The sequence below is a fragment of the Myxine glutinosa genome, chromosome 1, assembly GCF_964187855.1.
Source record: "Myxine glutinosa chromosome 1, kmMyxGlut1.1, whole genome shotgun sequence".
NCBI lineage: Eukaryota > Metazoa > Chordata > Myxini > Myxiniformes > Myxinidae > Myxine > Myxine glutinosa.
Genome location: NC_136261.1, coordinates 103,954,802 through 104,092,725, shown reverse-complemented (window position 1 = coordinate 104,092,725; position 137,924 = coordinate 103,954,802). Strand labels below are relative to the sequence as shown.

General features: G+C 47.1%; 1 protein-coding gene across 1 annotated transcript; it reads left to right on the top strand.

Annotated features, from left to right (window-relative positions):
• Window positions 1–16,699: 16,699 nt before the first annotated feature.
• On the top strand, window positions 16,700–130,021 carry LOC137412327 (cationic amino acid transporter 2-like; the record flags this gene model as incomplete). Its single annotated transcript, XM_078773307.1, has 10 exons — window positions 16,700–16,783; window positions 16,956–17,202; window positions 120,554–120,712; window positions 120,881–121,049; window positions 121,173–121,282; window positions 122,017–122,239; window positions 122,355–122,494; window positions 122,608–122,710; window positions 127,633–127,705; window positions 129,968–130,021. Coding segments are annotated over 10 exons (1,362 nt in total), but the record flags the coding sequence as incomplete, so codon positions are not given.
• Window positions 130,022–137,924: the final 7,903 nt, after the last annotated feature.

The following is a 137,924-nucleotide window of genomic DNA, read 5'->3' as shown; positions in this document are numbered from 1 at the left end:
CTTATTGGAGAGGATTGTTGAGAAAGTAGATGGGAGGGTTGTCCAGACGGTCTTTTCGGAGAGACAGAGTGAGGGTGTGAGATTCGTCAGGATTGAAAGACATGTTCTTCTTGTTTGACCAGTCTGTGATTTTGTCCAGGTCTGCAGAGAGTGAGGGAGGCTGCAGACTGCCGATCTGAGGGATGAGGTATGGAGCGGCAGAGAGCGATTTTGTCAAGGTCTGAGATAGAAGAGGCTTCTACCTGTCTATCAGCAGGGTGAGGGATGGCATAGCAGAGAGTGGAGCCATCAGCCAAAAGATAAAGAAGATTTTACGGAGAGTCAGAGAGATCATTGATGAAGATTATCAATAAGAATTGTGTGTTATGATCAGAGATCATAACACAATTTAAACAGTACTTCTCAATAAAATCACCCCACTAGATGCGAATAAGCACCATTAACTATCACACTCACAAGGTAGACAGCTGAGACCTCATGAGGCCAGAAGCAGGCCTAGTGGCGCAGGCCAACAAGTGGCGCAGGCCAGATGACAGGACCAGTGGCACTGCGCAGATACATTGGGTCGTGCCCCCCACTCGCTGCAGTTGGTACTATCTGCGCATCTAGTCCCCACATTTGCCTGTCTTATGGACACATTGCTGCTATGCCGACGCCATCCACACTACGTCAATGAAGCTCCAAGTCATCAGCAAACAAATATGTTGTTTTTTTTTCTTTATTCTAATAGCACACACGACCTTTGCCTCCAACGCAGACCACAGATCAGCCACGTTCTACTGACGAGACAGAGCACGTGACTTCTCAACCCTCAGACACAAAATGTCCTGTACCAGCCCATACTGTTCTTTGTGATCCAATGTCATCTGTACTTACCTAACCTCACCTGGTTCTTGATGCAAGGGAGCATAAAAACAAAATGCTTTACCTTTTAGTTGATTAAATCTGTGTTGGGAACATGCTCCTTATCTGTGCCTTCACTCTTCGGATGGAGTTACAATGGACATTGTTCATGCCAAAGCTGACTGCCTTAACTCTGTGCAGAAAAGGACATCTCTCTTCCTGAACCCATCTTACTCCTCATCACTAATAATAAAAGTATGATTGGGTGGTTCTTTGCAGGGAAAATGTTACAAACTCAAGACTATGGATTTGTTGGTAGCTGTAATTGTACTGCATCTGAAAGTCTTGCCTACCAATGACCTACACGTTTACTAATTCGTGAATTTCCAGTTTGATTCAAAATTGAGGGGTGAGGATCAGGATGCCAAAAACGAGGTCACAAACATTTCCAGAATGAGAATTCACCTTCAGTTCACCAAGTTGCAAGGTCATGCTGAAATGGCTAACTTGGTGAGAAATTTAGACCAGGGTACCAACACCAGGTAAATTTCACCAGAGTACCAACACACATTGGCCTACTTTTCAAAAGTTACCTTTGGATATTTGTTACCATGGCTTCAAAAACTTTGTGCCAGCCTTCTGGATGTATAACCAAATGAAGACCATTTTTAGACCTAGGTCTACTGTACTTCGTCAGTAGTTCAATTAAAGCTACCGAGAAAGTTTGTTCTTGAGATTGATAACATGGGCGCCATCGCTAGAGCTTGCTAGCTCACTTCACTGTACACGTTTACGTACCTACATGTCTCGAAAATCGAATTCGCTGAGCGCGTGGTGTGGCATGAGCAAGTGTACACATGAGCAAGTGTACACAAGAGTAAGTGCACACAAGAGTAAGTGCACACAAGAGTAAGTGCACACAAGAGTAAGTGTACACAAGAGTAAGTGCACACAAGAGTAAGTGCTAGGCCTATAGGGACCGCAAAATAATTATTGGCCCCACTGGTAGGCAGGTGTAATCCAAAGGCGTTTATTTAACAGATAAAGCACTAGACATACACAAACCGCGCATCGTCAAGGCACGTCACGGTACACAGCAAAGCACCTGATGCTGGCTCTTCTGCACTTTACTTTACCACCAATATATACTTGGACGAGGAGCATTCGTGAAGGCCCTTCACTCGACAAACTACTCGCAAACACGAGATGGTTCCAGATCTGGAAGTAAGTGGAAATTTCCCGAACTTTTGCGATCTTTCCACAAAATCTATCGAACCACAAATATTATATTGTCATTAGTTTACTCCACTTAACTTCAGAACAAACATCACAACAAATATTACAGACATATATAATAAATTCATTCCATTCGGCATCATATATAACGATACAAGCATCAACATCACACTGAACACAATAAACCCATCTGGCGGTGACACACGATAACCCGAAGACCATGTAATTCATCCTGCGTTTTCACACCAAAACTGTTACAGTTCTAGTTCTGGGCTCCTTCATGGCCAGACGTTGTCTTCTCTGTTCTGACAAACTGTCGGAAAGCTGAGCATACATGTTTCTGCATAGTCTTGTTTGATAGTTTTTGTGAAGCGTTGGTGTTGAGTTGTTTCATATATGTGTGCATCCAGTTGCGTGCCTGCCTGTTTTGTACTGGGTTTCTCCTTGTACAGGGTTGTGTTTTCTTCGGAGCCTCGTTCGGATCTGATGCAGTTTCCTCCATATTCCCCTGCTTCTTGACCACCTTCCCCTACCCCCCCAGTCAGTGTGTTGCCTTTTTCTCCTCAGTCTCCACTCTATTCCATAAGCCCCAATTTTGTAGAAAGAAAAAGGGGAGAACATGTCATGTTCAGAAATCACTTTTTTATGTAAACAAGTTTAATGTTCACCATATTGATAAGACTTGTAAAGTGAATCACCTTTTCCTCACCATTACAAGGTGTGTAGAAAAAGTTTGAGGAACCAGACACAATGGCCATCTTTCTATTTTTCAACTTCTCAACCTTCAACAACTCAATTTTTCAACAACCAAACTGCACTTCAGTACAGACTCTTGCATTCCCCAACTCTCTCTGAGACCACGACACTTCATATCACCTCCATTCCTCAAACGTTGTTGAAACACGGTTGAAGTTTCCTCCATGGATTTTAGCACTCCATAAATGTCCATTCACAAGGTACTGCACATGTGCCAGTATGTACAGTCGTGGCTAAAAATATTGGAACCCTTGTACTTTTTTCAAATAATGCACCATTTATTCCAGAAAATTGTTGAAAAAAAATAATAATAATTTAGCATCAACATATGTATTTCTTTGGTCTGCAGTGGAACAAAACAAAAAAAGCTGAAAAAATACTAAATCTTACCTTATTCCACACAGAAATCCTAAAATGGCCCGGACAATATTGTTGGCACCTTTTAGAAGTTGTACAGTTGTAACTAAAAATATTGGCACCCTTGTACTTTTTTCAAATAATGCACCATTTCTTCCAGAAAATTGTTGAAATAAAAAATCTTTTGCTTTCCACTTCTGTATTTCTTTGGTTTGCAGTGGAACAAAACAAAAATAGCTGAAAAAATTACTAAAACATAGCTTATTCCATACAGAAATCCTAAAATGGCCCAGATAATTTTGTTGGCACCTTTTTGAAGTTGTCAGAAATAATTAGATTTTAAGCAGGTGATTCTCCTTTACTTTGGAATTGAACTCACCTATGGTGAGTTGCAGGTGCTTGCAATATAAAAATCACTCATTCAACCAGTTTGAATAGAGATAAGGAAATTCTGCTATTTTGTGTCACTGTGTGTACCGCAATGAGCATGGGAAAAAAAAAAAAACCAGAGAATTGTCTGAGGTCAGACACAAGATTGTAGCCAAGCATGGACAATCTCAAGGCTACAAGTCCATATCCAGAAACCTTGTCGTTCATGTGTTCACCGTACGCAATGTTATCAGGAAGTTTAAGTCCCATGGCACTGTAGCCAACCTCGCTGGACGTTGCCGCAAAAGCATACTTGATTGAAGATTGCAGCAAAGGATTGTTCAAATGGTGTAGAAAGCACCTCAATCAACTGCCAATCAGATGCAAGCTGACCTTCAGAGACAAGGTACAACAGTTTCAACTCACACCATCCGTCGCCAACTCAATGAAAGCGGGTTGGAATGAGGACCCCACTGCTGAGAGAGAGAGAGAGACATAAGAAAGCCCAACTGGAGTTGACCAAAACACACCTGAACAAGCTACAATCCTTCTGGGAGAATGTCCTGTAGTGTAGACAGATGAGACCAAATTAGAGCTTTTTGTTCAAGCACATAATCTCTATGTTTACAGAAAACAAAATGAAGTCTTCAACGAAAAGAACACCTTCCCTACAGTCAACATGGAGGAGGTTGAGTGACTTTTTGGAGTTGCTGTGCTGCCTCTGGCACTGGGTGCCTTGAATGTGTGCATGGCATCATGAAATCAGGAGATTACCGAGGCATTTTGGAGCGCAATGTTCAACCCAATGTGTCAGAAAGCTGGGTCTCCGTCGAAGGTCATAGGTCTTGCAGCAGGACAATGACCCCAAACACACTTCAAAAAGCACCCAGGAATGGTTCAAGACAAAACGCTGTACTGTTCTGAAATAGCCAGCAAAGAGTCCAGATCTAAATGTCATTGAACACCTGTGGGGAGATCTGAAAACAGCAGTTGAGAGAAGGCATCCTTCAAACCTGGGAGAACTGGAGCAGTTTGCACAAGAATAGTGGGCCCAACTGCCAGTAGAGAGGTGACGGAAGTTCATTCATGGATATAGGACATGCTTGACTGAAGTTATTTTGTCCAAAGGCTGTGCTTCCAAATATTAAGTCTTGGGTGTCAATAATTTTGTCAATGCCATTTCTTTTCATTTTCTGATTTAAAAGGATATATTAAGTTCCGAATCAAAAACATAGGTTCTGTAATATTAACAGTGAAATAAGGAATTGTGGAGACCAAATACTTTTGTCAATTCCAACTTATTTTTGAGCAAATTGTGAGTTATTGGAAAAAGGTCCAGAGTTGGCCAGCCAAGGGACGTCAAAAAAACTTTTGATGGCATGGCGTGTTAAAAGCAGTCATCCATGCTTAATCAACTCTACATGTGATGGGGATAAAGATGTGACCGGATGACATTCTCAGTTTTGACCTTAAAGGTCATTTTTAGGTCATAAAGGTCACGTGAGGTCAAATAAGTAATATTTATGTGGTTTTTGCAATATATTTGGGACGAAAACAATTGAGGCCCCAAGCGAGGAGAGATTCGATAGGCCATTGTACTGGGCTTTTTTCAATCAATTTGCATAATCATAGATACAAAGCATCATGGGAAAATTCAACATGTCTGCCAATTGAGGTATTAAAAAGTCGCTCTACAGTAGAGTTAAAAGCGGAGGAAAATAGTTAATAAAAGTAGAGTTAAATAGGAGGGAAAAGGAGAGGCTCGGCCACTGTGGAGGACTTAGTCGTGAGTGCAATGGCGGGAATGACGTTTGTATTGCAAAAGACGACCATAGTGCTCCCTGTGCTGGAGGTGACCACCATCATGGAACAGACAAGCCTGGTGAAGAAATGTCTGCAGCATGTTTGCACCCTCGCGGACAACAACGTCGCTGATGAGACAAAGCTGGAGGCGATGCAAGAATTGAGTGAGAACTTTGAAAAAGTGACATCATGTGAGGGTTACCCAATTTTTCTGGAGCATGCAATTCCTCGCTTCCTCACATTCCTGCAGGATGGAGAGGTTCAACACCTCCAGGAGAGACCTCAACAGCAATTACGCAAGTTGGTCTTGGAAATGATACACCGAAGCCCACCAAATGAGCATTTATGTTCTCAAAGCAAGAAGATCCTCTCGTTGCTGTTCAGGTTTATTCAGGTGGAGAATGAGGAGAACGTTCTCATCTGTCTGCGTATCATCATTGAACTGCACAAACAGTTTCATCCACCGATCACTCGGGAGGCTTCCTCATGTCGGCTCGTGTGGAGATGGATGCTGCGCATGAACTCGCCCAGAGTCGCTCTGAGGTGGAAGCTCTTCGGGCTGAGCTGGAGCACACGACGGTGGACGCAGAACAGCGTGCTGTTTTGCTGGAGCAGCGTTTGTTAGAGAACAACAACAAACAACATGCATTTTAAAGGCCATTTTCCCTGCTTGAGCGGGGGTTAGCCTTGCGGTCCCCATGACAATCTTCTCCATTTTGCCCTATTTTCTGCATCTCTCCTTGTTAACCCCCTTGCCCGCATTTCTTCTTCCACTATCTTTAGCCAAGTCTTTCTCGGTCTTCCCCGTCCTCTGCTTCCTTCTACATTCATTTCCATCACTCTTCTCAACCAGTCACTTTCATCCTTCCTCAACACATGACCAAACCATCTCAACCTGTTCCTCTTCACAGCATCAATCACAGGCTCTATTCCCCTCATCTTTCGCAATTCATCATTTGTCTTCCTCTCTCTCAACGATACTCCGCACATCTGTCGAACCATTCGCATTTCCACCCTTTCCAACCTTCGTTGCTGCTCTACGTTCATTACCCATGTCTCGCTCCCATAAATCATAACACTTCTCACACATGCAGCATACACCTTTCCCTTCAGCTTCAACGACACTCCCCTCATCATCAGCACGCCAATCAGTTCCCGAAACTTCTTCCATGCACATCTCACTCGAGCAACCGTTGCCGAGTCTGATCCACCTTCTCCATTCAGCATGTCTCCGAGGTAGCAAAATGTTTTCACACCTTCCAGCTTCACGCCATCTCCAAGATCCAACTCAACATTTCCTCCATCTGCAGCTCCCTCTGTGCACACCTTACATTTGAATGTAGCTGCCACACTGGTTAATGACCCTCTCAGACCACTACATTTTTGATGAACCCACTCAGCGCACATTGCACATTGAATGGAGTTCACTCCGACAGCCTTCCTACACACAGCACAGGGCCACTTCCCAGTTCTTTCCACCTCACCACATGCTTTACCACTTGCCATCACCTTCGTCTTTCCGATATTCACCTTCAGACCTTTTGTCTCCATACATTCCTTCCACGTGTTCATCTTTTCCTTCAGTCCATCCATACTTTCAGCAATCAACACCAGATCATCTGCATACAACAACTCCCACGGTAAACCCTCCTTTACGTTCTGAGCCAGCACCTCCATCACAGCTACAAATAGTAGTGGACTTAGTACCGACCCCTGATGCACTCCCACCTTCACCTCAAACTCACCACTGTTCCCATCCTTCGTCCTTACAGCTGTGCACGCTCTTTTGTACATTGCCATCACTACTCTGATCAACCATTCCTCCACTCCTAACTTCCTCAATGCCCATGTCAATACTTTGCATGGTACCCTATAGAATGCTTTCTCCAGATCAACAAACCCAAGAAACAACTTCTTCCTCTTCTCCATGTACTTCTCCTGCAACTGCCTCACAATGAAAAGCGCGTCTGTCGTTCCTCTTCCTGGCATGAATCCAAACTGCATTTCGTCGATCTTCACTTTCTTCCTTATCCTCCTCTCCAACACCCTTTCCAATACCTTAATTCCATGCTCCAATAACTTTATCGCTCGGTACGAGCCACACTCCAGAGGGTCACCTTTCCCCTTGTATAGAGGGACGAGGGTACTCAGTTCCCAACCACTGGAATGCGGCCTTCTTTCACCACCAGATTACAGATCTCTGTCATTTTCTTCACACCCCAACTTCCTGCTGCCTTCAACATATCTCCCACAACTCCCGTCGGCCCTCCCGCTTTTCTACCCTTCATTGCTTTTATCGCTTCCTCAACTTCCTTCTCAGTTATCTTATCTGCCAGTCCTAAAACAGGGTTACTCTCTATGTTGCCATCCCATTCATTCTGTGTATTCAACAGCATTTCCATATATCTTTTCCATCTTCCTTTAATTCCATCTGGGTCGACAACGATTTGTCCCACTTCATCCTTCAAGCACCTCACCCCCATCACATCACACCTCTCTTTCGCTATCTGCTTTGCAATCCTGAATACTGCTTTCTGACCCTCTTCCGAATCCAAGCGTTCTCCGAACATTTTCCTGCATGCCTCCTGCGCCTTTGCTACCTCTTTCTTTGCAGCCTTCCTGGCTGCCTTATAACATTCATGCTCTGCTGTTTCTGCTCCCGTACCCTTCGCCTTCTGCCACTCCTTGAACTTCTTCCTCTTCTCGTCAATCCTCTTTCCAACTTCATCATCCCACCACCATGTTTCCGAGTGCCTCGGTGGTCCTTTTGTCCATCCACATACCTCACCAACGGCTCCCAACATACTAGCTTTCATCGACATCCAACCACTTTCAAGCTCAACCACATCATCCTCGACCCTACTCAGCCTCTCTTTTAATGCCTCCCTTACTGTCACCTCTTTCAACCTCCACACCTTCATTCTCGGTTGGTACTTCACCCGCCGAGCTCTCCTCGCACCTTTCACCCTTACGTCGCAGACAACCAAGTGGTGCTGCGAAACAGCCTCCTCCCCCGGGATCACCTTTGTGTCCCGGAGGTGCCCCCTATCTCGCCTACCCACCATCAGGTAGTCAACGGTTGTCGTCGACCCACCTGACGTGTATGTGACAAGCTTATTATCCTCTTTCTGGAACTGAGTATTACAAATCAACAAATCAGCTCCATCAGCAAACTCCAAAATCCTTTCACCTTCTCCATTTCTCACATCATATCCGTAACCCCAATGAACTCCCTCAAAACCGTCCATACTCCTTCCCACATGTCCATTTAGGTCTCCTCCTACCACAACAACTTCCTCATCTTTCACGTTTTCCATCAGCTTCTCTATCGCACACCAGAACTTGTCCTTTTCTTCATCGCTTCGACCAACCTGCGGAGCTTATCCCGAGATGACGTTCACCAAGAGCTTTCCAATCATCATTTTCACCATCATCAACCTATCACTCACCCTCGTCACACTCACCACACTGTCTACAAACTCCTCAGAAAACAGGACACCAACACCATTCACGCCCTCCAGGCACCCTTGCCACACAAACTTGTATTTCTGTCCCTGCCTACCCTTCACCATTCTCACACCACTTCCCTTCCATCTCGTCTCTTGCACACAACATATGTCCACTCTTCTTCTGACCAATACTTCCACCACTTCTCCTGATCTCCCTGTCATTGTCCCTACATTCTATGTCCCAAACCTCAGAAACCGATCTCCACTTCGGGCTGTACCCTGCCCATATGTAGTTGTAATTGTCATGGTTCCCTTTTTGAGGCAATGTTTTTATGGCCGGATGCCCTTCCTGACGCCAACCCTCTTAGTCGTCTCTTACGACACGCAGGAATACGGTGTACCTATTCTTATCCAGGGTACACACCGGGAAACGTTTAAAACATGGAAATTCTGGGGGGTGTTGGGGGGCGGGGGGGGGCGGCGTCAAGGGAAAGATAAAATGAAAATAAACCCCTTCAGCCGGCACTTAGCTTAGCGTCCCAAAGAGTACTTTCATGAGCTTGGCGGCTGTTGAAACTGGGTTAGCCACTCATGCGGGAAGTGGTCCAAAATGGCGGTGTCGAACACCTCGTGTCGAAGACACAACAAGCGTGAGGCGAGCAGATTAGACGGCCTCCTTTCGATTCTCTACCGTCAAGTCCAATGCGGCCTTCAGCTTCCAAGAGCCCAGCAGTTGTCCAAAACCTCGTGTGGGGAAATGTGGTATCTGTCCGTCGTCTTGTCCACCGTCCACACGTGGCTCCAAGCTCCGGCGCGAGGAAGCCCTCCGTCCGCCCGCACGCTTCGCCAGGCCCCGATGCTTTATACGACTTGCTTTATACGCATTGTTAAAAGTAAATAATGACATATGTTTTCTTTCACAATCTTGCGAGATTTCCAGAACTCCTCGGCTCAACCTTTTCCCTGTCAAGGGAAAGATAAAATGAAAATAAACCCCTTCAGCCGGCACTTAGCTTGGCGTCCCAAAGAGTACTTTCAGGAGCTTGGCGGCTGTTGAAACTGGGTTAGCCACTCATGCGGGAAGTGGTCCAAAATGGCGGTGTCGAACACCGCGTGTCGAAGACACAACAAGCGTGAGGCGAGCAGATTAGACGGCCTCCTTTCGATTCTCTACCGTCAGGCCCAATGCGGCCTTCAGCTTCCAAGAGCCCAGCAGTTGTCCAAAACCTCGTGTGGGTTAATCGAGATCAACGTTCGTATCTTTCCGGAGCCGTACAATTCCTGGAATTAACGTTTTTGAGCATCCAATGACCGTGCTCTCAGTCCGTGGTGAGAAGGAAGCAAGGCCGCGTCGCGAGCTCCGTGATCTCACACATGCACAGCCGCCATCTTGATCGTTTGAAGAATAACGGTTCCGCATATAATGCTATAGTTATATGTGTAAACTATTGAAACAGACGCTGAAGTTACTGACGAGTCTCATGTAAGTACACGAGATACATGTTCAATAGTTTACACAAGTTCAATAGTTTTCTCGTGTCATCCCGACAAATGGAGTACTACCATACTCCATGATGCCACCGTGACTTGAGGTCAAACTTGCCTTCAAACACTTGAGACTGGGCTAAAGTGACTTGTTGACACCCTGGTCGATGGGTCTTTCACTTCGCAATCGCAGTCGATGTCTTCTTCCGCCTCCTTTGTGGTGTTGCACCCTCTGCTCTTTCCGTGCTTTGTGTCTCCCACGAGGTTTCTGTCAAGAGCGAAGGGGGTGGGTAGAGGCCAGGCGGGGAGTGTTGGGCAGTGGGTTTCAGGTCGAAGGGGTTCGGGGTAAGGAGAGAAAAAGAGTTGATTAGAGAGAGTTTGTCAGAGAGCCAGAAGAAATTGGATGCGGGACGAAATGAGTGCACTGAACTGGAAAAGAAGTTGCAGGATTCAGAATAGGTGCACCGTCACAGACAACAATGTCGCTGATGAGACAAAGCTGGAGGCGATGCAAGAATTGAGTGAGTACTTTGAAAATGTGACATCATGTGAGGAGTACCCAATTTTTCTGGAGCATGCAATTCCTCGCTTCCTCACATTCCTGCAGGATGGAGAGGTTCAACACCTCCAGGAGAGACCTCAACAGCAATTACGCAAGTTGGTCTTGGAAATGATATACCGAAGCCCACCAAATGAGCATTTATGTTCTCAAAGCAAGAAGATCCTCTCGTTGCTGTTCAGGTTTATTCAGGTGGAGAACGAGGAGAACGTTCTCATCTGTCTGCGTATTATCATTGAACTGCACAAACAGTTTCATCCACAGATCACTCGGGAGGCTTCCTCATGGCGGCTCGTGTGGAGATGGATGTTGTGCATGAACTCGCCCGGAGTCGCTCTGAGGTGGAAGCTCTTCGGGCTGAGCTGGAGCACACGACGGTGAACGCAGAACAACGGTGAATGCAGAACAACGTGCTGTTTTGCTGGAGCAGCGTTTGTTAGAGAGCCAGAAGAAATTGGATGCGGGACGAAATGAGTGCACTGAACTGGAAAAGAAGTTGCAGGATTCAGAATAGGTGCACCGTCACGGACAACAACGTCGCTGATGAGACAAAGCTGGAGGCGATGCAAGAATTGAGTGAGAACTTTGAAAATGTGACATCATGTGAGGAGTACCCAATTTTTCTGAAGCATGCAATTCCTCGCTTCCTCACATTCCTGTAGGATGGAGAGGTTCAACATCTCCAGGAGAAACCTCAACAGCAATTACGCAAGTTGGTCTTGGAAATGATACACTGAAGCCCACCAAATGAGCATTTATGTTCTCAAAGCAAGAAGATCCTCTCGTTGCTGTTCAGGTTTATTCAGGTGGAGAACAAGGAGAACGTTCTCATCTGTCTGCATATCATCATTGAACTGCACAAACAGTTTCATCCACAGATCACTCGGGAGGCTTCCTCATGACGACTCATGTGGAGATGGATGCTGCGCATGAACCCGCCCAGAGTCGCTCTGAGGTGGAAGCTCTTCGGGCTGAGCTGGAGCACACGACGGTGAATGCAGAACTACGTGTTGTTTTGCTGGAGCAGCGTTTATTAGAGAGCCAGAAGAAATTGGATGCGGGACAAAATGAGTGCACTAAACTGGAAAAGAAGTTGCAGGATTCAGAATAGGTACACCGTATCCCTGCGTGTCGTAGGAGGCGACTAAGAGGGTTGGCATCAGGAAGGGCATCCGGCCATAAAAACACTGCCTCAAAAAGAGAACCATGATAATTACAGCTACATATTGGCAGGGTACAGCCCGAAGTGGAGATCGGTTTCTGAGGTTTGGGACATGGAATGTAGGGACAATAACAGGGAGATCAGGAAAAGTGGTGGAAGTATTGGTCAGAAGAAGAGTGGACATATGTTGTGTGCATGAGACGAGATGGAAGGGAAGTGGTGTGAGAATGGTGAAGGGTAGGCAGGGACAGAAATACAAGTTTGTGTGGCAAGGGTACCCGGAGGGCGTGAATGGTGTTGGTGTCCTGTTTTCTGAGGAGTTTGTAGACAGTGTGGTGAGTGTGACTAGAGTGATTGATAGGTTGATGATGGTGAAAATGATGATTGGAAAGCTCTTGGTGAACGTCCTCTCGGGATATGCTCCGCAGGTTGGTCGGAGCAATGAAGAGAAGGACAAGTTCTGGTGTGTGATAGAGAAGCTGATGGAAAACGTGAAAGATGAGGAAGTTGTTGTGGTAGGAGGAGACCTAAATAGACATGTGGGAAGGAATATGGATGGTTTTGAGGGAGTTCATGGGGGTTACGGATATGGTGTGAGAAATGGAGAAGGTGAAGGTTGTCGTTGTCCGGTTGTCGTTGTCCCACCTGACGTGTATGGAACAAGCTTATTATCCTCTTTCTGGAACTGAGTATTACAAATCAACAAATCAGCTCCATCAGCAAACTCCAAAATCCCACCTCAATGCCCATGTCAATATGGTGTGAGACAGATATGGTGTGAGAAATGGAGAAGGTGAAGGGATGAGGGGGAAGGGGGAGGAGAGGGGGAAGGGGGAGGGGAGGGGGAGGGGGAGGGGAGGGGGAGGGGGAGGGGAGGGGGAGGGGGGAGGGGAGGGAGAGGAGGGAGGGGAGGGGGGGCTTCACCCGGGTTGAATAAGAATAATACAAATATATGATGAAAAGAACATGTATATTTTAGAGCAATATCACAGTACATTTCCGACATGACGTTTTGTCAATTTTCAATTTCTCAAAACCTCTTGGTATACAACATTTCTGGTTTTCTTACTTGGTGCCAAGACATGAAGATTGCTTGGTTTTCCAACCCTCGAGCAGCCCACGTACAGCTGGCCATGGGAAGTACCCGGCATTGCCGGGCGGGGGAAGGGAGGGTAGGAGGAAGGGGGGGGGAGGGGAGGAGAGGGTGGGGAGGGGAGGAGAGGTTGGGGAGGGGAGAAGAGGGGGGAGGAGAGAAGAGGGGGGAGGGGAGAAGAGGAGGGAGGGGGAGGAGGAGAGGGGAGAAGAGGAGGGAGGGGGAGGAGAGGGGAGGGGGGAGGTGAGGGGGGAGGGGAGGGGGAGTGGAGGGGGAGGTGGAGGGGGAGGGGGGAGGGGGGAGGGGGAGGTGAGGGGGAGGGAGGAGGGGAGGGGGAGGGGGGAGGGGATATGCGGGGGGGGGAGGGGAGGGGGAGGGGATATGTGGGGGGGGAGGGGAGGGGGAGGGTGAGGGGGAGGGGGGAGGGGAGGGGGAGGGGGGGAAGGGGGAGGGGGAGGTGAGGGGGAGGGGTGAGGGGAGGGGGAGGGGAGGGGGGAGTGGAGGGGAAGGGGGGAGGAGGAGGGAGGGGGAGGAGGAGGGGGAGGGGAGTGGGAGGGGGAGGGGGGAGGGGAGGGAGAGGGGGAGGGGTGAGGGGTGAGGGGGGAGGTGGAGGGGAGGGGGGAAGAGGAGTGGGAGGGGAGGGGGGAACGGCTAGCTTGGCATGCGACAGCAGGATTTTTACTTTTATTTTTACCTCAATGAGGGCTATATATATAGTCCGTGCTTGGAGCCTTCAAGTTCAACATAAAGTTTATTTATGAAAAATAATGCAGATGTATAACAATCCACCAATGCAAGTTCAGAAATGAATGCAGATCCTTTACTTTGCGATACAAACGCAATTCCCGCCATTTCCACTCACGATCGAGGCCTCCACAGTGACCGCGCCTCTTCTTCCTCCTACAACTTCGTCTCACTTCTTTCACTCAAAATGCACGAAATTCTGCCGCATGAAATTATGTAGAGGCCTCGTCGGGGGGATATAAGGTAGATAAGGAAGGCGTTGTAACAGAAGAATCAAAATAAAAGTGGAAGAACATAAGGAAATGGGAGCTATTCTGGACCCACAGCCAAACCTGACAAACCATTGCAATACACCCCGAATGTCTAGCGTCGCCACAAACTACACCATGGAATTGCAGCTGGCGCGGTTTTTTTAAACCATTGATATTAAAATAAAACGTAGCCGAAAACCACCGGGATTTTATGCTGATTCCGAATCTGTGTCTAAAACTTTTCTCAGATGTGTAGTTCTTGAGTTATAAGCGGACATCCAGACAGACACACACATACACACACACACAGACACTCCTCCTTTATATATAGAGATATTATATATACAGACTTGGCATTTAATATGGAATATTTTTTTGTGGGGGTGAAATTACTTTTCAAGATGACTTAGAACCAAAAGTTCATTGGAATTATGTTGAAATTATTCTAGATTTTGTGAATGTGACCTTTAAAAGAAACAAAAACCACATTTGACATTTCGAAACAAACAAATTGATCCTTGAAAGTGATGTAAACTGATATCGAACTCAATTCACGGATATTACTGTGTTAAACTTCTGTACGTTTTCCAGAAGTATCTCTTTATTTTGCACATTAGCCAAATTTTTTTTCAACAAAAACAAAACCGAAATTATGACTGGGATTACGGACAGTAAAATTACAGTACAGTACTTCGTGTAACCCACACGAGCATTCAGGACAGCACGTACACGTCGAGGCATGCTGTTCACGAGATTTGCCAAGGTTTGGACATGAATCGCTTGCCATGCAGTGACAATAGTCTGCTGCAATTCACGCACAGAGGTAGGCTGCTGGTCCAAGTTGTCGATTTGATGCGTTAATTCTGCCCACAAGTTCTCTATCGGAATATCCGGGGACATGGCAGGCCACTCCATATGCTCTACACCACGGTCAGCAAAAAAGTGTTGGATCATGCGAGCACGATGAGGCCGTGCATTGTCATCTTGGAAGACAAAGTTTCCTTTTGTTTCCAAAGTTTCCTTTGTTTCCTCTTTGTCTTTGTCTTTGTTTCCAAATTCTTTGTTTCCAAAGACAAAGTTTCCAAAGAAGCAATGTTTCTTCCAGAATGACCCTGTACTTCAACTGGTTCAGGCTTCCATTCAGAACAACCAGGCCAGTTTTGCCCCCTGCATGAAAAGCAGCCCAAACTGTCACCCCATCACCTCCAGCTTGGACGCTTGGCACTATACAATCTTCGTTGTGGGCTTCATGCACTTGTCTGCGCACTTGGACGCGGCCATCTTGACGATAGACCAGAAATCTAGACTCGTCACTGAAGGTCATGTGATTCCAGTGTCCTGGCTGCCATTGACGGTGCTCTCTGGCCCACTGCAATCGGCGCTGGCTGTGTTGTCTGGTCAGGCGTGGCTTTCTCAGGGGACGCTTGGCATGATAGCCTGCTTGAACCAGTCATTGGTTGACTAGCCTTCTGGATACAGGCACATTTGTCAGTTGCTGCCACTCAGCCCTAAGCCGATTAGCTGACTTGGTATGGCCATTGCAGACTAACCGGTGAAGCTGGCGATCATCTCTCCTTGTGGTTCTGCGTGGACGTCCTGGCCTCAGTATTGGAGTAGGGACTCCCCTCTGAGCATTTCGTTTCAGGATCTTTGACACCTGACCTTGAGTGATGCCATACTGCCGAGCAATAGCACGCTGTTTCATGCCAGAATTTCGTAAAGCCACCACTCCATGACAAACAGCATTGTCAAGTTGACAGACCATCTCCAGAGGAAGCGGCAATAACTTTTGTAGACGTGCAGCAGTTGTTTTCCACTAATACAGAACGCAACAACCCTTATATACTCGATTGTGAAGCCAATCGTCAAATGTACCTGTCCTTACATTTTGTCCCGCCACCTGTGATATAATCCTGTTATTGACTTCTTGCTGCGAAAGACAATCAGTGACATGGTTCTTTCAACAAAGACATCACCGAAGCGTAAAAGAAACTCACCAGATTGATATACTGAGTTCAGAAAGTAAACCCAAGTCAAGAAAAAAAAACAAATTCCATATTAAATACCAAGTCTGTATGTATATATATATATATATATATATTTATATGTATGTATGTATATGTATGTATGTATATGTATGTATATGTATATATATATATGTATATATAATTTTATATATAATTTTATGTATAATTTTATATGTATATATAATTTTATATATAATTTTATATATATATATATATATATATATATATATATGTATATATATATATATATATATATATATATATATATATATATATATATATATATATATATATATATATATATGTATATATATATATATATATATATATATATATATATATATATATACATATATATATATATATATATATATATATATATATATACGTGTGCGTGTGTGTGTTTGCACATTTTGTTCCCAAACAATGATTTATTCCCTTTTCCTGTACCTATTTTTTCTACTTTGTTTTTTTTTTTTAGGTTTCATCTCCTTATATATACGCTGCACCGGACATACTGCTGTTGCCACCATGTTCTCGCAGATGATATTTTTCAAAATCCATTACCCGTCGTAAATTAATCACCTTTGATAATGAGGATACGAAGCTGAATCGCTGCCTTTCTACCATCGACCTCATTGCTTTAGGGGTGAGTTTTACAACTTTGATATTTGAAACACTGTCTACTTTTATTTTTCTCATTTCTCGTTCTTTGCCTCTTTAAATTATTTTGTGCAACCGTTTCACGAAGGTAACTTCGTCAAAATGCATTACTTTTCATCACTCCTCACTCACAAGGTTGAATATTGTCTTATCCGCAGATTGGCAGCACTCTGGGTTCCGGTTTGTATGTTCTCTCGGGTGAAGTGGCGAAGAAAGCGTCTGGCCCATCCATCATGCTGTCCTTTTTTGTGGCAGCCGCAACTTCGGTGCTTGCAGGGCTGTGTTTTGCAGAGTTTGGTGCACGAGTGCCTCGGGCAGGCTCTGCTTACATGTACAGCTATGTGAGCATCGGGGAGTTGTGCGCTTTTATCACTGGCTGGAACCTCATCCTTTCATCTGTCATTGGTGTGTAAATTCAATGCTGCTATTAATTGGAGTCCCTGGTGTTGGGCTAGCGGCTAGGGTGCCGGCTTAGGATTACATAAGATCCTGGGTTCGAATCTCGGTCTAATCGCTGAATTAACGCCAGGGGAGTTGACTCAGCCTGTACATATCCTTCCGAGGTCGGCTAATTGAGTACCAGTTCACTGGTAATTCCCTGCTTGTCGTTAAAGGCGGCAAAAAGGGTTGGCGTCAGGAAGGTGCATCCGGCTGTAAAAGTAAAACATTGCTTCAAAAAGGGGACCGAAAAACAACAACAACCACAGTTCCCGAAAAAGGCCAACCCCCGCTTGCGGGGAAAATGGCCTCTAAAGGTGTTTTTTTTATTTTAATCAATTGGAGCATTACTTACGGCATGATGCAGTAACAAAAACTTTAATTATTGTTTTAACTTGCTTCCTTTCTTTAAATATTATTCTTTAGCTCACCTAGACCTTAGTCCGGTGAGCTTATGTGATTGAGCAGTCAGTGTCTGTATGTCCATGAGTCAGTCAGTCAGTGAGTCCGGAAACACTTCAATCATAATCAAAAATGCACGATTTTGATGAAACTTGGCGACAAGCTTCATATCTGATGTACTCTTCTCCGAAACTACACAAATGACCTTGCATACATACATACATACATAGATACATACATACATACATACATACATACATCCATACAGTGCATTCAGAAAGTATTCAGACCACTTCACTTTTTTCACATTTTGTTATGTTGCAGCCTTATGCTGAAATCGTTTAAATTCATTTTTTCCCTCATCAATCTACACTCAATACCCCATAATGACAAAGAGAAAACAGGATTTTAGAAAGTTTTGCAAATTTATTAAAAAGAAAAAACTGAAATATCACATTGACATAAGTATTCATACCATTTGCTATGGCACTGCAAATTGAGCTCAGGTACCTCCCATTTCTCATCTTTGAGATGTTTCTACACCTTGATTGAAGTCCACCTGTGGTAAATTCAATTGATTGGTCATGATTTGGAAAGGCACACACTTGTCTATATAAGGTCTCACATCTGACAATGCATATCAGAGCAAAAACCAAGCCATGAGGTCGAAGGAACTGCCTGCAGAGATCAGAGACAGGATTGTGTCGAGGCACAGATCTGGGGAAGCCTACAAAAAAATTTCTGCTGCATTGAAGGTTCCCAAGAGCACAGTGGCCTCCATCTTACTATAATTCACCAAATGTCCGTCTGTCTGTTTGAAGGTACTGTAAAAACTGCTGAACCGAGCGCAAAGATATTTTGCATGGGTAATCCTGGGACCCCTGGGAGTAAAATAGGCTATTTAGTTTTCCCAATTTCAGCTTTGGTCTCCAGAATTCTCAGGTTTGGACTCCCGCATAACATTCGCGTTCGCATAACGTTCATTGTGACGATGTTCTCATTGTGACGATGTTGTGACTATGTGTGTGTTCACGGTAGTGTTTGACGTGACGGTGTGAACATAATTTCGTAATGTTTTTCGTTTCGTAATCCTTTAATGAACGTTTAATGTTTAATGAACGTTTAATGTTTAATGAACGTTTAATGCCCTTCGATGTCCGGGGCCGCACGTGCGCGACACTGGACGGGCCAGCGTGTACCTTGCCCTTCACCGTCAGGCTCGGGTAAACTGCTGAGCCCCATCCGTGATGGGGACTGGGGCTTGAGACAGTGTCCCACGAACGAGGAATTCCCAGTAAGCGCAAGTCATCAGCTCGTGTTGATTAAGTCCTTGCCCTTTGTACACACCGCCCTTCGCTACTACCGATCGGACGGTTTGATGAGATCCTCGGATCAGCCCATGCAAGGGCCGTTCTCGGCTCGTGCCGGTGCACCGAAAAGATGAGCGAACTTGACTGTCTAGAGGAAGTAAAAGTCGTAACAAGGTTTCCGTCGGTGAACCTGTGGAAGGATCATTATCGGGACAACATGAGAACGAGCGAGACGTGAGACGTACGTGGTACGTGATCATCCATGTACTGTTTAGCCATGTACTGTTTAGATTTTGATGATTTGCGTGTGATATGATTCAACGGATGTTTATATGAATCGTTTAAAATAAAAAAGCCTTCAATTTCTGATATTTTACCTTTTCATTTTGGCTTCCCAATTGAAGCCCCGCCCGTAGGGCGGGTACTGTTGCTAGTAATTCTAAAATGGAAGAAGTGTGGAACAACCAGGACTCTTCCTAGAGCTGGCCGCCCGGCCAAACTGAGCAATCGGGGGAGAAGGGCCTTGGTAAGAGGTGACCAAGAACCCGATGGTCACTCTGGCTGAGCTCCAGAGATCCTGTGTGGAGATGGGAGAAACTTCCAGAAGGACAACCATCACTGCAACACCCCACCGATCTGGGCTTTATGGCAGAGTGGCCAGACGGAAGCCGAAGTTCAATCTTGGTTTCATCAGACCACAGAATATTGTTTCTCACAGTCTGAGAGTTCTTTCAATGCTTTTTTGCAAACTCCAAGCGGGCTTTCATGTGTCTTTCACTGAGGAGAGGCTTCCGTCTGTAGCCACCACCGGTGTGAGGCAAGCAGACAGGATAACCCCCTTCGCCCTGCTCACGACCTCCTCTGTCTGCGAAGAGCACCACCGTCAACAACACCTCCTCCTCCAATTATTCCAAAGTCCCACAACAGCTCCGAAAGCTTCCTTCACGAGCGCATCCGAGACAAAAGCAACCATCTCAGACCAAAGCCAGCATGAGAGAGAGAGCTCACTTCCTCCTTTGTGAACCCTCTCGCTCTCCTGTCACACTCCGCCCAATGCCCGAGCTCCATTACATCACTCCATGTCCTCCCGAACAATGATGAAGCTCGGGGCGTGGTCTGCCGGTTACGATAGTTTCCATGCCCCTCGTCCCACATTGGGGGTGTGGCCTTGTTCCTTAGTCCTGCTCACTGGGGCGGGGTGGGGCAGGGTTTACTCGTCGATCGTAATGTCTGGGTACTGTCGGCGATTGTTGTTGTTGTTGTTGGTTAAATACGTGTGTTTTATGGCTGGCTTTGTTGCAATTATAAAAAAAACATTGGGAAAATCACAGGTGCCAATCACATACTGGGAGAAACTAATCTTCACCCCACCTATTTAACACAAGCTCCACCCCCCGTGTGAAGACACAGAAACTATCTTAAGCTCACAGTTTTTCTACTTAAATACATCGAGATTGGCTTCCTACTAGCACGCGGTCCATGCTACCCTACACAGATCTATCTCCACTATGGTATGTCATCACCTACCCCCACAAACGTAACAATAAATACATACATACATATGTATGTATATATACAGGGTGGCCCAGAAGTAATAGGGCAGTTGCCAGAAGTTGCCCAGAAGTAATAGGGCAGTCAGCGAATCCATATTTAAGCAGAAATTTTTTATTAGCAGATCATAATGTATTGTTACGGACCGCGGATAAGATGTTAATTTGCCGAGCGGATGGCGCCGCGGCCTGAACCGTTTTTACAATGACTAGACCCGATTCTGAACGTTGGCCAAATCGTGCCACAGATATTCAATTTGGAAAAGACAAAGACGACGCAGATGTGAAGAAGAAGAAGAAGAAGACAAAAAAGGTTTTAAATACGATTATAATTTATTACTATTTACAGGACCAAAGAAACCAAGAAAGAAGGAAGGATAATAAAATAATGACAGAAGGAATCAAGGAGACACAGTGAAATGCTAGCTTATCTACACAAGCTTAATTAATAAACCCCAGGACAACGTGGAAGACGGACGAACATTCACACTTACACGGGAAATGCAGGCAGGAATGAATGGCTTGGAGATGGGTGGCTGGAGGGGGAGGAAGGCACGGAGCTGGCTGGAGCTTGATCCCGCACGGGACGTCGGACTGGACCTCGACGGCCGCCGATGCCACCGATCCTGTGGTGTGCGCGGGGTAACGGGTCGGAGCTGCCTGGTGGAGCCAACGCTGCTGGTGGGGGGTCTGGCGTGACGGGTTCTCTCTCCCTCTCTCACAAACTCGCAGGACTCTCTTCAGGCTTGTCTGTGATCTGATCTCCTCCCTCCTCGACTCTCTCTGGGGGCGTCTCTCGCGGGTTATATAAGCCCCACCCTTGACCCTTTTGCGAACCTCCCCCAAACGTTCTCTCTCCGCCCTCTAAAGCCAACCCCTCGTTCTGGGTTGGTCGGCAAAGGCTGGTTCACACCGCCCAAATGCAGTTGGCAATTGCAGCAAACCTGGCAAACCTGGCACTTTGAAGATGCCATGTCGGAGGGATCTACCTTATTTAATGCGGTGCAATGGAGTGTCAAATTAATGGAAGACAAGGCCTTACCCTACTACACAGAATAAGGAAATAACTGTCAACAAGGAGGAAATCTATTATTGGCTACGTGGGTGCTTGGGAAATAACTACGGGCATGACCTTTGACCTTTATACAACAACAAATGGAGGAAGGAGGGTCCACAATAAAACAATAAAAAAACACAATCCTCATATCCACAATACTGCACCCTCCTCCTCTTAGGCACGTCCCGGGCCTCTTACCTTTACTTTTAGTGTGGCACGTAGGTGTAGTTCCCCCTACATTTAACCTGACCCTGAGTGTAGTTTTAAAACATAAATAAATATGTCCCGCTGCTCCATTGCACCCTACCTAACAGACTCACGCCCACAGCTAACCAAATTGCGGAATTGTCTTCAAACTATACATTTACGGTGGGGGCGCATTATTTACAATGACTCTATTTTATTTACAAAACACAACCCAGGACATGTGATTGTTCTTTTGGGGGGGGGGAGACAGTCTGCTCTGCATCGACGCAACATGAAGCACCCAAAACGCACCAAAACACCCTCAAGCACCAATCGGTGCACGGTCATTGGAGTTCAATAATAAAAAATAACTAAACAAACCCTTGGTGGTGTCTTGCTCTTCGGCTCCCTCTGCTGGCTAATGCTCTCTTCCTGATGTTGTCATCTTCTTTGCTGGCAGCCTATTTGCAATAAAAGGAAACTTGCACAGAACGTGTCCATTTTTTTTTTTTATGGCCCACAGGGCCGACTATGTGTGGTTCACCTGTGGGGCATAGGTGCCCTGTGACCAAGGTCCGCCAGCAAGATCTCGGGCCTTCATGGCCGGTTCCAGCAGAGGGGCCATGCCCCAACCTATGGGGTCCATCAGTGGTGCTCAGCCACAGACATGTGGTCCATAAGGTGGTGCATCGATGCAGACAGCTGGTTCCGGGAGTTTCGGGCACCCAATGGCGGACTCACGCACGCTCCCCTCGGCGCCCAGTGGCGCACAGTCCTCGTGTGGGAGACAAGGGGGGGAAAAAGACAGATGAGCGAGGGGTAAGGTCTCAAGGGTACACATCAATAAAGGCAATGCAAGGCGAGGTGCGTATGGAGACGGAGCCGAGAAAAGCTCGTCCCTACCGTACGTCACCCCCCCCTGTCACCTACTCTACCCTTGCCCTTACCCCATGTTTACAACAATCTACACATTTACAAATTCGTCACTACTGTCACGTCTCCCCACTCTCTCCTATACCAAATTTGTCACCCTCTAACCAAAATTTGCCATCACCCAATTCATCCTCAATCCTCATAAGGAGGAAGAGATGGAACATCAGCACAATGTCACACCCACGTCATGATGCGTCTCACATTCCAAACATTTGCTCAATAAAAATAACAAAAACATGGCATGGTGTGGAGTCCTGTCACCTCAGGTGAATGGATGCAGATGGTGCGAGATCTCCATCCTAACTACCTTCTAAATGACTTTAATACTCTTTACACTACCCGGGGTCTTTCTCTGCCAAACCATTGGCCATCTTACTCTATGCGGTTTTAAGAACCAAATTCCCATTGCCCAAACTGTGGTGCTTCCTCAATTTGGGGTCTCACTCCCCCGATGCAACTCCCTGTGCCCTTGCACAATTTCAGGGCTGAGTCGTGTAGCTCTCCCAGCAGGTCTACCCACCTGCACACCTCCACCACTGTAGTTGCCACCCGAGCTTACCTAGCTCCTTGACCTAACCTATCTAATTGGGGAAGGCCCCTCCTGGCTCTGTCACCCCTTGGTGCCCTCTGGCACTGGGCTACCCGGGTCCGTCCTCCGGATCCTCCGGCCCCATCCACAACAACTACCGGCTCCCAGAGCCCACCTGCGGCCTCACCTGGCCGACATCCTCACAGTGGTGCAGTGCCCAACCAACTATACACACTAACAGGCTACACACCCAGCCATTTCCACAACACTAATGCACCCATTCAATCACCATTCTTCCACCACACACCACAGATGCCAATATCCAACCACAATTTACCTATACCCTCTACCTAACACTTACACTACCCTCCCCGGGTATTCGTGATGGGGGTCCATTCTTCCCCCATTCACACCTTCGCACCATCCACTCCACTCCACAGTTTCCACCATACTCACTCCACGACCATCCATTCCAATACTCCATATACTCCAGACCATTTATTCCATACACCTGTTATCCATTCACCTGTTGTTGCACACCTGTGCAATCACACCTGGTGCCACCTGCACCCTCCTTCCTCCCTGGACCATTTGGGTCAACACAACACACATCACCATCACTCCCTCATACACTGCTCCATACACCTGTTCAGTTGCACACCTGTGCAATCACACCTTTTAACCACACACACGGCATCATCTGAACTCCCTGTTGCCCTGCTAACTTAGTGCTCCCCGTCTTCCCTTTAAACTAAGCACATACCACGTCATTATCATCCAAACTAATCTACCTGCGTCCCCACTACCGGTATCATTGTCACTACCTAATCTTAACGTTACCTATTGTCATCTTCTCTAGATCCCTATCATTATCCTAACCCTCCCGGGCTAGTTTTCACTGCCAACCCCATAAAACTAGTGCTCCTTTGCTCCCGCTGTGAGAGATGGCAGAGTTGCCATCCCACCACATCGGGTATCTCTCACTACCAATTTTGCACACCAAATTCCAGCCAATCAAAAATTTTCTATCCCAAAATTTCGAATCCAAAAACACTATCAGTATCATCATCATCACAGTCCGCTATATCCTAGCCTCGGTGCGTCATGACATCATTAAACTCGGCTTCGCAAAGCCGAGCAATGAATTCGGGTGGTTTGGTCGCCTGCAGGTTGAATCCGTCCGGCTTTTGGTTCAAGGGAGGTGGTTTGGTCGGGCCGAGATTCCACGCACCATCTCGGCGCGGCATCTCGCGGTCCCGGGCCCGATGGCTCAATCTCGCCCGGTCGGAATCCCGCACCCGCCAGGGGGCTCCGTGCCGCTTCCTCCTACTCGCCCTTGAACCGGACCGGTCGCCTCGCCCGACAAGGCCCGGACTCGACCGTGCGGGGCGGGGCCAGGCCCGAATCGTGCGCAACGCCCCGAAGCGGGGCGACGCAGCATTGATCCACGCGAGGCTTCGCATCCAACAAAGCCAAAGGGCTCCGCGCACCGAGCGCCCGCTACCCGTCGCCCTAGCTGCTAACCTGGTCAACGTCGATGCTTCACTTGCATACGCGACCCGTTTCACACTCACAAAACCTGGCGTCTCGGCGCCTCCAGTGCATCCCACACACTCCGTCCATTCCACCAACGCACTCCCCATTACACACCACACCTCTCGCGCACACTCGCCATTCGCACACTCCCTTAACACACCTCGCGCACCGTCTTGCGCACTCTCCCTCGTCGGTACGTACTCCGTACCACTCACCATGGGTGTGCACTCCTGCATCCACCCACTACCGCGCTCCGATGTGCTCTCTCGCACTCGCGCCACCACCAACTCAGGTGTGCTTTCTCGCACACCCTCGCCGTTCATCCCATACGTGCATCCTCGCACCCGCTCCACCACCAACTCACTCCTCGTGTCATACTCCGTACAACCCACCGTGCATTCTCGCTCGCACTCGGTTTCACTCCCACACTTTATAACACACCCACTCGCCGACGCACACTTTTTCCTCACATGCACGCCATTTCCACTCACACGGGACCCTTCACCAACGCCCGGGTGCCATATTGATCCCAATCGCGCGACAATTCTCTTGTCGCCAAACATCCTTCCACAAAATCTCCCCGCACAATACACAGCACGACTCACCTGGGGGATCCTTTTCTCCACGCGCACCTGCAAACTTCCATTTGGGTTAAGCACAGCATCGTGATGTGAGCAGGGACTTTGTACATAATCCATTTCTCCCTGCAATTCCCAGGCTACCTCCGTCATCTCTTCAATTATAATTCCCAGCACTTTTTCTTTATTCACCTCGACGACCGTTGGCTTTATTAAAATTCCCTCTTCTACCTCAACGGTCGCCGGCTGCCCCATACCCCGGGTCGCGATCTCTATACCCGTCATTTTACCCGCGCTTTTCTCCACTTCACTCAACCAGTGCTCCTCGACCCGCGTTACCTCGTCGTGCACCCGTGTGCTCCCCCCGCCCAACCTGCGGCCAACCTCCCTCTTGGCTTCCCTCACCTCATTAATTTCTTTGGCTTGGCCAACCATGCCCCCCAGTTTGTCCCCTACCCCACTTCCAAATCCCTTAAATTTGCTTCCGAGCCCCTCCAATTTGCTTCCGAGTCCCTCCAATTTGCTTCCGAGCCCCTCAAATTTATTTCCCATATTGTTTAACCCGTCTCTCAATTGGCCACCCATTTCTCTTTGCTCTCGGGTGGATTTATCACTTTGGGCATCCATTTTTGCCATCATTTGAATCATAAAGACTCGCATGTACTCTGGCATCTCGGGCTCGGCTGCTGCGACCACGGGCGTGGCTAAATTTGGTGCCGCTACAACCACGTGCGCGAGGGCGCCATTTTGCGCACCTGAAACCTCCTCAACCACTTCACCATTGTTCTCCTCCATTTCTTCCCTCTGGTCCTGGGTTACCCCAAACCCCTCTTCTAATGCCCCCACCGGCATCCCGCCGCCTTGACTATCCATGGCACGATGTTCAATTTAAGATTTTATAAAACAAATTTCGGCCCACTCGTAATTTGAGCGCACGAAGCGCTTCAGGTCCGCATCTCGCTCCCGGCACCAATTGTTACGGCCCGCGGATAAGATGTTAATTTGCCGAGCGGATGGCGCCACGGCCCGAACCGTTTTTACAATGACTAGACCCGATTCTGAACGTTGGCCAAATCGTGCCACAGATATTCAATTTGGAAAAGACAAAGACGACGCGGATGTGAAGAAGAAGAAGAAGAAGAAGAAGAAGACAAAAAAAGGTTTTAAATACGATTATAATTTATTACTATTTACAGGACCAAATAAACCAAGGAAGAAGGAAGGATAATAAAATAATGACAGAAGAAATCAAGGAAACACAGTGAAATGCTAGCTTATCTACACAAGCTTAATTAATAAACCCCAGGACAATGTGGAAGACGGACGAACATTCACACTTACACGGGAAATGCAGGCAGGAATGAATGGCTTGGAGATGGGTGGCTGGAGGGGGAGGAAGGCACGGAGCTGGCTGGAGCTTGATCCCGCACGGGACATCGGGCTGGACCTCGATGGCCGCCGATGCCACCGATCCTGTGGTGTGCGCAGGGTAACGGGTCGGAGCTGCCCGGTGGAGCCAACACTGCTGGTGGGGGGTCTGGCATGACGGGTTCTCTCTCCCTCTCTCACAAACTCGCAGGACTCTCTTCAGGCTTGTCTGTGATCTGATCTCCTCCCTCCTCGACTCTCTCTGGGGGCGTCTCTCGCGGGTTATATAAGCCCCACCCTTGACCCTTTTGCGAACCTCCCCCAAACGTTCTCTCTCCACCCTCTAAAGCCAACCCCTCGTTCTGGGTTGGTCGGCAAGGGCTGGTTCACTCCTCCCCTCTATGACGAGGTGGAGACACGCCTTTCTCCCCCGACCTTACCTCGTGGCTAATGGTGGTTTTGGGGCGATTCGAGCTAGCCCCAGCCAAAGGGCAGCAATGGCGAATGAAGAAAACCGCCCAAATGCAGTTGGCAATTGCAGCAAACCTGGCAAACCTGGCACTTTGAAGATGCCATGTCGGAGGGATATACCTAATTTAATGCGGTGCAATGGAGTGTCAAATTAATGGAAGACAAGGCCTTACCCTACTAAACAGAATAAGGAAATAACTGTCAACAAGGAGGAAATCTATTATTGGCTATGTGGTGGCTTGTGAAATAACTACGGGCACGACCTTTGACCTTTATACAACAACAAATGGAGGAAGGAGGGTCCACAATAAAACAATTAAAAAAACACAATCCTCATATCCACAACAGTATGTATGCAATGTATGCGCAGAACATAATATTTAGACACACAACGAAACAGAGGCTGTTTCAAAAATTGTTCACAGTGCTGCCCATTCTCATTAATACATTTATCAACTCTTTTCACTACAGAGTAGCAAAACCTTCCAACATAAATCCACAGTCATTTGTGCACAAGCATCAATAATTTTCTGTTTAAGTTGCTCAATTGTCCGGCATTTCTGAGTGTAAACCACATTCTTTAGAGTGCTACAGAGGAAAAAATCCGGTGGAGTAAGATCTGGTAATCGGGAAGGTACTCGACTTGTCCACGGCGACCAATCCACCATTGAGGGAAATGTTCATCCAACCAATTGCATGCAACGATACTATAATGGGCTGGTGCCCCCATCATGCTAGAACCACATTTCGTCAATATTCGGCCAGATAGCTTCAGCTGTAAGAAATTTGTTGTTCAGCATGGCCACATAACTCTCACTTGTCACTGTTTGGTCGAAAAAGAACGGCCCCACAAGACCAGCAGCACAAATCCCAACCCAAACGGTGACACCTGTGGTGTTGACATCCTTTTCAATTTCAACGTGTGGATTTTCACTTACCCAATAAACAGTGTTGTGCCGATTGACATGGCCATTCAACTTAAAAGTTGCTTCATTACTCCAAAATAATTTTTCAGGAAAGGTGTCATCCCCTTCACATTTTTGTCTAAAAATTTTGCAAAACACTACTCGCTGATCTGGATCGTCTTCAGTCATAGCATGGAGCAAATGAGGATGATATGGTTTCAAGTTGAGCTCGTGAAGCATCCTCTGAATGGATGTTCTTGAAATGCCAATTTCTTGTTTAGCTCGCCTGGTAGACTTTTTTGACTTTGTTTAAAAGCAGCTTCAACAACCTGTTTGTTTTCTTCGGTGCAGATGGACCTTGGTCTTCCAGGTCTTACCAGGTCTTTAACTGAACCAGTGGTTTCAAAGCGCTTTATAACGTTGGCCACTGTGTCTCGTTTTATTAAACGGTGAAAGTGCTCTTCAAAAATGCAGCACGTCTCTTATTCTCCGTTTTGTAAAATGTCTTCACAATAAAGACACGCTGTTTGTCTGTGTAACATACATACATATGAATGTATTGTCGCGTTCCTCGTGATTTAAAAAACCGACCAAGGAAACAGATTAACCAAGCAAACTTTAACTCTGGAGGCGTTCAGTTCAAATATGGCAGAGTTCATACACGCGGGGAGGGAGGAGGGTGGGGAGGATGCTGAAGTTCCTTACCTCACGGTTCCGACGGCAGCCCTCAAACCTGTGGAGATTAAATCAAGCGAACACCAAATTAAATGTACAAAAAGAAACACGTTTATTTTATGGAACCGGAGAACAATGAATGCGACGATAAATAAATAATGCTCCTAAATCGGGATCCCGCACACCTCATTTCAAATACAAGACAAAGGAATGGAGAATAAAATAAAACGTTGTGTTCTTTCGTGGGGACTTATCTCTGTCTGGCAGTCAGCGTCCGTAAGGAATTTTCCGGGATGGTCCGGCTCCGAACACAGTCGTCCAACCGCGGCTCCGATGTTGGTGGGGAGTAGGCCTCATTCCGTCCCCGTTCGCGCTCCACCAGGCTCACTTACGCCACTGCACAGCAAGCCTCGCATCCCCACACGATCGTTCGCGAGGTCCTTGCGTGAATGCCGGGAAAGAGAATCGTCGGCGCGCCAACGTCTTTCCAACGTCTAACAAGTGAGGGTCCAAACGGGACGAGGTCCAACACAAGAGAAGGTCCAGAGCAAAGGGACAGTCCAACGCAAGAGGGCAAAGGGAAGAGAGAGAAATGCCGGCGAGCGAGCGTCACGTGACATCAACCCTCCTCTCCTCCAACCAGCGCGGCACCCCTTGACCTCTTGACTCTTCCGATCGCGTTGGAGTCCTCTCATTGGCCGAGTGCTTTTTTCCCCTCGTGTCATGCCATCGGTCGGTGGCCAATCAGTGAGTCGCTCCTTCCACCAATTACAGGGAAGCTTTCTGCCCCTCCCCCGACCAATCACACGTCCTTCCCTACTCTCCAATTAGCGACCTGGTCTTACTTGCCCCTCCCCCCTGTCAATCAAGAGTCCTTCTGGGCGTGGCTATTATCTGCCTGGTCGATGTCTGGTCGCCATGGTGTACCACTGCGCGGCCGCTTGCTGTCTGCTCTTCCGGTCAGTTTTATCATTTTGTGGCGGAGGGGGATTTAATTAATGTGTGCGCTAATGGGGCGAACTAATGTATGTGATGTGTTGCCATAAGGGACAATGGATAAATCACAGAGGGAAACGACATACAATGGAATTAGCATAATCGCCACGCTAGTTAACAAGTCCCGCCCCCTCGTGGCGGGGACACATACCCAACTGATCCGACATCTGGGCTGACAGAACTTATTACATCGAGATTCTCCAGCACGACAATCAAAGCACTTACCTATGCAGATATACCTAAATCTACAGTGCGTATCAAAAAAAAAGGTAATCCGAATTCAAGGGGTTAATATGCAAAGGTTATTTAGTTTGACAATTAACATGTGGTTTACCAATTATGAGGAGATCCTCAACTTTACATTGATGCCTTTCATGCATCATTGCTGTCACACATGACCGAGTACATGTTCATTGAAAATGACAAGTTCAAATCGCATTTTTACAAGTTTGGCTAATCAGTGCAAGACAGTTTTAAATGGACGCATTACTTGTCGACTGCCAAGTTGATTATGTAAAATTGTTAAGCTGGTCTGGTAATCGTCGGTTGCATCATCCTTTGTTTAAGATTGGTATTTAAGATGGGCCGACAGTGTATGGGTTCGGAGACAGTCTGAGTCATTGAAAAGATGGTTTCAACTTACGACTGAAAAGCGGACCTTCATGGTTACAACCTTTCACCAAACTGGAAGTTTGCAGCGAACTTGTGATGCGTTCAGGGAACGTTTCCCAGAACGGGAGCCTCCAGCAGCCAAAATCATCTGGGCGAATGTTAGAAAATACCAAGAGCATGGCACTAGCCTCAACCCGCAACAAGGAGAATTCTGGTAGGAGGCGCACTGGGCGATCGGAAATGAACATTGCAGCAGTAAGGCAGCAAGTTTTGGAGCATCCTAGGGATACCAGCACAAGACGAAATGGGACGGGATTGCCTTCGGCAACATTCAACAGAATCACAAGACTGGACCTCCACCAACATCCATATCGGATTCACATCCGGCATCAACTTACGCCAGGGGATTTTGCCAGGAGGCTGGTGCTTGCCAGATGGTTGATAGCACGTTGCGAAGCAGATGTCAATTTCCTGCGGTATCTTGTTATCGGCAACGAAACTGCTTTCCCCATGGACAGCAAGGTCAATACCCATAATGTTCTTGAATATGCATCGACAGGACAACCCCCGGAATTTATTTTGACACCAACATTAATCGACAAAAGTGGACTGTTTGGTTGGGACTTTGTGGAAGTGGTCAGGTGATCGGACCATTTTTCTTTCAAAGGAATGTCAATGGTAACAGGTATCTGCAGATGATCTGGTGGGAGGAGAACTTTGAGCGACAGGTTTGTGGTGTCTTCAGATATCTCTGGTGGGCCCAAGACAGTGCCCTAGCACATCGTCTTATCGTCTTATCGCTGTCCGAGATCGACTGAAGGAACTCTTTGGAGACCGAGTCATGGCCCTCAACCATGCAGTGGAATGGCCACCAAGATCACCTGCCCTCACACCATGTGATTATTTCCTTTGGGGACATTTGAAGAACATGGTGTTCGCAACTCCTCCCCGTGATCTTGACGAATTGCAGGGCCGTATTCGACATGAAGTGGATGCTTTGCGCAATGACCCGGCTTTGGTGAGACGAGCAGTTCAGGGCATGCTACGCCGCTGTGAGCTTTGTGTTGAAAGGGGAGGTGGACACGTTGAAGGTGTGGATGCATAAAGGCCAACCATTCCTGAGAAAAGTTCACATCTGACGTTCATTTTGCAACCAATTATCATGACATGCATCGATTAGCCAAACTTGTAAAAATGCGATTTGAACTTGTCATTTTCAATGAACATGTACTCAGTCATGTGTGACAGCAATGATGCATGGAAGGTATCAATGGAAAGCTGAGGATCTCCTCTTAATTAGTAAACCACATGTAAATTATCAAAATAAATAACCTTTGCATATTAACCCCTTGAATTCGGATTACCTCTTTTTTGATACGCACTGTATAATATGCCCCTACCTAACCGACATAACAATATATATATATATATATATATACAGGGGGCTGCAAAAGTAGGTATATAGTAAGGATTATACCAGTATTACCAGTATTATAATAGTGGTGCTAGGATTCATTTAATACTAGAATTCATTTAATTAATTAAAATCATTATTACCAGTTCTGTTGATGCCACGTTCTGTTGATGCCATGATTCAGTTCATACGGGAGACTTGCCAGGAAATTGATGCTGATAAAGACCTTTGTGCCAGAGTGTGCACGGGTGTCCACACTCGACTAGTGGAGTGTGTGAATGCCGGGGGCAAACAGTTTGAACATTTGAGGGATTAATATGTTTATTATTGATATGTTTATTATTGATATGTTATTATTGATATGCCTGTATAATCAATAAAATACGTTTTGTGCGCACGTTTTGTTTTTCATTACTGTATACCTACTTTTGCAGCCCCCTGTATGTATGTATGTATATATATATATATATATATATATATATATATATATATATATATATATATATATATATATATATATATATATATGTATATATATATATGTATATATATATATGTATATATATATATATATATATATATATATATATATATATATATATATATATATATATATATATTGTTATGTCGGTTGGGTAGGGGCATATGATATTGTGCCATGCTCTTGATATTGTTGTGGATATGAGAATTGTGTTTTTTTATTGTGTAATGAATTGTAAAGACAACCCTCCTGCCTCCATTCTGTGTATAAAGGTCAAAGGGCGTCCCTTAGTTAGGTCATATACCATCACATAGCCAAATCATAGATTTCCTCCTTGTTGGTAGTTATTTCCTTATTGTGTGTATTAGGTTAAGGCTATGTCGTCCATTAACTAATACTGCATTGCACCAAAGTGAAACAAGGTAGTATCCCCTTTCAATTTCCCCAGAACCTCCATGGGATTTTCCTTTTGGCAGCCGCATTACAAATCCCTCTGCACGGTTTACTGCATTCCGCTGTTTCGTTGGGCTTGTGGTTTTCGCCGCAGCTGCTTGGCGGTTTTCACCGCGACTCCATTAGCCACGAGGTGGGCTCGAAGAAGGGGGAGGAGCCGCCGAATCCAGGGCGTTGGCCGCCCCTCGTCATCAAGGGCAGAGCCAAAAGAGGCCGAGCGAGCGAACCGGCACTGCAGTAAGCGACCCGGTAGGCGTGCCCAGAGAGCTCGCGGGGAGAGGTCGAGGCGTGCTATAAAAACGCGTGCGCATGCGTCAGGACAGTGGTTGGTGGTTGGTGGATGAAAGTACAGTTGTTGCTGAAGGAGGAAGGGTTGATGAAGAAAGAGAGTGGCGTTGGAGGAGGACGAGTTGAGTGTGGCGTTAAGTGGCATTAAAGTGGAGCTGAAGAGCCCGGAGTCCAGCACGAAGCGCCCATCCGCTCGCGGTGAACAATACGCGCCGCTGCACACCAAGGCTTTCCCGCCAAGAACGCGAGTCGACTCCTGGAGCGGGACCTCGACGCCTGCAGTGGCCTGGGCCTTCCCATTCCTCCTTCCAGCCAATCCACTCTGCAATTCCCCGTGTGAGTCTGTCTTTGTTTGTTCTGTCCCTGGGTTAATTAAGACTGTAATAGATAAGCTAGAATTTTCACTGTGTCCTTCTGGTCCGTCCCTCTTTCTGCATTAGTTTATTATTCTTCCTCCTCCTTGGTTGCTTTCAATTGTGTAAATAGTAAATAAATCATATTCGCATTTCCTACCTCTTGTCTTCTTCTTCTTCAAATCCGTCGTCTTTGTCTTTTCCAAATTGAATACCTGTAGCACGATTTGGCCAACGTTCAGAATCGGGTTAGTCTTTGTTAACGGTTCGTGCTGCGGTTGCTAAACACCGCTTGGCAATCCATTAACATCTGTCCGCGGCACGAACGGGGCTGTGCACCGGCCTTTCCGGGGGTCGCGGTACGGCGCCAGGGACCACGTCGGTCCGTTATAGAAGAGGGGATTAATGCCCCCTCAAAGGGGAACCATAGGCCGACGTTGGGTTCCGTAACAATATATATATATATATATATATATATATATATATATATATATATATATATATATATATATATATATATATATATATATATATATATATATATATATCTACATATACAGGGGGCTGCAAAAGTAGGTATACAGAAAGGAAACAGGTGGATTGGACGTCGGGGAGCCGTTGACTGGCCACCACGTTCGCCAGATCTCACCCCTATGGACTTCTTTTTCTGGGGAAGTGTAAAAGACAGGGTTTTCGCATGCAAGCCACGTTCTGTTGATGCCATAATTCAGTTCATACGGGAGGCTTGCCAGGAAATTGATGCTGATAAAGACCTTTGTGCCAGAGTGTGCATGGGTGTCCACACTCGACTAGTGGAGTGTGTGAATGCTGGGGGCAAACAGTTTGAACATTTGAGGGATTAATATGTTTATTATTGATATGTTTATTATTGATATGTTATTATTGATATGCTTGTATAATCAATAAAATACGTTTTGTGCGCACGTTTTGTTTTTCATTACTGTATACCTACTTTTGCAGCCCCCTGTATATATATATATCTATATATATATATTGTTACAGACCCGGGTTTTAGATGTTATATTGACCGAGCGGTGGTGTATTTAACCGCGTCCGAACAGTTACTCCCCGATTAAAACCCGATTCCACCCGACGTTGACCAGATCGCCCCACAGATATTCAATCGGGAAATCTCTAAAGCGACCGAAAGAGAATGAAAAAGAAGAAGAAGAAGAATACGGAGGAAGAACAGATTTATTATACACACACAAGCAATGGATGGAAGAAGCAGTAACACAGCGAATCGTTAACTTACACTATTCATTTTTACTTAGCCCCAAGACAACGAGCAGGACAGGACGTTCACACTTACACAGGGGATAATGCAGGCAGGTAGGGCTTGAGGTGGATTGCTTGAGAGGGAGGCAAAGTCGGGAGGCCGCAGCTCGCAATTCCTCGCGGTTTTGGCGGGAAACCCTCCGTCGTGTATCCGCTGCGGTAGACGTCACGTGCTGGTTCGGCACACCTGCTCCTCTTCTTGGGGTGGAGCCGTCTCCCTCCTTTCAGCACGTCTCTCCAAAGCTGGTTTCCTTGCCGAGTACCTCTCCTCTTTGGCTTGGAGCGTTTCGCATCTCACCGCTCCTTTTGGTGCAGCCTCTTTGCTCATCTCCCAGGGTCATCTCCAAGGCCTCTTTTTTAAAGCAGTCCCTTACAGTCGCTTTTATCACCTCGGGCGGAATTAAGCCGCCGGCTCCGAGGGCACGCCTACAGGGTCGCTCACCGCGGTGCTGATTGGCTGTTAGGGCCGGTTCACTCCTTCCCTCTTATGACGAGGTGGAGACACGCCTTTCTTCTCCGACTCAAAGCACATGGGCAATGGCGGTTGAAGAAAACCGCCCAAAATGCGGAAGGCAATTGGAAGGGAGGTTTTGGGGAAATTGGAAGGGCCTACGCTTATTTTGTTTGATACAATGCAAAGTCAATCTAGTGGGAAACACATATTTAGCCTACATGGAATAAGGAAATACACTATTTAAAAGATATATCGTGACCTGCGTGTAAGTTTCATGGAATTAACTAGGAGGCCGACTGCGACCATTATTTACATTAACAGGGTGTTACCGTACTTTTGTAACGTTCACATTGTAACGTTTCCACATTCGTTACACTGCACCCTCCTTTCTTCAGGCCCGTCCTCAGGCCTATTAAACTTTAACTTAGTGTGACACGTAGGTGTAATTCCCTCTACAATTAACCTGACCCTGAGTGTGACAATTTTAAAACACAAATAAGTATGTCCCCCTATTGCATTGCACCCTGTCTAACAGACTCAAGCCCACAGCTAACCGAATTACGGAATTATTCTCAAACTATACATTTACGGTGGGGAGCATTATTTACAATGACGTGATTTCTTATTTACAACGCAACCCAGGACCTGTGTTTTTTTTTTGTTTTTTTTCTTTTTAGGGAACAAGAGAAAGAAATTCCTGTTGGGAGGGAGGAGACAGCACGCATTGCATCGATGCACCAGTACCAATACCACCAAAGCACCCAAAAGCACCAAAAAGCACCAAAAGCACCAAAAGCACCACAAAGCACCAAAAGCACCATCCGGTGCGCAGTCACCATGGTTCATAATAAACACAACAAAACAACTGGTGGTGGTCTTCTCTTTCTCTGCTGGGCCGATGTTCTTCCCGACGTCTTCTGGCTTCATGCGGCCTAGTTGGAAATAATAAAAAGCACAACTTGTGTCCATTTTTATTTAGGGCCTCAGGGGCCAACTAAGGGTGGTCCACCTGTTTGGCATAGGTGCCACCTTACCGAGGTCCGCAAGCAAGATTCCCTGGCCACTATGGCCGGTCTCCAACAGAGGTGCCCTGCCCCAGAACCTGGGGTCCATCAAGTGGTACTTGGCCGCAGAACAGCGGTCCATACAGTGGTACATCAATGCAATGCATGCTGGTTCTGGGAATCTCGGGCGCACAATGGCCACCTCACGCACGCTCCCATCGGCACCCAATGGCGCACAGGTCATGTGGGAGACAAAAGAAAGACAATTGAGCGAGGGGTAAGGTCACAAGGGTACACGTCAATAAGGCAATGCAAGGTGAAATGCGTACGGAGGGCGAAGTGAGAAAGCTCGTCCCTACCGTACGTCACCCCCCTGTCACCTACCCTACTCTTGCCCTTACCCCATATGTACAAAATCTACACATTACCAATTCGTCACTACTGTCACGTCTTCCCCATATTTCCCCTATACCAAATTCGTCACCACAATCCCTCTACCTCAAAATTTGCCATCACCAATTCATCATCAATCCTCATAAGGAGGGAGAGATGGAATTACGCACAATGTCACACCCACGTCATGATGCGTCTCACAATCCAAACATTTGCATCATAAAAAATAATCAAAACATGGCATGGTGTGGAGTACCTGTCACCTCAGGTGAGTGGATGCAGATGGTGCGAGGAGATCCTTCATCCTAACTATTTTCTAAATGACTTTAACACACTTTACACTACCCGGGGTCTTTCCCTGCCAATCCATTGGCCAACTTACACTATGGGTTCTAATAACCAATTCCCATTGCCCAAACTGTGGTGCTTCTCAATTTGGGGTCTCACTCCCCCGATTCATCTCCCGGTGCTCTAGCACAATTTCTGGGCTGCGACGTGTACCTCTCCCAACAGGTCTACCCACCTGCACACCTCCACCACTGTAGTTGCCACCCGAGCTTACCTAGCTCCTCACCCTAACCTAACTAACTGGGGACAGCCCCTCTCCTGGCTCTGTCACCCCATGGTGCCCTCTGGCACTGGGCTACCCGGGTCCGTCCTCCGGATCCTCGGGCCCCATCCACAACAACTACTACCGGCTCCCAGAGCCCACCTGCGGCCTCACCTGGCCGACATCCTCACAGTGGTGGAGTGCCCAAACCAACTACACACACTAACAGGCTACACGCCCAGCCATTTCCACAACACTAATGCACCCATCCACATACCATTCTGCCACCCGCACCACAGATGCCAATATCCAACCACAATTTACCTGTACCCTGTACCTAACACATACACTACCCGCCCCGGGTATCCGTGATGGGGGTCCACTCTTCCCCCATTCACACCTTCGCACCATCCACTCCACTCCACAATTTCCACCATTCTCATTCCACGACCATCCATTCCAATACTCCAGATATTCCACACTACCATTTATTCCACACAGCCACATACACCTGTTGTTGCACACCTGTGCCCTCACACCTGGTGCCACCTGCACCCTCCTTTCTTCCTGGACCATTTGGTCAACACAACACGCAATCACCACTACTCCCTCATACACTGCTCCACACACCTGTTCAGTTGCACACCTGTGCAATCACACCTGTTCCATTCTCACCTGTTCAATCCTCACACACACGGCATCATCTCAGCTAACTACTCCCCTCTGAAACTTGCGCTTCCCAGTCGTCCCTTTAAACTATTGCGCTCCCACGTCATTATAATCCACACTAATCTACCTGCGTCCCCACTACATGTATCAGTCACTAACTAAACTTAACGTTACCTAATGTCATCTTCGCTAGGGCCCTATCAATATCCTAACCCACCCGGGCTAGTTTTCACTGCCATACACCCCATAGACTATAGCTCCTTTGCCCCACGTCTGTGAGGGATGGTGGATTTGCCATCCCACCACATCGGGGGTCTCTCACTATCAATTTTGTTCGTCCAGATTCCAACCAATTCAAAAATTTTCCATTTACTGCCAATTCTACTCACTATTATAAATTTCGTATCAGATCACTACCATCATCATCCGTCTACTTATTACATCCTCTCGGTGCGCCAATTCACATCTACAGCCCGGCTTCGTACAGCCGAGCAATGAACGCGGATTCTTTTGTGCCGGCGGCTGGATGCGTCCCGCATTCGGGGCAGGGGCGGGGGCTTACCCGGGCCGAGATCCCACGCACCACCTCGGCGTGGAGCCATCCAATGTCCCGATCTCGACCTGCCGGCACGTCTCAACAAAACGTGGTCGCCATAACGACCCTTCCTATCCAGCTGCCCGCTCCGCCTAGTGGAGCCCGGTCGCGGCCGTTCCAAGCGAGGCACAGCGTGGATCGCGTACGGCGGTTCTTTCGAAACCGCCGTGGTTCGGATCCCCGCTGGTCCTCGCGGCACGCGAAGCTGCCCGACGCGCACCGAGGGCCCGATTCGGCTATAAGTCGTTCTAACCTCTAACCTGGTTACCGTCGACGCTTCACCTGGATTCTTACAAGCATACGCTACCCCTTTCTTGCTCATACATGCAGCCGTCTCCCTGCTCTTGGTCGTACCTTCTCTAACACACCTCGGTACACTCATTCCGCTCACCGACTTGGTCACACACCTGACCACCGAACACCTTGGCACACATTCGTCGCTCGCACACCTCACCAATACACCTCTTCGCGCCCCTTTCTCGGTCACCTCCTTTGTGACAATCACAGGTGTGCTCTCACCCGCACACCCAACCACGTGCCTCACTACCAATTCCAGCGTGCATTCCCACTCACGCTCTACCATTCCAGGTGTGCATCCTTCCATTCCAGGTGTACATCCTCGCTCACCTGCCACAACCAACTCACGCTCCGTGTCACTCTCACTACTCTCACCTCCATTCTTGACCGCGCACTCACCCTTACTCTCGACAGCACACTCTTTCCTCATGCACCCGTCCGTTACACACCTTTCTCGCGCATCCTCTCGCGCACACTTTTTCGTTACTTCCTCCGTAACACTCACCACACCGCGCTTCCCTGTGCTCCCTCGCACACGCGCTACGACCGGTTCACTCCTGACGGCACACTCACTCCTCGGCGTGCACTTTTTCCTCACATACCCCATGGTCGGACATTCTCGCACACCTCTTTCTTCGCACACCAGACCTGTCGCACACTTCACCAACGGCCTTTCACGAACACCCGGATCCAAACCAATCCCCAAGCCGACTGAAGCTTTCCTCACATCATATACATTGCCACTCACCTCCGTACCTCGTCTCCGCACCTCCTTTGCCACCTGCAAACTCTTTATTTGGTTAGTGAGCATCACATTATGAGTTGAGCACCGACCTTGCACATATTCCATCACCTCCTCCTGGATTTCTCTTTTAGTTTCTGTTCGTCCCTTCTTAATTTCACTCACCTCTTCTTCCACTTCCTCTAATTTTTGTTTAACCTCTTTTATTTCTCGGTGCGTCTCCTCAAGTTCGTCCTCTAAGGCTACCGTGACCGTCTCTATGTGCTTCCTCACCTGCCGGTCCTTTGTCTCCATTATCTCTGTCACCTCGTCCACCCTCATTGTCAGTTCCTCACATACCATCTGACATTGCCTCTGCGTCGCTATTAATTCATTTTTAATTTCTTTTTGTGTCGCCTTTAACCCTCCGAGTACCGCAGTGTTCTTTTGAACCTGCTCCACTAACTTCGTTTGTCCCTCTGTCAGCTGTTCCATCTCCTCCGTCAGATCTTCTATTCCCCCTTGTAACTTAGCCATATTATTCCTCACTTCTTTCTCCATACGCTTCTCACCTCGCTTTACCTCCTCGCGCAGCCCCGAAACCTCCTCACTTACCCCTCGTCGTATTTCCTCCATCTCTTTTGTAGATGCCACCCTCATCTGTCCCAATTCATCCCTCTGAGCATCCAGTTTGGTTTCTACCCCGATTTTCACCTCCTCTATCTGCTCTCCCATTTGTTTGATTTCTCGGGCGGATTGCTCCCCTATCTCCCGCAATTTGCCTTCCATCCTATTTTCTAACCCCATTAACCCCTTTTGCACCTCTTTTATCCCATTGTCTAACCCCTCAAATTTCTTGTCTAATCCCTCACCGGTACCCCTCGCTTCGTCCCTCATTACCCCCATTTGGCCCTCCAATCGCTCACCCTGAGCATCCATCCGGTTCCCCATTACCCCCATTTGGTTTCCCAATCGCTCACTATCAGCCCTCATTTGCTCACTATTAGCCCTCATTTGCTCACTCTGCAGGTTGAGGGACGCCTGCATTTGTACTATACTGTCGTTTTTTTCCTGCATTTCCACCATGAATTGGGCCATGAAGGCTTGCATTTGGGCCGCGCTCATTGGTTCCGCGACCGTGGCCCCCTCAACCACGTGCGCGAGAGCGCCATTTTGTGCGTCTGAAACCTCCGCAACCACCTCCTCATTGCTCTCCTCCTCCCTTTCTTTCCCTAAGTCCTGGGTTACCCCTAACCCGTCTATTTCCCCCACCGACATCCGATCGCCTTGATTGTCCATGGCGCGATCTCAAAATTCGGGTTTTATAAAACAAAATAAATTTCGGCAGCTTGTAATTTTGAGCGCGTTAAGCGCGCTTCGGGTCCGATTTCGGGTCCGATCTCCCTCCTCGACACCAATTGTTACTCTAATAGTACAATTGGTGTTCCAAAATTTGGGCCTAACAAATTTAGTCCCAGGTCCGAATCCAACTCCTCGACACCAATTGTTACAGACGCGGGTTTTAGATGTTATATTGACCGAGCGGTGGTGTATTTAACCGCGTCCGAACAGTTACTCCCCGATTAAAACCCGATTCCACCCGACGTTGACCAGATCGCCCCACAGATATTCAATCGGGAAATCTCTAAAGCGACCGAAAGAGAATGAAAAAGAAGAAGAAGAAGAATACGGAGGAAGAACAGATTTATTATACACACACAAGCAATGGATGGAAGAAGCAGTAACACAGCGAATCGTTAACTTACACTATTCATTTTTACTTAGCCCCAAGACAACGAGCAGGACAGGACGTTCACACTTACACAGGGGATAATGCAGGCAGGTAGGGCTTGAGGTGGATTGCTTGAGAGGGAGGCAAAGTCGGGAGGCCGCAGCTCGCAATTCCTCGCGGTTTTGGCGGGAAACCCTCCGTCGTGTATCCGCTGCGGTAGACGTCACGCGCTGGTTCGGCACACCTGCTCCTCTTCTTGGGGTGGAGCCGTCTCCCTCCTTTCAGCACGTCTCTCCAAAGCTGGTTTCCTTGCCGAGTACCTCTCCTCTTTGGCTTGGAGCGTTTCGCATCTCACCGCTCCTTTTGGTGCAGCCTCTTTGCTCATCTCCCAGGGTCATCTCCAAGGCCTCTTTTTTAAAGCAGTCCCTTACAGTCGCTTTTATCACCTCGGGCGGAATTAAGCCGCCGGCTCCGAGGGCACGCCTACAGGGTCGCTCACCGCGGTGCTGATTGGCTGTTAGGGCCGGTTCACTCCTTCCCTCTTATGACGAGGTGGAGACACGCCTTTCTTCTCCGACTCAAAGCACATGGGCAATGGCGGTTGAAGAAAACCGCCCAAAATGCGGAAGGCAATTGGAAGGGAGGTTTTGGGGAAATTGGAAGGGCCTACGCTTATTTTGTTTGATACAATGCAAAGTCAATCTAGTGGGAAACACATATTTAGCCTACATGGAATAAGGAAATACACTATTTAAAAGATATATCGTGACCTGCGTGTAAGTTTCATGGAATTAACTAGGAGGCCGACTGCGACCATTATTTACATTAACAGGGTGTTACCGTACTTTTGTAACGTTCACATTGTAACGTTTCCACATTCGTTACAATATATATATATATGTGTATATATATATATATATATATATATATATATATATATAATATATATATATAATATATATATATATGTATATGCATATAATATATATATATATGTATATGTATATAATATATATATATATGTATATGTATATAATATATATGTATATGTATATAATATATATATATTGTTGCGGAGATGAGGACTGTATATTTTTTGATTGTGTGCTGTACTATTATTATTATTGTTTATTCTGCGCCCCCTACCTCCGGAGCTGTGTAAAGGTGAAAGGGCATCCCATAATTAGTCCACAAGCATACACATCAGCCAAATAATAGAATACCCCTGTTGATAGTTATCTCTTATTCTGTGTTTTAGAGTAAGGCTGTGTCTCCCATTAATTGAAGTACTCCATTGCACCAGTGAAAGAAAATAGATCCCCTTTCCTTCCCATCCCCAAAATCTCCATTTCATATTACATCCCCTCTCGTCATTGCCGAGCCTCGATTGCCCATATTACCTCCCCTCCAATAACCGCCATTGACCACGAGGCAGGGTCGGAGAAGAAAGGCGTGTCTCCACCTCGTCATAGAGGGGAAGAAAGGCGTGCCCGCCCGTCGTCATCAAGGGCGGAGCCAGAGGGTCGCATGACCAACCAGGGCCGAGGTGAGCACCCCGATGGGCGTGTCCTGAAGGCCGGCGGCTTAATCGCCGGAGGCGTTATAAAGGCGCGCACGCAGGAAGCAAGTGAGTCGGTTGCCAGTAGAGGGTCCGTGAAGAGTTGGTCACAAAGAGTTGTTCGTCAAGAAAGAGTCCTGAAGCTTGTGAGGGAAGGAGAGAGAACCCGTCACACCAACCCCCCAAGCTCCGCGTTGGCTCCACCAAGCGTTCACCTCCACCAAGGCTCCACCAAGCTCCGCGTTGGCTCCACCAAGCGTTCACCTCCACCAAAGCTCCACCAAGCTCCACGTTGGCTCCACCAAGCGTTCACCTCCAACCATCCACCTCCTGCCATTCCTGTCATTCCCCGCGTGAGTCTGTCTTCTGTTTGTTCTGTCCTGGGTTAATTAAGTCTGTATAAGCTAGTATTTTCCCTGTGTCACCTGCGTCTTATGTGCTTGTAAATAAACGTGACTGCTTTCTTTTTGCTTGTGTGTAAATAGTCAATAAATTCAGTAGTATTTCCAAACCTTTCTTTGCCTTCGTTTTCCTCTTTGCATTGCGTCGTTTTCGTCTTTTCCCTCATTGACTAGCTGCGGTGCGATCCGGCCAACGTTTGGGTGGAATCGGGTGAGTCGGGGATCCTGTTAGGTCGCGGTAATACACCACCGCTCGGTCATCATAACATCTAAACCGCGATCTGTAACAATTGGTGTCAGGAGTGGGATTCGGACCTGGGACTAAATTTGTTAGGCCCAAATTTTGGAACACCAATTGTGTTATTAAGTAATAATTGGTGTCTGGGCGTGAGATTCGGGGCCCGAACCAAATTTTTAAAAAACATCTAAAAAAAAAATTTGGTCAAAATTTGGAGCGGCCGAAATTTGTTTTGTTTTACAAAACCCGAATTTTGAAATCGCGCCATGGCTGGTCAAGGCGACGGGATGCCGGTGGGAGAGATAGAGGGGTTAGGAGTAACCCAGGATCAAATGGAGGGGAGCAATGAGGAGGCGGTTGAGGGAGTATCAGGCGCGCAAAATGGCGTCCTCGCGCACGAGGTTGCGGGCGCGCAAAATTGCGCCTCGCACATTGCTACGGCGGCCGCACCCGCTGCACAAGTGGGAGGGATGGCGCAAATGCAGGCCCTCATGGAGCAATTTATGGTACAAATGCAGGCGTCCCTCAACCTGCAGAAGGACGATATGAGGGCTAATAGTGAGCAAATGAGGGCTGATAGTGAGCGATTGGGTGAGCAATTGGAGGGCCAAATGGGGGTAATGGGAAACCAAATGGGGGTAATGGGGAACCGGATGGATGCTCAGGGTGAGCAATTGTGGGTAATGAGGGACGAAGTGAGGGGTACCGGTGAGGCGTTAGACAACGGGATAAAAGAGGTGAAACATGGGTTAACGGGGGTGGAAAATAGAATGGCTGCCCAGGAGAATCAGATAGAGGGGATGAAATATGGGTTAATGGGGCTAGAAAATAGGATGGAGGACAAATTGCGGGAGATAGGGGAACAATCTGCCCGGGAAATCAAACGGATGGGGAACCAGATAGAGGAGGTGCAAATCGGGTTAGAAGGTAAACTGGATGCTCAGAGGGATGAATTGGGACAGATGAGGGTAGCATCCACAAAAGAGGGGGAGGAGATGAAAGAGGAGATACGACGAGGTGTGGGTGAGGAGGTTTCGGGGCTACGCGAGGAGGTAAAGCGAGGTGAGAAGCGTATGGAGAAAGAGGTGAGAAATAATACGGCTAGGTTACAGGGGGGAATAGAGGATCTGACGGAGGAGGTGGAACAGCTGACGGAGGGACAAAAAGAACTAGTGGAGCAGGTTCAAAGGAACACTGCAGTACTCGGAGGGTTAAAGGCGACACAAAAAGAAATTAAAAACGAATTAATAGCGACGCAGAGGCAATGTCAGATGGTACGTGAGGAACTGACAATGAGGGTGGACGAGGTGACAGAGATAATGGAGACGAAGGACCGAGAGGTAAGGATGCACATAGAAACGGTCACGGTAGCCTTAGAGGACGAACTTGAGGAGACGCATCGAGAAATAAAAGAGGTTAAACAAAAATTAGAGGAAGTGGAAGAAGAGGTGAGTGAAATTAAGAAGGGACGGACAGAAACTAAAAGAGAAATCCAGGAGGAGGTGATGGAATATGTGCAAGGTCGGTGCTCAACTCATGATGTGATGCTCACTAACCGAATAAAGAGTTTGCAGGTGGCAAAGGAGGTGCGACGACGAGGTATGGAGGTGAGTGGCAATGTATATGATGTGAGGAAAGCTTCAGTCGGCTTGGGGATTGGTTTGGATCCGGGTGTTCGTGAAAGGCCGTTGGTGAAGTGTGCGACAGGTCTGGTGTGCGAAAAACGAGGTGTGCGAGAATGTCCGACCATGGGGTGTGTGAGGAAAAAGTGCACGCCGAGGAGTGAGTGTGCCGTCAAGAGTGAGTTGGTCGAAGCGCGTGTGCGAGGGGGTACATGGAAGCGCGGTGTGGTGAGTGTTACGGAGGAAGTAACGAGAGAGTGTACACCTGTGGTGAGTGTTACAGAGGAAGTAACGAGAGAGTGTACACCTGTGGTGAGTGTTACAGAGGATGTAATGAGAAAATGCACGCCTGTGGTGAGTGTTACAGAGGGTGTAACGGGAGAGTGTGCGCGAGAAAGGTGTGTAATGGACGGGTGCATGAGGAAAGAGTGTGCTGTCGAGAGTAAGGGTGAGTGCGCGACCGAGAGTGGAGGTGAGAGTAGTGAGAGTGAAACGGAGCGTGAGTTGGTTATGACAGGTGAGCGAGGATGTACACCTGGAATGGAAGGATGCACACCTGGAATGGTAGAGCGTGAGTGGGAATGCATGCTGGAATTGGTAGTGAGGCACGTGGTTGGGTGTGCGAATGAGAGCACACCTGTGATTGTCACCGAGGAGGTGACCGAGGAAGGGGCGCGAAGAGGTGTGTTGGTGAGGTGTGCGAGCGACGAATGTGTGCCAAGGTGTTCGGTGGTCAGGTGTGTGACCAAGTCTGTGAGCGGAATGAGTGTACCGAGGTGTGTAAGAAAAGGTACGACGAGGAGCATGGAAACGGCTGGATGTATGAGCAAGAAAGGGGTAGCGTATGCATGTAAGCATCCAGGTGAGGCATCGATGGTAACCAGGTTAGAGGTTAGAACGACTTATAGCCGAATCGGGCCCTCGGTGCGCGTCGGGCAGCTTCGCGTGCCGCAAGGACCAGCGGGGATCCGAACCACGGCGGTTTCGAAAGAACCGCCGTACGCGATCCACGCTGTGCCTCGCTTGGAACGGCCGCGTCCGGGCTCCACTAGGCGGAGCGGGCAGCCCGATAGGAAGGGTCGTCATGGCGACCACTTTCTATTTAGACGTGCCGGCAGGTCGAGATCGGGACATTGGATGGCTCCACGCCGAGGTGGTGCGTGGGATCTCGGCCCGGGTAAGCCCCCGTCCCTGCCACGAATGCGGGACGTATCCAGCCGCTGGCACAAAAGAACCCGCGTTCATGGCTCGGCTGTACGAAGCCGAGCTTTAGAAGGGAATTGGCGCACCGAGAGGATGTAATAAGTATACGGGTGATGAGGATAGTGTTTTTGATCCGAAATTTAGAAAAGTGAGTAGAATTGGCAGTAAATAGAAAATTTTTGATTGGCTGAAATTTGGTGTGCCAAAATTGATAGTGAGAGACCCCCGATGTGGTGGGATGGCAAATCCACCATCCCTCACAGAAGTGGGGGCAAATGCGCAATAGTTTATGGGGTGGCTATGACAACCGAGCCAGGGAGGGTTTGGTTATATTGATAGGGATCTAGCGAAGATGACATTAGGTAACGTTAAGGTTTAGATAGTGACTGATACCTGTAGTGGGGACGCAGGTAGTTTAGTGTGGTTGATAATGACGTGGGAGCGCAATAGTTTAAAGGGACGACTGGGAAGCGCAAGTTTCAGAAGGGAGTAGTTAGCTGAGATGATGCCGTGTGTGTGAAGATTGAACAGGTGAGAATTGAACAGGTGTGATTGCACAGGTGTGCAACTGAACAGGTGGATGGAGCAGTGTATGAGTGAGTGATAGTGATTGTGTATTGTGATGACCAAATGGTCCAGGAAGAGAGGAGGGTGCAGGTGGCACCAGGGGATTGCACAGGTGTGCAACAACAGGTGAATGGAGAATGGTTGTGTGAAATGAATGGTAGTGTGGAATAAATGGAGTATTGGAATGGATGGTCGTGGAGTGAGTATGGTGGAAATTGTGGAGTGGAGTGGATGGTGCGAAGGTGTGAATGGGGGAAGAGTGGACCCCCATCACGGATACCCGGGGCGGGTAGTGTAAGTGTTAGGTAGAGGGTACAGGTAAATTGTGGTTGGATATTGGCATCTGTGGTGCGGGTGAAAGAATGGTCTTTGGATGGGTGCATTAGTGTTGTGGAAATGGCTGGGCGTGTAGCCTGTTAGTGTGAGTAGTTGGTTGGGCACTCCACCACTGTGAGGATGTCGGCCAGGTGAGGCCGCAGGTGGGCTCTGGGAGCCGGTAGTAGTTGTTGTGGATGGGGCCCGAGGATCCGGAGGACGGACCCGGGTAGCCCAGTGCCAGAGGGCACCAGTGGGGTGACAGAGCCAGGAGAGGGCCTTCCCCAGTTCGTTAGGTTAGGGTGAGGAGCTAGGTAAGCTCGGGTGGCAACTACAGTGGTGGAGGTGTGCAGGTGGGTAGACCTGCTGGGAGAGCTACACGTCGCAGCCCAGAAATTGTGCGAAGGCACTGGGAGATGAATCGGGGGAGTGAGACCCCAAATTGAGAAGCACCACAGTTTGGTCAATGGGAATTGGTTTTTAGAACCCACAGTGTAAGTTGGCCAATGGATTGGCAGGGAAAGACCCCGGGTAGTGTAAAGTGTGTTAATGTCATTTAGAAAGTAGTTAGGATGAAGTCTCCTCGCACCATCTGCATCCACTCACCTGAGGTGACAGGTACTCCACACCATGCCATGTTTTGATTATTTTTTATGATGCAGATGTTTGGATTGTGAGACGCATCATGACGTGGGTGTGACATTGTGCTTTGATGTTCCATCTCTGCCTCCTTATGAGGATTGATGATGAATTTGGTGATGGCAAATTTTGAAGTAGAGGGATTGTGGAGACGAATTTGGTATAGGGGAAATATGGGGAAGACGTGACAGTAGTGACGAATTTGTAAATGTGTAGATTTTTGTACATATGGGGTAAGGGCAAGGGTAGGGTAGGTGACAGGGGGGTGACGTACGGTAGGGACGAGCTTTCTCACTTCGCCCTCCGTACGCATTTCGCCTTGCATTGCCTTATTGATGTGTACCCTTGTGACCTTACCCCTCGCTCAATTGTCTTTCCCGTTTTGTCTCCCACATGACCTGTGCGCCATTGGGTGCCGAGGGGAGCGTGCGTGGGTCGGCCATTGTGCGCCCGAAATTCCCAGAACCAGCTGTCTGCATCGATGCACCACATTATGGACCACATGCATGTGGCCGAGCACCACTTATGGACCCCATGGGTTGGGGCATGACCCCTCTGCTGGAACCGGCCATGAGGGCCCGAAATCTTGCTGGCGGACCTTGGCCACAGGGCACCGATGCCCCACAGGTGAAACACACGTAGTCGGCCCCTGTGGGCCATAAATAAAATAAAAACGGACACGTTAGGTGCATTCTTTTATTGCAAATAGGCCGCCAGCAAGGGAAGATGACAACACCAGGAAAATAATAATAACCAGCAGAGGGAGCCGAAGAGCAAGAGATCACCTGCAGGGTTAGGGGTTGTTGGTTTATTTTTATTGATGAACAATGGTGACTGCACCGATTGGTGCATTTTTGGGTGCTTTCATGGTGCGTCGATGCAGAGCAGACTGTCTCCCCCCCAGAAAGAACAATCACAGGTCCTGGGTTAGTCTTGTAAATAAAAGTAGCGTCAAGTGTAAATAATGCTTCCCACCGTCAGTGTGTAGTTTGAAGACCATTCCGCAATTCGGTTAACTGTGGGCGTAAGTCTGTTAGGCAGGGTGCAATGGAGCAGCGGGACACATTTATTTGTGTTTTAAAACTGTCGCACTCAGGGTCAGGTTAAAAATAGAGGGAACTACACCTACGTGTCACACTAAAAATAAAAGTTGTAGGCCCGGGACGTGCCTAAGAGGAGGAGGGTGCAGTGTTGCGGAGATGAGGACTGTATATTTTTTGATTGTGTGCTGTACTATTATTATTATTGTTTATTCTGCGCCCCCTACCTCCGGAGCTGTGTAAAGGTGAAAGGGCATCCCATAATTAGTCCACAAGCATACACATCAGCCAAATAATAGAATACCCCTGTTGATAGTTATCTCTTATTCTGTGTTTTAGAGTAAGGCTGTGTCTCCCATTAATTGAAGTACTCCATTGCACCAGTGAAAGAAAATAGATCCCCTTTCCTTCCCATCCCCAAAATCTCCATTTCATATTACATCCCCTCTCGTCATTGCCGAGCCTCGATTGCCCATATTACCTCCCCTCCAATAACCGCCATTGACCACGAGGCAGGGTCGGAGAAGAAAGGCGTGTCTCCACCTCGTCATAGAGGGGAAGAAAGGCGTGCCCGCCCGTCATCATCAAGGGCGGAGCCAGAGGGTCGCATGACCAACCAGGGCCGAGGTGAGCACCCCGATGGGCGTGTCCTGAAGGCCGGCGGCTTAATCGCCGGAGGCGTTATAAAGGCGCGCACGCAGGAAGCAAGTGAGTCGGTTGCCAGTAGAGGGTCCGTGAAGAGTTGGTCACAAAGAGTTGGTCGTCAAGAAAGAGTCCTGAAGCTTGTGAGGGAAGGAGAGAGAACCCGTCACACCAACCCCCCAAGCTCCGCGTTGGCTCCACCAAGCGTTCACCTCCACCAAGGCTCCACCAAGCTCCGCGTTGGCTCCACCAAGCGTTCACCTCCACCAAAGCTCCACCAAGCTCCGCGTTGGCTCCACCAAGCGTTCACCTCCAGCCATCCACCTCCTGCCATTCCTGTCATTCCCCGCGTGAGTCTGTCTTCTGTTTGTTCTGTCCTGGGTTAATTAAGTCTGTATAAGCTAGTATTTTCCTTGTGTCACCTGCGTCTTATGTGCTTGTAAATAAACGTGACTGCTTTCTTTTTGCTTGTGTGTAAATAGTCAATAAATTCAGTAGTATTTCCAAACCTTTCTTTGCCTTCGTTTTCCTCTTTGCATTGCGTCGTTTTTGTCTTTTCCCTCATTGACTAGCTGCGGTGCGATCCGGCCAATGTTTGGGTGGAATCGGGTGAGTCGGGGATCCTGTTAGGTCGCGGTAATACACCACCGCTCGGTCATCATAACATCTAAACCGCGATCTGTAACAATATATGTATATATATATATATATATATATATATATATATATATATATATATATATAGATATATAGATATATATATATATATACATACATACAGACTTGGCATTTAATATGGAATATTTTTTTGTGGGGGTGAACTTACTTTTCAAGATGACTTAGAACCAAAAGTTCATTGGAATTATGTTGAAATTATTCCAGATTTTGTTAATGTGACCTTTAAAAGAAACAAAAACCACATTTGACATTTGCTAGCAAATAAATTGATCCTTGAAAGTGATGTAAACTGATATCGAACTCAATTCACGGACAGTACTGTATTAAACTTCTGTACGTTTTCCAGAAGTATCTCTTTATTTTGCACATTAGCCAAAAAAAAATTTCAACAAAAACAAAAGCTAAATTATGACTGGGATTACGGACAGTAAAATTACAGTTCAGTACTTCGTGTGACCCCCACGAGCATTCAGGAGAGCACGTACACGTCGAGGCATGCTGTTCACGAGATTTGCCAAGGTTTGGACAGGAGTGGCTTGCCATGCAGTGACAATAGTCTGCTGCAATTCACGCACAGAGGTAGGCTGCTGGTCCAAGTTGTCGATTTGACGCGTTAATTCTGCCCACAAGTTCTCTCTCGGATTCATATCCGGGGACATGGCAGGCCACTCCATATGCTCGATACCACGGTCAGCAAGAAAGTGTTGGATCATGCGAGCACGATGAGGCCATGCATTGTCATCTTGGAAGACAAAGTTTCCTCGAAAGGCTGCACGAGCAAATGGAAGCAATGTTTCTTCCAGAATGACCCTGTACTTGAACTGGTTCAGGTTTCCATTCAGAACAACCAGGTCAGTTTTGCCCCCTGCATGAAAAGCAGCCCAAACGGTCACCCCACCACCTCCAGCTTGGACTCTTGGCACTATACAATCTTCGTTGTGGGCTTCATGCACTTGTCTGCGCACTCGGACGTGGCCATCTTGATGATAGACCAGAAATCTAGACTCGTCACTGAAGGTCACGTGATTCCAGTGTGCTGGCTGCCATTGACGGTGCTCTCTGGCCCACTGCAATCGGCGCTGGCTGTGTTGTCTGGTCAGGCGTGGCTTTCTCAGGGGATGCCTGGCACGATAGCCTGCTTGAACCAGTCGTTGGTTGACTAGCCTTCTGGATACAGGCACATTTGTCAGTTTCTGCCACTCAGCCCTAAGCCGATTAGCTGACTTGGTACGGCCATTGCAGACTAACCGGTGCAGCTGGCGATCATCTCTCCTTGTGGTTCTGCGTGGACGTCCTGGCCTTGGTATTGGAGTAGGGACACCCCTCTGAGCATTTCGTTTCAGGATCTTTGACACCTGACCTTGAGTGATGCCATACTGCCGAGCAATAGCACGCTGTTTCATGCCAGAATTTCGTAAAGCCACCACTCCTAGACAAACAGCATTGTCAAGTTGACGGACCATCTCCAGAGGAAGCGGCAATAACTTTTGTGGACGTGCAGCAGTTGTTTTCCACTAATACAGAATGCAACAACCCTTATATACCCGATTGTGAAGCCAATCGTCAAATGTACCTGTCCTTACATTTTATCACGCCACCTGGGATATAATCCTGTTATTGACTTCTTGCTGCGAAAGACAATCAGTGACATGGTTCTTTCAACAAAGACATCACCGAAGGGTAAAATAAACTCACCAGATTGATATACTGAGTTCAGAAAGTAAACCCAAGTCAAGAAAAAATATATATTCCATATTAAATGCCAAGTCTGTATATATATATATATATATATATATATATATATATATATATATATATATATATATATATATATATATATATATATATATATATATATATATATATATATATAGTGGGTGGGGGTAATATGGACCCCGGGGGAATATGGACCCCACTGAAGTTCCCATGATGCACTGCATCAAGCCTCATCTCCATATCACGGGATAAACAAGTATGGGCGACCAACAAGTGAACAACTGCAGTTGATTCAAACTCTTTAATGACGGTAAGTGCAAACTTCCAAAAGTTTTCATCTCAAATTTTACAATTCATAAGCATGCAGTACTGTGTATGTACATGTAGTCACTAGCTTGTTTGATGAGTGGTGTTCCTGGCTGAGTACACGTGAGAGCTGTCCACAGCACCACTGTGTGTAGAAAACTCCATCCCAGCCCATTTGTACTGGGCATGCTGACATGATCGAGTGGCATGGTGTGGGGAATATGGACCCTTTGGTAGTGTCTAATATGGACCCATGTCCATATTCCCCGCGGTCGATGTCCATATTCCCCACACAGGAAGCTAATAGAATAAGTCCACAAAACAGCATGTTCACTGTCAAAATTTGAATCAAATACATTTTTCTGCACCGAAATATGTGACTTAAGCATAAGTCACATTTGCTCTATGGCTAGGATACGGCGGCCATACCCCCCCTAAATTGACAGAAACGTGCGGCGGCCGCAGAGTTTATGAGGTGGCCTCAGGGTGGCCCTAGGGCATAGGGCTATCTTGTACAGGCCATAGGGGTCGCCGTGGAATTATAGCGCGGAGTTATAACTTATTTCATTTCTAGGTTGGCCGTAGCAATTCGACAAGCCATAGCCATGACAACTGTAAGTGCTGTTATACATATGAAAAAGAACTGGTATATATACCCACTCGTTACCGTCCGTCTGGCCGCACGTTCGCCTTAGGGCCCCCCTGCGGTCACCTTGCGGGCACCTTGAGGCTACCTTGCGTCTGCCTTGAAAATTCTATGGCCGCCGCAGGGACGCCCTAAGGTCACCGTGCGACATCAAATCAAAGACCGTATGGCACCCCCACGTTTTCGGTCTCCACAATTTCTAAATACCCCGTGCGGCTACCCGAAAAATAAAAACATATGTGACTGCTACATTGTGTGACCGTGGAAATACTGCGGCCGCCATATAATTGCTAGTGGCCGTAGATTTTTTAGACCCTACGGCCGCCGAGCCAAATGTGACTGAAGCATTAGCAAAACTAGGCATGGTCCAAGTAGCCGTCAAGTATCGGCTGTTTGTTAACAGCCGATAACATGTACACTTGATTCTATATAAAAATCCGACAGTGACAATGCACTGTCGGAGATTTAACTCGCCCCGAAAAAGCGTTATCAACACAATTTCAACGTAATTCCACCATAAACAAATCTGACCTTTATTGTTATGCCTAATACTTTTGAATAAAATTTGTAATTGGTCACTGTAGGAGCAGGTAGAGGCAAGTAAAGGCTGTGTTTTTCTGTGTATGTGAAGGTGTATGATATCGGCTGTTGACAAACAGCCGATACTTGACAGCGAGGTCCAAGGTGTTTTTGTGGTCTGACAAGACTAAGAAGATGTGTTGTGATTTGGCTTTCAGATGGATCCAATGCAGTGAATGCAAGCAATGGGCCCACGAAAACGAAACTGACTATGAGGGTATCGGTGCTTTCGTCTGTGACGAGTGTTGCTGAGGTTGTTGTTCACTGAAAAATCGGAAAGTAACATTTGTCCCAGGGAACACAACAACAACAACAACATGCATTTTAAAGGCCATTTTCCCTGCTAGAGTGGGGGTTAGCCTTGCGGTCCCCATGACAATCTTCTCCATTTTGCCCTATTTTCTGCATCTCTCCTTGTTAACCCCCTTGCCCACATTTCTTCTTCCACCATCTTTAGCCAGGTCTTTCTCGGTCTTCCCCGTCTTCTACTTCCTTTTACATTCATTTCCATCACTCTTCTCAACCAGTCACTTTCATCCTTCCTCAACACATGACCAAACCATCTCAACCTGTTCCTCTTCACAGCATCAATCACAGGCTCTATTCCCATCATCTTTCGCTATTCATCATTTGTCTTCCTCTCTCTCAACGATACTCCGCACATCCGTCGATCCATTCGCATTTCCACCAGGGAACATTTGTCAAAAATAAACTAGACTTACCACATTGAGGTAATATGGACCCGAGGTCCATATTACCCCATGGGGGGGAGGGGGGGGTCCATATTCCCCACGTTGTTTGAAATATGGACACTGATGGCATATTTTCATTTGTCCCCTCAATCATATGTCTGATTTTATTCAACCCAAACTGCACGGGGATGTAGTCTGTCTGGTTGTCTAAATAAACCATTATTTGGAAATTTTCCTTGTCTATTTGTATAGCCCCCATCGGGACTTTGGCTTAGGGGGTCCGTATTACCCCCACCTACCATATATATATATATATATTTATATATATATATATATATATATATATATATATATATATATATATATATATATATATATATATATATATATATTGTCGCGATCCCGCCTGTGAAATGTTTCCCAGCACGGAATACGGACGTTAATGTCCGGGCTTCAAGTAGTCCACGGGGTGGACAAAGAGAACTCAAGAAACACAACTGTGTTTTAATCGGCCTCTAGGGGTAGGCGCGATGATTTATTGGCTCGATCACAAAATCCAGGGATGGTAACAAAATGGAATAAACTGCACAAAGCCTGCAGGAACTGTCGGCAACAGACGCTCCAAACAGGACGCAGGTAAGATCACTCGCGGCTCCAATCGACGATCTCCGGGACTCGGAGGGTAACAGGATGGAATTCACCGCACAAGGCCGGCAGGAACGGTCGGCCAGCAGCTCCAACACGAAGCAGGCAATCACTCGCGGTTCCAATCTACGAGATCCGGGAATCACTCGTTCTCGTCCGGAGTTACTCGCTCGTAAAATACCGAACTGTAATCGACCAGCCCAACTCGGCTGTCGTGAGGATTCAAGGAAAGCCCTTTTGAGATTTCCCACTCGGAGCCTTCGAGCCGCGTCCGTTGCACAAGATCGCGACCGCGCTCTCTGGACTCTCCACCAATCACGTGCCGAATCGCCTCCCGATCGCGTGAGGCTCCAAGGAGGCCACGTCACGCGGTGGGCGGGGCACCAAATCTGGGTGAGAACAGGTGGTTTCACCGGTGGTTTCTCACAGTCCTCCCCCCCTAAGTAAAAACCCCGTCGAATAGACGGCGTTTTTAAAACCAGTATTTGTAGTAGGTGCAAATCACATGGCAAGATGATGGCGGTAATCGCTAACAGGCAATTAACGCAATTAACAATTATTAACACTTATTAACAACAATAACGCAACAACACAACAATACAACGCAACGCAATAGCGCAACAATAACGCAATTATTAACGCACAGGCAATTAACAGGCATTAACAGGTTAACAATGAACCAGTTGGGTTTTTTTTTTTTTTTTTTTTTCACACACAAATTTTAACACCATACACCACATTAATATCTACCCTACAAGAGTTACACTTCACACAAAGCACAATAGAGAGGCAAGGGGGCCAAACTCAAGTTGGGGGAAGCGTTGACAGGAAGGAAACGGGCCGAGACCTAGAGCGGCGGGTACTCCTCCGGTGTCGAGAACAACAGTCATATGCGTAATGACCCCTTTCACCGCACTGGTAACATCGATCGTTCGGGTCGAAAGGCCTGCGGACCAAAGGGCGTCTGAAACGAGGCCGCCGCGACATGCCATTCGACATCTCGACGCACACACGCGATCCGCAAATTAACCTTCCATCAAGGGCTCTGACCGAATCTTCAGCATCTCGTGGCTCTTCAAACTCAACAACTGCAAATCCAGGTGGGTTTCGAGCAACCCATACGTTGCGGAGTGGTCCGTAATGTTCGAAGACCCTCCCTAGCTCGGCTTTCGCTGCTCCATTGCCCAGGTTTCCCACATATACCTTAGCATTAGCGTTCCTGCTGAATCGCGACATGGCGGGAGCGGTCCCTGAGGAGCACGGCACCTGAGGGTGGCTTGACGGGAGGCTCGGGTGGACTTCAGCTGACGCAACGTCACCGTCGGGAACTGGAGTCGAGGCGCTAGGCTCCTCGGGCCAGAGTGAAGATATGTCTGACTCCGCCACTCTCTCCGCCTGTTTACTCTGGGATCTAGTGACCCCCCCACAGGTCAGAGTCAATGACTCCTCCCTGGCCATGGCATCATTGCCAATCAGCAAGGAGACCCCGGGTATCGGGTAGTAGGGTACCACCACACAGGTCACTGGACCCTTAAAAATGTCACTCCGGACCTCGAGGAGGGCAAGGGGATACCGGCCAAGAACCCGGTCAATGCCCCGAAGGAGGGTATACTCGCCGGTATAACGCATCTGAGAGGCCGGAACTACCCCCGCCCGGAGAACACACCGTGTCGCCCCAGTATCCCGAAGGTATTGGGCCTCAAACTTCAGCATCGAATCAGGGCCACCCACTAAGGCTGTCCCTGAATAATCCTGGTACAGTGGATGAATGGAATTAGCCTAGGTGGCAGTGACCTCGGTCACCGATGCCACCGTCGTGTGCGAGGGCCCGGCGGATGAGCTCCACTGATCTCCCTCCGACTTAACAGGAGGGTTGCCTCGGTAGGCCGGACTAGCGGGATTAGAGAAGCAGCGGTTTTCACCGTGCCCCACGCGTTTGCAGAAATCGCACCAGGGCCCTGCCCTGGTCTGCGGCTCGCGACCGCCACCAGTGGAGGGCATCGGAGAACCCCTCCCCTCGATCCAGCCGCCGGGCAGACGGGGGGCGGTCTTGATCGCAGACTCCTCCGTCTTACGACGCGACTGCGTGACTTGCAGCATTTTGCACGCCAAAACATGTTTATCAATAAGGTTGACGCAGTCTGCCAAGGAAACAGTGTCTTTGTCGACAAGAAACAATGCTAAGTCAGGCGGAAGCTGTTGATCGATACGGTAACGCACCAGGAGTTCCGCAACCGCTTGAGGTAACTCAACCTTGCTCCCCTTGAACCATCTCTGCAGCTGTTCCAACAAGGCCCGCGAATGTTCCTCATAGGTTTGACTGGACTCACGAGTCCAGCTGAAAAAATTTCTCCTATAAATACATGCGGACACCGCATAGGCGTTCAAAATCTCGGCCTTCAATGCCCTGTATTTGTTTGCGTCCTCGGTTGCCATCCTCGCATATACCTCCCTCGCCTTCTCAGATAGATGGCTCACAAGATGGCCGACCCACAAGCTCTCATCAATGCCACCGGCAGCCAACAACTTCTCCGCCATCTCCAGATACGCTTCTGGCTTCGTGTCTCCCGTCCAGTCCGGCAAACGAACATGAACAGTTCCCGGGACTCTTGCAGCAGACCCCTCTGCCCGCGGTCGTTCAGTCAACATTCGCAACTCATGCTCTCTGACGCGTTCAGCTTCTGCTGCTGCCGCACGCTCTCTCTCTCTCTCACGCTCTCTCTCTGCTGCTGTCTCTGCTGCCGCATGCGCTCTCTCTGCTGCTGCACGCTCTCCCTCTGCTGCTGCCGCACGCTCTCTCTCTCTCTCACGCTCTCTCTCTGCTGCTGTCTCTGCTGCCGCATGCGCTCTCTCTGCTGCTGCACGCTCTCCCTCTGCTGCTGCCCGCTCTCCCTCTGCTGCCGCAGCACGCTCTGCCTCTGCCCTGTCATTCTCCCTGTTATACATGTCAAGTTGTTGAACCGGAGTCAGCCCGGTCCAGAAGGGCGAACGCATGCATTTAGTCATGATGGAATCGCTTCCTAACATCTCGGGTTGAGTGACCGGGTCAAGGCTGCTTGCGTCGCTCACATCGCCACCCACGTGACTGTCAACATGATCAGGTTGAACTCTCACTTCTCTGGTCGACATAGCTTGGCTACGAGTTATCATAAGACAAGGCACAAAACACAACGCTCAAACACAACGCTCTGTTGGGGAAATACGACACGAACTACACAATATCACCCGCACATCAAATTGCCAATGAGAAAAATACCACGTACAAATACTCACGTTTTTTTTTTTTTTTGTCGGTTGTTTGGAGGGATCCGAGGCTCACTTATTCTGCAGTGAAGCACCACCCAAGACAGCGTCCTACGGCGAGAAAGTTCCTCCAAGACGGCGTCCGCTGGTGAGAAGATGCAGAGAAGATGCAGATGCCGAATTCCCGTCTCAATTCGAATGTCTCTCACTTGAAAGATCCTAGGACGAGCAACCCATTTGTCGCGATCCCGCCTGTGAAATGTTTCCCAGCACGGAATACGGACGTTAATGTCCGGGCTTCAAGTAGTCCACGGGGTGGACAAAGAGAACTCAAGAAACACAACTGTGTTTTAATCGGCCTCTAGGGGTAGGCGCGATGATTTATTGGCTCGATCACAAAATCCAGGGATGGTAACAAAATGGAATAAACTGCACAAAGCCTGCAGGAACTGTCGGCAACAGACGCTCCAAACAGGACGCAGGTAAGATCACTCGCGGCTCCAATCGACGATCTCCGGGACTCGGAGGGTAACAGGATGGAATTCACCGCACAAGGCCGGCAGGAACGGTCGGCCAGCAGCTCCAACACGAAGCAGGCAATCACTCGCGGTTCCAATCTACGAGATCCGGGAATCACTCGTTCTCGTCCGGAGTTACTCGCTCGTAAAATACCGAACTGTAATCGACCAGCCCAACTCGGCTGTCGTGAGGATTCAAGGAAAGCCCTTTTGAGATTTCCCACTCGGAGCCTTCGAGCCGCGTCCGTTGCACAAGATCGCGACCGCGCTCTCTGGACTCTCCACCAATCACGTGCCGAATCGCCTCCCGATCGCGTGAGGCTCCAAGGAGGCCACGTCACGCGGTGGGCGGGGCACCAAATCTGGGTGAGAACAGGTGGTTTCTCACAATATATATATATATATATATATATATATATATATATATATATTGTTATAGATCGCGGTTAGGACGTTATAGACCGAGCGGTGGTTTAAAACCGCGACCTAACAAAACTCACCCGATTCCACCCGAACGTTGGTTGTATCGCACCCTAGCTGCTCAATGAGGGAAAACACAAAAGTGACGCAATGCAAGAGGAAAACGGAGACAAAAAAAAAGGTTTGAAATACTACTACATTTATTCCTACTATTTACACACAAGCAAAAAGACAGATGTCACGTTTATTTACAAGCACAAGACGCAGGTGACACAGTGCAAATTTAGCTTACCTACAGACTTAACTTATATCCCAGGACAGAACAAACAGAACGCTGACTCACGCGGGGAATGCCAGGGATGGCAGAAGGTGGATGGCTGGCGGGAGAGGAAAGGTCCAAGGGGGGGTCTTGCAGCTCAATCGTGCGTTTGGCAGCCGCCGTTCCTTTTTGTTGGCCCTGCTCCAAACCGCCGTTCAGGCCCCCTTTGGCGGTTGCCGGGTGTCGCTGCTGCGGCGGCCTCCGTCCGCTGCGTTCCCAGGACTTGTCTCACTGGTCTGGTCCCTCAACCCTCAACCCTCAACTCTTTCTTGCTTCTCTCACTTCTCACCACCGACTCCTCTCTCTGGCAACCGACTGTGACCAACTCCTTGCAACCAACTCCTCCTCTCTTCACAACCCTTCTTTTTCCAACCCAGAGTGCATCTCTCTTTCTTCTTTTTCTTTGCTCCACTTCCGGTTGCGCCCTTTTATAGCGCCCCCAGCGATCACGCCCCCGGCGCTTTGGACACGCCCATCGGGGCGCTCACCTCGGCCCTGGCTGGTCGCACGACCCTCGGGCTCCGCCCCGGACGACGACGGGCGGGCGCGCCCCTCCCCTCCTCTGACGAGGTGGAGACACGCCTTTCTTCCCTGACTCGAGCCTCGTGGTCAATGGCGGTTATTGGAGGGGAGGTGATTGGGAATCGAGGGCTCAGCAATCACGAAAGGGGATGTAATATGGCAATCGAGGGTCGGCAATCACGAAAGGGGGATGTGAAGGAAATGGGGATTTTTGGGGATGGGAATGAAAGGGGGATCTATTCTCTTTCACTGGTGCAATGGAGTACTTCAATTAATGGGAGACACAGCCTTATCCTAAAACACAGAATAAGATATAACTGTCAAAAGAAAAGATATATCGTGTCCTGCATGTATGTTTTTATGGACTAACTACGGGAATGCCCTTTGACCTTTATACAACCACAACGGAGGGAGTAGGGGTGATATTTTACAACATTTTACCACCACAACAAAATAAAAAAAAACATTCTCATATTCACAACACTGCACCCTCCTCCCCTTAGGCACGTCCCGGGCCTATTACTTTTACCTTAGTGTGGCATGTAGGTGTAGTTCCCTCTACTTTTAACCTGACCCTGAGTGCGACTGGTTTTAAAACATAAATAAATGTGTCCCGCTGCTCCATTGCACCCTGCCTAACAGACTTACGCCCACAGTTAACCGAATTGCGGAATGGTCTTCAAACTATACACTGACGGTGGGGAGCATTATTTACACTGACGCTAATTTTATTTACAAAACTAACCCAGGACCTGTAATTGTTCTTTCTGGGGGGAGGACAGTCTGCTCTGCATCAATGCACCATTAAAGCACCCAAAAGCGCACCAATACACACCCAAGCACCAATCGGTGCAGTCACCATTGTTCAATGAATAAAATAAAACCAACAAACCCAACCCTGCAGGTGTCTCTTGCTCTTCGGCTCCCTCTGCTGGTTATTATTATTTCTTCCAGTTGTCATTTTCATTTGCTTTGCTTACTGGCGGCCTCTTTGCAATAAAGCTTGCCCAAACGTGTTCATTTTATTTATCTTTATTTATGGCCCACAGGGCCGACTACGTGTGGTTCACCTGTGGGGCATCGGTGCCCTGTGGCCAAGGTCCGCCAGCAAGATTTCGGGCCCTCATGGCCGGTTCCAGCAGAGGGGCCATGCCCCAACCCATGGGGTCCATAAGTGGTGCTCGGCCACTGACATGTGGTCCATAATGTGGTGCATCGATGCAGACAGCTGATTCTGGGAATTTCGGGCGCACAATGGCCGACCCACGCACGCTCCCCTCGGCGCCCAACGGCGCTCAGGTCCTCATGTGGGAGACAAAAAGGGGGGACAAGACAGATGAGCGAGGGGTAAGGTCTCAAGGGTACACATCAAAAAGGCAATGCAAGGCGAAATGCGTACGGAGGGCGAAGTGAGAAAGCTCGTCCCTACCGTACGTCACCCCCCTGTTACCTAGCCCACCCTTGCCCTTACCCCATATGTACAAAACCTACACATTACCAATTCGTCACTACTGTCACGTCTTCCCCATATTTCCCCTATATCAAATTCGTCACCACAATCCCTCTACTTCAAAAATTTGCCATCATCAATTCATCATCAATCCTCATATGGAGGCAGAGATGGAACATCAAAGCACAATGTCACACCCACGTCATGATGCGTCTCACATTCCAAACATTTGCATCATAAAAAATAATCAAAACATGGCATGGTGTGGAGTACCTGTCACCTCAGGTGAGTGGATGCAGATGGTGCGAGGAGATCCTTCATCCTAACTATCCTCTAAATGACTTTAACACACTTTACACTACCCGGGGTCTTTCTCCGGCCAAACCATTGGCCCTCTTACACTATGGGTTCTAAAAACCAATTCCCATTGGCCAAACTGTGGTGCTTTTCAATTTGGGGTCTCACTCCCCCGATTCATCTCCCGGTGCCCTCGCACAATTTCTGGGCTGCGACGTGTAACTCTCCCAGCAGGTCTACCCACCTGCACACCCCCACCACTGCAGTTGCCTCCGAGCTTACCTGCTCCTTACCCTAACCTAACTACCTGGGGAAGGCCCTCTGGCGCTCTCCCCACTCGGTGCCCTCTCTGGCACTGGGCTGCCCGATCCACACCCGGGATCCTCAGGCACCCACTCACAACTACCGGCTCCCAGAGCCCACCTGCGGCCTCACCTGGCCGACATCCTCACAGTGGTGGAGTGCCCAACCAACTACACACACTAACAGGCTACACGCCCAGCCATTTCCACAACACTAATGCACCCATCCAAATACCATTCTGTCACCCGCACCACAGATGCCAATATCCAACCACAATTTACCTGTACCCTCTACCTAACACTTACACTACCCGCCCCGGGTATCCGTGATGGGGGTCCACTCTTCCCCCATTCACACCTTCGCACCATCCACTCCACTCCACAATTTCCACCATTCTCACTCCACTACCATCCATTCCAATACTCCATTTCATTTATTCCATACACCTGTCTTCCATTCACCTGTCGTTGCACACCTGTGCAATCTCACCTGGTGCGACCTGCACCCTCCTCCTCTTTCTGGACCAGTTGGTCAACACAACACACATCACCATCACTCGTCTACTTATTAGGTCCTCTCGGTGCGCCAATTCACATCTACAGCCCGGCTTCGTACAGCCGAGCAATGAACGCGGGTCGTTTTGTGCCAGCGGCTGGATACGTCCCGCATTCGGGGCAGGGACGGAGGCTTACCCGGGCCGAGATCCCATGCACCACCTCGGCGTGGAGCCATCCAATGTCCCGATCTCGACCTGCCGGCATGTCTCAATAGAAAGTGGTCGCCATGACGACCCTTCCTATCGGGCTGCCCGCTCCACCCAGTGGAGCCCGGACGCGGCCGTTCCACGCGAGGCCCAGCGTGGATCGCGCACGGCGGTTCTTTCGAAACCGCCGTGGTTCGGATCCCCACCGGTTCTCGCGGCACGCGAAGCCCGGCACGCACCGAGGGCCCGAGTCGGCTATAAGTCGTTCTAACCTTTAACCCGGTTATCGTCGACGCTTCACCTGCAGGCTTACATGCATATGCTACCCCTTTCGTGCTCATACATGCAGCCGTTCCCATTCTCCTCGTACCTTTCCTTACGCACCTCGGTACACTCACTCCGCTCACCGACTTGGTCACACACCTGACCACCGAACACCTTGGCACACATTCGTCGCTCGCACACCTCACCAACACACCTCTTCGCGCCCCTTTCTCGGTCACCTCCTCTGTGACAATCACAGGTGTGCTCTCACTCACACACCCAACCACGTGCCTCACTACCAACTCAAATGTGCCTTCCCACACACGCTCTACCATTCCAGGTGTGCATCCTTGCTCACCTGTCACAACCAACTCACGCTCCGTTTCACTCTCACTACTCTCACCTCCACTCTTGACAGCGCACTCACCCTTACTCTCGACGGCACACTCTTTCCTCATGCACCCGTCCGTTACACACCTTTCTCGCGCATCCTCTCGCGCACACTTTTTCGTTACCTCCTCCGTAACACTCACCACACCGCGCTTCCCTGTGCTCCCTCGCACACGCGCTACGACCGACTCACTCCTGACGGCACACTCACTCCTCGGCGTGCACTTTTTCCTCACACACCCCATGGTCGGACATTCTCGCACACCTCTTTTTTCGCACACCAGACCTGTCGCACACTTCACCAACGGCCTCTCACGAACACCCGGATCCAATCCAATCCCCAAGCCGACTGAAGCTTTCCTCACATCATATACATTGCCACTCACCTTGGCACCTCGTCCCCGCACCTCCTTTGCCACCTGCAAACTTTTTATTTGGTTAGTGAGCACCGCATCATGATTTGAACACAGACCTTGTACATATTCCATGACTTCCTCCTTTATCTCCCTCTTAGTTTCTGTCCGTCCCTTCTTGATTTCACTCACCTCTTCTCCCACTTCCTCTAATTTTTGTTTAACCTCTTTTATTTCTCCGTGCGTCTCCTCAAGCTCGTCCTCTAAGGCTACCGTGACCGTCTCTATGTGCATCCTTACCTCCCGGTCCTTTGTCTCCATTATCTCTGTCACCTCCTCCACCCTCATTGTCAGTTCCTTCCGTACCATCTGACATTGCCTCTGCGTCGCTATTAATTCGTTTTTAATTTCTTTTTGTGTCGCCTTTAACCCTCCTAGTACCGCAGTGTTCTTTTGAACCTGCTCCACTAACTTAGTTTGTCCCTCTGTCAGCTGCTCCACCTCCTCCGTCAGATCTTCTATTCCCCCTTGTAACTTTGCCGTATTATTTCTCACCTCTTTCTCTATACGCTTTTCGCCTCGCTTTACCTCCTCGCGTAGCCCCAAAACCTCCTCACTCACCCCTCGTCGTATTTCCTCCATCTGGTTCCCCATCTGTTCGATTTCCCGGGCGGATTGTTCCCCTATTTCCCGCACTTTGTCCTCCATCCTATTTTCTAACCCCATTAACCCATTTTTCACCCCCTCTAACTGATTCTCCTGGGCAGCCATTCTGTTTTCCACCCCCGTTAACCCATTCTTTACCTCTTTTATCCCGTTGTCTAACCCCTCAAAATTATTGTCTAACTTCCCAAATTTCTTGTCTAACTCCTCAAAATTATTGTCTAACTTCCCAAATTTCTTGTCTAATCCCTCACCGGTGCCCCTCGCTTCGTCCCTCATTACCCACAATTGCTCGCCCTGAGCATCCATCCGGTTCCCCATTACCCCCATTTGGTTTCCCATTACCCCCATTTGGTTTCCCAAGTCATTCCTCAGGTCTTCACTTGTCTGGACCATGAGCGCCTTTATTTGTTCCATAAATAGGCCCCAATCCATCGGCGGCGCTGCTACGGTCACGGGCGCGGCCAAATTTGGCGCCACAATAATCATGTGCGCGAGCGCGCCATTTTGCGCGCCTGAAATTCCCGCAACCACATTGCCATTTTCCTCCTCCCTTTCTTCCCCGAAGTCCTGGGTTATTTCTAACCCCTCTATCTCTCCCACCGGCATCCCGTCGCCTTGGACAGCCATGGCGCGATTTCAAAATTCGGGCTTTTCCTTTAAAACAAAACAAATTTCGGTATTTTATAATTTTGAGCGCGTGTAGCGCGCTCCGGGTCGATCTCACTCCCCGACACCAATTGTTATAGATCGCGGTTAGGATGTTATAGACCGAGCGGTGGTTTAAAACCGCGACCTAACAAAACTCACCCGATTCCACCCGAACGTTGGTTGTATCGCACCCTAGCTGCTCAATGAGGGAAAAGACAAAAGCGACGCAATTCAAGAGGAAAACGGAGACAAAAAAAAAGGTTTGAAATACTACTACATTTATTCCTACTATTTACACACAAGCAAAAAGACAGATGTCACGTTTATTTACAAGCACAAGACGCAGGTGACACAGTGCAAATTTAGCTTACCTACAGACTTAACTTATATCCCAGGACAGAACAAACAGAACGCTGACTCACGCGGGGAATGCCAGGGATGGCAGAAGGTGGATGGCTGGCGGGAGAGGAAAGGTCCAAGGGGGGGTCTTGCAGCTCAATCGTGCGTTTGGCAGCCGCCGTTCCTTTTTGTTGGCCCTGCTCCAAACCGCCGTTCAGGCCCCCTTTGGCGGTTGCCGGGTGTCGCTGCTGCGGCGGCCTCCGTCCGCTGCGTTCCCAGGACTTGTCTCACTGGTCTGGTCCCTCAACCCTCAACCCTCAACTCTTTCTTGCTTCTCTCACTTCTCACCACCGACTCCTCTCTCTGGCAACCGACTGTGACCAACTCCTTGCAACCAACTCCTCCTCTCTTCACAACCCTTCTTTTTCCAACCCAGAGTGCATCTCTCTTTCTTCTTTTTCTTTGCTCCACTTCCGGTTGCGCCCTTTTATAGCGCCCCCAGCGATCACGCCCCCGGCGCTTTGGACACGCCCATCGGGGCGCTCACCTCGGCCCTGGCTGGTCGCACGACCCTCGGGCTCCGCCCCGGACGACGACGGGCGGGCGCGCCCCTCCCCTCCTCTGACGAGGTGGAGACACGCCTTTCTTCCCTGACTCGAGCCTCGTGGTCAATGGCGGTTATTGGAGGGGAGGTGATTGGGAATCGAGGGCTCAGCAATCACGAAAGGGGATGTAATATGGCAATCGAGGGTCGGCAATCACGAAAGGGGGATGTGAAGGAAATGGGGATTTTTGGGGATGGGAATGAAAGGGGGATCTATTCTCTTTCACTGGTGCAATGGAGTACTTCAATTAATGGGAGACACAGCCTTATCCTAAAACACAGAATAAGATATAACTGTCAAAAGAAAAGCTATATCGTGTCCTGCATGTATGTTTTTATGGACTAACTATGGGAACGCCCTTTGACCTTTATACAACCACAACGGAGGGAGGAGGGGTGATATTTTACAACATTTTACCACCACAACAAAATTAAAAAAAACATTCTCATATTCACAACAATATATATATATATATATATATATATATATATACACATACATACACATTGTTATGAATTTTGGGATAGTTATATATAGATTCAGGTAGATCTGCATAGGTAGGTGCTCCGATGATCGTGGGTAGAAAGAACAATTTCGATGTACATAAGTCAGGGACCTGTTTAGCCCGAATGTCAGATTAAGTGTATATTCGTCCCCGTTATGAGGAATGGGGCGTATTAACTAGTGTAGGGATTATGTTAATTCCCCTGTGCGTGAGACCTTGTGATCTAACCTTTGGCTCTTTTGGCACTGCACCATAGACACTAGTCAGGCCCATTAGTACACTAATTAAATTCCCCCCCCCCCCCCCCCCCCCACAATAAAACTAACCGGAAGCCAGTTTGGAGCAATGCCGAAGGAACCGCGGCCAGCGACATCAACAACTTGTATGGCAGCATCGAAACAGGCAGGCCGAGAGCCATGCCCAGAAGGACCCCATTGGGTGGGAGTTGACCAATAGGAAGACACGAGGCAGGACGAAGCCCGCCGATTGATAGAGAGAGAAGCGACGCGCTGATTGGCCACGGACTGATGGCATGAGGGAGAAGCGACGCGGCCACTGGTGGAAAGCTAAGTCTGTAGTGTTGGCCGGCAGGGATTGGAGGAGAGGCACCGAGGACGTGAGGACCCGACGTAAAAACCACGGCTGGCCGGCATTTTGTCCTCGTTTTTGGATCCCTTTGTGCCCGGACCTCGGTCTCTACTGCCCTCCCGATTCCTCTACCTCGACCTCTTGCCCTCGCGCCTTCCTTCACCCTCGTATCTCTCTCCTTTCTGATATGGGCGTTGGGTGCATCACAGTTTCCGTGCCGAATTCGTGAGGACATTGCACAACTGAGGAAGCGGGTTACACGCCCGCTCGTTTGCTTTGCGTGGGAGGTCTTATTGAGGCCTAGCGCATCGAGGCCTTCTTCCCGCCAACACTGGAGCCATGTCTGGAGTGCGCGCTCGGGGCTGGACGATCGCTGCCAAGGCGCCAATTGAGTTGAGTGCCACAATTAAACCACACACCATTATTTTCCAGTTTATTTTCTTCCTGTGTCTGTGTTTAAGTCTGGTGTGGGAGCACTCCATTTAGGTTTTAGTGTTATAGTCGGGTTTTTCTTGTTATTGGCATCCGTGGCAATAAAGCCTTTCAGTATTTTATGTACATTTTAAACCCGGGTTTTCGTTTGAGTTATTTTTGCAGGGTGAAGACACTAGCGAGACCGTCCAGGTAATGTCTTCAGCTTCTTCTTCTTATTATTTCTTCCTCCTGCGTTTTTTTTTAGTGAAATCCGCTATTGCATTGAACGCCTCCATTAACGCTCGCTTTGGCTATTCGTGATTTCCCGGTCTTCACCGAGGGGAATCACAGGATAATATGTATATATACAGTAAAACTTCCTCCAACGCGGGGGATACATTCTAGGATAACCTCGTGTTGGAGGAATTCGCGTTGTAGGAATCATTAAGCATATGGGGAAATTGAGGATATGTTCCAGACTCCCAAAAAAACCTACCCTAAATCAGCCTTTCTTGCTTTTTTTTTACATGTTTCTTTGTATGGGATGGTGCAGCATTATTAAATATACATTAAAATAAGTGTTAGTATCATAATAGTACTGTATTATTGCAAAATAACTCACCTTATTGTGAGGTGGTTGTTGGAGGTTTGGGTGATGATTTGCTGATGATGACCTCTTCTTGCCTGGTTGGTTCAAATTGGGTCTTTTTGGAGCCATAATGATCGACGTTAGCTCACTTGATGGTGGCATGTTCGGAGATGGTGACAGGTGGCAGCTCGTGCCATGCGTGTATATAAATTAAATAGTAATTAAGCAAGGTAATAAGCAATAAGGAAAAAGAATAATATCTTTGGGGAAACGCCGGCCGTTTTTGTCGCAATTAATACAGAATGTAAAATCGAACTGCGATCGCCGATGACGGCAGGTGGTGACTCATATCATCGTATGTATAAATTAAATATTAATTAACCCTTGTCCACAAAAGGGGGGTCTTTTTAGCTTTGTAGCCTAAGAACACCTGCCTTGTGTGTACAAGGGTTAAGTAGAGTACAGTACAGTAACTAGGAATAAGAATAATATAAATCTTTGGGAAAACACCAGCCACGATCGGGTAAATGCTAAACACACCCTCGCGTTGGGGAGGTTTTGACGCATTTAATTCAGCGCGTAAATTGGAAACCGCTTTTGAAGAAGCCGCATTCGAGGAAGTTTTACTATATATATATATTGTCGTGCGATTACCCCTCAGTTAACACCGGGGAATCGCGGATGTCCAAAACGAGCTTAATGAGGTGACGATCAATGGCGGATTTCCTATACCCGCATGGGAGGAAGAGGAAAGAGGAAGAAGAAGCGGGGATATTTACCTCACGGTCCATGTGCGCATCAGCGTCTTCAACCTGCAAAGTGATTAAACTCATACGAACACGGAATTCATGTACAAAAGAACAAGGCTTTATTGCCACGGATGCCAATAACAAGAACGCACCAGTAATTAAATGTCCTAAATCGGGACGTCCCCACACAGACTTCAGATACGAAACAATGGGAGAATAAATCAAAGGAACCGTTGTTTGCGGGTCTGTGCTTATGATTCTGGATGTGTAGCGTCATTTGTCCAACACGGCTCTGGTTGGCGCGAACTGCCAGGTCGTTGGCGTGGAGCGGCCCTTGGTGCGCCCGTGCGATTGCTCATCAGCGCTCCAACTGCAAGCCTCACTCATACGTGGATGCCAGGGAGGAGAATCGATGGCGCTCCAACGTTGCTCCAACATCCGTCGTCAAGCAGGCAAATTCGCGGACGGCAAAGGAAGAAAGGTCCAACGGAGCGAAAGGCAAGGGCAGAAGGGAGGTCTGGAAAGGGAAGAAGCCAAAGCGAGGAGAAGAAAATGCCGGCAAGCGAGTCGTTTTGTCACCCGCGGTGTGACGTCAGCGCTCTCCCTCTACCAACCAGTGCCTCATTTACTCGTCACCTTTCACGCCTTTTTACATCACCTGCGCTTCTCCTCCAACCAGTGTGTAGCTTTTTGGTAGTTCGTTTGCGCCTTCCGCACTGATTACCCGTTGTGTCATCGGTTGGTGGCCAATCAGTGTGTCACTCCTTACCTTCCTTACCCCCAATCACAGAGAAGCTTTTTGTCCCTTCCCCGACCAATCACACATCCTTCCCTGCTCTGCCAATCGGTGGCCTGCTCTTTGGTTGCCCTCCCCTGGCCAATCACTAGTTGTCCCTGGACGTGGCTCTCAGCCGGCCTGGTCGATGTGTGATCGCCATGGTGTACCGCTGTGTGGCCGCTTGCTGTCGGTCTTTTCGGTCTGCCATTGTGGCGGCGGGGGACTTAATTAATGTGGTAGTAGTATGAGAATGGGCTTTCTGGTGCAGAGCAGAATCCCCGTATACCCCCCCTTGCCCCAAAAACAGGAAGTGACACCACAAACCGGAAGGGGTCGAATTATTTAATTAATTAATTATTTTAAATTTTTATTTATTTAATTTTCAGATTTCAGATTTCAGATTTTCAAAAAAATAGATTTTCACATTTTCATGATTTTCCCACAATTTCCCAAAATTTCACATTTTCCCGATTTCCGAATTTTTACATGTGCCGCAAGTGGGGTAAAGTGTACATGCGACTAACATGCAACAGAAAGGGGCAGACTCCCACATCCCTCTTGTTTCACAAAATATTTATGGAAAAATTGATTTTTAGTGCAAAGAAACATAGCATTATTAAAACTAGGGAGATACCCGTGCTACGCATGGGTGGGAGGCCAGAAGCAAACATGCAATGCAGATACGGCGAATGCTAAAGCATGAAACCAATAAATTCCACATTCCTGTAGCACCCTCAGATGCACGTCAGACATGGACAGCAAGTTTGTGAAGGACTTCCATGAAAAACGTACCCATTCGCAAACAAACGGGTACGTTTACGTATAGAAACATCGATCATGGGACCGTGGCGAATCTGCATATGGCGATCCGCGAAGTTCACGTTCAGAAAGTAGAAACCATCACGGCATGTCGTCATTCACTTGAACTCGATATCTCTTTTTTAATTCCAAACAACATAACTCCAATTAATCACAAAATAAACTTTTAACAGCATTGTTAATGTTTCCTTCATTGTAAAAACTACCAAATGAACAGTTAAAAGGATTTTGAGCCGATAGCTGTTATGGCCTTGGCAAGATCGATGGAGGCAGCGATCTGTTAGCATATTCACCGCCCAAATAGCTATGTGGAATTCTCTCATGTAGAGATTAAATGTCGTTTGAACTCTGGCTAAGGTCATTTTTTACTTTTAATGATGTTTATATATGAATGATGTTTAATGATGTTTATATTGGTTTTGGGTCGTCCTTTCCGCATATCTTGTGGGATTGTAAGTTGAAGAGACGTCCGTGTTGGCGGGGAGGGGTTTGGAATTCTCTCAAGCAGGGATTCAACCTGTGTCCTTATAAAAGGTGTTTGTCTGAAGTCTCGAGCAACGGTACCCGCCCTATGGGCGGGGCTTCAATTGGGAGGCCCAAATGAAAAGGCAAAATATCAGAAATTGAAGGGATCTTCATCGACAGAATGAAAACATCGTCACAATGAACATTATGCGAACGCGAATGTTATGCGGGAGTCCAAACCTGAGAATGCTGGAGACTAAAGCTGAAATTGTGAAAACTAAATAGCTTATTTTACTCCTGGACATCCCAGGATTATCCACCCAAAATATCGTTGCGTTCGGTTCAGCAGTTTTTACGGTACCTTCGAACGGACAGACGGACAGACAGACAGACAGACAGACGGACGGACATTTGGTGAATTATAGTAAGATGAATGCCCTCAATGAAAATATAAATATTAAAACCATTGACATGAAAATTAATGTACTTTATAAAAAATTTAATAAGATAAAAGATTTAATTTTACCTTATGCTGAAACATTATACTATATTGATGTAAATAGTATAAGTGTTGAAGAAACATTCCAAGCTTTGGTGACTAGCGGCAGAATTTTGCCTAATTCGCGATTAGGATTTTTCATCTATGAATATAAACAAACTGACCTTTTACTGAAATTGCTACACCTAGACTTTTCTATGGTGTTCTGGAGCAGAGAATTTCCCGATGACCAAACTTTTTACATATGACGCAAGATGGATAATAAAGTCTACATGTGACCAACACGTGATACAAAGGGTAGACCCCCTCCTAAAAATATAATTTCAGAATTATAACGATTAATTAAATAAGAAAATAAAAACTAATATTCTCAAAACGGTAATTTTTAAACCATATGGTTTAATAAAAATTTACGCCTCATAACCCGAAGATTGTAATCAGTATTATGATTGGGATCTTCATATTCTCATTAATTAGATGTTGGTAGTGTTAAGCATTCGTTTACGTGTTTTTCCAAATATTTGTTTAACAACAACATCATTAACTTTCAGTCGACTGAATAACCCATGCTCTCCAACCAGGATCTGAGAAACCTCGTTGCACAAATAACCTTACAGTTTACCCCCATCAAATCTTGAGGGTCGATACAACAATCATCATTATTCTTATAAAATGTTGTTGTAATCTCTATCGGCGAACCTTCTTCACCTGTTGTCATAAGCATTGGGTACATAGTGATAGAACGGTCCCCCTTAGATGCTCTCTCATCACACTTATGCCAAAATATATTTATTATATTAGGGGATATTTAAATTTTTAATAGTTTTCCTTTCCTCGGTTGATGTGCATGGTCGTGAATTGCACATAGTAATTGGGAAAGAAAATGATTTAATAATTTTATTATTACCCACACCAACAGGTCGGCTTAGTTTTATACCCCAAGACAATACATCTGGTGTTTCAATATAATTATACTCAAGCACAAAATATTTGGAAAACGTTTAACATAAATAACCTTGGAGAGTATCATGATTTGTATCTTAAAACCGACGTCTTTCTACTAGCTGACGTCTTTGAAACCTTTAGAACAGTTTGCCATAATAAACAATCAAATGGGTTAGATCCCGTCCACTACTACACAGCTCCTGGATTGGCTTGGAGTGCCATGTGTTACGTGGTCCCCTTGGTGACTACCTGGTCTCGGTGACCCCCGGACCGTGAGAGGAACTTCGCCAGAAAGTAGTATTATATATGCGCTTTCGCAACGCAATCCCTATGAATTCCACCCAAGAGAAAACTGATGTTCAATGATATATTTCAAGGGTAAGGATATCATACAATTTCAATGATACAATCAAGGATATATTCCCCGAGCAATCAACAACAAGCAACCATCAACAATTCCCAATCCACAATCAATTCCCTATATGATTAAGATGGCCATCTTATATATGTGTGTCCCCGTTGGTACTCACGACTCCCTTTTGCCTTTTGGTCTCTGCCCCGCACAATGTCTCTGGGCCCCTCCTGACCAAGATGATGGTCGGCGTCGCCGCACTCGGGCGGTTGAACGAACCCCGGGTGGACGTGTTTCCACCGGGCAGGTATCGTACCAGGCACCACGGCTGCAGCCCCTCGTGGCCACGCGAAGCGGGTACGGTAAAGCAAGCCAAAAGCCCCACGCCGCTTGCAACGCGTGTTAGGCCCCAACGTGCGACCCGTACGCGTCTTTTTAGACGGTGTCGCGAACGGTGCCAGACGCTGGGTCGGTGTACGGCCACACGACAGTTTGACGTCCACCGGGCAGGTATCCGTCCCGGTAACTCCTCTCGCCAGACGGGCTCGGGAACGCCGCTTTTCCACACGGCTCAATATCAATCCCACCTTTCGTCGGAGCAGGGCGAGGAAGAAGAATCCTCGTCGCTTTTCTTCCTCGTGTCTTTTCCTCTTCCGTTTCCGGTCTCTTTTTCAGAAGGGCTCCTGACCCTCCAACCACAACAACCCTTAATCTACTACACATGGATAAGCAAAGACCTGAATGGTAATTCACATACATTCACATAAATATGTAACACTCCCCCCCTTCAAGAAAGAAAGTTTGAACCCAGCGAAAACTTTCTTTGCCGGCCAATTTGGAGAAACAAACCAGATAACTCAACCCCCCCACATTATCAGTTCCCCCCGGGCACAGTTATCACTTAAAAATAAAGCAACCAAAATTTCACCACAACCCCCCCAGATTACTCACTCTGGACTAAGCACCAGCAACGACATTGTCCCTGCCCTTTACAGGTTCAATTTCCCGTTGGACTCCTGCCAAGCCAAACTCCATCTCATGACCCTCTGACTTTGACCGTCAGTTTCTTGTGAATGAAGGTTAAGGGGTTCATCAAAGATCCAAAGTTAAGCAACTCGATAGCACTTTTTCCGGGAGGCCAAGCCGAGTATTCACTACATGGATGCCTTTAGGAACGTGGAGTTCACGGTTAGTCCGTGCAGGAAAGTTCTCTACATGGGCGCCTTGAGGAACGTGGAGTTCACGGTTAGTCCGTGCATGAAAGTTCACTACATGGACGCCTTTAGGAACGGCGTTCACGGTTAATCCGTGAAGGAATCTTGGCTCGGCGGCTCCGCCGCATTCAGTGCTTCAACTTCTCAGAACTTCCCAAATAATTATGGTGGGACCACTTGTCCCTGTAGTCCCATGAATAGCGGTCTCCTTCTCGGCCACTACTTTGACAATCCTTCCTTCGGGAGCTGCCGTAACTCAGGGAGCCTCCATAATAATATTGATTGCGGCCACCACCAAAACTACCGCCCAGTTGTCCTCTCCTGTAGACCTCTCGACGCCTACGAAATGCCTTCCCTACTGTTATGGTCCGACCCTCCAAATCCTTGCCATTCCAATTCTTCTCTGCCTCTCTGGCGTCTTTTGTGCTGGCAAACGTGACAAAGCCGAACCCTCTTGACTGTTGCGTTTCCCTGTCTCTTACCAACCGCACTTCCACCAGTGGCCCATATCTGTTGAAGACAGAGGTCAGAACTTCTTCCTCTGTTTTGAAGTTCAGTCCCCCTACAAATAACTTGGCACTTTTGTCGCCATCCCGAGCTGGTGTGGTGTTATTTTCCCTGCTGGGCTCTTTACCAACCCTCAGGTTACCATAAACTTGACCCCCGGCCAAATCATTCCCGATAACCACAGATACACCCTCTACAGGAAGCGTGGCTTGTAAACCGACGGTGACCGGTCCTGACACCAAATCGGACTCCAAATGGATGACATGAAGTGGAGCACTAACACCGCCCCCGATCCCCTGTAAACGAACACTATCCCCCGTTGCCGTCTCCTCGGACCATGGCAAAATGCCTTCAAGCATTAAAGATTGATGTGCCCCTGTGTCCCTCAATATCCTAACCGGTCTCCGGTTAGTCGAGGCTCCATCCCGTGACACAAACCCCTCTGAAATAAATGGTTGGTAACACTTTTGATGGCGATTTCTCACAATGGCCATTGCATTTGGAGTCGTAATAGTCGGACACCGCTCTGGGTCTTCCCTTTTCATGCGGTAACAACTGGACATCAAGTGTCCAGGTTTCTTGCAAAAAGCGCAAGTAGGCCCGGAGGAAAAACTCGTGGTCTGCCTTGGGCCCCCCGAACTATAAGTTTGTCTTGGGCCCGCATCCCTCTGATTTCGAACAGGTGGGGTATCCGCGTTGTCCCCATAATCCTCTCGAGGCTGCCGCCATGTATGGTCGTTCTCCGCACCTGCTGTTCCCCACCTCCCCTGCGGAGATCTAGGCGAGGAGTTAGGTTCGTGGACCCCTATTCGGTGGGTTAAGGCATAATCATCTGCCATGGTGGCTGCGTCCCACAACTTTGGTACTTTCTTTTCCTGCAGGTACACTTTGATGTCCTCGTGGACACACTGCTGGAATTCCTCCACCAGGATCAAGTCACGCAATGTTTCGAAGTCTTTCCCGACTCCTTTTGACTCACACCACCGATCAAACATGTTTTCTTTCACTCTGGCAAACTCCACATGGGTCTCACTCTCCCTCTTCCTGGCATTCCTGAATTTTTGCCTGTAAGCTTCCGGAACCAACTCATAGGCTTTGAGGATGTGCTTCTTCAGTACCTCATAATCTGCACATTGGTCCATTGGTAGCGCCGAATAAATCTCTTGAGCTTTTCCCACCAGCACACTTTGCACTAGTATGGTCCAGGCCTCCTCCGGCCAGTTTAATTGTCGAGCCACTTTCTCAAAGTGTGGAAAAAATTTCGCGACTTCCTTTTCACTGAACGGTGGAACCAGCCTCACATGTCTGCCCACATCCCAGGTTTTCTGGTTAGGTGTCGACCCCGTCAGCAAGGGTGGTGCCTCTCCCCGTTCTCTCATTAACTCCAGCTCCTTGAATTTAATTTCCTGCCGAAGCTCCATGTCACGTTCCTTTAATTCCCTTTCTGCTTTTCTCTCCTCTGCTTCGAGTTCCCTTGCAGCTCTCCTCTCCTCTGCTTGTTGCTCTTCTCTCCTCTCTTCTGCTTTCCTTTCTTCTTCTGCTCTTTCCTTTTCTGCTTTCCTTTCCTCTTCTTTTAACCTTTCCTGGAGTTCTCGTTCCACTCTCCTTTCCTCTGCTTGTTTCTCTTCTCTCCTCGCTTCTGCTTTCCTTTCTTCTTCTTTTAACCTTTCCTGGAGTTCTCGTTCCACTCTCCTTTCCTCTGCTTGTTTCTCTTCTCTCCTCTCTTCTGCTTTCCTTTCCTCTTCTGATCTTTCCTTTTCTGCTTTCCTTTCTTCTTCCGCTCTTTCCTTTTCTGCTTTCCTCTCTTCTTCTTTGATCCGTTCCTGGCTCCGTAATTGCAACTCCAGTTTCCGGAGCTCAACGTCTTCTGGTTCTTCGGGTAGCCACTCCCAGGCTAACTCGTCCCATGTTCCTAATCCCACCATAGATTGTATCACCGTGGCCTGCAACTCTGCCTTCCTCAAATTAGTTCGGACCTCCAAGTTAAAATGTTTGGCCAATTTCAAGAGGTCCGACTTTAGTAACGCTCGAAACTGTGCCTCACTCGGTGTTACCGCAAAGTTCTGTGCCACAAACGCCATGGTGACTATCGTTAACACCTGTTAACCTTCACCCAAGACTTTACCCCAATTTCCCCAAAAATTTTCCAATTAATACTTAATTAATAAATTTTAATTAATAAAAATATTATTTTATTATTTTATACAATTTTAGATCCCGGACGTAGACCCAATTGCGAATCCGCAAATCGTAATTTGGACGAGCCCCCAATTCTGTTACGTGGTCCCCTCGGTGACTACCTGGTCTCGGTGACCCCCGGACCGTGAGAGGAACTTCGCCAGAAAGTAGTATTATATATGCGCTTTCGCAACGCAATCCCTATGAATTCCACCCAAGAGAAAACTGATGTTCAATGATATATTTCAAGGGTAAGGATATCATACAATTTCAATGATACAATCAAGGATATATTCCCCGAGCAATCAACAACAAGCAACCATCAACAATTCCCAATCCACAATCAATTCCCTATATGATTAAGATGGCCATCTTATATATGTGTGTCCCCGTTGGTACTCACGACCCCCTTTTGGTCTCTGCCCCGCACAATGTCTCTGGGCCCCTCCTGACCAAGATGATGGTCGGCGTCGCCGCACTCGGGCGGTTGAACGAACCCCGGGTGGACGTGTTTCCACCGGGCAGGTATCGTACCAGGCACCACGGCTGCAGCCCCTCGTGGCCACGCGAAGCGGGTACGGTAAAGCAAGCCAAAAGCCCCACGCCGCTTGCAACGCGTGTTAGGCCCCAACGTGCGACCCGTACGCGTCTTTTTAGACGGTGTCGCGAACGGTGCCAGACGCTGGGTCGGTGTACGGCCACACGACAGTTTGACGTCCACCGGGCAGGTATCCGTCCCGGTAACTCCTCTCGCCAGACGGGCTCGGGAACGCCGCTTTTCCACACGGCTCAATATCAATCCCACCTTTCGTCGGAGCGGGGCGAGGGAGAAGAATCCTCGTCGCTTTTCTTCCTCGTGTCTTTTCCTCTTCCGTTTCCGGTCTCTTTTTCAGAAGGGCTCCTGACCCTCCAACCACAACAACCCTTAATCTACTACACATGGATAAGCAAAGACCTGAATGGTAATTCACATACATTCACATAAATATGTAACACATGCTAAAAATGACAAAACAGAAGTTGGATTTAATCAGCGATATAGATATGCTTTTGATGATATAAGAGGCTAAAAGAGGAGGAATATCACAAGCATGTTCTAAGAGATATGCTAAGGCTAACAATAAGTATCTTCCGAATTATGATGACTAGGGCATGCCCGTACTATATATATATCTAAAATTATATCCCCCCCCTCTATTTACATGAAATGGTTTGGTCCATTCGCAAAGCCAAAGCGAACGGCTTGCGAGTACGGTGACAATCCCCCCCCTCTATTTACATGAAATGGTTTGGTCCAAAGCGAACGGCTTGCGAGTACGGTGACAATCCCCCCCCCCCCCCCCCCCCCCTCTATTTACATGAAATGGTTTGGTCCAAAGCGAACGGCTTGCGGAGTTTGGTAAAGAAATCGCCATAGCTCGGTAACTACTTCTCCGATTAATATGAAACCTTGAAAAGGCACATCCTCGGGTCCCCAGCAATATACCTGGCAAGTTTAAAGTATATCGGACCCGTGGTTGTCGAGAAACAGCGGTCACAGACACACAGACAAACACACACACACACAGAGATTACTGGAATTATAGATAGATACGAAAGATAGTTTTTACCTGATGTATTATGATGCTAATAATTTGTATGGATGGGCTATGTCTCAAGCTCTACCTTATGGTAAACTTAAGTGGGTTGAAGGGAAAGATTATGAAAAGGTTTTACAAAACATCGTTACATCCTCACAAAAACAATTGGACGATTCGGAAGTTGGATATTATTTTGAGGTTGATTTGAAATATCCTGAAGACTCCATAATAAACACGACGGCCTACCATATGCCCCTACCAAAGAATGCCCGAAAGAAGAATGGCTAAGTGATTACCAACGAACATTTAATATAAAAGGTAAACCAACAGAAAATTTACTCACTACATTATATGATAAAGAAAATTATGTTTTACACCAAAGGAACTTAAACCAATATGTATCGGCAGGATTGATAGTAAAGAAGGTCCACAGAGTTATACAGTTTAACCAAAGTCATTGGATGAAGGAATATATTGATTTTAACACTCAAAGGAGAACCGAAGCAAAAACCGATTTTGAGAAAGACTTTTATAAATTGATGAATAATTCTGTATTTGGAAAGACGATGGAACATCTTAGAAATAGACAAAACATAAGACTTACTACATCTTTAGGACAAGCAACAAAATTAATTTATAAACCTAGTTTTCAAAGAGAAGTGGTGTTTTCAGAGAACTTTGTTGCTATCCATTTGCAAAAAGAGAGTATTAAAATGGATAAACCTATTTATATAGGAACGACGGTTCTTGATTTATCAAAATTACTAATGTATGATTACCTTTACAATAACTTGAAGAAGAAATATCAAGGTAATATTTCTATACTTTATATGGATATGTATAGATTCATTTTAGAAATTAAGACGGAAGATGTTTATTCAGATATGATTGAGGATATTGACTCGTATGATATGAGCAATTATAAGTCAGATGATAAGTTGTTTTCTTCAAAGAATAAAAAGGTTATTGGAAAGTTTAAGGATGGATTAAGGGGAAAGGTAATTACTGAATATGTTGGATTGAGAGCTAAGGCTTATGCTTATAAATACAGACTTGGCATTTAATATGGAATATTTTTTTTGTGGGGGTGAACTTACTTTTCAAGATGTCTTAGAACCAAAAGTTCATTGGAATTATGTTGAAATTATTCTAGAATTTGTTAATGTGACCTTTAAAAGAAACAAAAACCACATTTGACATTTCTAAACAAATAAATTGATCCGTGAAAGTGATGTAAACTGATATCGAACTCAATTCATTGACAGTACTGTGTTAAACTTCTGTACGTTTTCCAGAAGTATCTCTTTATTTTGCACATTAGCCAAAATTTTTTTTAACAAAAACAAAAGTTAAATAACGACTGGGATTACGGACAGTAAAATTACAGTTCAGTACTTCGTGTAACCCCCACGAGCATTCAGGAGAGCACGTACACGTTGAGGCATGCTGTTCACGAGATTTGCCAAGGTTTGGACAGGAATCGCTTGCCATGCAGTGACAATAGCCTGCTGCAATTCACGCACAGAGGTCGGCTGCTGGTTCAAGTGGTCGATTTGACGCGTTAATTCTGCCCACAAGTTCTCTATCGGATTCATATCCGGGGACATGGCAGGCCACTCCATATGCTCTACACCATGGTCAGCAAGAAAGTGTTGGATCATGCGAGCATGATGAGGCCGTGCATTGTCATCTTGGAAGACAAAGTTTCCTCGAAAGGTTGCACGAGCAAATGGAAGCAATGTTTCTTCCAGAATGGCCCTGTACTTGAACTGGTTCAGGTTTCCATTCAGAACAACCAGGTCAGTTTTGCCCCCTGCATGAAAAGCAGCCCAAACGGTCCCCCCACCACCTCCAGCTTGGACTCTTGGCACTATACAATCTTTGTTGTTGGCTTCATGCACTTGTCTGCACACTCGGACGCGGCCATCTTGACGATAGACCAGAAATCTAGACTCGTCACTGAAGATCACGTGATTCCAGTGTCCTGGCTGCCATTGACAGTGCTCTCTGGCCCACTGCAATCGGCGCTGGCAGTGTTGTCTGGTCAGGCGTGGCTTTCTCAGGGGACGCCTGGCACGATAGCCTGCTTGAACCAGTCGTTGGTTGACTAGCCTTCTCGATACAGGCACATTTGTCAGTTGCTGCCACTCAGCCCTAAGCCGATTAGCTGACTTGGTACGGCCATTGCGGACTAACCGATGCAGCTGGCGATCATCCCTCCTTGTGGTTCTGCAGGGACGTCCTGGCCTCAGTATTGGAGTAGGGACACCCCTCTGAACATTTGCTTTCAGGATCTTTGACACCTGACCTTGAGTGATGCCATACTGCCGAGCAATAGCACACTGTTTCATGCTGTAATTTCGTAAAGCCACCACTCCATGACAAACAGCATTGTCGAGTTGACGGACCATCTCCAGAGGAAGCGGCAATAACTTTTGGAGACGTGCAGCAGTTGTTTTCCACTAATGCAGAACGCAACAACCCTTGTATACCTGACTGTGAAGCCAATCATCAAATGCACCTGTCCGTACATTTTGCCATGCCACCTGTGATATAATCCTGTTGTTGACTTCTTGCTGTGACAGACAATCAGTGACATGGTTCTTTTAACAAATAAATCACCAAAGTGTAAAAGAAACTCACCAGATTGATATACTGAGTTAAGAAAGTAAACCCAAGTCAAGAAAAAAAATATAATCCATATTAAATGCCAAGTCTGTATATTGATGATAATAATATTGAAAGATGTGATAAGTGGTTAAAAGGAATAAAGAAAGGTGTTATCAAAGAAGAAATAGAGTTTGGACATTATTATAATTGTTTAACTTTAAAGAAAGAGGAGTTCAGAAAATGAATACGATAAGAAGTTATAAACATCAATTATATACGGAGGAGGCGAACAAGAAGGCTCTTGGGGCCTAAGATGATAAAAGTTTTATTTTAGACAATGGAATTGATTGTCTCCCTGATGGACACATAGATGTAATTAAAAAAAAATAATTAATGTAATAATAAAATGAGTTATTGTATCAAGTGGAAAAAGAAAACTAAATCTAAAAATATATCGTACGATATAAATAAAAAGAATAGAGTTTATGAAAAGGGAGCATGTGTAATATGTGGGGCTAAAAAGTGCTGATACATCCCATCTAAAAGCGGGGGTGATATACAAAAGTATTTGTCAGGGAGTAAATTTACAACAACGGGGATTCCAGGAGAACTACATCTATCGGGGTATTCCTTCTGTGGTCCAGGAACAAATTTGGAAAAAAGATTAGATGAAAATGACAATCCTAAACCCTGGTCTAAACCTAAAAACAAGGTTGATGAAGTGTGTCTAGAGCATGATATTGTTTATTGTAATGCAACTACATTAGATGAAAAACATGAAGCCGATCGAGAAATGCTGTATAATTTGTCTCTGATTCGAAATCCAATGTTGAGGGAGAAAGTTGCTAAGTTTATCGTGAAGAAGGCAATAGGCGCTAAATTGAGATTTGGGCTTGGGTATCCGGGTGTTTCACCAGGTTATTAAAAAAATTACTAAACTCTAAGGATGATATTAAACCCGAGGAACGAATCATTTTGGCTAATGAATTACATCAACCTATAATCACAAAGTTTAAACGAAGGAAGGTTTACTCGAAGGGAGTTGATTACATCTGGTCCGCTGAATTAATTAAACTAAATAATGATAGGGGTTACAAGTATGCCCTAACCGTTATTGATTTGCGGAGTAGATTTGCATGGGTTGTTCCTTTGAAAAACAAGAAGGGTAATACCCTGATGTTAGCCTTCCAACAGATATTTAATAAAAGTAAGAGAACACCAAAGAAGTTATGGACCGATGAGGGAACAGAGTTCTATAACAGCATATTTATGAAATTTCTTAAAGAGAATGGTATTACATGATACAGTACCTTTAATGAAGGAAATGCGGTTGTTATTGAGCATTTTAATCGTACTTTGAAAGAGAGATGATATAAAAAATTCACACAACTCGGTTCTCATCAATGGGTAATGGAAATTCAGGATATTGTTGATAATTACAATAATGCGGTACATTCATCGACAAAATAAAAATCGTCAGAAACATTTACGAAATTAGATTGTGAAAAGCAGATTAATTTGAGAAAACCAAAGTTCAAAGTTGATGATGTTGTAAGAATATACAGATGGAAAAGTCATTTTGAGAAGGGTTATACAAAGAGATGGACTAATGAACTTTTAAAAATAGTTGATGTAGTGGCTACAGTACCTTGGACTTATAAGTTATATGATTTACACAGAGAAGAAATCTTAGGTTCATTTTATTCACAAGAATTACAAAAGACGCAATTAAGCGGGTGATCCAGTTTTTATATTTTATATTTTATATTTGATATTAAAATGGCAAGAAACCAACTTCAGGAGAATTATAATTTTTGTATTCAAGGATACTTACAAGAAAAGGGGGTAAAAATTTTAATTCCTTATGAATTGGAACACAGACAGGGAAATTTTGTAATTAGTAACTGGCCATATACAGATATTACAAAACCCACAAATGGAGACTTGCTTAAAATATTAAATAAAAATGAACTTCTCAATGTTATGAAATATAAAGGTCTTTTAGAAAATGTTAACAAATCCTATTGGTACCCTATTATGAGAAAAATAATTATAGATACAAGAATATCTCAAGATCCAGATTTATATATGTATAATATTCTATGGAGCTCAAGGGAAGAGAAGGAGGAGGAAGCAAGTAAAGTAAGGAAAGTAAGGGAAATAAGGGAAATAATGGAAACAGCAACAAGGAAGGTAAGGGAAATAAGGGCATTACGGGAATTATATGCGGAAGGAAGGGATGCCTCCGCGCAAGTGGATGGTGAGATGGTGAGGAGGCTCGAGTCAAGGGACCCAGAAACAAGTAAAACAGCAAATCGAGAATTCGGTGAAATAATAGTAAGGACAGTAAGGGAAAGGAGGGAAACAGCAGCAAGGGAACTAAGGGAGGCAAAAGCAAGGGAAATAATGAGAAGCAGGAAGGAGAAGATGGCAAGGGGAGAGTCGATGTGGGAAACTTTAGATGATTCCACCCTCTTAGCTATAATAATGGAAGCGGCTGAGGATGAAGATGGTGAAGATGTAACAAGAGCGAGCGAGTAACAAGAGTGTAACATGCAGAAGCGAGGGAAGAGGAAACAAGCATGCCAAGGCTGGTAGAATATACAATAGGGGCAGTAGCGGGAGAGGAGGACAGGGCAGCAGGGGCAACAAGGGAAGAGGTAGTAGGAGTAGCAAGAGTAACTAAGGAAGAGGTAGTCAGAGTAGCAGGGGTAACAAAGGAAGAGGAGGAAAGGGTGGCAAGGACAGCAAAGGTAGCAGCAGGGGTAGCAAAGGCAGCAGAGGCAAGGGTAACAAGGGCAGCAAGGGTAGCAAAGGAAGAGGAGGACGTCAGGGCAACAATAGAAGAGGTGGTAAGGGCAGCAAGGGAAGGTGTAGTAGGGGAAACAAGGGATGAGGAGTGAATACATGGAATTGATAAAACTAATTTAAAATTATTTAATTTCAAATTAAATAAAAATATTCTTGGGAAGAAATATACGTGAGATTAATATGACGACAGGTAATACCACCCCATCTTCCCACTACCAAATCGATTTGTATTCCCTGACTTTGTATATTTACCCAGTTGTCTTCCTTCTTTGTCATGTAAACCATCGCTATGCTATCATATATTTTTTTAGTCTTGAAATCGTATATTTGTTGTTTACAAATTGTGCTTCCACATATCTCATTATACTCACCAAGCGGGTAAAAGTCTTCTTTAGGGGACCAATTAAAATCTTGTATGCCCTCCAAGTTTAATGAAAAGAACCAATTATAACCTAAATCAGGCATATCATACCCCCATTTATCAATTATCATATTAACTATAGGTCCTTCTAGTCCAGCGGATTAGCAAACCAATTGTTCATTTTTTGATAAAAGCATCAAAATTGGCACAGACATAGATAATTACATTGCAGACAATTTCAGATATGGAGGCACTTGAAATTGTACCTATGTTGGCCAGAGCGGCCATTTCCCAATATGGCCGCCATGCTGCATTAGCGATATAGATAATGCCTACTAGATGTCTTTGTTTGTGTCTAATAGCCACTTTAGAGCTGTCAATTGCTCATGATCTCATGCCAGAATATTAACCAGGTGCTGGCCTGAATATTTATGGGCGCCATTTTTCAAAATGGCCGCCATGTTCACAAAATGGGATCATATCTGAGCATATTGCTTTAAAACAGTTCAGCTTATGTAAAAATTGAGGTACTGCTAGGTATATTAGTTTCTTGGACATTCTCCTTCACACCAGCAGAGAGCTGTGCATTTCAGTGCAGCCTTTTTGCACTTGCAGCGGTTACGGCATCCTTTCTCGCAGCCACAGGAGATCAACTCATAGCAGGTTTTGGATGCTTCAGGAAGTGTCATCCAATTTGGTTGATAAAGTCCATCATCAGTCTTTATCCAACACCAGCGACATGGAGAAGGAAGTGCAGGCTGTGGAAGCAGTGTCTGGCCCCAGAAATGGCCACCCTGGAAAACAGCCCTCTTAACATGTTGGTCTAGAGCAGCCTGTGTTGGTGGAATTCGCTTAATAGAGTTATTCTTTGCAAACAGCTTCTTCCTAGCCTTGTTAACATCAGTGCAAGTACTTGTTCGATCAAAGAGGAGTATGACGAACCTCTCAATGACACTCATGCTTTGTTCAGAGATCCCACTGGGAGCACGTGCCCATCGCAAAAGTGCATCAGTGAGCTCCGGCAGTGAGTTCCAAGTAGCCCATGTAGTTTTCTTTCCATGTCCAACAAAGGCTGACACCGTATCACACCCTGTTAGGGCATGAAACATTGGAAGCGCACGTGATTTCTCTGGACCCAGACAGGCTGCAATTTTGTGGGTTGGTATGTAGCGAAAACTCTTTCCTGTTTCAAAAGTTAGCCACAGTTCATCTTTATCTGGTAGTGTATGAGCTACCATCACAGCCAACACCACAACATCGTTGTCAACAGTACGTACTAGTATCTGGTGATGTCCGTGCTTTGCAGCATGTGCTACATGCAGCAACATTCGACTGTCTGCCTCTTCATGGTTGCATGGTGCAAGTGAGTCAATGTCCTGTTGTGGCGGCACACAGAGTACCCGGTCCCCATCTGTGACGACCAGCTCCTTGTTTTCAGTATCGAATGAATGGATGAGTACTTTTGACAGGAAACTGAACAGTTCTGTCTTATTGATATCCACACGCAAGAAGTCCTGCCAGTTTTTTGGTATGGGTGCAGACTCGACAACACGTCTGCGAACCCCCTTTCCGCGTTTTGCCCTGGCTGTTGCTTTTAGAGAATCAATTACATAGCTGTCCCAGACCAGATCTAGACGTGATGTATGTTGAAGCTGTCCTAAGATGTATGGGATGAACACCTGACTGGCATATTCAAGAAATGTCTTTGCAGTTCCTGGCTTCAGCATTTGAATGATGGCTGCTCCATCTAATACTATATTGGTGACATTAGTACATGGGCTTATGTTGGGAAACCAAAGTTTGTGGACCGTTTTGCTAGATTCTTGGCAACTCGGCTTAAATCACTCTAAATAGCATATAAAATAAAAAAATTGCTGTTGCCAAATTTTCACGACATCTTCATGGCGGCCATCTTGGATTTCAAGATAGCCACCATTTCGGACCTATTTTGCCTTATATCTCACTTATTAATCAAGGTATCAGCACAAGAATAGTGTCCTTACCCACATTTTCGGGGTCAAGGAAGACAATGGTGATAATCAAATTTCAGCTGGATGGCCAACATCTTTATAATTTCAAGATGGCCGCCATTTTTAATCAAAGTATGAGCAAACATAGCCTAGTGTCTTAGTCTGAGACAATTGATGAAGACTAGTTGTGGTGGCTAGCAACCATCATAGACTTAAGCCTTTTCTGAAAGCAATGCTACAGTTTGTTAATCAGTTTGTTTCATCAAACAACTCCTATCAAAAATCCAAACGACGGGCTCTCTACTGATCAAACACAATGTCATTCCCAATAGGCTGGGCATCAGTGTTGCAGCATTTCTCCAAATCAGCATCACAGTTACACAATTCGGTACAGACTACATTCCTAGCTTTGCATGAACACCTGCGTGAACACAATTTGCTCGGACTCTTTGCAGCTCGTCCACAGCCACAGCGAACAAGTTGGAGAATTGAGGCTGGAGCAATTGCAACCTGCGTCAGGACTGGTCTCAATTCGCCTCCAACAGTTTCCCATCCCAAGGTGTTTGGGTCGATCACAGTTGGATTTAGAGTTAGATCTTGTGCCCACGTGTGTGCTTGCAAATGAGCACGCTGGACATGCTCTTTCCAGGCACCAGCAGTTGGTGTTAGTTTCTCGACTCCCTGATCAGCCTTCAGCTGGCGGAATAGGTGCCATCGTAGTTCAGCAGCACTTCTTATTGTGACACCTTTCGGACAGAAGAGGCGACAGAAATACTCTTCACATCCTTCTAGGACAGCATCAGATGGTTTATCACCCTCTCCAAGCTGAGCAATTGCTGACACTACTGTTTGACTACTTTCAGTGAATGCCTTGAAGCAAGTTGTTTTACTCTTGCCCTGAATGTGGCCAGTGGTGTCACAGCCGGTGAGAGCATGCCAATTAACAAGTGCTTTTGCCCTCTGAGCACCAAGCTGTTCATAGATTGGCCTTAGTAAGGACTGTCATTCATTTGCCGAAATTACGACTGTTGTGAAAATCAACCAAATCCACAACTCGTCCCATAGATAGGTTTAATTTCAATTAGATCGTAACATCATCCTGTAAAATACACCATGCAACATATATGTCAGGATCAAGGCATCATATGAGAAAGATTGGATATATCAGTCAATGCAAGCAAGCCTAGAATATAAGTGGGTACGTACCATTCAATTCTACATGTCATTGTATAAAGTCGCAGGAGTGGCCTCGAGTCACGGACGTCCCGAGGTCTTATAGACACCGCCCAGTGGTTTAAGTGAGCGTCACACCTGGGTTCAACTTACATTTTCACCACATTCTCCCCGCCGTTAGAACTATGCTGCCACTAGGCAGGAAGCGAGCGCGCGTCAGCGTTAATGGGTAGAGGAAGTCATTATATCATTATTAGGGTGTCAAATAAATATTCCTATTGATTCTTGTCTTTGTGCCATTGTGTTATGTTTCGCACACTGTCAAAGCGTCTTTAGGGCTTCCTGGAAAGCGCTATATGAAACAAATCCATTATCAGTAGTACAGGTCAGTCGGTCCATCCGTAGAGGTCAGTGTGGCGAATTACCCTGCCAGCACAGGTTCGGAAACTACCGGGTACGACGTCCCCAAATCCGGAGTCCCCTGCTTCGGAGTAGCCGCTGGAGGCAGGTGCCGGAGGGGCACCTCAGTGCCCTCACCGCTTCAGGCAGGGGTGTATCAGGCGAAGGGAGAGACGGCAGATGTTCTCTCGGTGCACTCATAGCCTGGTTAGCAAACATGTCCGATACTGGCAGACGATGAGCCTGTGGGTCACAATAGTCTAGTCTCACAGGCCTACGTGCTGGATAAGGTGTACCTTTTCGATTACATAAGGTGTACCTTGCATGTAAGGTGTACCTTGTCGAAGAGCGAATGTCCATTCGTCGCAATGCAATACATTACAGGAAGATGTGTCGATGTGGAAGATGTGTAAATCAGTAAGCCTCTTTACAGTAAGCTGCAACAGTAAGTAAGATTACATGACAGGAGGCCATGACAGTGTAAGTCAATTACAGTAAGTCTGTACCGGCCTAGGAGTTGTAACAGTAAGTAAGATTACATGACAGGAGGCCATTACAGTAAGTCCATTACAGTAAGTCCGTACCGGCCTAGGAGTTGTAACAGTAAGTAAGATTACATGACAGGAGGCCATCTATCTATAATTCCAGCAATCTCTGTCTGTACGTTTGTTTGTCTGTGACCGCTGTTTCTCGACAACCACGGGTCCGATATACTTTTAACTTGCCAGGTATATTGCTGGGGACCCGAGGATGTGCCTTTTCAAGGTTTCATATTAATCGGACAATTACTTACCGAGCTATGTCCAAAAAACGATTCAACCAATCAGAGAGCAGCGAACGATCGCGTGTGCCGAACGTGGCGGGCACACTCTGCCTCGGATGGCACATTTGAGAGCGTATTCATTTATTTCACGTTTGCAAACTATGTTGGCGTTAAACTATGTTTTACAACTAATAAAAACGAATTTGCGATTCATTCGCTTTCCTGCGCGTTTGTGCACGCGATGGCGATTTCTTTACCAAACTCCGGAAGCCGTTCGCTTTGGACCAAACCATTGCATGTAAATAGAGGGGGGGGGATTGTCACCACTCGCAAGCCGTTCGCTTTGGACCAAACCATTTCATGTAAATAGAGGGGGGGGATATAATTTTAGATATAGATATAGTACGGGCATGCCCTAGTTACAGTAAATCCATTACAGTAAGTCCGTACCTGCCTTGGCTCCCAAGGGTACATGGTCGATCCACGTTAGATCCATGTCATGGAATTGCCGAGGGAGAGAACCGACGAGAGCCATAACGAGAGTTACGCGATACCCCGGAGTCCCCCCTGTTTTGAAATCACGAGACTCGAGCGCCCTCTGACGGCAGCGCGTACTCACAAGCTCCGGCAAATAGGTTTACAAGCAAAATGTATGCCACGAGTGCCCTCCGAAGGCTGCCCGAACGACCGGCATGGCAGATTACGACGACGCACAAAACGACCGAAATGCGCCTTCCCAGCGAAGCGCGCAGAATCTCCCGACCTGCAGCACAGCGCTCAGAGGATCGGAGAAGATCGGCTATACCGGCTACCGGCTACCGAGAGAACGTCCCGGATGGATTGTCCATCCATGGCCCGTTCGGCTATACCACCGGCTATACCGGCTACCGAGAGAACGTCCTGGATGGATTGTCCATCCATGGCCCGTTCGGCTATACCGGCTTCCGAGAGAACGGGATTGTCCATCCATGGCCCGTTCGGCCATACCGACTACCGAGAGAACAGGATTGTCCATCCATGGCCCGTTCGGCCATACCGGCTACCGAGAGACATCCCGGAGGGATTGTATCCATGGCCCGTCCTATTGACTACGCGGCGATACCGGCTATACCGGCTACCGTCCCGGAGGGATTGTCCCGGAGGGATTGAGAAAACGTCGAGGTCGAGAAATGGAAGACATCCCGGATGGATCGGCCATCCATGATGGTCCATCCATGGCCCGGATGGATGGATCGACATCCAAGAGGATGGCCCGGATGGATGGATCGACAGCCAAGAGGATGGCCCAGATGGATGGATCGACATCCAAGAGGATGGCCCAGATGGATGGGGCCCGGATGGATGGATCGACATCCAAGAGGATGGCCCGGATGGATGGATCGACATCCAAGAGGATGGCCCGGATGGATGGATCGATGGATGGATTGACATCCAAGAGGATGGCCCGGATGGATGGGGCCCGGATGGATGGACCATCATCTCACCCCCTCACTCATCCATCCCCCCCCCCCCCCATTGTGAAGTGTGAGATAACAGCCGCGCACCGCGCACCGAAGTCGAGCGACCTTCACAGTCTGGGTCAAAGGGAACGCAATCAGGCAGCGGCGGGGTGAGGCGTCTCGCAGTCTCGAAATGTGTGGAGGCGAGCCAAGAGACGTGTCCTAGAAGCAACAAGCCGAGAGTCAAGGGCGATCCGGCGGGCCGGTACCCACGTGGCTTGCTCAGGAGACGAGGGAGTCGGGCGCAACGCTCAATGTTACCGTGTCAGGGGGCCACCGTGCACCCCCAAATGCCCCGTGCCTTGTCGATTAACGGCATAAGTCCTCGATGTTGGCTAGTCACCCTCGAAGGCCGCCACGTTATGACACGCACTTTCGGGCAGGGGCGGTCAGATTGAGTATTTCTGCTATCTGTAGAGGTACCCAGGTAGACGAACTCAGGTAGACGTACTCTGATGATGCAAGCGCGGGAAGTAGTTAATGGCGCTGTAGAGCAAACGCGTGATTTAGTCGATGACGTCATCAATTGGTTCGGGCGCGTGCGGGCGGGTTTGACAGTGAGTTCCAGCTGAGCGGTATCCCCAGACGGAGTAGAGTAGCACACCGAAATCTATAGTCTCGCGTCCATTGGGCAGCAGCATTCGAGCGGGCTCGAGATTGGTGTACGGAATACGAACCCGGCCGACGAGTGAAATGTATTATCTAGGGCGCACCGCGTATGAGGGAAACCGAAAGTTGAGCTCGGCCCGTTGAACCAGTGCGGCTTCGCCGAGTCGAGAGGGCGAGCATGCCGAGTCGAGAGGGCGAGCATGCTTGGCAGCGATAAACTGCACGACCTGAAGTAGCATCTCGTTTGTTTAGCTGTCGGGTCAAAGGATCGAATACATATCACGCCCTGAAGTAGCGTCTCGTTTGTTAGCTATCGGGTCAAAGGATCGAATACATATCATGCCCTGAAGTAGTGTCTCGTTTGTTAGCTTTCGGGTCAAAGGATCGAATACATATCACGCCCTGAAGTAGCGTCTCGTTTGTTTAGCTTTCGGGCCGTGTTTTGTCCGGAGTTTTAGTCATAGTTAGTCGTCATAGAATACATATGGTATACGATCATCTATCATAAGCATAAGCCCGAGTGTCATGAAAGGCTATGAAGGTCCCGCGCGACGTCCTAAGAAACTCATCCGTGCTGCGGCGAGTCCTCGAATGGTGCCAAGCTAGCCTCCATTGAGGCGATTCCGGGCAGCGGAGTTCGCCGGCCTCATTGAGTAGCCACATGTAGGTGGGATTTCGACGAGCCGCGATCAGAATCGCCGGCCTCGCAGAGTGGTGCCCGCGAAGGGCGCAGTGCGCGATTTGCGCATAGGAGGTGATTCCACCGAGCAGCGATTGGTCGGGTTGTGCCCGCGATGGGGCAGCGCGCGATTCGCGCGTAGGAGGTGATTCCGACGTGCAGCGATTGGAATCGCCGGCCTCGCAGAGTGGTGCCCGCGTTGGGCGCAGCGTGGCTTCGCGTAGGAGGAGGTGATTCCGAGCAGCGATCGGAGTCATAGGCCTCACGGAGTAGTGCACGCGACGGGTGCAGCGTGCGGCGTCGCGTGGGAGGAGGTGATTCCGAGCAGCGATCGGAGTCGTAGGCCTCACGGAGTAGTGCACGCGACGGGTGCAGCGTGCGGCGTCGCGTGGGAGGAGGTGATTCTGAGCAGCGATCGGAATCGTAGGCCTCACAGAGTAGTGCACGCGACGGGTGCAGCGCGCGCGATTCGCGTGGGGAGGTGCTTCCGAGCAGCGATCGGTCGGGCACAGAGTAGTGCACGCGACGGGTGCGGCGTGCGGCGTCGCGTAGGAGGAGGTGATTCCAAGCAGCGATCGGAATCGTAGGCCTCACAGAGTAGTGCACGCGACGGGTGCCGCGCGCGCGATTCGCGCGTGGAGGTGCTTCCGAGCGCGGCATGACAGTTAAGGGAGTCGTGAACACTCGCGTGGTCATCTCATCTCGGGCCAAGGCACGCAAATCAGTTGGTCGGGCTGTCGGCTCCAAGCGGGTCCGTCGTTCCGACGGGGTTTCGGCCGCAGGACATTGCCCAGTAGCATCGTTCTCCAGGCGTCTTGCCGGAGTCCGTCATGCCTGCTCCGGCGTTCGGGCCTCAGGAGAGCAGTTCGCGTTTTGACGACGCGGTCCCGCAAAAGGCTTGCGAGGTCCCCATCGCATCCGGTCCTTTCGAGGCAGACCGGCGGCGAGAGTAGTCGGAGCTCCGTAGCTGGAGCTAGCTCGACAGGTCCTCCGCCGGTCATTCTTCTCCGAGGTGGGCCTCGCAGGAGCGCGGAGAATGTCGGGAACGCTCGTCTGTGATCTGTATTCATCCGGCCATCGCAAGACTCGTGTCCCGCCATTTCCGAAGATCATAATTGAAATTAAGTGTTGTGAAAATCAACCAAATCCACAACTCGTCCCATAGATAGGTTTAATTTCAATTAGATCGTAACATCATCCTGTAAAATACACCATGCAACATATATGTCAGGATCAAGGCATCATATGAGAAAGATTGGATATATCAGTCAATGCAAGCAAGCCTAGAATATAAGTGGGTACGTACCATTCAATTCTACATGTCATTGTATAAAGTCGCAGGAGTGGCCTCGAGTCGCGGACGTCCCGAGGTCTTATAGACACCGCCCAGTGGTTTAAGTGAGCGTCACACCTGGGTTCAACTTACATTTTCACCACAACGACTCTGGCGTTTTTGGCACGAGTGAAACCTGTCGAGGTGACTTGCATTCTCGAACCACAGTCTGCGATATTATCATGCATGTTTTCCGTAGTTCATCGGCTCGTGATGCAGTTGTAGCAGCTTGTGCTCCCTGAATTATCCATCGGATGAGAGTGAACAACTCACATGGAATATCCGAATCATTGTAGTCCAGTAAAGATCCCTGAAATGTCCATGCCTTTTCAACATCTCTAGAGGGAAGAATGGATTGTCATACACACTTTGCACATTTGAATATCTGCAACATGTCTTCTTTGATATTTTTCTCCTTTATTGCAGCATCTATTGCTGTCCTTCTTGCCTTTTTGCCATGAATGACAGAAGGTTTTTGGCCTTGACCATCGGTAATATCACAACAAATGTTCTCACGGATCTTCTGTAACAGCCTGCCCCTGGTGATGCTGTGATTCTGAATACCATAGTCCCGCATCATGTTACTGTAGACCTCATCAGCCTCAGGTGTTGAGACAAACTGTCCATCATCGATGCAATCCTGTAATTCAGCGAAGAACTCAATTTCAGCTGATACAAATCTCTCTCTCTGTCCTAAGTCCCCATCACCACTTTGGTCACCTGCACAATTTTTGCGCTGTGGCATTTGCACGTAGCGACTCCAGTTGGAGGTCAAACAGCTCTTATGGTAGGTTATGTCCCTTGCAAGAAAATCTCCCTCAACGAGAAAGTCCGCAAGGTTGAGTTTCCAGACACTGTTGTCACTGTTTTCCACAATCTGTTTAACTGACCTACCAATATCTTTGCTTCGACACTCACAGCGTATCTCTTCTGTCCCGGTCTTTTTGTCCTGTTTCACAGTCTGACAGAAAAAGCACATATTCCGGCAGAATGATGGTACTGTCGACCGTGTCTGCCTTTCTGCTGGTGCTGAACAGGAGGCTTCCTCTGGAATAGGAGTTGTTGATGGTCTTCCTCGTTTCTTACCTCCGGTCAGAACACGAGTGTCCATTTGACTTGTGGCTTGTTCATATCGTCCTTTATCACGTTCAATATGCTGTATATGTGTCAGCATACTGTAACAGCTCCGATGCCATAATGCTTTTCTTGACATCAGATCACCAGCGGATAAGCCTTGCAGTCTTTGATTTATGGCCACATATGTCGGATTCCTGTATGTATCTCGTTTGGTGAGATTTCGCAAAAATGTCTCATATGCATCTGCCTGTGGTGTGCTTCTTTTTGGGCTTCTTTTTAGCAGCAGGGCTTCTTTCAAGTCAATGGGCTTCTTTTTAGCAGCAGGTTCCTCTGGCGTGGTCATGATGCCGGCAGTCGTTCTTCCTCCACAGTTATCCAAGAATGCAACTTCTCAAGGTCGTCTGCTGCACATCTGAAAAGAATAAAGATTGTTAAAAAGTCATCCAACACAGTTTCAGGAATAATATTTGACTAAAACTAGATGTACGGTAGCTTGATTCTTTAGATAATATTTGGGTGTGGATCTGGCAGAAGAACTCCCCTGTCCCCCCACCTCCTATCCACCCCCTCCCAATCCAATCCTAACCATTATCTAAAAATGAAAGTACCTGTGAGTAAAAGTAAATAGATTCAATACCAGGACATTTATATTTAAACCTGATATACATGAAAACCTTTTAAAGTATGGCTTTGACCTGGAGTTTGGGCAAAACTAGCTTATAAAATGGTGGCCATCTTGAAATTATAAAGATGTTGGCCATCCAGCTGAAATTTGATTATTACCATTGTCTTCCTTGACCCCGAAAATGTGGGTAAGGACACTATTCTTGTGCTGATACCTTGATTAATAAGTGAGATATAAGGCAAAATAGGTCCGAAATGGTGGCCATCTTGAAATCCAAGATGGCCGCCATGAGATGTCGTGAAAATTTGGCAACAGCAAATTTTTTTTTTATATGCTTTTTAGAGTGATTTAAGCCTAGTTGCCAAGAATCTAGCAAAACGGTCCACAAATATACATAAGCCCATGTACTAACACGAGGAGCTTCTGATTGTGCATTGGAAAGGCCTTCCAGACATGTCAACAAATCACTCTTGGTGCCGAGGTGAAGTCTTCCTGCCTCAGAGAGTGCTGGTGGGCATCCTAGGTTCTCGTGTCGAAATAATTCATCAAGATTTCAATCCCGAGTCTGACAGCCGATATACAACCGAGAAAATAATTCCATGTCACTCTTCAGGGAGGCAAACTGTTGCTTTCCCTTAGGTGCTTTGTCTATAGGGGTGCCAAAAAGTGGTAGATTATTACGGTGAAGTACATCATCGATTGACCTGGTCCTGTCGAGGCGACGTTCCTTTGTGAATTGATCAAACTGTTCTTGGCCTAGGTTCTTGGCAGTGCGGACTATCTTCAATACTGAAGGGTCTGCAATTTCTTTGGTATCAAGGTAAAGTAAGTCTTGGCTCTCCTCATCAAAAGGGTTGCCCAGTTCCTCGATTACACTGACAACCCCCTCCTGCCCTCCCCCCTCCCATCCTCCCTTCCCCCCTTCCATCCTCCCCCTCCCCCCCCTCCCATCCTCCCCTTCCCCCCTCCCACCCCTCCCCTCTCCCACCCCTCTCCCCTCCCACCCCTCTCCCCTCCCATCCCTCCCCCCACCCTCCCCCCCCCTCTCCTCCCCCTCCCCCCTCTTCTCTCCTCCTCACCCTCTTCTCCCCTCCCCCCCTCTCCTTCCCTCCCCCCTCTCCTCCCCTCCCCCCCGTTCCCCTCCCCTCCCCCCCGTTCCCCTCCCCTCCCCTCCCCCCCGTTCCCCTCCCCTCCCTTTCCCTTTACCGTCGATGGACTCGTTCGCCCGTCTCATTCGTTTTCTTGCTACATCCTGTTCAAGTCTGCGTTCTTCATCGATCGTCTCATTCATTTTGGAAATAGAAGTTTCCACGCAGCGCATGAATTGTCACGATCCTCAAGAGGAATTTGTCTCGTAATCATCAAATGATAAATGGCAAGTAAATTATATTGTGGAAAATTAAAGATTTCAAATAAACCTATTTAAAGTGTATGCGCACATAACTAATTTTAAAAAACGAAGAAATATCTCTCGGTAATTTCCTGAAACATATTGTACACCGCTCCTTTCCTATGTCATCTCCAGGCATTGCAAATCGTCATTGCCGGGCACCAAAGGGGGCTCGGCAGTGACGCACACTGAAAGAGAGTACTCAGTTTTCACTCTGGTTTCTTTCTTGTTGTCCACCGCTCCTTTCCTATGTCATCTCCAGGCATTGCAAATCGTCATTGCCGGGCACCGAAGGGGGCTCGGCAGTGACGCACGCTGAAAGAGAGTACTCAGTTTTCACTCTGGTTGTTTTCTTGTTTGTTTTCTTGTTTGTTTGTCCGGGCGATATCTCAGCCATCCTTTGAGCGAGGAAGCTGAAATTTCGGCACAATAGTGAGCAAGTCCTTTGTCAAAAACGGTATATATATTTTTTTGATTAATCAATAAATTGAGGAGTTATTTAATTATTAGCGATTAATTAAGTACTTATTTAATTAATCAAATTTCCTTTCTCTTCTGACCATTAACTCAGGCACCTTTTGAGTTAGGAAGCTGATATTTGGACATGCCAATGACCAGGTGATTTGGCTGCAAAGGATTTTTTTGATTTATTGATTAATCAATTAATCAATTAATTATTTAATTATTCGATTAATGACAAAAAATTTTTTTTTTAAAGTTACACATTCTGATGAAATAGTGGTAGTTTATGTGTTCTCTGACCAAATTGATTAATAATTTAATTTTTTTATGATTATTATTTATTTATTTTCATTATTAATCATTTATTTATTTTCTTTCTCATTTGGCCAATATCTCAGGCACCTTTTGAGCTGGGAAGCTAATATTTGGACATGAGTGACCAAGTGATGTGGCGATCAAGGATATTTTTGATTTATTGATTAATCATTTCATCTATTAATTATTTATTGATTAATCGATTAATTATTTATTGAGTAATCAATTAATTATTTAATTTTTTATAAATGACTTATTTAATTAAATTTCTAACAGATACATCTTCGGATGAAGCACGAGTGGTTTAGTTATGTGATTAGCCAATTGATTATGAAAATATTTTGTGATAATCTTTTATTGATTTTAATTATACAATTAATCAATCAATTAGTGTACACCTCTCCCTCCCAATGCAGCCTCAATGAGCTGCACTGCGGTATTGCCGGGCGCCGGAGGCGCTCCGGCAATGCCGCGCTGTCGGATATTTAGTTATTTGGCATGGGGGCGGTGTACTTTGAATGTATTTGTACTTGTTTGTTTGTTTTCTTTCTTGTTTGTTTGTCCGGACGATATCTCAGCCATCCTTTGAGCTAGGAAGCTGAAATTTCGGCACAGTAGTGAGCAAGCCCTTTGTCAAAAACAGTATTTTTTGTTTTTTGATTAATCAATTAATTGAGGAGTTATTTAATTATTAGCGATTAATTAAGTACTTATTTAATTAATTAAATTTCCTTTCTCTTCTGACCATCAACTCAGGCACCTTTTGAGTTAGGAAGCTGATATTTGGACATGCCAATGACCAGGTGATTTGGCTGCAAATGCTATTTTTGATTTATTAATTAATCAATCAATTAATCGATTAATTATTTAATTATTTGATTCATGACTAAATTTTTTTTTTTTTAAGTTACAGATTCTGATGAAATGGTGGTGGTTTATACATTCTCTGACCGAATTGATTAATAATTTAATTTTTTAATGATTATTATTTATTTATTTATTTATTTATTATTTAATTCTTTGATTAATGAGAAAAAAAAAATTTTTTTCAGTTACAGATTCTGATGAAATGGTGGTGGTTTATTTGTTCTCTGACCGAATTAATTAATAATTTAATTTTTTTATGATTATTATTTTTTTATTTTCATTATTAAACATTTATTTATCTTCTTTCTCATTTGGCCAATATCTCAGGCACCTTTTGAGCTGGGAAGCTAATATTTGGACATGAGTGACCAAGTGATGTGGCTATCAAGGATATTTTTGATTTATTGATTAATCAATTATTAATTAATCAATTAATCAATTAATCGATTAATTATTTAATTATTTGATTTATGACCAAATTATTATTATTTTTCCCCCAGTTACAGATTCTGATGAAATGGTGGTGGTTTATGTGTTCTGTGACCGAATTGATTGATAATGCAATTTTTTAATGATTATTATTTATTTATTTTCATTATTAATCATTTATTTATTTTCTTTCTCATTTGGCCAATATCTCAGGCACCTTTTGAGCTGGGAAGCTAATATTTGGACATGACAGTGACCAAGTGATGTGGCTATCAAGGATATTTTTGATTTATTGATTAATCATTTAATCGATTAATTATTTATTGGTGAATCAATTAATTATTTAATTTTTTATTCATGACTTATTTAATTAAATTTCTAAAAGATACATCTTCGGATGAAGCACGAGTGGTTTAGTTATGCTATTAGCCAATTGATTAAGAAAATAATTTGTGATAATCTTTTATTGATTTTAATTCTACAATTAATCAATCAATTAGCGTACACCTCTCCCTCCCAATGCAGCCTCTATGAGGTGCACTGCGGTATTGCCGGGTGCCGTAGGCGCCCCGGTAATGCCGCGCTGTAGGATATTTAATTATTTGGCATGGGGGCGGTGTACTTTGAATGTATGTGTACTTGTTTTCTTTCTTGTTTTCTTTCTTGTTTGTTTGTCCGGGCGATATCTCAGCCATCCTTTGAGCTAGGAAGCTGAAATTTTGGCACAATAGTGAGAAAGTGCTTTATCAAAAACGGTATTTTTTTTTTTGATTAATCAATAAATTGAGGAGTTATTTAATTATTAGCGATTAATTAAGTACTTATTTAATTAATCAAATTTCCTTTTTTTTTTTCTTTTTTTTTTTTTTTGTGTACAAGATCGAGGCTCGTGAAAGAGCGAACATTAATCACACAGAAAGACAAACAGACACATAAAACAAATAACATCGGGAGCGGTAGACAAGATGGGGAGAGAGGGGGAAGGACACAAACACAACATTTGAGAGCAGGGACCGAGAGACATGGAGACATCGAGAGATCTGTGGGAGGGAGAGGGCTTTGGGGGGAGGCATGTGAAGGGGGGGAGGCATGTGAAGGGGGGGGGGGGTGGGAGAGGTATAAACATATGGACACTGCCAGGATTTCCAGGAAATAAGTTGGAATTTCAAACAAGGTGGATCTGGGGTGAATTAGTGGGGGTAGAAAAGATCAAGGTTATGGATGGGGGAAGATAAGAGATGGTGGTGAACAGCTGTTTTAAAGACCTGGAGGGAGGAGAGGGATTGAAGGGAGTGTGGGAGTTTGTTCCACAGGCGGGAGAAAAGAGGAATGAAAGAGTGAAGGTGAGCAGAGAGCCGAGATTTCGGCAGTTTAACCATCAGAGGGTTGCTGGCAGATCTTGTGCGACCTGTAGGAATATTTGGGGGACAGAGCACAGAGAGAGCTGGGGGAGCAAGGCCGGAGAGGAGTCGGTAGAAGACAGAAAGACCACCTACCTGCCTGCGGTGAGTGAGTGAAAGGCCCTCAGAGATAGCTTCATCGCGGGAGATTCCAATGATTTTGAAAGCTTTGGATTCAACAGCGTGAAGCCGAGCCAGGTGTGAGGCAGGAGCACCAGCCCATAGGGGAGAACAGTATTCCATTGAGCTGCGGATGAAAGCCTTGTATGTGGTGAGGAGCTCAGGTGTGCCAAGGAAGGACTTCGCACGACGGAGGATGCCCAGTCGGCGACTGGCTTTGGAGGCCAGCTTGGAAATGTGGTTTTCCCAAGAAAGATCATGGCAGATAGTGAGACCCAAAAGCTTGAGTGACAGAACTTCTTGGAGAGGATTGTTGAGAAAGTAGATGGGAGGGTTGTCCAGTCGATCTTTTCGGAGAGACATAGTAAGAGAGTGAGATTTGGCAGGATTGAAAGACATGTTCCACTTGTTTGACCATGTTCCACTTTCTCTTCTGACCATTAACTCAGGCACCTTTTGAGTTAGGAAGCTGATATTTGGACATGCCAATGACCAGGTGATTTGGCTGCAAAGGATATTTTTGATTTATTAATTAATCAATTAATCGATTAATTATTTAATTATTCGATTAATGACAAAAAAAATTTTTTTTTTAAGTTACAGATTCTGATGAAATAGTGGTAGTTTATGTGTTCTCTGACCAAATTGATTAATAATTTAATTTTTTTATGATTATTATTTATTTATTTTCATTATTAATCATTTATTTATTTTATTTCTCATTTGGCCAATATCTCAGGCACCTTTTGAGCTGGGAAGCTAATATTTGGACATGAGTGACCAAGTGATGTGGCTATCAAGGATATTTTTGATTTATTGATTAATCATTTCATCTATTAATTATTTATTGATTAATCGATTAATTATTTTTTGAGTAATCAATTAATTATTTAATTTTTTATAAATGACTTATTTAATTAAATTTCTAAAAGATACATCTTCGGATGAAGCACGAGTGGTTTAGTTATGCGTTTAGCCAATTGATTATGAAAATATTTTGTGATAATCTTTTATTGATTTTAATTATACAATTAATCAATCAATTAGTGTACACCTCTCCCTCCCAATGCAGCCTCAATGAGCTGCACTGCGGTATTGCCGGACGCCAGAGGCGCCCCGGCAATGCCGCGCTGCAGCATATTTAATTATTTGGCATGGGGCGGTGTACTTTGAATGTATGTGTACTTGTTTTACTTCCGGCTAATAATGTTGAATGAAATAAAAACGAAGAAATATATGTCGGCATCATTGTTGACGTTTTTGTGACGACTGTCATCAAACGAAAAAGTAATATATCTTAACGGAAAAGCAAAAGCGAATTTTTTATATATATCGACACGTTGCCGCCGGTGTCATGTTGGGCGGTGTATGATACACCATGACGCGATTTTTTAAAAATACTGTATATCTCTGCATTTTCCCGTGTGTGTGGAATGTTCTCAGTTATTGCTGACACCGAGTCTAAAACCATCGATAAAAAGGAAATCATATGGTGAGTTAGATTGGAGATAAAGGCGTGAGAGAGACTCAATGGCCTTGAAGTTACAGGCGTTTGAGAATTCATTTCGTTCTATAAACGGCAACTTTCATTGGATTTTCTTCCCGTTTTTTTTGAACCGAGTCTAAAACTATGTTAGCGACTGTGAAAAATGAAATGATATATCGAATTTGATTTGAAATAAAACTGGGAGAGAGAGCAAGACACCACGGGCCGACAAAACAGGCCTCAAAGCTATGCGAGTTAATAAAATGGTGGATATTTGTTTATAATTATATGAAGCCACTCCCAGAATGGGTGGAGCTATGGGTGGAGCTACTCTGCAAACTGAGTAAGCCACACCCCGGACAGACGCCCAACAGACAGACAGAAAGACAGACAGAATCATCTACGGCTATTATAATATAGATATCAATATATACACATACACACATATATATTGTTGTGTCCCCGGGGTTAAGACCCCAAGAGGACGAATGACCAAAATGAGCTTTACTCTTAGGTGTATACCCAACTTGGCGATATTATCTTTTCGCGCGCTCGTGAAGGTTCAAGGCCTTATCTGATTGGACCACACACAGGGGTTAATCCAAACCAGCAAACACAAAGACGAACCAGGAAAAGAAAGTCAAATTCAACAACTAATGATTTAATCTATCTATAATTCCAGTAATCTCTGTGTGTATGTGTGTGTGTATGTGTGTGTGTATGTGTGTGTGTATGTGTGTGTGTCTGTGACCGCTGTTTCTCGACAACCACGGGTCCGATATACTTGAAACTTGCCAGGTATATTGCTGGGGACCTGAGGATGTGCCTTTTCAAGGTTTCATATTAATCGGAGAAGTAGTTACCGAGCTATGTCCAAAAAACGATTCAACCAATCAGAGAGCAGCGAGCTATCACGTGTGCCGAACGTGGCGAACAGACTCTGCCTCGGACGGCACATTTGAGAGCGTATTCATTTATTTCACGTTGGCAAACTATGTTGGCACTATGTTGGCGTTAAACTATGTTTTAAAACTAATTAAAACTAATTTGCGATTCATCGTAACTGCGATATGCGACCTTCCGGACAGTCAAATGAGGACGTCACTTCCGGACTTACGGATAGTCATAGTGACGACGTACTGATGCTGAACGTGGCGAGCAGACGCTGCCTCGGACGGCACATTTGAGAGCGTATTCATTTATTTGACGTTGCAATCTGTGTTGATTGTTGTAAGGTACGATCGATTGTAGTACACGTTTATAATAACTCTGCCGATACAGGCCCGATTAACTGCAGCGCCATCCGAGCTGCGGCGTCGGGACGATACATTCATTGTACGGTCACATCACGCACTTACGGGCACGCCCATGGGCCCATGGGCACGCCCATGCATGCATGGGCGAAGACATTTTTTTTTTTTGTTTTTTTTTTTTTTGGCAAGGAACGGGCACCCACGTACGGGCACGTCCTAGTGAAAATAAATGCAAACAATTAAAATGAATGTGAGGTAAAATTAAAATTTCTAGGTTGAGCACCCTCCACTCCGATTCATATACAGACAAGGGAATAAAAAAAAAAAAAAAAACCACCTTTAAAGGCCATTTTTCCCCGCAAGCGGGGGTTGGCCTTTTTCGGGAACTGTGGTTGTTGTTGTTTTTCAGTCCCCTTTTTGAAGCAATGTTTTACGGCCGGATGCCCTTCCTGACGCCAACCCTTTTTGCCGCCTTTAACGACAAGCAGGGAATTACCAGTGAACTGGTACTCAAGAATACAGACAAGGGAATGATAAAAGAAAATAAAGAATGGCCTTTTGTATAATGCCGGCACTTATTTCTCTCAACGAGGTCGTGGAATGAAATGGTGGTTCAAAGTGGCCTGAAACTGCTCGCGTGGGAACCGCTCCAACAATGGCGCGCAATCGCTCTCCGCAACGTCACGTTTGTGAGGCAATTCGGGTGGCGCTCCTCCTTCGCTCCCCACTCGGTCCGAAGCACCAGGAGCCCCACGAACTGTTGCCCCCACCTTCTTCTCACGGTCAAACCGGCCACGAAGACTAACACTGCTCTTCCTCAGCACCAGCGCACCGAACCAGAACAGCCACAGCAAAGTGACCCGAAGCACAAATGAAACCGTTCGCTTCGTTGCCAGAACCAGACGACCAAGAGACCAATATGGCGAGACGCATCCCTTTCTCCTTCAGCTCTTAAATCCTCCATGCTGACGTCACACTCTCTCCAATCACTGAGCTCTACTCAATAATCCCATCGCACCTACATTAATCACGAGGGCCGGGGCGTGGCCTCCTCGTTACGAGTCATCGGGGGCGGGGTCCAATCTAGCTGAAGAAGTCGCTACAATTGATTGGGGATGTTCGGATGACGTTGAAGGCCGTGAGGCGGGGCTTGTGTGCCGATCGGCAAATGTGCTGGGTGTTAGTTAGCCCTGGCGGCGTTATGAGCAAATGAGTCCATTTACAGTGCAATCGTTGTAGTTGTAATGGCGGCCCTTTTTGATGCAAAAACAATGAAGGGAAAAATCGCATGGCAATTACATACTGAGGTTTATTCTAAAGCCCTAAATTCCCTGTGTGCAATTGCCCTTGTGATTTCTCCCTTTTTTCTTTTGACATTTATTCAGCCAGCAATGCGATCGGCACATAATTAAAATGACACGATCACCGACCGGATCCAGACACCACTACCCCACCTAGCCGAATCTTCTCGATGGGCGTCAAGAATGGCCATGAGGCCACGCCCTGAGCGACAATTGGTTGAAAAACGATGGGGTGATGCGATGGTGCTGCACGATTGGTTAGAGTGTGATGTCATCATCAAACATTCTAGCACTGGATCAAAAAGGCGAAGCGACCGCCATTTTGCTCCCTCTGTTCCGGGCTACGTGAAAGGCGGACGCAACTCTCTATCTCTCTTGGTGCTGGCTCATGACGGTTGTGCTTCGTGCTGTGTGCGCTTCACAAACATTGAAGCTTTGCAGAGCATGGGGCGATCGGAGGAGGAAGGAGTTCGGCCGTCGCTCCGCGTGTCGGTGGCTGATACAGGTGCGATTGCGCACCATCCTGAGCATTCCCACGCAAGGCCTCGGGGACACATTCGATGACTGCCAGGGTTCGAGGGTCTTGTGAGGAGACCTGAGCTGAGTACCGGCCAACGCACCACATCACATTTTATTTTGTTTATTTCTACGTGTTGTGTAATTGTGTCGGAGTGGGGGAACCCCAATTAGGAATTGTAGATTTTACCTCAACATTCTTTTAATCGAAATGGATTTATTTTCATTAAACCATTATTTGTTGCATTTCATTTGTTGTATTGTTGATTTGTCTGTCTCATTTATTTGTTCGTGGTTTCGGAAAATCCTCGTTGGATCCATCTGTGCAAATAAGACCAGGGAACTGTTTCCCTCGCGTGCTAAAGAGATAACACTGCCAGCGATTCGGTCAGACACCTCAGAGTTAAAGCTCGGTTGGCCATCCGTCACCCAGGGGTCTTAACCACAACATTAACCAAAACGCTAAGCAGATGAGATATTCCCATCGCCGTGTTATAATGGGGTTATGCATTTCCAGGGCACATTTTCGATCACCCTAACATAATTCTAACCTGACAATGGGACCGGTGTACGAATGGGTTCGATTGGGAGAAAGACCGAATGGGGGAAGAGGTCACCCCCCTCCGGGCGCCAACAAAGGCATATTGGGCTCAGTGGCAAACCCTGGAATTGAAAGACAACATCTTATATCGCAAGTGGGTGGAGGTTCCCTCTGAGAGAACTTCCTGGCTGGTGATAGTCCCTGACAAATTTAAGAACATCATATTACAGCAGGTGCATGGTACCCGCTCCGGCGGCCATTTGGGCAGGACAAAGACAACATCTCGGGTCCGCCGGAGGTTCTATTGGGTAAATATGGGGCGCGATATGCAGGACTGGTGTCGGAGATGTGACACCTGTACTGCTAAAAAGGGACCAGCACGGAGGATGAGGGACCCCCTTCCATTACACCAGGTGGGGGCCCCCCTTGAGCGGGTGGCTATGGATATTCTAGGACCACTACCCCGCACCCGCCAAGAAAACAAATACATCCTCGTTGTAATGGACTATTTTACCAAGTGGCCGGAGGCCTATGCCCTCCCCAACCAAGAAGCCGGGGTGGTAGCACAGGCCTTCGTGGAAGGATTTGTATGTCGGCATGGGATTCCACAGGAGCTGCACACCGATCAGGGTCGAAATTTTGAAAGTCAATTGCTAAAAGATGTGTGCAGACTCCTGTCAATTAGAAGGACACGGACAACGCCCTTGCGGGCACAATCTGACGGGATGGTGGAAAGGTTCAACCGAACATTGGTTCAACAACTAGCATTGTTCACCACCACCTGTCAGGATGACTGGGACGAACATCTCCCGTATTTGTTAATGGCCTACCGAACTAGCCAGCACGGGGCCACCGCATGCAGTCCAGCATTGCTTATGTATGGGCGGGAGTTGCGGGCTCCTGCTGACCTGCTATGCGGTCCCGTGCCAGAGACCACTGATATCCTGCCGAGGGAGGGCTATGCACGTCACCTAGAGGAAGGCATGGAGAGGGTCCATGCCTTCGCCCGCCGCCAGCTCCAGCTGGCGGGGGCCAAGATGAAGCGCAGGTACGACCACCGGAGCCAGGGGAGTCAGTACGCTCCGGGGATGAAGATTTGGTTCTTCAATCCCCGGAGGCGGAAGGGTAGGTGCCCAAACCTCACCTCTCCCTGGCAAGGCCCGGAGGTCGTCCTGTCGCAAGTCTGTGACGTGGTCGTTAAGATCAAAATGGGGCCACGAGTCCTCCCTCGGATCGTCCAAGCCGACCGGATAAGACCCTACACCGGCGAGCAGGTGCCCTCGTGGATCGCCTCGGCTATAGATGCCAAGGTGGGACCCAGTACCTCGAATGGTGGGGGCTCGTAGTGCGAGAGGACTGGAGGTGATAGTGGGAGATGTCCGATGTAAAGGGATATGGGGTATGGCAGTACAAACTAGCCCGGGAGGGTTAGGATAATAATGTTAGGGCCCTAGAGATGACCATAGGTGACTTTAGATTTAAGTAGTGACACTGTACAGGTAGTGGGGACGTAGGTAGAGTAGATGAATGATAATGACGTGGGATGTGCAATAGTATAAGGGATGACAGGGAAGCACTAAGTTGGAGGGAAAACCAGGTAGATTAAATTATGCATTGTGTTTGTAGTGAGGGTGATGAAATAAGGCAATGGTTTGGAGAAGTGAAAGTGTATTGAGCAGAGTATCGAGGATGTGTGTGATTGTGCATTGAGTGATTGACTTGCAAGGTGTGCAAGTGAAATACAGGTGTATGGAGAATGGTTGGATGGAATAAATGGTCTGGAATAAATGGAGTATGGAATGAATGGTGTGGAGTGGGAAGTGTGGAATACGTGGAGTGGAGTGTATGGTGCGAAGGAGTGGATGGGGGAAGGATGGACCCCCTCACGAATACCCGGGCAGGGTAGTTTAAAAGTAGGTAGAGGGAGTAGGTAAATTTGGTTGGATATTGACATCTTTGGTGTGAAAGTAGCAGAGTACTGCTTGATGGGTGCATTAGTGGAGTGAAATGGCTGGGCATGTGGCCTGTTAGTGAGAAAGATTAAATCGGCACTCCGCCACTGTTAGTCTGTCGGCCAGGTGAGGCCACAGGTAGGCTCTGGGAGCCAGTTCAGAGTTAGTGTTCAGTGGGGCCCGTGGATCCCGAGAGAGGACCCGGGTAGCCGGACACCAGAGAGGGTGGTAGCGGGGTGAGAGAGCCAGAGGGCCTTCCCCAGGTAGGTTAGGGTGAGGAGCAGGTAAGCTCGGGTGGCGACGTGCAGTGGCGGAGGTGTGCAGGTGAGCGGACCTGCTGGTGAGCCACACGACCCAGCCCTGAAATTGTGCGAGGGCACAGAATTGAAAAATCGGGGGAGTGAGACCCCAAATTGGAGAGCGCCAGAGTATGTGCAATGGGAATTGGTTTTTAGAACCGCATAGTGTAATGATGGTCAATGGATTGGCAAGGAAAGACCCCGGGTAGTTTAAAGTGTTAATGTCAATTAGAGGGTAGATAGAATGAAAGTCTCTTCGCACCATCCTTATCCACTCACCCATCTCTTCCTCCTGAGGAGGGATTGATGATGAATTTGGTTTAGAGGGGATGGGAAAGACAAGATGTAGAGATGGATTTGTAAATTGTGTAAATACGGGTAAGGGCAAGGGTAGGGTAGGTGACATGGGGGGTGACGAACAGATAGGGACGAGCTTTCTCGGTTCGCTCTCCTGCGCCCTCCATGTCTGCATTATTTCATATTGATGTGTACCCTTGCGGCCCTGCCTGCTGATTTGCTGGTCCTCCTTCCCCCACTCATGGACTTGTTTTTTTTTTTTGGGCCCGGGGGGAGTGCGCAGGTGGCCGCAGTTGTGTGCCCACACCATTGCTGCCTCCGGCCTGCACTGATGCACCATATGGACCACACTGGCACCACTCATGGACCACACGTTCTGTGGCCTAGCACAACCTTATGGACCACACGTACTGTGGCCTGGGGTCTCTGCTGTGACCGACCATTATTGCCAGCGGTGTCTGGTTGCGGACCACTGTTCTCAAAGTGGCACCCATGCCCAGCAGTGGACCACCAGAGTTGACCCTGCTGGCCGAATCAATAATAAAAAGCAGACGCGGTGTGTGCCCTTTTATTCTTAAATAACATCAAGCATGAAGATCATCGACAACCAGAACCAGTGGCCCAGCAGAGCAGAGAAGAAAGAAGACCCCAAGTTTTTTTTTTTTTAATGTTTTTTTTTGTGCCTTTCCTTGATGGTGCTTTTTGGTGCTTTTCTGTGCATTTTCATTAATGGTGCTTTTTGGTGCATATGGGTGCATATGGTATGGTGCATCGGTGCAGTGCATCGCAATATTTTCCTCTTCTCAAAAGTTCTGCTTTTCCCACAAAAGACAGGTCCTGGGTGATAGGTTGTAAATAATTAGTGTTTTTGTAAATAATGCGCCCCGCCGGTTTTTATGTGTAGTTTCAAAATAATGCCGCAATTCGGTTAGTCTGTGGGCATGAGTCTGTTAGGTAGAATGCAACGCAGCAGGCGTGACATATTTCGTGTTAAAACTGTCGCACTCAGGGTGAGGTTAAAAGTAGAGGGTTACCACACCTAAGTGTCACATTAAGTTAAAGATGTTTCGGCCCGGGGAGGGCCTGGAGGAAAGGAGGATGCAGTGTTGCGGTTTTGAGAACCCCTCACTTTTGTAAATAAATAATAACTCTTGTAAATATCCCATCATTTAAAAGGTTAAAGGTTACACCCATAGTTAGTCCATAAGCAACATGTAGGACACCATAGGAACTTTCAGTTATTTCCTTAGTATGTGTCTAGTTAAGGCTGTGTTCCCAATAGTTGGATCTGCGTTGCATTAATTAAATAAGATAGGCCCCATTCCGTCCATTTTGCCAGTCTCTCTCTCCAAATTCTATTACATGCCTCTGCTTGCGCAGCAGTGTTCGCTGCCTCGCTCCAAATGCCATTACGCATGCGGTCAAGCTTGGAGAAGAAGGGAGCTGACCGCCAAGAACGAGGCGTGGCCCTGTCAACGAGCCATCAAGGGCGGAGCCGGTGAGCCCTCGCTATCCAACCAGGGCTGAGGTGAGCTCACTGGCATGCGTGTCTCTATGAAGTGCGCATTTATTTCAAAATGCGTTATATAAGCGCAAGCGCGAGGACTGCTTTCAGAACTGCGCAGGGGACCGTTGCTATTGAAAGTACTGCGCCGGGGATTGCATTGAACGGACTCGTTGGGAAAGGCGCTTGATGAACCTATTGATCGGGAGGCGCGCTTGTTTCAACGAACTGCGCAGGGAACCATCGTTTGATACGAACTGCCGTTTGATACGGACCTTGATTGATCGGGAGAGAGAGAGCGTTTGGCACGCTATACGTACGCAGCATTCCAGCCCCTCGCATATGTAAGGTCCGGTCACGTGCCAACGATACGCGAAGCTGCCTGCCGTTCTTCACCCATGGACCCGGAGCCTGGACGGAGCCTACCTGCCTGGAACCATCTGCCTGGACCTTCCTCCCCTACCAGCTACCATTCCGTGTGAGTCTGTCTGTTTGCCCTGGGGTCGTGATAAGTAAGACTGTATAGGTAAGCCTGCCCTGTGTCCTTTTGCTCTTCTTCCTCTTGTATATTCCTTTCGTTTCCTCTTCTTTTGGTTTTGTACATAATTAATAAACCCAATCTTTGTTCTTCCCTTACTCTGGTTTCCTCTTATTCGATCGTTTGCGTCTTTTCTCAATTGAGTACCTGTGGCACGATTTCGGAACCGCTTTAATCGGGTTTAGTCTGATGGTTAACGGCCCGGCTTGCTTCGCTCGGCATATCCATTACCGCGGGAGGGAGTCATCTCCTCGCTTACGGCCGGTGGTAGTACTTAGGTACTAAGACTAATTAGGCTTACAACCCTACTTACCACCGACCAGAAGTGATGTCATAGCTTCCAGGATTGGGGGACGGCCAGCTTAAAAGACAAGGGGATTAACCCCCTCTTGATAAGGGGAGCGCCGACTCCCGAATCCGCAACAATTGGTTGCTATTTCAGCAAACATTACCGCTGTACACAAAAAAGGTGCAAAAACAGATCCTTGCGACTACAAACCAATCAGCCTGCTTCCAATTACCAGCAAAGTCATGGAATCCATCATTGCTTCGGATATCCAATCCTTCCTCTTCTCCAATGGCTTGATCTCTGATCATCAATTTGGATTCAGACCAGGTCATTCTACTCTGGACATGTTGCTTCTGCTGTCTCAACACTGGATGGAGGTCCTCAATGCCAAACAGGAAATCAGAGCTGTCTCACTTGACATATCACGTGCCTTTGATACGGTCTGGCACCCAGCTCTGCTCACCAAACTCTCCTCCTATGGTATCCATGGAAACCTCCACTCATGGCTTGCGGACTTCCTCTCTGGTCAAAGGCAACGTGTGGCCCTGAATGGATTTCTCTCATCTCCCCTTCCTGTTCTGGCTGGAGTTCCCCAAGGTAGTGTTCTGGGCCCTGTGCTATTTCTGGTCTTCATCAATGATCTCTCCGACTCTCTGGAAAATCCTCTCTATCTCTTTGCTGATGACTCCACTATCTGCCGCTCCATTCCTCATCCCTCAGATCGGCAGTCTGCAGCCTCCTCACTCTCTGCAGACCTGGAAAAAATCACAGACTGGTCAAACAAGTGGAACATGTCTTTCAATCCTGACAAATCGCACACTCTTACAATGTCTCTCCGAAAGGACCGACTGGAAAACCCTCCCATTTACTTTCTCAACAATCCTCTCCAAGAAGTTCTGTCACTCAAGCTTTTGGGTCTCATTATCTGCCATAATCTTTCTTGGGAAAACGACATTTCCAAGCTGGCCTCCAAAGCCTGTCGCCGACTGGGCATCTTCCGCCGTGTGAAGTCCTTCCTTGGCACACCTGAGCTCCTCACCACATACAAGGCTTTCATCCACAGCTCAATGGAATACTGTCCCCCCCCTCTGGGCCGGTGCTCCTGCCTCACACCTAGCTCGGCTTCGCGCTGTTGAAACCAAAGCTTTCAGAATCATTGGAATCTCCTGCGATGAAGTTAACTCCGAGGGCCTTTCACTCACTCACCGCAGGCAGGTTGGTGGTCTTTCCATCTCTACCGACTCCTCTCCGGCCTTGCTCCCCCAGCTCTCTCTGTGCTCTGTCCCCCAAATATTCCTCCAGGTCGCACAAGATCTGCCAGCAACCCTCTTATGGTTAAACTGCCAAAATCTAGGCTCTCTGCTCACCTTCACTCTTTCATTCCCCTTTTCTCCTGCCTCTGAAACAAACTCCCTCACTCTCTTCAATCCCACTCCTCCCTCCAGGTCTTTAAAACAGCTGTTTACCACCATCTCTTATCTTCCCCCATCCAAAACATTGATCTTTTCTACCCCCGCTAATTTCACCCCAGATCCACTTTTTGGAAATTCCAACTTCTTTCCTGGAAGTCCTTGCAGTGTTCATTTGTTTTATACCTCTCCCACCTCCCCCAAAGCTCTCGCCCTCCCACATTTCTCCCATTGTCCCTGCTCTCAAATGTTGCGTTTGTGTCCTTCCCCCTCTCTCCCCATCTTGTCTGCCGCTCCCCTTATTTTTTGTGTTTTATGTGTCGGTTTGACTTTTTGTGTGATTAATGTTAGCTCTTTCACGCGCCTCGATCTTGTATACAAAAAGAAAAAAAGAAAAAAAAAACCTCACTTAACTGCATATTAAAGACAAATATTAAACAAATCAATAAAGAACACAAATGAAATACACTGTGGTGATGATTCCCTTCAGTGAGCTGGTTTTGATCATGGTGTTTAAACTAGGTGATGAGGAAGCTTCAACAAGAACAAAACAAATCTCACCCACATTTAAAACGCAATCACGTGTTATAAATTAAGTCCGGTTGATGATTACTCCTTCCGTCGTCTCACGAGCTGCCGTGGCTTTAAGATGACGTCGAGTGGTAACAGCCCTGATCCGGCCCTGGTCGGCGTTTCGGGTGAGTTGCCTGGCGAATCTAGAAGCGAGAAATGTCCGATGGAGCTATCAAACTGCTGCATGACGAATCTGGAAGTGAGAAATGCCCGATGGAGCTGTCGAACTGCTGCATGGTGAATCTAGCTGTGAGAAATGTCCGATGGAGCTATCAAACTGCTGCATGATGAATCTGGAAGTGAGAAATGCCCGATGGAGCTGTCGAACTGCTGCATGGTGAATCTAGCTGTGAGAAATGTCCGATGGAGCTATCGAACTGCTGCATGGTGAATCTAGAAGTGAGAAATGTCCGATGGAGCTATCGAACTGCTGCACGGCGAATCTAGAAGTGAGAAATGTCCGATGGAGCTGTCGAACTGCTGCACAGCGAATCTAGAAGCGAGAAATGTCCGATGGAGCTGTCGAACTGCTGCACGGCGAATCTAGAAGTGAGAAATGTCCGATGGAGCTGTCGAACTGCTTCACGGCGAATCTAGAAGCGAGAAATGTCCGATGGAGCTGTCGAACTGCTGCACAGCGAATCTAGAAGCGAGAAATGTCCAATGGATCTGTCGAAAGGGTGCACGGCGAATCTGGAGTGGAGAAGTCATCACCCAGGTGCTGATGGATGGTGTGATCACAGTACCAGGGAAATAAGAATACAGTACAGTACTGTATTTGTACGAAGACGAATCTTGTGTCGAGAAAACCAAGAAGGTTAATCGTGGCTGCAAAGCTGTGTGGACAAACATTGAGTGCTTGCATTACAATAAGTGTCACGTGTTGACGTCTTATAAGGAGTAGGCCTACGTGGTGAACTGTGAGAAAACGCAATGTGTTATGACTATGAGCCAGTGCTGATTATGATTCTGTATCTTGTTATAAATAGCCTGGTGTTGGCTTAGCGGTTAGGGTGCCGGCTTGGGATCCTAGGATCCTGGGTTCGAATCCCGGTCGATTGCTGAATTGAACACCAGGGGGTTGACTCAGCCTGTCATCCCCCCGAGGTCGGCAAATTGAGTACCAGCTTGCTGGGATGAATGATCACAGTGTGGCGGACACAAAAGCCCACTGGCGTGGTGACATCATTCCGCGCACCAAGTGGGCGGTGGCCACGCCCGAGGGGTAGGCGTGGCCTCATGATATACACCGGGCGCGCAGCCCGGAGCGCGCCAGTGTTACAGTGAGCTCCTGAAATAAAGACGCTTATAAGTTACCGCTTGTCCGCTTCCTCCTTGCTCGCAAGCAGCGCGCGTAACGCCGCGCTTTACTGGTGACCCCCTCGACGTTGGATCTGCCGGAGTGATCCTTCCACACGCGACGCCATTGCCATGGCCAACTTCATCAAACTTCCCGAATTTTGGGAGGCTCAGGCCGAAGTCTGGTTCGTCCAGGCCGAAGCCCAATTTCAGCTTTGGCGCCTCACCGGCGATGACACGCGCTATTGCCACGTCGTCGCCTCCCTCGGGCCCAGCACGGCCGCTCGAGTTGTGTCCGTCCTTCGCCACCCACCGGACGGCCACAAGTACGAGGCACTCAAGCGGCTACTCCTAGCCACGTTCGGCCTCACGGACGACGCACGGGCCGACCGCCTCCTGGATCTCCCCGAGCTAGGTGACACGCGCCCGTCGGTCCGAATGCACCATATGCTGTCACTGTTGGGCGACGAAGCCCCCGGTTCTCTATTCCGGGCGCTTTTCCGTCGCCAACTTCCAGAGCAGGTTCGCCTCGCGTTGGCCGGGACTGGGCTAATGGAACCCCGAGCATTGGCAGCCGAAGCGGACAAGTACTTCGCCGCTTCGGACACGCGGGCGAGAGTCAGCGTGGCCGTCACGGCCCTCGTGGCTGATGCTGCTGATGCTGCTGCTGATGCTGCTGATCCACAGCAGCAGCTTATACAGCATACGCAGCATGCTGATACGCACCTCGTGACCGCCGCCACGCCCCGCCCACCGCCGCGGCGAAAACCGCCACCGTGGGGAAACCCGCCAACTCCACCGGCCTGGCGGAGCCAGCCGCGCTCCTCCAGCTCCACCACCTGGTGCTGGTTCCACGCCAAGTTCGGCCACGAAGCTCGGCAGTGTCATCCGCCATGCTCCTTCAACAGGTCGGGAAACGCCCGGGCCGGCGCTCAATAGTGGCGATGAGCGCCGGCCGTTCGAGCAGCCTGCTGTTCATAACGGACACCTTCTCCGGGCGCCGTTACCTGTGCGACACGGGAGCGCAGGTGAGTGTCATTCACGCCGGCACGTCAGACAAGCACGCCGCGGGTGGGGGCCCCACGCGGCTTGCCGCGAACGGGACGCCCATCCGTACGTACGGAAAACGCTGCCTCTCTCTGCGGTTCGGAGGGCAGGTTTTCCGATGGATGTTCGTCACCGCCGACGTGCCCATGGCACTGCTTGGTTCGGACTTCCTGTGCGCTAATGGGCTCCTGGTCGACATCAAGCGCAGACGTCTTGTCCAGGCCGAGACGTTCAGCTCGCTCGCTTGTGCGTTGCCCAGCTCAACGAGCGGCTTGCCAAGCGGCTTGCCGAACGGTTTGGTTCCGGCCACGTTGGTCTGTACGCTTCTGGCAGCGGACGCATTCACCCGCCTCCTCGGGGGCTTCCCGGCCCTCACGCGGCCCACCTTCTCGGCGGGGGCCGTCAAGCACGGGGTGGCCCATCACATCCCCACTGTCGGGCCACCGGTATACGCCCAGGCATGCCGCCTCGAGCCGACGAAGCTGGCGGTGGCAAAAGCGGCGTTCGCTACCCTGGAGCGACTCGGCATCGTTTGGCGCTCAGAGTGCGCTTGGGCGTCGTCGCTGCACATCGTGCCGAAGCCCGGCGGGGGATGGCGACCGTGCGGGGACTATCGCCGTCTCAATGACGCCACGACTCCCGACCGCTACCCCGTCCCCCACATTCAGGACTTTTCCACCCATTTGGCAGGCATGTCCTTCTTCTCGAAGGTGGACCTCATACGCGGCTACCATCAGGTCCCCGTCAGGCCGGAGGACGTCCTGAAGACGGCGGTCATCACGCCATTCGGACTCTTCGAGTTCCTGCACATGCCCTTCGGTCTGAAGAATGCGGCTCAGGCGTTCCAGCGACTGATGGACAGCGTCCTGCGTGACTTGGATTTTGTCTACGTCTACCTGGACGATATCCTCGTCGCCAGCGCGTCCCGCGAAGAGCACCTACGCCACCTCCGCACGCTCTTCGAACGCCTGGGCCAGCATGGCCTGATTGTGAATCCCGCAAAGTGCCGGTTCGGCGCCACCATAATCGATTTTCTGGGGCACCGTGTCACCAGGCACAGAGCCGTCCCCCTGCCGGCCAAGGTGGAGGCGGTGAAGGGGTTTCTGCGCCCCCGCACGATCAGAGGGCTGCAGGAGTTCCTGGGCATGGTGAACTTTTACCATCGGTTCCTGCCCCGTATCGCCCAGCTCCTGCGCCCCCTGCACGAAGCTCTCCGAGGTAAGCCGGGCAAAGGCGACGTTACCTGGACCGAGCAGATGGACACGGCGTTCACGGGTGCGAAGCTCGCCTTGGCTAACGCCACCATGCTCGCGCACCCGGCGCCTGATGCACCGATCGCCCTCACCACCGATGCCTTGGACTACGCGGTGGGCGCGGTGCACGAGCAATGGGTGCGTGGAGCTTGGCAACTGCTGGCATTCTTTAGCCGGCAGCTTCGCCCGCCCGAACGCCGTTACAGTACCTTCGACCGCGAGTTGCTCGGGCTTCACTTGGCGGTCAGGCACTTCCGCCATCTGCTCGAGGGCCATGCGTTCACTGCCTTCGTCGACCACAAGCCGCTGATCTTCGCGATGGGCAAGGTCACCGAGCCGTGGTCGGCCCGGCAGCAGCGTCACCTCTCGGCCGTGTCCGAGTAAACGATGGACATCCAGCACGTCGCGGGGAAGGACAACCCGGTGGCGGATTGCCTTTCCCGGGCCGTCGCCCATGCAGTCCACCTCGGCATCGACTATGCCCGGATGGCAGCGGACCAGGCCGCTGACCCCGACGTCCAGGCCTTGCGGACCGCCGTCACGGGCCTCCGCGTCACCGAGGTGGCGTTCGACGGCGCGGGCGTGGCCCTCTTGTGCGACATCTCCCTCGGGCGTCCTCGCCCCATCGTGCCCGCGGGCTGGCAGCGCCAGGTGTTTGATGCCATCCATGGCCTGTCCCACCCGGGCGCGAGGGCCTCCCAAAGGCTGATCGCCGACAAGTTCGTCTGGCATGGCCTCCGGAAGGCCGTCCGCGGCTGGGCCAGGACGTGCCTCGCGTGCCAGCGCACCAAGGTGCACCGGCACACCCAGGCCCCGTTGGCCCCGTTCACGGTGCCGGAACGCCGGTTTGACCACGTCCACGTGGACCTGGTGGGACCTCTGCCCCCTCGCGGGGTTTCACCTACGTCCTCACCATGGCGGACCGCACCACCCGGTGGCCGGAGGCCGTGCCCTTGGCGTCGACAATGGCGGCCGATGTCGCGCAGGCTTTCATCGCCACCTGGGTCGCCCGGTTCGGCGCCCCCTCAGACATCTCGTCCGACCGCGGCCCCCAGTTCACCTCGGAGCTCTGGGGGGCGGTCGCGCAGGGGCTCGGGGTCCGGCTGCACCGAACCACGGCCTACCACCCCCAGGCTAACGGCCTGTGTGAGCGATTTCACCGCTCATTGAAGGCCGCGCTCCGGGCCACCCTCCATGACGGCGGCTGGGTCGACAGGCTCCCCTGGGTCCTGCTGGGCCTCCGGACGGCGCCCAAGGAGGACCTGCGCCATCCGCGGCGGAGTTGGTCTTCGGGCAACCGCTGCGGGTGCCGGGTGAGTTCCTCCCCGACTCCACGGCACCATGGTCCGCGGCACAGCAGCGCTCCGCTCTGCAAGAGACCACCCAGAGGTTCGCCCCGGTGCCAACGGCATGCCACGGGCACCCATCGACGCACGTCGCCCCGGAGCTTCGCACGGCGGAGTACGTCTTCGTCCGCCACGATGCCCACCGGACACCACTGCAGCCCCCGTATGACGGGCCTTTCCGCGTGCTGGAGACCGGGGCGAAGCACTTCACCCTGGACATTGGCGGTACTCCTGACCGCGTTTCGGTAGACCACCTCAAGCCGGCCCACCTCGACGTGGACCATCCACCGCCAGTGGGCCGACCCCCACGTCGGGGCCGCCCCCTGCGGGCGGACCCCCGGCAACGCCCAGCCCCGCCGCCACGCCGCCCCCCGGTCCTGCACCCATCCCAGGGGCAGCCAGGGGCATCCCACCTGGCATCCCTGCACCCCGGACGCCGCCGATCGCCAGGGGGCGCTTCGGCCGGGTCATTCGTCTGCCCCGCAAACTGGCCCTCCAGGTGCGCGGGAATTCTGGGGGGGCGCGTGTGGCGGACACAAAAGCCCACTGGCGTGGTGACATCATTCCGCGCACCAAGTGGGCGGTGGCCACGCCTGAGGGGTAGGCGTGGCCTCATGATATACACCGGGCGCGCAGCCCGGAGCGCGCCAGTGTTACAGTGAGCTCCTGAAATAAAGACGCTTATAAGTTACCGCTTGTCCGCTTCCTCCTTGCTCGCAAGCAGCGCGCGTAACGCCGCGCTTTAACAGTGTGTACCCAGGTTTAGAATAGGTACACTGTATCACTGCGCATTGTAAGAGCACGACCAAGTGTTAGCGTCAGGAAGGGCATCTGGCCATAAAAACATTGCCTCAAACAGGGAACCATGATTGTCATGGGGCCTGCAAGGCTAACCCCCGCTCTAGCGGGGAAAATTGCCTTTAAAACGATCATTCATGTTCATTATTCATCTTGTTTTAAATAGAGTACCTCTATATGATAACAAACATGTTGACATTCCTAATTTATCCCGAAATGTTATCCTTGACGTCCGCCAGCTACTTGTACAAAGCACTGCTGTTCAAATTATTGAGAAAGTTCCAAGAAGGCAACATATCTCACAAACCCTAAAAAAACCTCCACTGGGTTTCCATTGAAAATAGAGTAGTTTTTAAGATCCCAAATAGAAAACTGAATCGTTTTTATGCCTCCCCTCTGAAGATGGCCGGAGGCCTTATGTTCTCGGGTTGTCCGTCCATTCGGGCTAAACCTCAGAAAAACACCAACTTTCAGGGTGAGGGTGACGATGATGTATGATAATTGTGATGTCATAGGTCACGTGGTATAGCAGCCATCTTGGATTAAACGCAAAAAATAAAAAATTATTTCCCGAAAACCGCTGAATGGAAAAATTTGAAACTTGGCACATTGTCAACTACTCCCAATGGGGGACCAAAGCATGATAATAATGACATCATCAGTGAAGTGGTATACCAGCCAAAAATGTTTTAATCAAATGCCTTTTCTTTAAAATCTGAAATTGCACGCACATGATTTGTGACCAATTGTATTGAAATATTAAATATATGACATCATAGGTCACATGGTTTGGCAGCCATGTTGGATTTAACCTTAAACCTTTAAAAAAACCACCTACCAATCCACTGAATCAATCGACTCAACTTTACGTGTGTCATTGACTAGACACGGCAGTTAAAAGTTGATCACGAAAACTTCATTGGTCACATGGTATGGCAGCCATATTGGATTGAAGGAAAATATTAAATAATTATATCTGAAACCGCTTACCCTCTCGATGCAAAATTTTACAAATGTCGTCGAACACCATTGTTACATATAATTTGAAAATGATCACGTCGTAGGTTATGTGATTTGGCAGCCATCTTGGATAGAAAAATGAACCATATCCGATCAATAAGCAACTTTACAAACGTGATTTCCTTCCCATACATATGCAGAGTGTACATTTTTGATGTCATATGTCACGTGGTATGGCAGCCATATTAGCTTGAAAGCCGATATTTTTAAAAATCCCTTCTCCGAAATTGCTTCGCCGATCGATTTGAAACCTGCCATGTCAGGTAAAAAATGTTGATACTTGAGAACAGCTGAAGGGATTTAAATCAAACTTGTTTATTTTTCGGACAGTCAACGAGAGCATCTACCCAATGTCACAGGCAGGGACTATGCGGAGGCATATTGACGACACAGTCGCAATGCTCTATTTTTAAAAAAGTTTTAAAGATTCTACTCAACTATAAAGCACAAAATCATGAGCCTGGCCTACATAATGGACATGATCACCCCTTATGTACGTGCATGCGCCTTGAGATCTACTGCCCAATCCCTCCTCAGTGTCCCAAAAGTAACAACTCATTACTACTAGCCGAAACCCGTGGAACATCCACGGAAGGGAGGATGTGGTGTATGGATAGAGTGTACCATTATGGATGGCAAAGGGGATTTGCTTGTCCGAGTAAGAGTTAGGAAGAAAGATGAGAATGAAGAGTGCGTATATGAACAACGATCGCCGACACCGGCACAAATGCATGCTCTGGATTGTCCACTCAGTGGACGGCTTGCTTTCGCCTTCGCCTGTCCAATCAGCGGACGGCTTGCTTCGCCTTCGCCCAGCAGACGCCAATACGATGGCGTCGTAAGATGGCGTCGTATCGGCAGTTAATCGGATGCTTTTGGGTCCCAACGTCGGCTAATTCAGATTTTTCGAGTATGGCTGTACGTGATAAACAAAGAGCGCGGTTCGTAGATCGTAAATCCATTCGTGCCGTGGGCATCGGGTCACTGGGTGCGGCATAAAAGGGATAACAAAGTCGAGTCCTTACGCTATTATTATATAGATGGTGACCGGGCATTTGTAGTAGTGCCTCCAACCCTTTGGAATTCACTCCCTCTACACATTCGTCAAGCAACCAGTTTGCAAATTTTGAAAACATTGCTCAAAACATCTTTTTAACAAACACTAGATTGTAATCCCCATCTTGGTGTTACTGTCCTCGTGTCCTATAATTATATCGCAATAATTATGTTGCAAATATTATATTGTACGCAATAATTATATTGTAGAATGTATATTTATGATGCCATCGGGTACGTGGTCTTGCAGCCATAATAGATCCAAAAAAAAACAACCTTAAAAAACAGAAGAGTTGGCTCGCACCAAGAAGAAATTGCGCGGGGTAAGTATTCTATGAATACCATCTAGTTGATTTTGTTTCGTCTTGTACTCCAAATCGACTTGTCTAACAATGAAGGAAGGAAAGATGGAGAAATTATAGCCATTCTACTTGTACTCAACATCGACGTCTAGGCGGAAAAATGCGGTATATTCATCGTGTTATTTCCATTGCCGACAGGCTTTCCTGATACATTCCATCAAATGGTATGCTCATGTTTTTATTCTGCATGTGATACATGTACAAGCTCCAATATGTCTTTTTCAGCCGCGTCGCAGACGCTGGTCATAGAGTGCCCTCTGCTGTTGTTCTTGTTCTTCTTCTTCTTGTTCTTGTTGTTCTTGCAGAGAAGACAAAACCTCAAAGCTCCACCCATTCTGGGAACCATAGCTCCACCCATTGTGGGAGAGGCTTCATATAAACAAATATCCACCATTTTATTAACTCGCATAGCTTTGAGGCCTGTTTTGTAGGCCCATGGTGTCTTGCTCTCTCACACAGTTTTCTTTCAAATCAAATTCGATATATCATTTCATTTTTCACAGTCGCTAACATAGTTTTAGACTCGGTTGAAAAAAAACGGGAAGAAAATCCGATGAAAGTTGCCCTTTATAGAACGAAATGAATTCTCAAAGGCCTGTAACTTCAAGTCCATTGAGATATTTTTTTTTTAAATTGAGGCATGGTCAGTTATACACCACCCGAAATAACAGACGGGAAAATGCCGAGTTATATATATTTTGTTTAAATCGCGGCATGGTCAGTTATACACCACCCGAAATAACAGACGGGAAAATGCCGAGATATATTGTTTTTTTTTTTAAATCGCGGCATGGTTAGTCATACACTGCCTGAAATAACAGACGGGAAAATGCCGAGATATATATATTTTGTTTAAATCGCGGCATGGTCAGTCATACACCGCCTGAAATAACAGACGGGAAAATGCCGAGATATATAAAAAATTCGTCCATTTGATGACAATCGTCACGATGAAATATTTAATTTATACGTCGTCACAATAATGTGGAGAGAGGAGCATAGCTTCGTTCACGTGTCGCCACACACGGGAAATTGCCGAGATTTTTTTTTTTTTAATCGCGGCATGGTCAGTCATACACCGCCTGAAATAACAGACGGGAAAATGCCGAGATATATTTTCACTTTGCACAAAAATAACATCAAGTAATCGAATCAATAGGAATGTCCTGTGCCTATAACATCGACGTTATAGGCACAGCTGCATCTAGGCATTGTGTAACATCCACGCGGCTTTTGTTTTAATTAAAACTTTTTGTCCTTTTTTATTGGTGTAAAACAATAAAGGATGTTGAGCATGTTGTACCATGATTGCTAGGAAATGACCCCAGTTCAAAATGGTAACATCTTTTGATTGATACAAATAAACATAATTTTACAAAATCTGCTTTTCCAGTTCAGATGAAACACCATCGATGTGAAGTATTTTCTCTTTATTCGCTCGTCCCCAGCGCAGCGGGAGATGAGTTATTGCATTCGTGTGTTTGTCCAGGGAATTACTTTTTTACCATTCGATCTTTTGACATCAAATTTTCAACAAACCTTCATTAGGAGAATTGGAGAACACATTCATTAATGTACAAAAAAGTTTTTGGCTGTTCTTTTCGTCGAGTTTAGTTTGAGTACAACATTTTGCATCTTGAGTTCTTTTCTAGTTATTGAAGTTGGTTTTATGACTAATGGTAGTTATCTTTATTGCAACTCAATTCTTTTAAAATTGCTTTAAAAACTAACTTTCCATTTCCAATTTCTTTTTTTCAATAACCACAGGAGCATCATGTCTAGCACGTGCCTGGTCGTCCACAGTTGATGGCCTGCTTGGGAGCAGCAACACCAGTTACTTTCTCAAGCAAAACATGCCCATTGGCATACCTTATTTGGCAGAGTTCCCTGATTTTATGGCCGCTGCACTCATTATGGTCCTCGCAGGTAAGCGTGCTTGCATGAAAGAGAAAGGGGGGAGTGGTTGTTAGTTGAGGTCACGATCTTGTTTGAATCGTGTAATTCATGACTTCACATTTGTAATGTAATGTTTCAGCCTTCTCCCTTCCTCCCATTCATTCCTTTAATCTTTTTCTCCTGCTTTCTTTCCCACAGGCATACTGGCACTGGGAGTGAAGGAATCTACTTTTATTCACAAGGTGTTCACCTTTGTAAATATCGCAGTTATCGTTTTTATCATAATTGCGGGGCTATGTAAAAGTGATCTTGATAACTGGAAGCTCAACCCAGAAAACTTCACCAGCAACTTCACAATATGTGAAATGTGAGTGTTACTCACGATTGTTCCTCATTGACTCTATCCCTGTCATATTTCAATCGGTCTGTGCTTCAGTGCAAGTTCACTTTAATCGGTTTTATTTGTTCTTTGTTTCTCTCCACCCTGTAGATCTGAAGTTGGTCAGGGTGGTTTCTTTCCATTCGGTGTGAGTGGGACTCTGGCAGGTGCTGCGACGTGTTTCTATGCATTTGTTGGTTTTGACAGCATCGCCACGACTGGTAAGGAAATGAGCACCTCAGTGTTGTCCTCAGAAGGTATATTTTACAACTTCCACATTTGTTTTTGTTACAAGGGAATACACTAACAGGAAAGGAAGAGAAAAGGAGAAGAAACACTAAAAGCTGGATGTGAGAAGGTTGGGTGAGCAAGGGTTAATGGTGGAAATAAATATCATGAGTCAAGATGGAGGATAACAGGAGGTGGGTGGTTGGTGATGTTTAATTTACCGCCATGGTGAGGGCGTTTAATGTTCCAAAAAACAAATATTTTAATTGGCTGTACAAGTTTAATCCACTGGTAAGATGACTTGGGGGACGGGAGGGAGAGGGGTGGGAGGAAACCATATTCATTGTTTTAGAAATGACCCAATATAATTGAACATCCACTGCGTTTCCATCTGAGCTGCATTTAAACCATAAAAGCTGCACATTATCCTTCAAGATCGATCCTTATTGAAACCACAGCCACCCAAAGGATTGTCTTTGTATTGTGCAGAAAATCATGATTTGCATCATGCGTTGCGCACAGTGATATTGTTCTTTTTATTCCTGCAAAGGGCAAAGAATGAGCTTGTGGACATGCTAGGCTTTGCCTCATGGATACTCACACAGAAAAAAAACCCAACATTTTTTAGCATGTGTATTTTAGTAATGTGATCTGTTTATACTGAAGTTTGCCTAGTGAAGAAGTGCATAACCTTTCAACCTTTCATTTTTATTAACCATTCTGGCAGGAGAGGAAGTGAAGAATCCTCAGAAATCTATACCGATCAGCATTGTGGTTTCTCTCCTCGTCTGCTTCGTTGCCTACTTTGGTGTCTCTTCCGTGCTTACACTGATGATGCCGTACCCACTGCTCGATACTAATTCCCCTCTTCCCAAAGCGTTTGAGTATGTGGGCATGGCTTGGGCACGTTACTTGGTGGCTGTCGGGTCCCTCTGTGCTCTCTCCACAAGGTGTGCATGCTTAAGTGCAATGCTCGTGATGGATGATGGAGGCATCAGTTGTAACCTATGGAAATAAATGATAAACTTGATGTTTGATGATGATGCATCCTTGTGACATTCCCAGCCTCCTGGGCAGCATGTTCCCAATGCCGAGGATCGCCTATGCCATGGCAATGGACGGTCTACTTTTCCAATGGCTCGGCACCATCAACAGCTACACAAAAACACCGTTACTTGCCACTTTTTCTTTGGGCTTTTTGGCAGGTAATGCTCGTTTTGCCTTTGCCTCATATTTTCTTTTTTCCACAGAGTAAAGTTTGTTTTTGATTCACTGCCTCCTCCAATTTTGAAAACCTCTCACCCCATCCACCCTCAAGCCCTCATGGCCTTGCTATTTGACCTCGATTCCTTGGTGGCCATGATCTCTATTGGCAACCTTATGGCCTTCTCCATCGTCGCTGCTTGCTTACTGGTCCTGAGGTAATATACCTGCATGGGTGAAACTCCTTCTGTATATGATGGAAATCCATATTTTTATTATGACACATACGTAGGTTTCCATATTTTTGTCGTCAAAAAAGCATGCCACAATTGTAGGGAATTAAGGTGCTATTCCGATATGCTGATTCGTTTCTTAACCCATTTCATCCGGATGGGGTGCCAATGCTAGTTTAGGAGTCGTGGTCAGCGAGAGAACGAGGCCATTTGGTTGAGTTCAAAGCATGTTTATTCGTACAGAACCCAGCACACTCTGTCAAGCCCGTTTATCGGGCAGCAATATATATACACACACTCAAACACGTCATGCCGGAGCGTTTGCCCGGGAAAGGCGAGACCGAGCGTGCCCGGGCATCCTGGGCGAGTCCTGGAAAGGCAAGTCTGGACGTGCCCGGGAAAGACGAGACCTGGCATGCCCGGGCGGCTCGGGAAAGGCGAGTCCGGGCATGCCCAGGAGAGGCGCGTCTGGGCCTGTCCGGGCGGCCTGGGCGAACCCGGCATGGTGATCGCTCCCTGGCCGCGTCCTCGGCAGGTGCAAGGCGATTGTGTATACCCAGCGGTAACCGCTACACGCGCCCCTCCAGAATCGACTTGCACCGGCAGGGTCAATTTAAGGGGGGTCCTGATGACCCAGCCGAAGCGACCCCTGGAGAGTCGTGGGGGGTGGGGTCCGGTGTGGTGGTGGGTGGTCGAGTTGGGGGAACCGTGGATGGGGGGCAGCCTCGCCGCGACGTACTCCGCTGTGCGAAGCGCTGGGGGGATGTAGGACCGGGGTTGAGCTGACGGTGGGACTGGTCAAGTCCTCGGGGGCGGCTGCCGAGGTTCCTCGCGGGCCTCCCGAGGTTGCAGTTCGCGGGTGCAGTGCCGAGAAGGCTCGAGCAGTGCTCGGCGTCAGTGCACGCGAAACGCGGTTGAGCCAACCGAGGGGCTGGTCAAGGCCTCGGGGGAGGCTGCCGAGGTTCCTCGCGGGCCTCCCGAGGATGCAGGGTCGGAGAAGTAGTTGTGGCTGTAGTTGTAGAGTGAAGTTGTGCGTGCTTGCATGAAAGGTAACGAAGCAGCCGTGCCACGAACATCAGAGCGCGCGCAAGAGATGAGCAGCAGTGCCACCCACATCGCGTAACTGCATTCCTTCAGAGGGTCCTGGAGCGGGCTCGTCCCTCCGGTCGTAGAGGAGGAGCCGAGCGCAGTGCGCAAACCACATGGCCGCTCGTCGGTGCCAAAACTCCAGCAGCACGATCGAAACCGCCGTGTTCGTTTGCAGCCCCCGAATCCGTTCAGGGGTAGACGAGGTCACCAGTTTAGGAGTTGTGGTCGGCGAGAGAACGAGGCCATTTGGTTGAGTTCAAAGCATGTTTATTCGTACAGAACCCAGCACACTCTGTCAAGCCCGTTTATCGGGCAGCAATATATATATACACACTCAAACACGTCATGCCGGAGCATTTGCCCGGGAAAGGCGAGACCGGGCGTGCCCGGGCGAGCCCTGGAAAGGCGAGTCTGGACGTGCCCGGGCGTCCTGGAAAGGCGAGGCTGGGCATGCCCGGGAAAGACGAGACCGGGCGTGCCCGGGCTGCTCGGGCGAGCCCGGGAAAGGCGAGTCCGGGCATGCCCGGGAGAGGCGCGTCTGGGCCTGTCCGGGCGGCCTGGGCGAGCCCGGCATGATCGCTCCCTGGCCGCGTCCTCGGCAGGTGCAAGGCGATTGTGTATACCCAGCGGTAACCGCTACACTAGCACATCATGATCACGATCATGTGAATTACTCCCATGGTAGTTTTTATGAGGTATATTTGTAGAGGTTAGCCAGGTACAAAATCTTGCAAGCATGTTACAGTGAATAGACGTCCGCCAGGCAGGAGAACGTCTGTCTTGGTTGGTAAATACGGAAACGGTATCCATTGTTGGATTTTTCCATCGCCGTTCCTTCCTATAAATTTCACGGAAAATACAGACTTGCTGTCTTTACATTGCATGAAGTAAAGACGCGAATGATGGTGCTGCACACAAATGCAAAACCTGATAAAATCTGTTGGTCGTGGTGAAGTTTGTTTCATTATATAATCGAATTCAGCCAATTCAGCAATGATATAATCGAATTCCCGGTTGATTGATGACGCGTCATTTCCTGTGTGTAGTGATAGATAAGATTGTTTAAGGTGCTCCTTAAGCACTAAGATCATTACTTTTCTCATGTATCTTTTGAATGTGCTTTCTTTGCTTTGATTTGGATAAATACCTGTCATTGTGCTTGATTCAATTTGAAATGAATGTGTAAATTAAATAGATGTGCTTGTTAATGAGTGAGGCATTTCAGACGATATTCACTTATGTCCTTTCCTCGATTGGTCCAATACAGGTATAAGCATAATTAGACAGGAAGTTGTCCCCCAGTGATTGGCTCCAGATATAGCCAATAGCCATCCACAGTTTTCTTGGCTGTCCTTAAATAAATAGATGGGTGGTTATTGAGGGCGTGGTCCTTAGTTAGGTTGCCGTGTCAACGGAAAGGTAACGTGTAACAGCAGAACGCCACCCTGCCAGGCCAGTAATTCTAAGACGGGCGGTTACGGTTGTGACATTACATTCACAACCCGACGGACCGCAGAGTTATATGCGAAATCGTGGCGTACAAGTGTCGAAGGCTGGGACAAATCCAAGAGCTCCCCTCGTGGTGAACCCCAAACCCCAGTGCCGTAACAATATGCATGTCTCTCTCTTTCATCAGATTTAGTCATATCTCAGTCGTCATCTTCTTCATATTCGTTGGGTAACATACAAACTGGTTCTGGTGCATTACCACAAAGTCCTCGACATTCTGTACATCCAGAGCTACATTGTAATCCATGTTTTCAAAACCGTTGTGCAGTCCACTTTGCATTTGCATCTGATCACCTCTAGTAATCGTTGAGGTGCTGGTGGTCTGTTTCCAGAGGTACCATCTTTCCATCGTGAACTGTCCGTCCCGACTGAAGAGGAGCCAATTCCATGTTGCCCTGCCAAAATATGACTTGATGGTAGACTCTTCGTGACTTTTACAAAGTAATAAAAAATGAAAAGCTGAAATGTCTTGAGTCAATACGTATCCAACCCCTTTGCTATGACACTCCAAATTGAGCTCAAGTGCATCCGATTTCCTTTGATCATCCTCTGGATGTCTCCACAACGTGATTGGAGTCCATCTGTGGCCAATTAAATTGATTGGACACGATTTAGAAAGAAACACACCACACCGAAGGTCCCACAGTTGACAGTGCATGTCAGAGCAGAAACTCTACCATGAAGTCCAAGGAACTGTCCGTAGAAATCCGAGATAGAATTGTGAGGAGGCATAGATCTGGGGAAGGGTATAAAACAATTTCTAGAGTGTTAAAAGTTCCCAAGAGCACAGTGAGCTCCGTCATTAGGAAATGGAAAGAACATGGAACTACCCAGACTCTTCCTTGAGCTGGCTGTCCAACCTAACTGAGCAACTGGGCCAGAATGACTTTTGTCAGGGAGGTGATCAAGAACCCAATGAATACTCTGAGATCACAACTTCATTGGCTGAGATAGGAGAACCTGCCAGAAGGACAACAGTCTCTGCAGCATTTCACAGATTAAGGCTTTATGGGAGAGTGGCCAGACAGAGGCCACTCCTGAGAAAAAGGCACATGACAGCACATCTGGACTTTGAAAAAAGACATGTGAAAGATTTTGAGAGCAGGAGGCAAAATATTCTGTGGTCTAATGAGATAAAATTGAACTCTTTGGCCTGAATGCAAAGCGCTATGCCTGGTGTAAAACGAGCACAGCACATCACCCATACCAAGCACAGCTCATCACCCATCTAACACCATCCCTAACGTGAAGGATGGTGGTGGCAGCATAATGTTGTGGGGATGCTTTTCAGTGGCAGGTACTGGGAGACTTGTAAATATAGAGGGAACAATTTATGGAGCCAAATAAAGGCAAATCCTGAGGATTTTGTACCTGCTCCAAAGTACAAAAGACCTCAGACTGTGGCGAAGATTTACGTTCCAGCAGAACAATGACCCCAATCATGCAGCCAAAGCAACATTGTAATGGGTTCAGAACAAGAATGTGAAAGTCCTTGAGTGGCCCAGCCAAAGCCCAGACTTGAATTCCATTGAGAATCTGTGGAAAGACTTGAAGATTGCTGTTCACTGACACTCCCCAACCAACTTGACAGAGTTTGAGCAAATCTGCAAGGAAGAATGGGAGAAACTCCCCAAATCCAGATGTGCAAAGCTGATACAGACATACCCAAGAAGACTTGAAGCTGTAATGACTGTCAAAGGCACCTCTGCAAAGTATTGACTCAGGCGGTTGAATGCTTATGTAAATTAGATATTTCTGTATTTAATTTTAAATTACTGTGTAAAATTTTCTAAATATTTTTTTCAACTTTGACATTATTGGATATTATGTGTAGATCAGTGACCAAAAAATCCCAATTTAATCCATTTTAAATTTAGGCTATAACACAACAAAATGTGAAAAAACTAAAGTGTGTGAATACTTTCTGAAGAAACTGTAGATGCAAATAGCGTTTTTTTATGAATTGAAAAATAAACATGTTCCACTAATTATTTTTTGGTTGACTTTTGATGTTATTTAAGGATGTTATTTAAGCCATAAAAAGTCGTGTTATGAAATAAATTAAAAATTCTGTTGCATTTAGTGATGGGTTCACCCTATTTGTCCCACTCAGCAGCTCCTGGACTACTCATTCATTTCTTTTTTTCAAAACTTCTGCAGTTTCACACATGTGCTTGTTTCGTTCATGCTCTTGTCATGTGTTTACTCCTTTTGAGACATCCGGTGTCAAAATCGTTACCAGCTGCATTGTCATTGCTTTTTTACTTTTTTGTTTTGCTTGGCATGACACAAGTCACTTCATCCTCCAGATATCGACCAGACGAATGGAGTCGACAATTGGCTCCTGGTGGAAGTCATGGTGTAGAAAACAATGATAAGAAGGCAAACTCTTGCCAAGATCGTAACCATCAATGCCAGAGGGGGAGCTGCTCATCGAAGGACATTCCGTCTGCCAACGCGAGAATCATTGTCAGTGTTTGTGTTGTAGTTGTTGGTGAGTTATAATCCCTTAATTTGTATTTCTAGTTCTGCATGAAGATTTTATTTTGATGTCATTTCATCTCCATTCCTTCATATATTTAGTCTTTCATCTTTGCAACTGAATTCCCGTGTCTTGTCTCATTCTCCACCATCCAGTCTTTCAAGAGTGCTGCCCATCGTCACCTCATGCTATCTTATACCCATCTCTGCTTTCACAGCTTTCCTTTCTGCCACTTATCCACTCATGTGTGACGTTTTGCGTCTCCGCGTTACCCTTTGATCCTCTGGCAATATGTCAACTTGCTTCTAAACCTCGTGTTGGCTTAACGGCTAAGGTGGCTGGCTTGAAATGTTAGCGTCCTCAGTTTGAGTCCCTGTCATGTTGAATTAACACCAGGTGGGTTGACTCAGCCTGTCATCCTTCTGAGGTTGGCAAACAAGTACCAACTGACTGGTAATGGGGGCATTGCAAAAGCGGCACAGCTGCACCACCATAAAATGATGCAGCCAGCAGCCACAGGCCGCATACGAACCACCACATGCTGCTTGTTGCTCTCTGACATTTCGCTCATCCATGGACTGCTTTGTGCACAGAGAGTTCTGTGCACAAAACTGCTTTGACTTGATTCTTGATTTTTTTTATCAACTTTTACGGTGATGTCTGATGTGAAATGCCAGCATTTCCTTGGTTATTTATTGGGTAAACCTTTTCTGGTTATCCCCAAAAGTCATGCTAAGAAGAAGAGCCACTTAAAGTGCCTTCAGAAAGTATTGTCATGTTCAGAGGGATTTCCAACGCCTCTGAACGGATGGGCCGAACAGGCTTCACCCCTCTCAGACTCTGTCAATTACTGCGGACTTTACGCTCACGCGCGGGACTGAGGAGAATCATGAGAACCTTAAAGCTTTTACAAAACCAAATGGGTTTATTCCCAAACAAATAATAACCAGGGAAGATTGACCCGACAGGGGAATTCGATGACGGGATTGGGGGAGGGGAAAATGAGGAATTCCAGGAACAAATAACTATGTACAATGAGGTAAAATAAATCGTATAAAAACTAAGGTGCCTCACTCCATTCACAAGCACAGACGGGGAGAGGGACAAAACCGGGTGACTGATCTCTCTTTGGTGGTGGTGGTAACAGAGGAGAATGGTGGCGGCCACGAGAGGACGAGCAGGCGATGGATGATGAGACGATCAGGAAGACAAAGAGGTGATGAGATGAGCAGGACTATGAACATGCAAGGGGGGAAGATGAGAACAGCACCAGGGCCAAGGCAGGCAGGCAGGACGACATCATTAAAGCTCTCTTTCCCAGAACTCTCCTAGTTTTCCTCACAAACAGCAAGCTCTTCAACGCACTCAACCCGCTCGATCCAGGCTCCTTGCCCTTCTCCTCAGGACTACTGCAATCCTCTTGCACCTTTTATCAGCTCCTCCCTCGTCTCCCTTGACAACACTCCGCTCCTCGAGGCGTTGGGCTCCACCCCTTCAATGAGACAATCATAGCTCTACCCCCCTCTCTCCTTACCTGGCAGAGTTCCATGATCTGCCTCGTTCTTCTCTGCACTACAGAGCTGTCACCCAGTGCACCCGGTAGATGTTTACAGGGAGGCTTGTACGCACATTTATTTCACTTATTCCCTTGCTATCTATTACAAAGTACCACCTTACATGCGGTACACATTCAAACAGACAATCCTTAAACTGACATGTCCTTACTTCTTACATCGAGATTGGCTTTCTACTCACACATGGACCATACTACTCTATAAAGTTATATGTCTTATCTCTCTCCCCCACCCCCCATAAATGTAACAGTATTCACAGGAGACCTTTTCACATCTTGTTGTTACAGCTTGAATTTAAAATGGGTGAAGTTAAAAAAATTTGTCACCGATATACACAAAATACCCCATAAGGACAAAGTGAAAACATGTTTTTTTTTACAGATTTATTGAAAATGAAAAGCTGAACCGTCTTGTCAATAAATATTCAACCCCTTTGCTATGACAGTCCAATTTGAGCTCAGGTGCATCCCATTTCCTTTTATCATCTTTGAGATGTGTCTACAACTTGATTGGAGTCCACCCATGGCCAATTCAATTGTGTCAGCAATGATTGATTGCCAAAAATAATCGCGGAATTTCTCTTTGCAGCTACGCTCATTTGAAGCAGCTGCGTTTGAAATCAACTTTCCAACATTGGCTTGATACTGCGCTGCGCTCCGCACCACTCGGATCACTGGCTTAGATGGTATCCCTTGTGCAGAGAATTGTGAATGGCGTTTTTCTTTTATTTTCCTTTTCGTAATTATGCTGTGGGATTTAAATCTGTAGACAAACCCACACAAAATCTGACAGTTTAATGAATACAGTCAACCCTTGTTTTATGGGGTGGTTAGGTTCCTGGAAACGCCTGCGTCAACAAAATCTGCATCATGCCTATTAGGGAAAGAAGGTTAGGCTAGGGGCTCAGTCAGTCCTCTCACCTATAAACATATGCGTTATGATGCACTGGAGCCGTTTGTGGGAGTCATCATCACTCGGCATAAAATAAGACATTGCTAGCCAAGCTCGTTTTATTTTAGCGTGCTGTTTTTTTGTATTTTTTACTTGAATGCTTTCTCAATTTTTTAGATTTTACGATCAGTAACAAACGACACTTTTGCACGAATGGACAGAAATACGAAGGCAATTTAACATGTTAATAAAATACATAATGCTTAATAAAAACTTTAACAAAAGGCATCGATCATGATTCCAGTGTTCACCTGGAGAGAAAAATTCCTCGTAAAAGCGAGACGGGACCCACGTAAAAATACTCATACAATGGTATTCAGTTTTTCATTCATTCATTTCGGTTTATTGAAATCATTAAACACTGGACAAGGCAGTCCGTATGAAACGTAAGTCCGTAAGACTGAAATTTGTCAGGTTTACAATAAATAACTAAAAATGTGTGAAGTTATTAAAAATTGTAGACTGAATCTTGACGTTTTCTGTCATTTACAACATTGTTTTTTCTATGTTTCAAGTCACGGATTCCATGTTTCCTTCAGTTTTCTGTGATCACAGAAAATCATTGGCTCTATATTTACCTCTGCCACCCAAAGAGAATGGAGGTTATGTTTTCACCCCTGTCTGTCTGTCTGTGAGCAGAGTATCTCAAAAAGTTGTGCACGGATTTTGACAAAAATTGGTGGACAGGTTAGGTGTGTGACAAGGACGAATCTGGATCCTAGAATTTTAAAGTGATTCTTCACCATTGAGATATATGGTCAAAAACTATATATAGCACAATATCTCAAAAAGTTGTGGACGGATGAGCTATGTAGGTTGTTGGACAAACTTGTTGGGTGAGATGTGTCGGTGACAAGAACAAGCTGTGTAGATTTTGGTTCAGGTCCAGATTCAGATCCGGCCTATCGGTGAGATACAAAACGTAAACTGTTCAGCCTGGTGGATGTACAGTCACGTGAAAAAGTAAGCACACCCCATGTAAAGTTTTGACTTTTTCAACATATTTCAACATACAGCAATTTTATCTTCATTTCAACAATATTGATAGATAAAGGTGATATAATATAACAAATATCATGAAACATTTACATTTTGTAGTCCATTGTATAATTTAAATAAACATAAATGCAAATTTTGCATGTGGAAAAAGTAAGTACACCCCTCCATTTATCACTACTTCAAATACCTAAAATTAGAATCAGGTGCACCAGCTCAGGTGCAAATGATTAGAACATCGTTAGAGAGGAGCTTGGAGGAAGCTGTCTTATTTAAACCTCAGACATTTAGTTTGGTTTGCTCTTTGTTGTTGAAGTGTGCGGCGTCACCATGCCTAGATCAAAAGAGCTCTCTGATGCCTTCAGAAAGAAGGTTATAGATGCCTACAAGTCTGGGAATGGATTTAAAAAGATCTCCAAACAATTTGAAATCAATCATTCGACTGTCCGGAAGATCATCTACAAGTGGAGAAGATTCCAAACAACTGCCAACTTGTTCAGGCCAGGCCGCCCCAGCAAGTTCAGCCCGAGAGCAGACCGCAAGATGCTGAAAGAAGTCTCTAAGAACCCCAGACTGTCATCATGGGACCTACAGGTAGCTCTTGCCACTGTTGATGTCAAAGTACACGAGTCTACCATTAGAAAGAGGCTGCACAAATTTGATCTACATGGCAGGTGTGCCAGGAGGAAACCTTTGCTGTCCAGAAAGAACATCAGGGCAAGACTAAAGTTTGCCAATGAACACCGAGGCAAAGACCAGCACTTCTGGAACAATGTGCTCTGGACACATGAGTCAAAGGTAGAGCTATTTGGCCACAGTACCAGAAGACATGTTTGGCGAAAACCAAAGACAGCATTTGACCACAATAACCTGATACCAACTGTAAAGCATGGTGGTGGAAATATTATGGTTTGGTGCAGCTTTGCTGCATCAGGGCCTGGGCAGCTCACCATCATATAATCCGCTATGAATTCTTCATTGAACGAGAGGGTGCTTGAGGATAATGTGAGGCCATCTGTCAGAAAGTTGAAGCTCAACAGAAGGTGGACCTTGCAACATGGCAATGACCCTAAACATACCAGTAAATCCACCAAGGAATGGCTGCAAAGAAAGAAATGGAGGGTTCTGGAATGGCCAAGTCAAAGCCCGCATCTAAATCCCATCGAGATATTGTGGGGGGATTTGAAACGACTTGTACATGCAAGAAACCCCTCGAACATCGCACAGCTGAAAGAATTCTGCATGGAGGAGTGGGCAAACATTTCTCTCAGTCGATGTCAGTTATAAGAAACGCCTACTTGAGGTTGTTTCTGCCAAAGGGGGCAATACCACCTATTAGAGCCAATAATACTTACTTTTTCCACCTGCGAAATTTGCATTTATGTTTATTTAAATTATACAATGGACTACAAAATGTAAATGTTTCATGATATTTGTTATATTATGTCACCTTTATCTATCAATATTGTTGAAATGAAGATCAAATAGCTGTATGTTGAAATATGTTGAAAAAGTCAAAACCTTACATGGGATGTACTTACTTTTTCACGTGACTGTATGTGCTCTACCAAGTGCTGTTCTAGTTTGCACAGTTAATACTGAAGTACAAATTTGTGTTAATGAAACATGAAAACCTCACTTCAATATCAAAATCAACATTTCATTGAAAACTTTATTTACTTGTTTTTTTTTTTTACAGTCAACCCCTCGAGTGGACTGCGAGTTCAAACTGTAAAACATCTTTGCTTGTATAACACCTTGCAAGCAGTGGTCGTTCGTCACACTATGTTTGCACTTGTTGATTCCAAGAGCAAGTGGCTCGCTTGTTTCAGGTCCAAGATTACAAAATTGTCAGCATGAGCTGAAGATGTTCTGTATCTTTCTGTATATTTACCTGCAGGTTAAGGCACATTGACTCAATATGAGCATTGATAATTTCTGGTACATTTTTACAGTGCTATGTGTAACACTTAAGCAAAGTTGAGACATGTGGTTAGAGCATTGCATCACAAAATGTTTGTCTTCACAAGAATCACTAATTAACAAGCAGTTTTAACATGTGTCTATTCCTGGTGCTCTAAAGTTAGTTTGGTGAAAAGGTTTCTGGAAGTTTCTAACGTACTCAGTTTTTATTTAGAGGAAAATTCTGAATCTGCAGCAGACTAACTTATCAATTACTTGGTGGACTGTACCTACCTACAGGTGTGCTGGCGATTTTATGGAGTGTTGTCCTCGTGCATTGGCTTGACAATTTCATGCAGCCTTCACCTTTTGCCATAGTGATTTTCATCGTCTTATCTGGAGGCTTGCTTATTGCTAGTATCATCCTCTGGACACAGCCACAGAACACTGATTGTATCACCTTCAAGGTAATATTACCACTTTGATGCTCGTCATTGAACCATTTTTTTTTTTGAAATTATTGCCATTCAGCTACACAATGTAAGAGGTATAGCAAAATGAATTGATGCAACTCTAGATTTTTGACTTACAGTATGCAAAATTAAATGTCTGCCTTGTCTCCACTTGCAATTTCAAATCCTGTTATCTTTATCTCCACTTAACATATTGAGCCACAGTTGGGGACAAACTATGAAAATTCCACCCAACAGCCCATTCTGGGTGAGCTTTCTCTCAATCGTCTTCAGAGTTCAGAATCGTGTTCAGAATCGTTCCAGAGCATCATGGTGTGCATTTGCTCCTTTTTATTATTATTATTGTTTTATTTTTTTCAAGGTCTAGGCTCGTGGAAGAGCTTGGACACAGCACAGATCAGCACACAACCTAGCAAAGGGAACAGCAGGAGAAAGGGGAAACACCAACAGCAGGGCAGAAGGAGAAAGTCAACAAAGACAGACAACCCAGGGATGCAGATAACGATGAGTGGTAGGGGACAAAACAAGGGATGAACAAGATGGATATGTAAACAAAGTTTTGGGTGGGGTGGTTTAACGGTTGTAGAAAAGATATTTGTTTTGGATGGGGGATGACTTGAGATGGTGTTGAACAGCTGTTTTGAAGACCTGGAGGGAAAAATGAGATTGGAGAGAGTGTGGAGGTGGTTCCACAGGTGGGGAAAAAGAGGAATAGACAAGTGGAGGTGAGCAGTGGTTCTGGATTTAGGCAGTTTCACAATGAGGGGGTTGTGGTTCTGGATTTAGGCAGTTTCACAAGGTGGCGGTTGCTGGTGGACCGTGTCCGACCTGCAGATACATGCAGGGAAAAGGGGGAGGGGACAGAGCAAGGAGAGGGCAGAGGGTGCAAGACCAGAAAGGAGATGGAAGAAGACAGAGAGACTACTGACCTGCTCGCGATGGTGAAGTGATAGGCCCAAAGAATCAGCTTCCTCACGAGAGATTCCAATGATCTTGAAAGGTTTGGTTTCCACGGCGTCAAGCTGAGCGAGATATGAGGCAGTACAGGAGAAAGAAACAAGTACAGATACATTCAAAGTACACCGCCCCCATGCCAAATAAATAAATAACATCCTCCAGCGCGCGGCATTGCTGGGGTGCCTTCGGCACCCGGTGATACTGCTGTGCAACTCATAAAGACGGTATTAGGAGGGAGAGTGTACAATAATTGATTGATTAATTGCGTAATTAAAATCAATAAATAGCAATCGTAAAATAATTTCTTAATCAATTGGCTAATAGCATAACTCAACCACCAGTGTTTTCTCCAAAGCTATAACTTTTTGAAATTTAATTAAATAAGTCATTAATCAAAAATAATAATAATTCATCGATTAATTGATTAATCAATAAATCAAAAATATCCGTTACAACCACATCACTTGGTCATTGTCGTGTCAAAATTTCAGCTTCTTAGCTCCAAAGGTGCCTGAGCTATTGCCCAGATGAGAAAGGAAATAAATAAGTGATTAATAATGAAAATAAATAAATAATAATCATAAAAAATAATGAAATTATTAATCAATTGGTTAATAGAATACCTAAACCACCACCGTTTCATCCAAATCTGTAACTTAATTTTTTTTTAAGTAAGTCATTAATCGAATAATTAAATGATTAATTGATTAATCAATAAATCAAAAATACCCTTTACAGCCAAATCACTTGGTTATTGTCATGTACAAATATCAGCTTCCTAGCTCAAAAGGTGCCTGGGATATTGGCCAGATGAGAAAAGAAGTAAATAAGCACTCAATCAATTAATTGATTAATTAAAAAGCAAAAAATACGTTTTTGCCAAAGCACGTGCTCACTATTGTGACCAAATTTCAGCTTCCTTGCTTAAAAGATGGCTGAGATATCGCCCGGACAAACAAACAAGAAAACAAGTACAGATACATTCAAAGTACACCGCCCCATGCCAAATGAATGAATAAGATCCTCCAGCGCGGCATTGCCGGGGTGCCGTCACCAGCACATAGAAACTGTATTGCACAAAGACGGTATTGGGAGGGAGATGTGTACAATAATCGATTGATCAATTGTGTAATTAACATCAATAAACATTACAACAACAACAAGAAAAAGCAACAGGCATTTTAAGGCCATTTTCCCTGCTAGAGCCTTGCGGGCCTTGCGGTTAGCCTTGCAGGCCCCATGACAATCTTCTCCATTTTGCCCTATTTCTGCCGTATTTTTGCCCTATTACCGTATATACCGGTGTATAATACACACCCGTGTATAGTACGCACCCCCAACTTCCACCCTAAAAAAAAAATCTATATATCATTCATTTTCAGATTACAGTAGCGTGAATCTATGCATTTGTACACAAACTTTAAGTAGCACAAAATGAACATTTTGAAAGGAAAAAAAAACTCAGAATATTTAGCTATATGTAGTCAGTATTCTGTTACACACGCGTCAGTGTCCAGATGTGCATGCAATCGCGGGAGCTTTTTTGCTTCATAGAAGAAAGGAGAGAGTAGAGAGATTATTAAAACATTCTTTATGGTGGAGTTGTGGCCCTGCAAAGGGCCATTTGGGTGTGTGATGGGCTTCTCAGCTAAAGCCAAGGAAATCCTCATCATCGCTCTCCTCTTCGAAGACTGGGTAGTACAGGTCACCATCGCTCTCGTTGTCGCTGTCGCCGCCACTGGCAGCTCCCTCCTGCCAGATTATATCATCTTCGGTACTGTCCATGCTGTTAGAAATACAGCACTTGAGAAAGGCCCGCTTTATGATTGCTGGCGGCATCTCCTCCCACACCTTTACAATCCAGCCACAGATCGTCGGGAGGTCCACCTTCCTCATTCGCCCGCTCTTTGTGTAACTCTTGTCCCCTCCAACATCCAATTCGCCCAGCATCGCCGCATACCTTCTTTGAAGGGCTTATTGATGGCCACGTCGAGGGGTTGGAGTAGGGAAATCATCGTTGAGGACGAGGTCCTTGTTGGAACGCCGGAATAGCTCTTTGGTTTCGTCTGTCTTGTGACAGCGAAACACATCCAGGACCAGCATACTCCGTCGTCGAGAAAGGCCGCCATCCCGCCTACCCCACACCACTCGCAGCCAATCCTGGACTAGGGCCAGATCCATCCAACCCTTCTGTTGGGCTCGAATGATGACACCCGCTGGAAATTTTATCTTGGGTAGAGTTTCCGGCTTGAAGACGACATACGGTGGAAGCTTGCCCCGTCAGCGGTGCAAGCGAGCATAACGGTGAAACGGTCTTTTTCGTGGCCGGTGGTCTTGACTGTGACGGTCCGCTCCCCCTTCACTCTGATGCTGGTCCCTTTTGGAATGTCGAAGGTTAGAGGGGTCTGGTCGGCATTTCTGATCCTGCTGAGCGGGTAGTTGTGCTCCCGGCGAAGCTTGATTATGAACGCCTGAAAGCATGTCGTTTTGTCGGCCGTATCGTCCGGAAGATGCTGTGCAATGTGCATGCGGCGTCGTACCGACAGATTATGGCGTTCCATCAAGGCCCACGATGTGCTGGCCATGAAGTCTTCGATGCCTCCGTCCAAAGCGAAGCTCCTTGCCTTCAGCCTGAGAGCAAGTGTAGAGATGGCGTGACCCTCTGCCCTCTTCTCCCAAACCCAGGCAATGACATGCCCCTCCAGCTGAGGCCACTTCGCCGATTTTCCCCTGTTCGCCTTCTTCTTCCTCGGCATATCCTCTATGAAAGCCTTTGTTATTCGCCAGCGCAGGATGACAGACTCATTCACGCCGTGCTTCCTCCCAGCTTCTCGGTTCCCAAACTCTTCTGCAGACTGGCAGACGGAGAGTTTGAATGCTGAAGTGTATGACCGCCTTGACATCTTGATCTTCTCTTCTCTGGAACCGGATAAAACGTATGAAGACGTTTCAGTCCAAGCTGACGTTTACGGTAATCTGCCCTATAATTTCGGATTGCGACGCAATTGCCATCCTAAAATAAAAGACCTTCAAAATAAAAGACTGATGTGGCTTTTCAGAGCGGGAAAAGCCGTTCTATTCACATTCCGGAAGTGGCGTTGCTTTGAGCGGCAAATCCATAGAAAGCACGTAACGGTACAAAACCCGCTTGCCATCCGGGGTGAACGAGCAGCAATGGCGGCCCTGCATGTCGGCGCAATTGTGCATGACGCAACGGGGAAAACGTGCAACCGAGATCGCTTTTCGTAAAATACTTTTTTTCGTAA